Source organism: Mytilus californianus, unplaced genomic scaffold (assembly GCF_021869535.1).
Source record: "Mytilus californianus isolate M0D057914Y unplaced genomic scaffold, xbMytCali1.0.p SCAF_1, whole genome shotgun sequence".
Lineage (NCBI taxonomy): Eukaryota > Metazoa > Mollusca > Bivalvia > Mytilida > Mytilidae > Mytilus > Mytilus californianus.
Window position 1 is genome coordinate 139724865 of NW_026262581.1, and position 144179 is coordinate 139869043.

The 144179-nt window shown below is 33.2% G+C and overlaps 1 protein-coding gene across 1 annotated transcript; it reads left to right on the top strand.

The window, feature by feature from the left end:
* Positions 1 to 5128: 5128 nt before the first annotated feature.
* Positions 5129 to 103489, top strand: LOC127736973 (SCY1-like protein 2). Its single transcript, XM_052247535.1, has 20 exons — positions 5129 to 5794; positions 41706 to 41866; positions 48518 to 48617; positions 57119 to 57163; positions 70292 to 70432; positions 71777 to 71992; positions 73998 to 74114; positions 81320 to 81445; positions 88423 to 88599; positions 89168 to 89290; positions 90037 to 90150; positions 90558 to 90690; positions 94408 to 94526; positions 95912 to 96015; positions 96544 to 96659; positions 97077 to 97127; positions 100231 to 100265; positions 100690 to 101106; positions 102351 to 102452; positions 103198 to 103489. The coding sequence occupies exons 1-20, from the start codon at positions 5549 to 5551 to the stop codon at positions 103219 to 103221; spliced, it is 2667 nt and encodes an 888-aa protein (XP_052103495.1). The 5' UTR covers positions 5129 to 5548; the 3' UTR covers positions 103222 to 103489.
* The last annotated feature ends 40690 nt before the right edge of the window (positions 103490 to 144179 follow it).

The window sequence follows — 144179 nt, forward strand, 5'->3', positions numbered from 1 at the left end:
GTTCCAAGTATACTACTCTCATAAAACTTAATTGTGTAGCAGATGACCTTATTTTAAATGTCTCTAGTAAACATCACGTCTAATCTGAGTGTTCATTGATTTATGCCTATATTTGTCTTGGTTTGATCTGTAAACCTCTGGGAATAATTACTTAATTGAGTTGTGATAAGGTAATTAATTAGTTTTAGTGATTACATCAGAGTGTGGGGATGTAATGACGTGATGTGAGGGAGTGGGTAATTATTATTAATTGTTTAACGGTGTTTATACTTTCTTTCAGATCTTCCTTACTATAAAGTTGACCTGTAAATCCATTTCTGTCAGTTATCCTCATTTGAACCAATGACTTTCTGACGTCTAGAGATAATAAAACATTTTACAAAGGTAAAATCAGACAATTACGTTAACTATCCACAAAACAAGAAGCTGTTAAGATGACTGGGAATAAATAATTCCTCTGCTTTGTTTTATGAAATAGCTTCGGGATGTGTATTGATTTCCTAATTAGAAGTAAGGTTTGTCGCCGCAGTCTTGGTAAATGTTGTAATTATTTTTACACTGAACGGATGGTCACCATCGCCACAATAAAAAAGCCAAAAATAATGTTATTATCACGTATCTACTTGATTAAAAATTATGGTGTAGCATTCGGGAAAAGCTAGTCAATTATTTTTACGAGCCTCTTTAGTGGACATGAAATTTGTTTTACATGTTTGGTTTATTGAATTTTCATTAAATAGATATCGAAATTGCATAATAAAACCGCGTTTATCGATAATTGCGGTAAAGCAGCAAACCTATTTTCCATTTGGCCCCTAATTTACCAAAATTATAGTATTATTTTATGGGAACCGATACGTCTAATGTAGGCTGACAATTTCAACACGCACAGTTACGTCATAGAAATGTATTAACAAATATATTTAAACAGAATTGGTATTTTTGTGTTTCATTTCGAATCAAATGAACATTTATTTAAAGTTTTCTTGAAAGATACCAAAGGGACATTCAAACTCATGAGTCGAAAATGAACTGACCATGCCTTGGCTAAAAAGGAAAAAGACAAACAGACAAACAACAGTACACAAACACAACATAGAAAACTAATGACTGAGCAACACGAACTCCTCCAAAACTGGGGGTGATCTCAGGTGCTCCGGAAGGGTACGCAGATCCTGCTCTACATGTGGCACCCTTCGTGTTGCTCATGTTAGTACAAACCCGGTGATTAGTCTTATTCGGTAGGTCACATTCGGGAAAAGGGGACGGGATTGTAGTTACGACAATTAGAACATATCTGTTACTAGATATTCCATAACGGTCAACCAACTCGTGATGGCCTCCGTAAAATTTACGAAGGGATGATTTCAACTTCACCACTTGGAACTCTGGGTTTATTATATATATAACTTCCTTGTGATCAGCAACTCTCTATGAAGGAAATCTTGATAGGAAATAAAAACCCAGGAATATCGTATGAACTGGGAAAAAATATACTCCGTATGCAGGCGCTGCTGGAATGTTGCTATATATAAATTGAAAGTTCACAATTGGGAAGCTAGAATCATCTCTGTTGTCGTAAAATTTTGTTTTCAACCGACCCTCACTGTCAATTTCTAAATTTAAGTCAAGAAATAAGGCAGGCTTAACTGTATCTATTGTATCCTTTACCTCAAGTATGATGAGATAGATGCATTTAACATAGTCACCAAATTTTGAATTATCTAGTGAGATAACATTATCTATATAGCGGAAAGTAAAATTAAAGGACACTGCTAACTTCTTTGCTTTCTTCCGAAGAAGTTCCTGTATGAAGTCAGCCTCATATGAATAAAGGCAAAGTCGGTAAGAAAAGGGGCACAGTTGGTTCCAATGAGAATGCAGGTTGTTTGTTGAAAAACACGTCATCCAAACGTAACAAATATGTTATAATCAAGAAATCAAGCATTTTGATAATGTCAGTTTCAGAGAATTTTTTGTTTGAATCAGACTGATTTTTTTTACAAAGTTCGATTTATCCACCCCCCCACCCCCACCCCCACCCCGACCCCATAAGACCTAAGACAAGATACTTGTATCTACGTTGGCCATTCGTTTTTATGAAACAAAGTAGAAACAACTCTTTCAATTTGTCTTTTAGTTTGGAATGGGGAATACTTGTGTACAGTGTACAAAAGTCAAATGTTTTAATACTATTGCAAGATGAAAGAGTCTTATAAATTGTATGTACTCTAAAAGATCTTTAGAATTTTTTAGTATCCAGATCCGATTCACGCCACCTCTAGATTAGGTTGTTTCACAATAACTTTGAAGCCCAAATATAAGATTTTTTTCTCAACTTTATCTCTTGTTTTCTAAGCTCGTTTAGTATGAGGATTAGATAAAGCGAACGTTTTTTCTGTTTAGGGACATGCTACTCCTTCTTGTGTATTTTGTATTAAAGACTGATTTTCTGTGAATCTTCGATTCGCTTTTAATTGACCCTTTATCGTCTCGCACTTGTTTAAAATTGTAAACTTGAAATAAAACTGACAGCTTCTTCTTTACGCACATATTATTCAACAGGTATTCAACATTATAAAACGAGATAATGGTACCAATATCTTTTTTCAATCTGACCATTTACAACTCTGATCCATATTCCATTAAAGTTTTGATGTCTTTACTAAGTCCACTGTTCGTTATAACTTCACATTTACATATACTCGTTTGTCATTTCACTTTTATCGTAAATTATGTCCCTTTTTTATTATTCTTCTGTATTCTAAAATATTTTGCTTTATTTCACTGTATTTCATATTTGGATCCTCGGTGGCCAAATGGTTTAAGTAGTCGAGCTACCGAATCACTAGCCTATAAACACTATTTTGTGAGTTCGAATCCCGCACGTGGTGGTACACTCGACTCCAATCTTAATTGACCAGGATTGGTCGAGGTTCTATCCGGGCAATTCGGCTTCTTCCAATAATAAAAATTGACCACCGCGAAATTGCACAATAGTGATGAAAGTGGCATTAAAACACAAATTAATCAATCAATCAATTTTCTATCCTGTGTACGTAACTGCATTCGTTTCATATTTGTAACGCTCAAGAACATATAATTGGTAACGTCCAACGCACAACGCCCAAAAACCATAATGGTAACGCTCAAGAAACGTAATCATGAAGATGAAAATGAAACACAAGTGTGGGGACACGAAAGGTATCTGAAGATTTTATCTAACGTGACCCATATTAGTCTCATGTTACGGCAAAAGTTCATCTACAATTTCTTTGTAATATAAAATACGGAGCTGTGGTATGACTATCAGATACCAAATGACAGAAATGTTAGCAACTAATGAAGTTTATCATAATATTATAAACTGGTTTAATTAAAGTAGAACTCCGTTTTTTCCGGAATTAATCCCAAATGTTTCCGAATTAAGTCACCATACGTCATGCGTTTACCTCTCACCAGACCATGCCGTGCTAAGATCTGCAACAGAACCTCAACGAGTGACAACATATTAATTCCAGCGGTCAGTCAGGGAAGAATATAGCATTCCAGCAGAACAAACTGGAACTAATGACAGAACCAAAGACCTAGAAACAGTGTCATGCCAGCGGCAGCAGTTGCCAACGCCGACTCTTGGTGTTTCTTTGGACAGTGTCAGTGACCAACCTGAAATGGCTAGAATTGACCAAAGCTCTGTTCTACGACAAAGTACGGCCTCTACGGATATGTTTAACCACACAGCAGTTTTAAGTAATCAGGGCGTTTTAAACGGCCTATATTCACATATTGTAAGTGGAAGTGTAAGACCTGTCTACACACCAGGTGTTTTTGATCCTGTAAGTGCCCATATCCCGGTGAAAATTTGGGCCGGGAAATATCTTGATTTACAAGTTTTGCTTAAAGTCTGCAAAAGATTAGATAGAAACTCTCATTTAAATGGGGATCCTGCAGTCAAAAGGGGTCAATTAACCATTACTCAACAAAAACAGAGCTCAATTACAAGTTTACATGTGTGGACATCTGCTTTTATTTTCTTTAAGGATGTTATGCTGGGAAAATGGCCTTATAAAGGATAATAGTTCCTTAAGTACATGTTTAATGTTCCTTTGCTTCCACTAGAGGGTAGGGTATGGCTTAGGTTGGGTCACATATGATTAACAATACTATTTTTACATTAGTTCTTGTCGATTTATCTTCCTGTTGTAGAATATAAAGGTTGTTTGTTCGAGAGCTTATTCCAGTTTGAAGCCGTGACATCTGTTATTTTACTTTGATTTCAATCACTCTGATTTTTATTTTAGTCTTGCAATAAACCGATAAAACTGAACATTGATCAGGTTTTTTTTCAGTTTTTCATAGATAGTACTTACTCGATCTTTTTATATTCTTTATTAAGGTAAATTTATTAGCTTTTAATCTTAGTGTAATTAGATTTTTCTTGTGTATTTTATAATTTATAAAGCGTGTTCACCCGATAAAATGGTACTAAATACACTTATTTTACTGGAATTGGATAAACTGACAGACCGTACAGCGATAAATGATATTAACTATCTTTTTAATGAGTATGCATATGAACCCTGCTTTGTATTGTATCGGCACACATAAAATCGCCCAGCATTGTACTGTATTGCCACATACCTACTGGCCCTGATTTATACTATATCGTTGCCCAACGAGTCGTTCTGATTTTTATTATACCGCCACACATTGAGTCGCCTTATTTTGTACTATATCGACATACATAAAGTTGTTCTGTGTCGCCATACACCGAGTCGCCTTTGGTGTGTGTTAAATCGCTACATACCGAGTCGCCTTGCTCCGTACTCTATCACTTCACATCGAGTCACAGTTATTACATGAAAGAAGATAGTGTAAAAGGAAACATGTGTCTCCACTCAGACATATCAATTCAAGCCTAAGTCTTTGTTCTTCCTCTCAAATGTTGATTTTAAAGTCTTTCGTTTCCAGTATTGGAAAAATTGTTGATAGCAGCAAACGCGTATTCATCATTTAAGATATTTTGTAATGAGATATCTTCATTTAAAATCACAACACATAACATGAAAATATTGGGAAACATATTCTGTCATTTGAATACGATACATCAGACGAACTTCAACGTAAATGGATTTTATCCTTTCTATGGTTGCACATCTTCCATAATTACTACGAAAATCAAGTAGATACATATTAACAAAACATGATATCATCGCATAAATATATTGTTTTGAACGAATCCTAATAAAGCGGTGCCTTTCTAAGACACCTGAATCCAAATTAAGCAATTATTTGTAATTGTATGGTATGACAGATACCTTGATTGACGTGACTGTCATTACCGACGGGAACAAATCCGATATCTCATTCACTTCTCTGCTACGTAAATGTTAGCATTGTATTCAATGTTGAATTATAACTTCTAATTCTTCTTGTTTCATCTGAAATTTTATGTACAAAGGATTTCACGTGATTTTATTGGATTTTTAAACTTCTTAAACAGAGGTGTTCAATTGAGTTTCTATGTTTAAAACGGAAATAGCTTTATATGGTTGACTTGGAAAATAATTCTCAAGAAACAATCCGAGAAGATGAGAAAAGAAGTCTGTGTTGTAAAATAAAATGTGCCACACCCTTTTGCAGAATGGATATGTTTTCTATCATCAAACAGTCAATTTATGCTGAGGACAACAATCCTATAACACGATATTTCCAAATAGGACGACAGGTAGGAAGCTGTGGTCCTGAGATGATATGGAAGATATACGAAGCTATAAGAATCTCAGACCAAAGGGTAAGCTACTTATTTCTTTACAGCATATATGTTCACGATACAATTCAATGCTATCACAATATGTTTCTTATCACACCGAGTTAATTTTTAATGGGTTGCAATTGATACAAGTAGTAAGTAGTGCTATTGAATGTCTCATTCACTTTTCAAATACGAGATCTTGAATATCTTAGTGATGTAAATTTCATTTTATTAAAGATATAATATAAAAAATCACTTATACTATATATACGATGAGACATAACATTTTGAAAGGGTTACCTCAAAAACAGAATTTCGGAAAAAATAAAACAAATATCCACTTAGAACAAAAACACACAATCCATGTTACAATTCAGAGAAAACACCATAATTGTGTTCCATTGAAAATGGAATTTATTCTGTCAAATTCATTTTTATTTAGCAATGAACTACGTACTAAACAGTGTTATTGTTTTTCAACTTTCAAATTGTTTATTTTCTCAAATTTAAAACGATTTTGAAAGTGTTAAAAATAAATACTTTAGCGTTATTGGTGATTTGTGAAATCTATTACTTTATTGCATGTTATAGGCACATTCAAACAGATATATAATAGGCAAAAACTTTTTATTAAGAATGTTTGATATATAAGTGATATTCAAGAAATGTTTAAATTTCGCTATTTAGGAAAACAATACTACACTTTAATGGAAATTCTATACAGAAATCAATCTGAAGGTTTCATTTCAAAGTAACAAATTATTACAGTAAAACGTTCAATACAAAGAAGCAAAATATTACAGTAAAACATGTCAAAAATTAAAAGGCAAATTTTTTATTACCCCTTCCTACCCTTTTGATGCTCTTGTCCTTCAAAAGACAAAAATATTTTAATGTATGATTTTTAATGGCTGAAAATATAACTTGCTAACGTAACGATGAACATTTCTTTTATTGTTGCTCGTACGAAAAATACAAACACAAAATAGAAAATAAACCGTTTGGACTTGTGTAATGGAAAATTAACTTGTTGTTAACTTGGATGACAGCTTCTATTATAATGTAATGTTTTACAAATTTTGATGTATCTTTACAATCAACCAGCAATAACTGATGAAAAGCAGAACAACAACATATCTAATACTAATGGAACAAATTCAGCAGAAACATTTTTAAGATTTATAATAAAATTATTATCTAGTAAGTTGCATTACCATAAAAACGATATCTAACAAATTACACACAATATCATATTTCTAAATTGTATTTTCATTCATATTGCGAAAACAAACAAAGTGAACAGATTGAAATTTGAAATCACGTTGGATCATACTTAATGGGAAACAAAACTCGCATGTATATGTAGGACTCTAAAGTGCGATGGTACTCTAAAGTGCGATGGTACTCTAAAGTGCGATGGTCACGCTAAAGTGCGATGGTCTACGCTAAAGTACGATGGTGTCTCGCGCTAAAGTGCGATGGTTGTTTGTTTTCTAAAGTACGATGGTATATCACGATAAAGTGCAATAGACCAATAGGGTAAGGTTCGAGGGATTAAAACGTTAAAATCCATGGATTTAAAAACAAAAAAAATATTATTTTTGCAAAAGCTAGTATGCTAAGGTATAACATATGTGTTAGGCTTTATAATTTACTATTCGAGTCTTGTGTAGACAAAACACTTGATTGACGTTCACTGTTACAATCCTGGTATTTTTTATTATTCGAGTCTTGTGTAGACAAAACGCTTGATTGGCTGTTACTGTTACAATCCTGGTAATTTTCTGATTCGAGTCTTGTGTACACAAAACGCTTGATTGACGTTCACTGTTACAATCCTGGTATTTTTATTATTCGAGTCTTGTGTAGACAAAACGCTTGATTGACGTTCACTGTTACAATCCTGGTATTTGTTTTTATTCGAATCTTGTGTAGACAAAACGCTTGTTTGACGTTCACTGTTACAATCCTGGTATTTGTTTTTATTCGAATCTTGTGTAGACAAAACGCTTGTTTGACGTTCACTGTTACAATCCTGGTATTTTTTATTATTCGAGTCTTGTGTAGACAAAACGCTTGATTGACGTTCACTGTTACAATCCTGGTATTTTTTTATTATTCGAGTCTTGTGTAGACAAAACGCTTGTTTGACGTTCACTGTTACAATCCTGGTATTTTTTATTATTCGAGTCTTGTGTAGACAAAACGCTTGATTGACGTTCACTGTTACAATCCTGGTATTTTTTATTATTCGAGTCTTGTGTAGACAAAACGCTTGTTTGACGTTCACTGTTACAATCCTGGTATTTTTTATCATTCGAGTCTTGTGTAGACAAAACGCTTGTTTGTCGTTCACTGTAACAATCCTGGTATTTTTTATTATTCGAGTCTTGTGTAGACAAAACGCTTGATTGACGTTCACTGTTACAATCCTGGTATTTTTTATTATTCGAGTCTTGTGTAGACAAAACGCTTGATTGGCTGTTACTGTTACAATCCTGGTATTTTTCTGATTCGAGTCTTGTGTACACAAATCGCTTGATTGACGTTCACTGTTACAATCCTAGTATTTTTTATTATTCGAGTCTTGTGTAGACAAAACGCTTGTTTGACGTTCACTGTTACAATCCTGGTATTTTTTTTTATTCGAATCTTGTGTAGACAAAACGCTTGTTTGACGTTCACTGTTACAATCCTGGTATTTTTTATTATTCGAGTCTTGTGTAGACAAAACGCTTGATTGACGTTCACTGTTACAATCCTGGTATTTTTTATTATTCGAGTCTTGTGTAGACAAAACACATGTTTGACGTTCACTGTTACAATCCTGGTATTTGTTTTTATTCGAATCTTGTGTAGACAAAACGCTTGATTGTCGTTCACTGTTACAATCCTGGTATTTTTTATTATCGAGTCTTGTGTAGACAAAAAGCTTGATTGACGTTCACTGTTACAATCCTGGTATTTTTTATTATTCGAGTCTTGTGTAGACAAAACGCTTGTTTGACGTTCACTGTTACAATCCTGGTATTTTTTATTATTCGAGTCTTGTGTAGACAAAACGCTTGTTTGTCGTTCACTGTAACAATCCTGGTATTTTTTATTATTCGAGTCTTGTGTAGACAAAACGCTTGATTGACGTTCACTGTTACAATCCTGGTATTTTTTATTATCGAGTCTTGTGTAGACAAAAAGCTTGATTGACGTTCACTGTTACAATCCTGGTATTTTTTATTATTCGAGTCTTGTGTAGACAAAACGCTTGATTGGCTGTTACTGTTACAATCCTGGTATTTTTCTGATTCGAGTCTTGTGTAGACAAAACGCTTCTTTGACGTTCACTGTTACAATCCTGGTATTTTTTATCATTCGAGTCTTGTGTAGACAAAACGCTTGTTTGACGTTCACTGTTACAATCCTGGTATTTTTTATTATTCGAGTCTTGTGTAGACAAAACGCTTGTTTGTCGTTCACTGTAACAATCCTGGTATTTTTTATTATTCGAGTCTTGTGTAGACAAAACGCTTGATTGACGTTCACTGTTACAATCCTGGTATTTTTTATTATTCGAGTCTTGTGTAGACAAAACGCTTGATTGGCTGTTACTGTTACAATCCTGGTATTTTTCTGATTCGAGTCTTGTGTACACAAATCGCTTGATTGACGTTCACTGTTACAATCCTGGTATTTTTTATTATTCGAGTCTTGTGTAGACAAAACGCTTGTTTGACGTTCACTGTTACAATCCTGGTATTTTTTTTTATTCGAATCTTGTGTAGACAAAACGCTTGTTTGACGTTCACTGTTACAATCCTGGTATTTTTTATTATTCCAGTCTTGTGTAGACAAAACGCTTGATTGACGTTCACTGTTACAATCCTGGTATTTTTTATTATTCGAGTCTTGTGTAGACAAAACACATGTTTGACGTTCACTGTTACAATCCTGGTATTTGTTTTTATTCGAATCTTGTGTAGACAAAACGCTTGATTGTCGTTCACTGTTACAATCCTGGTATTTTTTATTATCGAGTCTTGTGTAGACAAAAAGCTTGATTGACGTTCACTGTTACAATCCTGGTATTTTTTATTATTCGAGTCTTGTGTAGACAAAACGCTTGTTTGACGTTCACTGTTACAATCCTGGTATTTTTTATTATTCGAGTCTTGTGTAGACAAAACGCTTGTTTGTCGTTCACTGTAACAATCCTGGTATTTTTTATTATTCGAGTCTTGTGTAGACAAAACGCTTGATTGACGTTCACTGTTACAATCCTGGTATTTTTTATTATCGAGTCTTGTGTAGACAAAAAGCTTGATTGACGTTCACTGTTACAATCCTGGTATTTTTTATTATTCGAGTCTTGTGTAGACAAAACGCTTGATTGGCTGTTACTGTTACAATCCTGGTATTTTTCTGATTCGAGTCTTGTGTAGACAAAACGCTTGATTGACGTTCACTGTTACAATCCTGGTATTTTTTATTATTCGAGTCTTGTGTAGACAAAACGCTTGTTTGACGTTCACTGTTACAATCCTGGTATTTTTTATTATTCGAGTCTTGTGTAGACAACACGCTTGATTGACGTTCACTGTTACGATCCTGGTATTTTTTATTATTCGAGTCTTGTGTAGACAAAACGCTTGGTTGGCCGTTACTGTTACAATCCTGGTATTTTTCTGATTTGAGTCTTGTGTACACAAAACGCTTGATTGACGTTCACTGTTACAATCCTGGTATTCTTTTTTTATTCGAGTCTTGTGTAAACAAAACGCTTGTTTGACGTTCACTGTTACAATCCTGGTATTTTTTATTATTCGAGTCTTGTGTAGACAAAACGCTTGATTGACGTTCACTGTTACAAACCTGGTAATTTTTCTTATTCGAGTCTTGTGTAGACAAAAAGCTTGATTGACGTTCACTGTTACAATCCTGGTATTTTTTATTATTCGAGTCTTGTGTAGACAAAACGCTTGTTTGACGTTCACTGTTACAATCCTGGTATTTTTTATTATTCGAGTCTTGTGTAGACAAAACGCTTGTTTGTCGTTCACTGTAACAATCCTGGTATTTTTTATTATTCGAGCCTTGTGTAGACAAAACGCTTGATTGACGTTCACTGTTACAATCCTGGTATTTTTTATTATTCGAGTCTTGTGTAGACAAAACGCTTGTTTGACGTTCACTGTTACAATCCTGGTATTTTTTATTATTCGAGTCTTGTGTAGACAAAACGCTTGTTTGACGTTCACTGTTACAATCCTGGTATTTTTTATTATTCGAGTCTTGTGTAGACAACACGCTTGATTGACGTTCACTGTTACGATCCTGGTATTTTTTATTATTCGAGTCTTGTGTAGACAAAACGCTTGGTTGGCCGTTACTGTTAGAATCCTGGTATTTTTCTGATTTGAGTCTTGTGTACACAAAACGCTTGATTGACGTTCACTGTTACAATCCTGGTATTCTTTTTTTATTCGAGTCTTGTGTTAACAAAACGCTTGTTTGACGTTCACTGTTACAATCCTGGTATTTTTTATTATTCGAGTCTTGTGTAGACAAAACGCTTGATTGACGTTCACTCTTACAATCCTGGTAATTTTTCTTATTCGAGTCTTGTGTAGACAAAACGCTTGATTGACGTTCACTGTTACAATCCTGGTATTTTTCTTATTCGAGTCTTGTGTAGACAAAACGTTTGATTGACGTTCACTGTTACAATCCTGGTATTTTTTTATTATTCGAGTCTTGTGTAGACAAAACGCTTGATTGACGTTCACTGTTACAATCCTGGTATTTTTTTTATTCGAGTCTTGTGTAGACAAAACGCTTGTTTGACGTTCACTGTTACAATCCTGGTATTTTTTATTATACGAGTCTTATGTAGACAAAACGCTTGATTGACGTTCACTGTTACAATCCTGGTATTTTTTATTATTCGAGTCTTGTGTAGACAAAACGCTTGATTGACGTTCACTGTTACAATCCTGGTAATTTTTCTTATTCGAGTCTTGTGTAGACAAAACGCTTGATTGACGTTCACTGTTACAATCCTGGTATTTTTTATTATTCGAGTCTTGTGTAGACAAAACGTTTGATTGACGTTAACTGTTACAATCCTGGTATTTTTTGTTATTCGAGTCTTGTGTAGACAAAACGCTTGATTGACGTTCACTGTTACAATCCTGGTATTTTTTTTTATTCGAGTCTTGTGTAGACAAAACGCTTGTTTGACGTTCACTGTTACAATCCTGGTATCTATTGTGATTTTATTTGGGCTATTGAGCCCTGAAAAAGATTTGAAACTTATGGCTTTACTTACAATATTATCTTGCAAGCAGAATTAATAGTAATATTGTTAAATTAAGGCACAATTATTTACCGATTTTCAGTCCATTAAGAAGGCAAATCAACTTAACAAACAAATAATGATGGAATGACATAAACTACAAAAGGAGCAAAACGGAATGCGCCGATAGCGTAAACGAATCCTGCTATGTATGTATTACCCACTAAAACTATATTTGTTTTTTTTCAGCGGTTTTTTATTCTGTTTAGATTCTTTGTATATTTATTTTGTTGTCAATATAATGGAATGCTATATGACTGTCATACAAGTGAGAAATTTGGCTAGCTATAAAACCAGGTTTAATCCGCCATTTTCTACATAAGGAAATGTCTGTTCTAAGTCAGGAATATGACAGTTGTTTTCAATTCGTTACATGTGTTTGAGCTTTTGATTTTGCCATTTGATAAGGGACTTTCCGTTTGAATTTTCCTTAAAGTTCGGTATTTTTAATTTATTTACTTTTTGCTATTGCATATTTGCTTGTTTTACATATTCATTACGCCTTGTTTGTATGTGTGTTTCTTCTCTTTTTTGCTTGTTAATTTTTTTCTTTTTTAAATGATGCTGGTAAAAAAGAAGAATTTTTTGTTAAATTTATTCACAAAATGTCTAGACTGAGGGATTTGTTCAGTAATGTTATATATACAGTCCAAAGATTGTAACTTTCGTAAACAACAACATTAATTTTCCCTAAAGTGACATTTTAATTGGAATGGTATTATGTCTTGATTTGATTGACATCTTCCTCTGTTACTATGCACATGCCTTCTAGACCAGCTGATATCACTATTAGTTTAGTTGGAGTGAGTTTAGTTTCCGGCACTGTTTGTTGTTTTTGTTGCGCCATTATTTTTATTCATTTTACGTTCTGGTATTGTGTTATTTATTTTGCACATTGCGATTTACCTTATCGTATATAGGGGCTCTGTTACTATTCAAGAAATGATATTTGGAATACATTTTGATATTAAAGAGCTTTGATCATTTGTAATTCCTTCAAACTGACTATGACTATAATAATCAGTTCAAGTCGAACACTTTTTAGTGATATACATCCTAAAGTCTAACGACAAAAGAATGGTTTTTAATATTGCACAGATTTATCATTTGTTTTAGTCATGTTATATGGTTGTCAACCCTTTTTCAATCGTACACTTTTAAGTAATAAAATCAAAGAAAGATTTATAAAACAAGAACAGTATTGCAAAGATTTCTTTTAATGATTAATATTCGGTGGAATCAAGTGAACAAAAGAGAAAATAAATATTTTATTACACAGAACTAATCAATTGACAGAAATCATAGGAAACATTAGATTCAGTGATGTATAATAAACGTACTTAAAATACCAATGCTTTCTCCTTGGGAACGGTAATCATCACTCCAGTATCTTAGGTTTCATGAGAAATATTCTGGACGGAATATAAGAATAGTTCATTCTATGGGTAATAAAATTTCCATACAATGCTTTAGAAGAAGGTGAATTTCTACACGTTTTTATGATTATTTAGGTAGTAGAGGAACGTTGTCAGTTTATATGATTATTTAGGTACTAGTAAACCATTTTCAGTTTATGAATCACAGGTCAATTTCTACACGTTTATATGACTATTGAGGTAATAGAGGACCGTTGTCAGTTTATATGATTATTAAGGTAGTAGCCCGTTGTCAGTTTAAATGATTTTTACGTAGTAGAGGACCTATGTCAGTTTATATGATTATTTAGGTATAGTAGAGGACCGTTGTCAGTTTATATGTTTATTTAGGTAGTAGAGGACCGATGTCAGTTTATATGATTATTTAGGTATAGTAGAGGACCGTTGTCAGTTTATATGATTAATTAGGTAGGAGGACCGTTGTCATTTTATATGATTTTTCAGGTAGTAGAGGACCGTTGTCAATTTATATGATCAATTAGGTAGGAGAACCGTTGTCAGTTTATATGATTATTTAGGTAGTAGTAGACAATTGTCAGTGATGTGTGCTCCATTGGTATCTGATTAAAACTTTTTCTAGAACTAGAAATTAATTTGAAATTTTTTTAAACGACCAGTTTCAACAGTAAATGAGAAGACTTTTCTGCAATATCAAGATGTTCCTTTGAAAAATAGAAATAGATATACGATTGAAAGAACTGAAAACAAACATTAAGTAAATAAACTCATCATAGATACCAGGCTTATAATTTTGTACGCCAGACACACGTTTCGACTACAGAAAACTCATCAGTGATGCTAGATTTTAATAAGTTAAAAGGCAAAATAAAGTACGAAACTGAAGAGCATTGTGGACTTGATTAAAGTCAAAGTAGGCAGAAACTACACGATTAAAAATTAAAACGAAAAGACAACTGCACAAAATGCAAGGCAGGACACTGATCGAAACTGAGTAAAAACTCTGGTGCATTGGTAGAGTACTTAGTTTCTGTTTTACTTTTGAAACCCTCGTTGTTTCACTTTACAAACAAAAATCAGGTTGTGAATCGCCTTTCGAAATAATCAAAATTGGTGAATGAAAAACAGGATTTTGACTACTACGAATTGAGCATATCCATAATCTTATCTGTCACACTTTTGCGTAACGGTCAACCAAATTTGGGCGGGTCCATAAAACTTTCGACAATAAAGGATTTCAAATTTACATAAAAAAAGCATGTTCATCAGCTTTCTTTTAGGCAGCAACCATCTATCAACTAAATCCTCATGGGAAACCCAAGTTCTTGATATCGTATCAATAAGAAGATATTATACTATGCTGAATAAGTTTACAGCTTTAAATCAAGGGTGTTTGGAACATTTTGGAGTTTTTCTGAATTACCATTCACATTTCTTATCTAAATATGAATAACAGAGTGTCTTTTTTTACGCCTCGCAGAAAGAATAGGTAAAGACTTCTATTTTTCCGACCATTCGTTGCGCATCAGCAGCAGCGTCATGTGGCGCGGAAAGTGTCCCGAATGAGATGACGGATTGCAAACGAGCATATACAATGGATGTTTTTAGAATTGAAGATCGTGTTTGATATTTAAAGATGTCCTATAAAACAGTCTTCAGAACAAAAAGTAAAATAACAAAAATACCGAACTCCAAGGAAAATTCAAAACGTGTGTAAACTGAGAGGAATAAAGCGTGAAATCAAACTGAAATTGCAGGTTTACCCCATTACTTTTACCTGCATCAATGGTAAGAGGCAATTTGCATATAAACAATTCACAAAGAGATGACTAAATCAAATATACTTGGATGCATGATTTGTAAGTTCTTCTACAACTGAGATCTATGAACATGCACTGATATGCCTAGGCTGTGATTAGTATACCAGGCTTGGGTTATAAACCCCCTTTTTATTTTATTCAGTTTAATATTTTTTCAATAAAAAATATCATGTTTTTGCTATTATAAACACCATCTTATTAGGGGTCGGTTTTCATGTGCCTACCCTTTTCTTTTATATTCTATGTGTTTAAAAAAAATGTGCAAAATCATTTGACGACTTTATTGGAACCAAACTTTAAGGAAATATTAAATTCATGATCTTCTTTAGGAATCATAGATGTCCATTGAAACCATTATTCACAGGCCCGACTCCTAACTTTGCATGAAATTCATAGGTAGAACATAAAAAGAAAAGAGACATTTTTGGCCCCAATTCCCTTAGAAGCAAGAAAAAAAGTCTATATAATATGAGGTAAATTCATGTGCATTTTGATTTATTTTAGTGAATGGAAACTCTTTTTGCACAATTTTTTTGCCAAGTGATTTTAATTCAAAAGTGTCTTTGCTGCATATCCATCGATAGTGTCGATAATCTTGATGGTCGGAAGAATAGACATGTTCTCCCATTTTCCCGGCTAGCAGGAAGAATAGTTACTGCCAATAAATTAATCACTTCCCAGAAAACGACAAAATGATCGAATCACTTTGATATTTTATAAAGAATATATTTACATTGCTTGAAAGCATATCATTTATAAATATTTAGAAAACTAACATTTGACAATATTCCATCAACATATTGTGCTTTTGGTCTTCATGTGATGATGAATTTTGATATCTTTTCACTTAATGTGTATTGTTCATGCTCTATCAAAGTGTTATTCAAATGCAATAATGACAAAATATTTCCAGTTAGATCTTAAATCGGCGCGGAGATATAAATAAGCTCACTTTTTGGTAAAATCGTACAATAATTAATTTGTTATTGCCTGGTCTTTAATGTGGACATTTACCTCACGTTGTTTGAACCCAGATTGTCTTATTGTTTGAACCTGAACCCAAATTGTCTTGTTTAAACCTGAACCCAAATTGTCTTATTGTTTGAACTGATTGGATTAATGTTCAACGAACTGTTAAGTATCATTGATGCTTGTATCATTTCTACTATACGTATTTTTAACATATTTAATTTTTACTGTAAAAATATAACCTAATACAAGAAACTACAATTTGGGGAAAATATTACGAAATAAGTTTGGAATACAATAATACAAATTATTGATAGAATAACTTTCAACAGACGATCACGACGTGATACATAATCTATTATTGTCTAACGTGTACAATCTGTAGAATTATATAAACCTCACGAGAGTTCAGGAGAAACGTCACCAACTTGAAATGCAGTTGTTGGAATTGTAGATCGAATGATGTTCATAAGCAGCAAATACAACCACAGCAAAACAGAATCAAATTGCTGTGTATCTGTTGATCCCAAGAGCATCCAGAAATACCAAATATTACTAGAAAAAAATCGAGTTGTTCGATTTATATAGATAACGTGAGACTTCCGAAACAAGACATAAATTGCTAACGACAAATGCACCAACTACCACCCAGAAAGGATGTTAACAAACATAAGGAGCATAAATATAACAAAAAAGCAATGATTTCTATCCGCACACTAACGGCGACTGCATTCTTAGTTAGTCAAAGAAAAACACTGATGTCCTATGATTTAAATGGGAGTTGCAAAATTTCAGAGAATGTTTCAAAAGGCATCATTATACTTATGAAGCACTCCTTTTTACGAGTTTTGTGAATACAACAAATGAAATTTATGTAATGAATACTGAGAGTTGCTAAAAATACCGATAGACGAAACAAACGAGGAAACTAAGGAAACTAACGATAGACGAAACGAGCGAGGAAACTAACGATTGACGAAACGAGCGAGGAAATTATCATAGATAAATGATAATTTATATTCGATGAAAGAATTTCACTGAATAATAAGAGTTTCCTGTAGAATGAATGTGGAGAAGAATTGTTATAACGACAAAAAGGAGAACAGTACAGGCCAAAGCTTTTATGTTCAAAATTCACCAGCATTGTTTATTCGTCTTGAACGAAAGTAACACCAACGTTAGTCGTAAAAGCAATCGAAATAAATAATGGAAATAATTATAATAATGATAAAAATAATCAAAATGAAATAATCAGATTAATTATATGAATAAGAAAAATAATAACAATAACAATACAAAATGAATAAGAATAAAAATAAGAATAAGAATAAAAATAAGAATAAGAATAAGAACAGAGAAAGTATAAAGAATGCTGTTATAAAGAAAAGCAACATGTCAGATATCATACCTCATTCCGAAGGAAGGAGGAAAATTATACCGTACGAATCCTTTCATGGTGAGGGCCCACTGAACTCATGTTGTTTTTCTAAATCATAAACCATGCTGTGTTAGTGGAAGCAAACTATAAGTGTTATCGAATATTTTGTCCTTTGTTGTTCTAACACTTTTTAAATATGAGTCATGAAAACTGCCAATACTTTAATAAGCATGAAACTGGCTTTTGAAGAATTTTCACCAGTGACACTTTGTGCTGAAGTTATTTAATTCTGCAAAGTTGAATACATGTAACACATATAAAATATATATAGAAGTATGACTTATGAGAACTGATTCTCTTTTTTGTATCTTACGACTTTTTTCTTGATCACTCAAATCATAAGACATAAATGATGTAATTATATACAATTAATAATATGCGTATCGATAAATATTTGACAAGAACAGAAGAATTTTTCTGTTTGCTGTCAATGTCACGAGGATTTGTCAGAGCTCACCTATCTCGTTCGGTCTATCACGTGTGCTTTCGGTGCCATACAAAGGACAAATGCTATGTTAAGCTAATTAGACATGTCCTTTTTGAAACATACATTTGTAACGTCTTATATTAATAATAAACTAGATTAAACTATATTGCAATCGACAAAAATGTAAATACAAGGAAAAAAGGATGTTTTTTGTTTAGCTGTAATTTTTTTTATTCGGTTATTTTTTTTCGAATTATTGTTTTTCTGTGTTGCCTCTAGATATCCTCTTACGTTTTCATTAAAAAGATACTTGATACCAATATTCGGTACAATACATTAACATTAAGTATGTCACCATCCAGGGATTGAGAATTGTTTTTGAAGTATCAGGTTGCTTTTTTCCAAATAAGTTTTTAAAGATTGTAATCAAAGATATAAAGTCTGATATCTGATAATAGCCAAAAAGGAGGAAAGTTCAGCAGGTAAGATGCAAAACGTTCATTAAATCTAAACACCAATTTATATTCACGAGGCCCTCAGTACCCATGCCTTTTTATTTATTGTTATTTATTACAACTAGTAGAAACACACCAGATTGACATACAAACTTCATAACAACAATGAGGAAAATTTCAGAAATAATGGTACATTCACAATTAACATTATTAACATTATTAAGTTTCAGAAATTGTGTGAAATAAGAATATAAATCTGTATAATTTTATTGATTTTAAGTTTCATTACGTGTCACACATGTCACATTTAGTGTCATACAGTAGGAGAGTAATTATGAAAAAATGATGGAATTACGAAATTGCAATAATTATGAAATGATTCCTGACGAAATCCTATTCTATAACATGTCAATCTCTCATCCCTTCCTTTGGTAAATAAAGATTTTTTTTCTATAGTTGATATTTGCTCACTGGTTGTTTGTTTATTACAAAAACATGAAGATAAGGAAAACGAAATAGATCATGTAAGTGAAGCATAATCTTAAACCATAGGAAACATAGTTACAAAGGATAATCTTTAATGATAAAGTTAAAACCTCCTGGAATGTAGAATAATGTAAAATAAATTCAAAAGAAACTACAAAAAACACATGTCAATATTAGATTGTTTAAAATAACAACATTTAGATACAACTACTAGAAAGTGATCGCTAACAACAAATTTATCAATTAAAAAAAAGAAATAGTTATGGTATAATCATACATGATACATAATCCGGATGAACAAGAATTGACTTTAGAATGCTGCAAACCAATAATTTTTGACGATATATTGATAACATAATTTGGGAATTCAATGCACTTTGCATTGTTGCAAATTATCAGATGAACCATAGGCAATATATCTGCAACTATGACAAGACCATTTTTTGTCTCCTCGAGTTCTAAAACCAAAAGTCTTACACATCTACAAAATAGTTCATTAGTCATAAGTCTGTCGGACATTCTGGTATTTAAAGATCTAACATCGCGAAAGGATGTCGCTAGTGAGTTGTCATGCAATAGAAGTTTCTTCTTAATATATATTCCAAATAGAAGAAATATGATACAATTGCTGACTTTTGAATAGGTTGATACAATGCTTTATCAATCCAAGAGATATGATATTTACCGCGGCCAACGTCCGAGGTTGAATGTCTTATCAATGGGGTTGATAAATCATTGTAGCAAAAGTCATCAATTGTTTTATTATATTACTTTTTTATCTCCAATTTCTAGTATTTGCTGAAGATGCTTAACAGCTACTTTTATACTTACTTTAATATCTGCTTTTGCAGTTGTTAAACTTTGAATTGAAATATTCAATCAAAATTATTAAAATAAAATGACATCGAAAAAAGGAGAAGAACAATGAAAATGCGCATGAGGCCTACGTTATTGACGTTAAAAAACTATTTATAGGTACACGTTATATAGCTGTTCTAAATCTTATATCAACCTCTCGTGTGATTTTTCCCGCGGTGAATATAACGTTTGATCAAAGAAGATTTCCTACATTTTTAGCCAATGAGAGAAGAGAATTTTTACAGTCATATGATATTATTATACAATTATTGACTTTTGATGAAGTTGATACAATGATTTATCAACCCAAGAGATATGATATTCACCGAGGTCAACGTTCAAGGGTGAATGTCAAATCTCTGAGGTTGATAAATCATTGTATCATCTGAAATCAAAAGTCAACATTGTTTTAATTTATGACTATTTATTCCTCTCCAATTTTCTAGTATTTGCTCGAGATACTTTTAAAACTGCTCCCTGTTTTTATACTAAATATATCATCTGCTTTTGCAGTTGCTAATTTGAACGTTCGTGTTGCTCAGTCTTTGGTTTTCTATGTAGTTTGTGTACTGTTGTTTGTCTGTTTGTCTTTTTTCTTTTTTAGCCATGACGTTGTCAGTCTATTTTCGACTTATGAGTTTGAATGTCCGTTTGGTATTCTTCGCCTCGTTTTTTCAATAAAACTTACTATATAAATACACCGAAAACAAGAAAAAGAGAAAAAATAAACCGAAACAAGAAGAAAAAGAAAAAAAAACGGAATTTGCATGACGTCATAAACCTACGACATTGACGTTGCCTTGGAATATCTATATTTATGGACACAGACACTGTTCCAAATCTTAAATTAACCTCTCGTGATTTTTGCCGCGGTGAATATAATGTTTTATCAAAGAGGATTTCCTATGCTTTTAGCCAATGAGAAAACAGAAAATTTATAGTCATATGATAAGTACTATTATATCCACTGGAACAAATATTACGAGATTTGTTTTCTACGGAATAAAGGGTATAGAATATTTCTTCCAACAGGAACAGATATTATGGTATTGTTTATAACAAAGTCTGCAGTGGAATTTCTGTTAGGCGGAACAACTATATGTTGACAGAGAGATGACACGAAATAGAAGTCCTTCATGAAAGAAAGACACCACGTTAACCAATACATGATGGTTATCGTAAAACTTGTACAGTGTCGAAGTCGTTCTCCCTCACAATTTGGTGGAGCAGTGTTTGTGTTTAGACCATATAATCCCTCGACACTTTGAAAAGAAGACATCCTAATGAATAAAAGGTGGGGTCTATTTTTCATTGGGAATTTCAACCCAAGTTGAAAAGCTTGATCTTTCTCATTGGAATATTTGTACTTGCCACGAGCAACACAATGAAAGCTACATATGGATCAGAATCTGCTTTCACTTCCGATTGACAATTAAGATAATCCCCGGGTTCTGGTTGGGTTGTTTTTGCTCAGTCTTTATTTTTCTATGTTGTGTTTTCTGGATAGTTTTCTTTTTGTCGTGTTTTATTTATTTAGTCATGTGATTAGTCTTTCTTCGACTTATGACTTTGGTGTCTTCTCTCTCTTTTTCTTACCAATTGGCAATCATTCCTCATCTGCTATATCTGTGGGCGATTCATGCAAAGCAAGAGACGCTTATCCTGTCGACTCATGCGGTCACGCTCCTTTTAGAGCTGATACAATTGGATTTTTTAAAACTTTATATGTATCTTCTAAATCGATTTAAGATATTTGAACATCGGTAAACTACTTATACCTCTAATGTATATTGGTGTGTCTGTCGACTCATCCCGATTGATAATCAAGAGAAAAAATTAAAAAATTCGATCGTACATAATAACATAAAAGAATCTTTATATAGTTATTTCTAATTCCTAAGCCAAGTTTAGTATTGATTAGGAAACAAGCAATATGGAGAAATTGCAGTACAGCTCCGTTTTGGTTTATGAACTTAATTTGTATAATTGGATATATTCTAAACAAAATTATGCATTATTTTAATTGTCTGAATAAATCAAAGGAGGTTACATAAAGTTTACTGATTGTTGATTATTGGTCTGGATACATAATGTTCATTGATGTTTGGAATGACAGTTTTTAGACAAAGATAACATTATCCAGTTGTTAGGCGTTATGGGTAATAGTTGCATGCCAATGTGGAAACTAGCTGTATAGAATCTTAAATCAAGTAAAACTGATTTCACTTCAATTCAATCCAATAGTGATGGAAAGATAATTCCTAATGCTTTAATGACAAATAGAAGAATAGTGAAGATGAAATCGTGTGTAAAGGTTAACAAAGTTTGTAGTCGATTTTAGCGGCATGGAATAGATGGAGTCAAACAGCGTAATATAGCGTAATGAACCAAATTTTTCAAACGAGAACCATTTAAATGTTTCATTATCATCTGGCATGTGCAACCAGTGGAAATAGTCCGATAAAAGGTTCCTTACAATTTGCTATTTTAGGTTAAAATGTGAAATTAAACGCTATAAAATTGGTGCACTTCAACACACTTCTTACGTAATTATTCTGAAAGAAAACTGCATTATACTGGGTTAATTACAATATTCAATGTTTGGTTTTATTATTTCTAAATAAAACTACAGCCTAACAGTTAAATTCATGAACAGTTTTATCCCATTACATATTCTTTTGAAGATAAAAGCTAATTACGTTGGAGACTAGAGTTACGGGAATCAAACTGAATTTTCATCATATAACCGAGAATAGCTCGAATACAGACACATTTCATAAGCCTCTCACTTTGTATTTTTATCAATTTGAATTTATCGGCCTTGGTCATATATATGTAAGTTTTAACTGAAGCCTTAAATATTTTATATCCACAGTTCTTCCCTAAGACTAGACGAGTATCGAACTACTGTCATATAAGTTACTATTAAACCAGGTTTAGCCCACCATTTTCTTCGGAAAATGCCAGTACCAAGTCAGGAATATATTCCTTTGATAGATAACGTTTGATTTTGTGGACTTCCCCTTTTTGACCTTGTAGTTCGGTATTTTTGTTATACTTTTCTACTGAGTCATATGGCAAATAAAAATGAAGTTATACTGACCAACATAAATCGAGGTATTGCCACCTAAAAAGTACGAGATAAACCAACAAAAACGAAATTCCATCATAACAGATGTAATCGCAACAACTTGCGCATATGTCGACAGCAAAAGACTTTGAAAAATAAAATTTGGAGTATGCAAAAACATATAAAAAGGGAGTGATAAAGCGGGCAGTTGAATATAATCAAGAAGAGCTAGCATACAATTCTAATGGGTATTTTTTCTTTTTCTCTGCTAACCCACTATACACCAGAAAATGAATACTGTTAAACATATACTCTTTTTATGTCTCTTTTGGTCACATATATTCTGACGTCTTTAAGTTTTTAACATCCCTGGTTTCGACCTTTTTGGTTTGCAAGTTCCTGATGAAGTTAAATCAGACAGGCGTTTCGAACGCAAAAAAATTTATTAAGGTTTTTTTTTAATTGCAAACATTTAGTTTATCGATATTTTTATTCAATATTTAAAATATGTACCAGATGGGAAGGACCAGAAGAGTTACAAATAAAGAGACACATCCAAATTAAGGCCCCATTTATTGTTGGTGATTTAACTTTACAAAGGTCGTGTTGACTGATACACCTGTATGTGTAACGGAAAATGGCCGATAAAATAATTAATAGATTAAATGAACTGACATAAGTTAACAGTAGAATTAACGCATTATATCAGTGACATTTATTTTTTTATTGGTACACTACGTTTTACTTTTGGTTATCAATTACAAACTTCCTTTTGATTACAATACAATACAGGATCAATGTTATTCCAAGCGTGCTAAATGGACCATTACAAATTGGTATTCCTCTGATAAATTGTCATTAACAGCAAAACATTCGATATCAAGGAGCATGCTTTAAAAACAGCGTGACAGCAATTCTCTGAAGAGGAAACACCAGGATGATATACAAGTAATCCGTTACATTCTAAGAGAACTAATGGTATAATGTCGTCATTGTCAGTGGTAAATTTACAATTCTTCTCGGTAGAATGATATTAATTTGATTACCTTTGTGGGACCAGCATCGATTTGAAGAGTAATAACAGTTGTAGAACAATAACGACTTATCACTGACAGTGCATGAAGCAGTCCTTCCAGGAAATATCAAACTTTCACATGCTTCATTAAATAAATAATAAAAACTAATCAACAGACAAAGACTGCAACGTTTTGAAAGCTTTGCTGTTTTATAGCAAATGCTATTGATACTTATTTTGTTTCTATCTTCCGTGATGCTCTGTTGATTTGACTACTAGTATGTCTCCTTTTAGTTTTGATTATTGCTGTTTTAATATTTGAATTTCCTTCTTTTTGAGGAGGAGGGGGACGGCTGTTTCTGTGTATGTGTGTGTTTTATTTCGTTTATTATTTTCATATCTTATTCTTGTTACCTATTTTTCTTGTCAGTTCATTCCTATCATTAAAAAAAGCTATAAAAATACCAAACTCCAAGGTAATTCATAGGTCTGGTTTTTGTTTTCCTTCTAATTTTTATAGCTATGCACGTCATACTATCAGTGTTGTTTTGTCAATAAAATATTCTAAGAATAAAAAATTACGTTTGATTTATTTCCTTCTTAAGGCAAAAATAACATAAACGAATTATAACTATCGATTGAAACACACTGGCTTGTAAAGGTTAATCATCAAAAAGTTCATTTATCAATTATACCAAATGTTCATTTATCATGCATCAAAGCAAATATAATTACAACAGATTCAGGCTGTCGGGAGCCTCATAATTCCAAGAATTGCATGTTAGATTGACAATGTTTATTATTCACGCCGTCGGGAGCCTCCTAGTTCCTAGAATGTTTTAAACGCACCTATTTATATTGCAGTACGGAAGCAGAAAACAATTTAGTATGTCCTATTAACTGTTTCAAGCACAAACTAGCTTTCATTTTTCATAGCAACATTTATTTACAATCAAATATGAAAAATCTTATGTTTTAACTTTAACATGCAATGAATGCATTGTCTAAGAAGTAAATAATCAGATGAACGCTTACTATGATTACAAAATAATCAAAACATGTAACTGTGAAAACAATTGTACATAACCCAAACATGAATGGATTGGATTTAAAAAGGGAAACTATTGCTTTTTTATGTCTCCTGTATATAGACTCATAATAAAATTATACCTGTGAAAAAACTGCAGCTTGAACTTCTCTCCTTGTTGACGGAATAAGCACAATAGACTGGTAATGTTGGTTCTAATGGATGTCTTACCTCTTCTACGTACTTTAGTAACTCACAAATATTTTAGTGTGCAAACTGTTTGAAGTGTGGTGGTTAATATAGTTGACTTTGATTTGTGAACTACTCATAAAGCTTACTAAACATCGTGTTATCATGCAATCAGCCAACCATTGTGAACTACTAATAAAGCTTACTCTGCATAATGTTATCCCTGCAATCAGCCAACCATTGTGAACTACTAATAAAGCTTAGTCTACATCGTGTTATCCAGCAATCAGCCAACCATTGTGAACTACTAATATGTTATCCTGCAATCAGCTAACCATTGTGAACTACTAATAAAGCTTACTCTACATCGTGTTATCTTGAAATCAGCCAACCATTGTGAACTACTAATAAAGCTTACTCTACATCGTGTTATCTTGCAATCAGCCAACCATTGTGAACTACTAATAAAGCTTACTCTACATCGTGTTATCCTGCAATCAGCCAACCAGGTACACAAATAAATGTTTGCTTTATTTCACTTGTACAAATAAAGTCTCCTGATACTCCGCTTCTATATTGAGCAAACGGTAATGTGAATATTTATATTGGTGTAATACTAAAGTAGTTCATTTAAGTGTCTTCTTCGTGGTCCGCGATTAAACTCTGAAAAATCAGAGACACCTAAACCTTAAAGTGCCGGGTTTAGATTGCAGGATAAAAACAATATATGTGCATTGTCGGAAATATGAAATTCATCTGTACTCGCTACTAAACTCGGCGAGTCGCGCTTTTCATCCTGTTTCTAAAGTTCGTACAAATATAATGATATTTTCCGAGAATGTACATATGTATATTGTATATATACTCTGATATGCGCATGTAATAATGCATCATTAGTACTTAAACATCCTTGGCTTCAAAATATTTGCTTTGAGCGTTCCAGATATGGTAAATCTAGAAAGCGCTTTGGACGCATACAATTTGGAATGTATTATTGTGATTTTTATAGCACTGTGTCGATAACGTTGCTGAGGGTATAATCAATTCAGTTGTCAGTGCTATGCTACGTATGTTCAGACATGATTTATAACATATCTTTCTAAAATTGTCCGTTTATAAATGTTTAGATTATTATGAAACTAAGGTTACAACTTCCTCACGCAAGGTTTACCTTCAATGAATTTAGCTATTATTTTCGGTCCCTTTTGGTCATATAGCTCTTTACATATTTCTGTGCTTAAGCAGTCTTGGCGTTTATATATTTAAGAGCGTCCTGGGGAAGGTTAATCCAGAAAAGCGTGCCGGCAATTCATATCTTTTCCCAAAAATCCATGGATTCATATTTAGAAAATACATTTTGACAATTTCTTTGCTATCTATTATGAAATGACATTCATATTTTTTTCTCGTCGAGGGGACTATTAAAAACAATAGTTCAAAGTAAGAAACAATGACCAAAAGAAAATGAAAAGTAAGACAAATAATTAAAGATCACTTTACGAAAACCATTAAAAGCGAGGCGAAAGAAACCAAAGGGGCATTCAAACGCATAGGTCGAAAGCACACTGACAACGTCATGACCAAAAATGAAAAAGACCAACAGCTAAACAACAGTACATAAAACACACCATAGACAACTAAATGCATAGCAACACGAACCCAAAAAAAACTTGGGGTGATCCTAGGTGCTCCGAAAAGGTAAGCAGATCGTGCTCCACGTGTGGCACCCGTCGTGTTGCTGATGTAAGTACAAACCGATGATAAGTCTTAATTCTGAAGTTAGGGGACGGGATTGTAGTCACGACAATTGGAACATATCCGTCGTTTAAATAAGATTTAAAGATTGAACAATACGAAACCAATCAAACTGGTGGTGAACTCAGGTATTTAAGATGAGTAAACATTTCTAGCTCCATTAGTAATCTACACATGTCGATTTGAATATGGAAATATTACTGTATAGATTTGATGCGTCCAAAGCACTTGTCTGGATTAATCTGCTTTAAGAAAGCTAAAAAAAATGAAGGCCAGGATAAAACAACTCGAAGAGCTATATATAAAAAGTACTACAAAAGTGTGAGTAAAACTCATCAAATATATCAGGCTTAAAATCGTATACGCCAGACGGGCGTTTCGTCCACAAAAGACTCGGATTAAAAAGATATAAAGATCAACTACAAATAACATCCTCAATAAAAGACAAAATCGTTTAAGGTCAACTTTGCTTGAGGGAATTGGATTCTTTATTTTCTAAGTCAGCTCTTGATTTATCAACAGATATTTTAGAAATGAATGTTAAAAATTATGTCAATTTCGAAGCACTGACTTCTGGGTTAATGGTGCCATAGCGGTCAACCAGCAGCGATATCCACCTAGGATTATACGATAAGAATACATTTTTTTATTAAAACTTTTTTGAATAAAAAAGATCCTTATTCCAACTTTTGGTAATTAATACTTCATTCATCTTAGCGCATTATGACCTAATGTATTTAAGTTGGTTTATTCTTTCTCGAGAATGCATTTGTTTAAGATATTTTTAAGTGAAATCAAAAGATTTATTCTGCATTCTCATTCTCCAAAAATGTGTAATGAGCTTTGTTTGGTTTCAATGCAAAATATGCACATTTTTTGTTTATTTTAACAGACGACGAGGGTTTTTTGTAACAACCTTGACTACCCATGAGAGTCTTGCACGATCTGTATATCTAAACCGCACTTATTAAGGCAGGAATTTGTACCAATAGTTATATGCAACAGCATGCTTTTAAAATTGTGAAGTATATATGTTAGTTTTAAAAAAAATTGATATAAATAATACAAAATGTTAATGTATCTTTTCATTAAACAGACCTTTTTAAATATCTAATTGGAATCGTAGATACATGTTTCTTCTTTAAGGCAACGAAAATCTTCGTTTTATTATCAAAATGCTGGAATTTGTTTTGATTTACAACATTTTTGTCACTTTTGTGGATTGTGATTTTTCAACAAACAGTCGATTTTCTAATGGATACTAACTGTGTACCTTTTATAGGCAACTTGTTGTAAAAATAGAATTCAGATAAAACCTTCTATGAGATAAAAGAGAAAGCATTGTTCCAAGTTCCGTAATTTCACTTTCATATATATTGATGATATTCTGCAACTCTCTAACCCACATTTTATATATCCAAGTGAATTTGATATTTAGTATATTAACTAAACTATAAGGTCTATCTGGATCTATTTCTTGATATTGACATAGATGGTCAACTCTAAAAAAAAAGATCTATGAAAGACGTGACGATTTCAGCTTTCCAATTCTCAGCAGTCGCACACTCTCTGTCCCTGTTAATGGCGTCTACATATCTCCAACAATACGTTATACTCGAGCACAGTATAAAGGGGTGTGCTCCTGATATATGAACTTCTTCAACAGGGTTATGGTTAGTAACGACTGAAATCGACACCACATAAGTTTTACAGTTACCATCATGAATAAGTTGACCGATACGATGTGAATTTAAACTCATCATACTTACCAGGATTAACATTTTGTACGTTAGACGCGTGTTTCGTCTACACGATTGAATCAAAACAGTAATAAAGGCCAAATGAAGTACGAAGTTGAAGAGCATTTAGGAACCATAATTCCGAATGATTAAGCCAAATACAGCCAAGGTAGCATAAGGTATATGTGCCAACTCACCAGAGATCTTTAGATACCATAAAATTTACTGATCTGTAAACTTCTGATAATGTCTGATTTCCCTATTGTGACATTTTGACTGCGTGTGGATCCGCATGGTGGGTGATGTATCTAAAGCAGACGACACTTAACTCGTTGACACATCTGGTCTTTCAACGTTTGAAGTTAATGCTATTCACTCCCGATTTTTTGTTCATATCCAACTAAGTTAGACGTCAAATAACTTCAATGACGTGACAATCCGCCATCTTAAGTAAATTTGTCTCATTGAAATTGGCCCTTATCTTAACTTTTCCGTTAATCGGACCCGTTTTCTAACTTTTGCTGCTCTTTCCTTTGTCTTCGATCATAATCTTTCTACAAATGTTTAGACAGACAGATTTTGATACAATTACGTCCCTGATCAATTGTAAATATCGCTTTTTTTTCTCGTCTTCGGCCCGTTGATTATATTTTAAAAAAAAAAGCTACGTCTTCTTGTACATGAATTTCTCATATTCCTTTAGCAAAAGTAATACTTTGCTGCTACATTGTAATAAATGAAACATTTGTTTAGCGGTGCATGCTATTTTTAAAAGTTTTTATGCGAATACAAATTACGTCCCTAGTCGATTCAAAACTATGAATTTTTGACGATGTCGGGATTTTCAAAATGGCGGCATTGTCATTTATCGTGTTTAAACTTTAGATAAAATTTCTGTTTTCATTATTTGAATGGCGAATTCTGAAGATAGCATGTTTTGATCATGTTTATTCGTATAATTGCTTTTTTCGATGCCAATAAATAATATTAATATATATTAATAATAATTATCTACCTGTCCGCAACTTGTCAGGTTTACCTGGTGTCATTACATCTGTTCATACATATTATAGTATCTGTATTAAAATACACAAAGGAATAGATGTAATGACACCAGGTAAGCCTGACAAGTTGCGGACAGGTAGATATAGTCTACATTACACAATTATTCAGGTATTACACAGGAAACGTATGCCAAACCAAATTACCAATACTTGTATCACGTGTACAAAGTTATCTTCAGAGTTTTAAAGTAATATACCACATATTTTGCCCCCAGGAAACTCTTTGAAATATCAAATTCTATCAGCACACTGAATAGATATCATAACAATGATAATGAAGAAAAACATTTTTATATTAATATCTTCAGCTTCTTAATGTTTTGACATAATTATTTTTATGAATATATCTAAAGTAAATTGGATTTTATTTTGTTTTCTGTTTGTAAAATTTGTCTATTGATTAAGAAACTCAAGTTGAATATAAAGTCAATGCAAATGATTTTGGACAATTTGATTTTTTTTAACAACTTTAGTTGACAAAATTGTTAACGATGATTGACCTAGTTTAGAGACAAAGTGCACATAATCAAATGTAAGAACTTATAGACCCTTTACCAGCCAATATGTAGCGACAGAGTTATCGGCCCTTATTGTGACTTGTATAATGAACTCCCTAATTGAAACAGATAGGCTTGCGCAACCTGTATGAACAAATGTATACAGCATGATATATTCAAAACAAGGAAATTTTAAATCAAAACAACAATAAAATATATCATTTATAACATTAGGTAAAACCAAATCAATTTTTATTCTCTATTTTGATTTGTTTAAGATGAAATGATTTATGAGATCATAAATTAGAAATTAACTGTTATGTGTTTTTCTATCATTTGTCATTGTGTAGTTTTTGGTTTTGTTTTTATCGTTTTGTTATATATGATTTTACTATCCCTTGGTATCTGCTTACATGACAGTAAATCTTTTTATTGCCAGTGTGGTTCCAATTTTTATCATTATTTCTCTCAAACGATAACAAAAGATATTGATATGATATAACAGATATCTTTTTCACCAAGTTTTAGCCATGCCTTAGGTTTAATGAGCAATATATTTAAGTTTTTACTTATATTCAGGATACTTATGAATACTTCATCATTATTGACGAGGCTTTATAACGTTATTTCATTTGCAAATTCAATTAAGATTGATTTCAATTTAATACAAATTTAAAATTATATACTGTTTTCTGCCACCAGGTATAGACTGCCCTTTGTTTTTCGGCACAACGTCTCGGAATGTTTGGTATTTAAAGCTATCAACTTCGTATTTGATTTGGCCTACAATTTGTTTTAATTCGAGCTCCACTGAGGAGTCTTATGTAGACGTAACGTGCGTCTGGTGAACACAACTAAAAGCCTGGTAACTTTATTGAGTTTTTATAACCACAGGGTTAATGCTACTGCTGGTGGACGTTTTGTTCCCGAGGGTATCACCTGCCCAGAAGTCAGTATTTTTGTGTTGACATGAAATGAAAAAGTATTACAAAAATACCGAACTTCAAGGCAAATTAAAAAAAAAAGGGAAGTCCATACAAACTGACAAAATCAAACGCTACAAATCAACGGAACAACTGAAAAACAACTGCCATATTCCTGACTTGGTACTGGCCTAGACAATGGTTGGTTAAATATTGACATGTTCTTTTGATGTAAATGTACTGTATATAAAATGTTGAATTATTCTAAACAGTAAGGTTGTCTACCCACAGGCATAAAATGTGCCTTCGCCTTTTTAGTCACAGTTTTGGGAATTTTCGTTATTTGAAGCTCCCCAACTTCATATTTGATTAGGTCTCCCAAATGTTTTCACTCGAGCGCCGCTGATGAATCTGATGTAGACGAAACGCGTGTCTGGTGAACAAAATTATAAGTCTGGTATCCTTGATGAGTGTTTACTACAGAAATCAGCTTTGTAATTTGAGTACCAGTGATAGTTTTTGACAGTTGTGTCACATGTGGAATAGGATCTGTTTACTCTTCCAGAGCATATGAAAACATCCCCAGTTTTAGTGAAGTTCGTGTTGCTCAGTATTGAGTGTATTATGTAGTGGTTTTTTTGGTTGTTAGTTATTTTTTCGTGGATTTTCGTTACAAGTACTTGCCATGAATTTGTTGTCGACTAATTCTCTCTTTGGTATGTTCTGCCTCTTTTTCATATCACATCTTTAAAAATGAAAACGAGGCGAAAGGTACTAAGGAGGAAGTAAAACGCTAATAGTCGTCGAAAAACAAAAGACAATACCATGGTCAGAAGAAAGAAGACAAACAGACATCGGACGGTCCACAAAACACTTCACTGAATACTGAAAAGTGGGCAAAAAGGACCTGCGAAACTTTCATAAGGCGAATATAAGTACTCTAAAAGTGTCAGCAATTCCTGTTTCACTAGTGAACCTGTTGTCTTATTACTGTTACAAAACGCTGATGAGCTATAATCCAATATAAGCATTACACGATAACAGATTCTTTGAAGACTTACGTATGTTATGGCACTTAATGTGCACTCTAATGTTTCTTTGAAGACTTACGTATGTTATGGCACTTAATGTGCACTCTAATGTTTCTATGAAGACTTACGTATGTTATGGCACTTAATGTTTACTCTAATGTTTCTTTGAAGACTGACGTATGTTATGGCACTTAATGTGCACTCTAATGTTTCTATGAAGACTTACGTATGTTATGGCACTTAATGTGCACTCTAATGTTTCTTTGAAGACTTACGTATGTTATGGCACTTAATGTGCACTCTAATGTTTCTTTGTAGACTTACGTATGTTATGGCACTTAATGTGCACTCTAATGTTTCTTTGAAGACTTACGTATGTCATGGCACTTAATGTGCACTCTAATGTTTCCACTGTTACTCTATTCAATGCTGTATTTATAATTCAAGATTTTTATTTTTTTGAATAAAAGCAAGTATTGAGAAACCTCACTGAGACATTACGGTCATCAAATACAGAATACGAATTCGTTAAGAAAATCAACTAGCACCTAATATGTCTTTATAATCCCTACAGTCTTAACTGTAAGCATTCATAAGCTAATAAAAATGCAATAAACGGAAGAAATTAACCACTGATCCCTACAATCCTTACTTTGGCGTTTAATAAACTTTTAATTAAAGCTCAGATTTCCTGTATTTTTTGTTCTAAATCCTACATATTCTTGTCTTTAACTCTCACGTCAAACCGGAAGTCAAGGTAAAGATAATTGTCACTCCCATTGTTACATTATAGTTAAATGACATTTGCTAGATTGTGTTATAAAAAGTTCTTAAAAGAAATCGCTATTTTAGATTGACCTAAGACTTTGTGTTGTGTTGAGATTGTAAATTGATTATCTACATGCTATGCTGGTTCGATCTATCATCGGCTCACGTGATTCAATTGATTTTAGACACATTTTCCTCAGATTTAACATTCATCCGTCATTAGTGATAACTTGGTATGTCTTAATTCACTGACTTGATTGGAATCAGTTTGGTTTGTTTCAATTGGAAGCAGACATTTTCTGTCTTTCCGGGTGGATCAAAATTCAAAGAATGTTTAGATGGTGAATAGCTACACTTGTGTTGAGGTGCTTTTCTTCCTGTTAATTGGAAGAAGTTAAAAGCTAAATTGCACTATTCCAGACTTTCGTGGTATTAAATTTGAAAGATATAATAAGATTACATTTGATACTATTTACTTCGTCGTTTGTAAATTTAACATAGATTTACGAGTTTTCAACATGAGTCAGACAAAGAAACTAACTCACAGTCGTTCTAAACATATTTTTTCACCCAGCTAACAAGAGCTGGTGTGCACAATCACGACCCAACTCTTAAAAGATGAAATTTTATTCGGAAAAGGGATAATCCTGTTTTGAAATTATATATATAACCAATAACTAATAACAAGTCTACATATACATTATAGGAGTTTTCTGACCAAGTGTCTTCATGTCTACAATACGAATTAACAGACCGTATGGAACTTCGTCAGTAGTTGTTTCATGTCATTTCTTAATGTTTTTCTCATTTAAAGAATTTGATATGGATACCAGATCTTTAATTGTTTGTTCTCTTTGTTTTCGCTAAAAAGATATCAAAAGAGAGACAAAATAGTTTGAACAGTTAAGCATGATTTGATTCCATTAAATCACAGACGAAACGCTCGACCAAAAATCAATTAATAACATTATGTTTACCTCTGTACTGTATATTATCATCTTAATTCGAAAGAAAAAATATCGTAATATCCGACTCGAATGATTAGAAATATATTTCTTCTCTAATTATTATTGTCGAACAATTGACTAATCGTTAAATTATGCAATATGTATTATCCACTTATTGTTACATTTCTCACAAGTCATCAATAGATAATGGATTAAACCTGATCAAATCTTTCCCAATGGAATATCACACAATTCGGACTCTATTAAATATCATCGTATAGTAATCATATCTAATTCAGTTCATTCAGCTAATAAAACCAATAATTAGTTCTTATACTAAACGGGAAATCAGTATTATCGTTTGAATTGTTTTACATTTTGTTATCACAGTGCATTTTTTAGCTGTCTATACGGTATGGATTTGCTCATTGTTGAAGGACGAAAGGTGAGCTGCATATGGTGAACTCTGGGGCGTACATCCACTTTAGTTGGATTCTGGTGGATAGTTGTCTCATTGGCGATTATTATACTTCTAATTTTTATATAAAATATTCAAGAACCATGTTAACATAGGAACATAAGTATTAATTTTACCTGATTTTGAGGTTTACATTTCAAAAAGCCTTCTAACGTTTTTGAATAGAGCGCCACTGACGAGTCCTTTGTCGACAAAACGATCTTCTAACGTATCAAATTATATGGCTGGTATCTTTGATTAGTTTTTTTTATCCCGATGTCCCAAGCCATGAACATCGCCAGTAGTTTTTTTTTTTAATCCTGATGTCCCAAGCCATGAACATCGCCAGTAGTTTTTTTAATCCCAATGCCCCAAGCCATGAACATCGCCAGTAGTTTTTTAATTAATCCTGATGTCCCAAGCCATGAACATCGCCAGTAGTTTTTTTAATCCCAATGTCCCAAGCCATGAACATCGCCAGTAGATTTTTATTAATCCGGATGTCCCAAGCCATGAACATCGCCAGTATTTTTTTTTAATCCCAATGTCCCAAGCCATGAACATCGCCAGTAGATTTTTATTAATCCGGATGTCCCAAGCCATGAACATCGCCAGTAGTTTTTTGTTTCATATATTCAAGTTTATTTCTTATTTGAAGAATTGAGTAATGGTGGCAGATATTTTTTTTTTTCTGTTTAATCTATTCAAAACATTCATAGACACGGTGCTACCAATATAGTATAAACACCTATCACTGTGTCGTTAGGTTGCTGTCTCCTTGACGTACATCCTACACATAATTCTATTTATATGAAAAATAATAACCAATTTAACTTTTTCTGCTGTTTAAAATTATTTTCTCTGGGGTGCACAACTTATTTCTGCAGTGACCTGCATTATCATCCAGTTTTGGGCGAAGTTATTTTTCCAGTTATTACCAGGCAAAACTATTCATTTCTACATTCTACCCCTAGAATATCAAATGGTCATCCCCTTATTGTATTAATTCTCCACTTTAGTTTTATTCAAATGATGTTAAAGGAGAGTTAAGTATATCGTATCTGTATCACAAATTTATATCGATTGTATCTACAATTTCATTCCTTGTCTGCTATTTATGTTACTCACCATTTCGTCAATGCTTGGACATGAACATAAAAGGGAAAACAATAATTATCGCCGATAAAGACTCGGTCTAGACTAATGTCATTATCAACGTCTATAAACATTTCTTTAAACTATTTTAGTATAAACCAGTCACAACATAAGGTAACAGTCATGTTTAACTATATTGATAAATTATGAATGGAATCATGTTCAACGCTTTTCTGAAGATATGGATGCATTCATCCTCGACTGTCTCTGTTATTAAATCATTTAGACTCGAGTGTAGATATGTTCTATAGACACCTGTCAATCTTTTGAGACTTTATGTCTAGATGTCTTTTGATTAATTTGCGTTTGGTATCCGTTTCATTGTAAAAAATTCATACAAGAAAGCAAACAAACAGAAAATAAGAATGAAAATGAAAATAAATATAACTTGATATTTAGAATGTCCTGTCTCTCAATGATCAATAATTCCGTGAGTTCTTGTTAATCATACATCCCTGTGAACATGATTTAAGGACATTACCGAAAGTCGAATGTATGTTTGATATCTTTATTTTTTCCTTGATTTCGATAAAGATGTACGACCAGAATACATAACTAACGTGATGATTTCAACATTCCTATTGTAAGCTTTTCATTTTTATGTTTTTTTAATTTCATATGAAATGGTAAGACTGAAAGAGATATAGTACTCTTATTACAGATTTTTCACAGAGAGGATTTAATATGTTGCATTTGCTGTCTTTCTGTACATCTTGAATAATCTTGGGTAAAGAGATTTTTATCAAATTCAGATGGTACTCGGCAGAAATTATTACTTTAAGAGTCTTTACATTTAAACAGGATAAGATTAAAGAAAATTCTAATTGCTTTAAAAATCCATTTTGGAAAGACATATTTAGCAAAGACTTATACAAAGTTATGTGTTCCAGAGATTTTATCATTGTATATTTTAAGCTTAATACCAGTGTCTGAATATCCTGTTTATATTAAATGGGAATTACATGGTATACAGTTTATAAAGGACATTGTAGATAGTCAAAGCTAATCATTGTTAACATTTCAACAAGTAAGACGAAAACTTAATATTGAAAATGTTTTGAAATACTACAGTTTATTTCATTCTAAAAGATATCAAAAGATAAATCAAAGATTATTATAATTTGAACTTAGGAAATGTGTTCCTTTTGATGCATTTTCTAAAAAGATCATGGAAAATAAGAAGATAAAATTTGTGTACAGAGATCTTGTAGATAAAGTATGCACACTCCCAAATGAGAAATTTTTGAAATGAGAGGTAGTAATAACCACATCTTCTTATTTCTATAGTAATAAAATCTGAAACCTTAGAATGGTCTAAATATTTTTCTCTTCTGAAAAGATTTTTAAAGAATTTTAAGTATAAAGTATTACATAGAATTTAACCTACAAATACATATTTATATATAATTTAGAAAATATATATATATACCTTCTGTAATGAGGAAGAGGAAACAATAGAACATTTGTTTTATGATTGTAATGTTACCTGCAATTTTTTGTTGTTGCAGAAAATAAATTATTTGATAATCAATTCAGCATCAGTAAGAAAGAAATCTTGTTGGGATATGTGACTACGTGTTTGTTTATAAATTTGTTAAATACCATTACTAAAAACTGCTTCTTCATATGTAAGAAATATAGCTCCTAGTGTAATAGGACTAAAATCCAAATGAATATAGAACGCCACAGCTGTCTTATGTGGAACTCTGATATTACGTTATGTTGTTCTATTATTACTTGATGATAGTTTGTCTTTACATAATATGGTTTTGACATTACGTAATGATGTTTTGATATAACTCAATATGGAATAGTCATGTATAGGGGGAGGGTTGAGATCTCATAAACATGTTTAACCCCGCCGCATTTTTGCGCCTGTCCCAAGTCAGGAGCCTCTAGCCTTTGTTAGTCTTGTATTATTTTTAATTTTAGTTTCTTGTGTACAATTTGGAGTTTAGTATGGCGTTCATTATCACTGAACTAGTATATATATTTGTTTAGGGGCCAGCTGAAGGACGCCTCCGGGTGCGGGAATTTCTCGCTGCATTGAAGACCTGTTGGTGGCCTTCTGCTGTTGTCTGTTCTGTGGTCGGGTTGTTGTCTCTTTGACACATTCCCCATTTCCATTCTCAATTTTATTACATAATGATATTTCGATATTACATGATATGGTTTCGTATTGACTTGATATAGTTTTGTCATTACTTAATATGGTTCTGTCATTACTCGATGTGTTTTCACCATTATTTGATGTGGTTATGTCATTATATTAGGCAATGTGGTTTTAACATGCATACTAACGGTAAGATTACAGTGACTGCGCGTGTATGTGCAGATTAAAATGACCGTTTCTGATTGGATTTCTAGTGCGGTGCAAATAACGGTTTCTGAAATGTTAGATGTGAAAATAAAGAAAATTCTTTTTAAAACAATTAAATTACAACAAGAACAATGAGCGTTTTATGCTTTAAGCAATGGTCTAAGTGAGAAAACAACACTGTAAAAATTGAACAACTTGACGCTAAGCCTGGTACCGTGTATCTAATTTCATCAAAACAAATAATTAACTTTGACATAACTATTCAATCTACTACTAAATCGTCGCTATAGTCCTTTATTTACGGTATATATGTGTTACACGTATCTAATAAGAACTGTCCAGATCAGGAAGATGTTTTAATATGCCAAAGTTATTAAACAAACTTATAGAGCCTCGCTTTCATAATTTGAAAATCTGAGAATCAGTACATTGAAAAGCCAAATGTGTAGCTAACATTGGGCACAACTAAATTAACCCTCACAAATTTTAAGTGAGTTTTTCTTCGATTATAAAGATAAATTGATGGTGACTTTGTTTTGTCATTGTTTTGATCTCATAAATTATCTAATTTTCAATTTTATTCAAGCCTTTTTGAATTCATAACATTAAAAAGAAGAGACTATCTTTACTCTCTTTGTCATATTATTGACAAAGTCGTATGATTTGGACGCAATACATTGCTAAAATTGTTTGTTTTAACATTAACTGAAGTCTATGAGGAAGATGTCTAACCTTAAGAGTTTATAAGGAAGTTGTCTAGGCTAATCTATGACAATGTTGTCTAGATCTATAATGGTGATCATAAGGAAGTTGTACCAGCTTAAACTGTAATCTGTTAGGACGTTGTCTGGACTGCGTGAGAACCATAAAGTTTTTCCATAGTAGTTTACCTTAAACATTTTCTCATTGCATTAAGTATGAACATGCCCATGGTGTCTCCCGTGCTACATTGCGGCATACCAATTTCATGTTGTTGTGGATAATTTCTCCGAAAGGTTAATTTTCTTCGCTGATGTTTTTAAGTTTTAAATGGGCATTAGCTACGAATTAGACAAACATTAAAATATGATTTTTGTTTTGTTTCAAACATTCATAAAAGCGAAATATAGAAAAAATATTTCACTATTGGCAGACAATTTGGTTTGACTTTGTCAAAATAAGCTAAAACATCGCTGGCGTATTATTGCAATAATTCAACTCATTTAAATCCGTATCCGTGCAATCTTTTAATTTGGGGGCATGTGTTCATTATGTGGTTCATTTATTAGAATGAAAAGAGTGTCAACATTGAAAGGTGAAACCAGGGAGTCACCAGAAATAACCATTTCGTTGACTGATTTTGCTCTAAAAGAATCATTCTTGTACAGGTAATACGAATATTTACATGTATTTTTAACCTATAACATGGATCTACAATACGTACGCCTGGTACATTATAGAGAGCCCATGCATTGTTATTTGTTTCTTTTGGAATTTTTAGAATTTGGATATATGTTTTAGTATGTTATAAATAAAATATGAGAATTTTTGTCAATTCGGTGAACATGAATTTGACGGCTAATGCCCTTTTAATAGGCAAATGCCTTCCAAAATTTTGACGAGAATCATGATTGGTATATGTCGCTTTGTATCTAATAATATTTCAAGTATTCCATCATTTTCTTTTACTTTTAAATATCTTATTCTTTATCATTTGCGAAAACTGTTTGTTTTTGTTTATCTTCGCACTTGATAAAAACAATTTTTTCCTAGGGCCAAATAATAATTATAATTATGATAATGATAATAATAAAAGCAATGATTTAAAGACATGTTTTGGTGTGAAAAAGGCTGTAATTATTTCATTTATGTGTCCGCTTTCTGATACATAATTTAGAGAGTTCTTCTGTGTAATTGAGCAAGCTATTTAGCAATATGTTATCATCAGAATTTTAAATAAAGATATATCTCTGGCTATTAATCAGGGTCAGAACTTGCGTGACAAGATCAAATATACTACAATGTATTATCAGTCTAGAAGTCACAACAACACTATATATACTGTGACACTGCTGTTAAAGATCAATAGTCGTTTGTTAAGCTTATTTACTAAGATAGGAACTAATTTGAAAGTCTATAGAGTATATGATCTCGCTCAGTGGAAACACAGCTTGCTAATGGAAAAGAAATTAAACCTCAAAAATCACATCTCTAATCTAATATTTTGGGTCTATTACGGTTTCTCCTAACAGAATATTAAGCGCTCCAACAGATTAATTGGTTGTGTGTAAAATATTCAGTGGCTAAGTAATACAGACACACAACGCGACAGTCAGGCGGAATATTTTTTCTTTGGCCGGAAACAATTATCATATATGACTCTCTTTACTTGCTGAAAATAACATAATTGAATAAGAGGCGACAAGGCACTTAAAACAAAGTGTTTTTGCTTCTAAGCTTACCCGTATATTAAACATATACTTTTTTCAATATCAGGTGACTTACTCTTAACAATTCAAATTCTGTGTCATTGGTAAGAAAAATTAATTCTTTGAAATCGCTGGCATGAGTTGTAGGCAGTGGTTACATATCTGCAGAACTGATCTAAAAGGGTTTCTCGATGAAATATTGTTATAAATGTTCAAAAAATGAAATCTTAAACTAAAGAACGAAGGATAGCAAAATTAAAATTTTGAAAGAGAAAAAAACAATTATCCATCCACAAAGCGATATTTTTTAAGTATTTCCATAGTTCACGCTTTGGTTTATTTTTCTGTTTTGTTCCAGTGGTTTATGGTTTTATAACACTTTTTTGTTCCGCCGGTTTATGTTTTATAACACTTTTTGTTCCGGTGGTTTGTGTTTTTATAACACGTTTTTATTCCGGTTTATTATGTTTTATAACACTTTTTGTTCCGGTGGTTTGTGTTTTTATAACACGTTTTTGTTCCGGTTGATTATGTTTTATAACACTTTTTGTTCCGGTGGTTTGTGTTTTATAACACGTTTTTGTTCCGGTTGATTATGTTTTTATAATAATAGTTTTGTTCCGATGGTTTATGTGTTTATAATACTAATACTTTTTTGTTCCGGTGGTTTATGTTCCGGTGGTTTGTGTTTTTATAACACTTTTTGTTCCAGTGGATTATGTTTTTACAACACTTGTTTGGTTCCGGTGGTTTATGTGTTTAAAACATTTGTTTTGCTACGGTGGTTTATGTTTTTATAACACTTGTTTTGTTCCAGTGATTTATGTTTTTATAACACTTGTTTTGTTCCAGTGGTTTGTGTTTTTATAACACTTATTTTGTTCCGGTGGTTTATGTTTTATAACACTTGTTTTGTTCCGGTGGTTTATGTTTTTATAACACTTGTTTTGTTCCGGTGGTTGATCTGAGACCCAATGCGATTTAATTCTTGACATACATTTTCTTATCTTTATAAAACAAAACAATTTAGATCTTCTTTGATGTGTACCCAGTAATATGTGTTTGCCGTCTTCATTAATGTATCAGGTTAAAACTTATTATATGAAAAAATGAATTATATTGTAAGCGTCAAAGAAACATCACCAACAAAAGTTCACATGCAACTGGATATCGCAATACAGTCTTAAACGATAGACAAGCACCCTGTGAAGTATGGCAAGCTCTTAATTGCTCAGAGCTTACACAATATTCAAATTAGCTGCCTTTCCCTTTCTTATCTCGATTAATGGAAAAACAAACAACACAGATTAAAAACAAAATAAATACAAACAAGAAAAAAACACTGAATTCAAATATTTCGGTATCATCAAATACCACAATATTTTACAGGAGGCATCAGTGTTCCTGTTTGAAAAGAAGATCGCAGATAAACTTCACAAACCAAGAAGGAAAGAGACAGTATCAGAAATTCTTCGGAAGGAAGTACAGCATTTAGAAAGAATTAAACATCCACGAATATTAAACATAATTCACCCGTTAGAAGAGTGTGGGTAAGTGCTGTTTTATGCCACATTTTTCCAATCTTTAAAAATACATAATATGTGTATGCTGCTTTAGTTCTTTGGTAATATAACTAACCACATGGTATGGTAATCAACGAAAACCTTTATCTCTTACCAAAAATAATCAGCTGAATCTACCCACCTCCGCGAACTCACGAATTCTTTATGACACACCATGGGTTTTAGCAACGGTTCTGCTTCTATCATTAGAATATTTTTTTAAACAATATCGAATTGAGAATGTTCCCATTCTCGCATCTTTAACAAATGATTTCTATTTCACACTAAAACAGCAAAATTCTCCATTTTCCAGAACTAAAATATAGCTGTATGATAAGCAGTACTTTATTTGCAAAGTTAAATCAGACTATTCAAAAATCCATCTTCTTTGATCCGTTGAGGATAACAATTCTCAACGGAGTAATCAATGGACTTTCGTAATAAAATAAAATAGAGAAAAATCAAAAGTTATTTCTAATACTCCTATGTACAACTACTGGCTATCTGGAAATCTATTTATGCAACTAATTCTATGATTTAAAAAATTTCTTTTTGTAAACACCATTTGGCTAACTTTCTTTTGTTGACAGCTATTTCTTTTATTGTGATTCCATCTAAATTGTATATTTGTTAATTGTTCTTTTGATGTATTTATGGTTTATCTTGGTGTGATACAAAACAAATCATGCACTGTATTAGACAGTAAAAGATGATTAATAATAAAGGCCAAAGAGTGTGCTAGCTTACAGTTAGAACATAACGTTTTTCTTTGATGTGTAAAGTACAATACAAAGTTTAAAAAATGGAAGGAAATTATAAAAACACAGACAATCCTATAGTTAATGATAAACACGATACTTAAACAACATATAAACAACAGTTAGGTTTCTCACCGACAACTGTTTAGTTACCTAATGGAAATGATTTTCTGGCTGAACACACATTATTTCCGGATTTTTCTGCTCCTAAGAGATGTATCCGACATTCTTTATTACATTCATTTAAAGCGCTCTGCAATTAGATTCCAAGAAATAGAATCATGTTTCTTCCTTAAATAGTTATATCAAAAGTACTTTTGATAAAAGTGCAACATAATTAGCGTACAAATATAATTGTTCTATGATAATATAACTCAATGAAACCGATACCAGAACACACAACTTTCTGTGATATCTTTTCTCTAATTCTTACCCGATTTGTTCCATTCCTGACCTGCGACTCTTTTCACAAAAAATCTTACGATTAAAATTGATCGTAAGTTATACTGAAATGTGTATGACTTACGAGTATTTTTACTCTTAAGATTTTTTGTGAAAAGAGTCGCTGTTGATTATTTTCATTTAACTTACGTGTGGTTCGTTTGAACTCGATTATGACGTAAAATTTTCTTGATTTCCTCTGAATTTCCTATTGTGACGTCATGAAACAGGCGACCATGTCTGATGTCACATCATTTCGCTGATCATTCAAAAATATGGATTAAAAATTGTCTGCATATCGTCTAAAAATCATTAGAGAAACAAATTCCACCTTAAATTCTCGTGCAATACGACATTTCTCCACTCTCGACAGTTAAATTTAAATATTTTGAAGCCTCGCGTTTTATATTTGAAAATTTAAATGTCTCGAGTGAAAATAAATATCGTCTCACACTCGATGCAGTAAGAATCTATATGTATCAGGTATACTTGAGACCAAATGTACATAATAACATTGAAGACCCATTGGTGGCCTTCGGCTGTTGTCTGCTTTTTGGTCGGGTTGATGTCTCTTTGACATATTCCCCATTTCCATTCTCAATTTTATAATATATTAAATAGTTTGAAACCAAAGTAAACATAAACAGAGCAGTCAAAAACTGCCAAATAGTAGTCCTAACTAGGGAAGTTACAGCCTTAGAATACATACAATTACACATTTTATATCGTTTGAGTGTTTGAGTCTGACATTTTGAATTCTATATGACCATGGGTTATTTTGATGTTCAAACACCACAATGAAGATAATGGTAACGGTAGTGGATAACTTCCGTTGTCTTGGTCGTTGTTATAAAAATAAGAAGATATGGTATGATTGCCAATGAGACAACTCTCCACAAGAGATCAAAAGACACAGAAACTTACAACTATAGGTCACCTTCTATCACAACGTTTTGGTGGACGCTTTTGAAATCATTACATAGAATGCTTCAGATTTTAAAACGATGAATACTAATCCAGCAGTAGGCGCACTGAAATGCAGTTGAATTATTAAACTCTGATTAAGATATTTAGACAGTGAATAAATTTGTTTAAGTACGTTGCCTTCATCTTTCACAGCCACTACCCACAAAATGTTGCAAGATTTAATGACAATGTGCAATATCAAGAATATCTTACCAAGGGAAAGAATAATATGAATAAAACAAAATATCTTGTTGGTAATCATCTGCTTGATCTATTCAAGAGAAATGATAAATTTGCAATGATGGTAGGGCTAGAAAAAACTCAGACGAGAATCTCACATGCCAAAATACAAGTGTTAATGTAAAGAGTCTGTCTTTACTAATATTCATATTTTACGACACTTTGTTGATCCTAAAGTCATTAAATTTTCAAGCTTATTCTCCGATGTACACTTTCGTTTTAAATTAACTATTAGGGGTGAAATAGTGAAATCTCGACAAGATAAATACGTGACTTATACAAGCCAGAAAACGATAGTGATAAGAAAGAAAATATGGAAATAGGACAAGGAGAAATGTAATTTGTTCAAAAAACATATTGACATTGAACAAATTAATATCATAATAATACAGAGAAGAATACAATAGACACCACGGCAAAAGGTAACCAATGATTTCGGACTTCGCATACAAAACTGTTGGTACATGAATGATACCTTTGAATGATCCAAAGGGATCAAACATCCTATGATTATACACAAAACAAGCCAAAATATTTTTAGAAAAGGCGAGGCGTTTGAAACTGTAAAATGCTCTTAAGTAATATAAAATAATTTTCAACATTCATCAAAAAATCCTTGTCTTTCACATAAGATGATTTAACGGACAAAAGTCCGAGTTTTTCACAAATGCTTTTCACAAGCCTTTCTTAATAGATGTTTACAATTTGTTCTTATGTTTGGCTTTAACAACACTGTCCCAGGTAAGTGAAATGATTGATCATTCGCAAACAACTGTTAATTCCGCTACTAACTGTATGCGCCTGTCTGAAGTTGGGAGAATGTATTTCAGTGGTTGTCGTTGGTTGGTTACTGTCTATCATACTAGTTTTTCGTGTGTTGATTTGAATATAGACCAGAGCGTTGGATTTCTCTTTGAATTATTTACATCTTTTCATAAAGGAGCCTTTTATAGCTTACTTTTCAGGATAGGTTTTGCTCATCTTTAATGGCCGTACCTCTTAAATCTATATACGTCATCCCACAACTTTTGATATACTGTAGATGTTCGGTAAGGTGAAAATGTATCGCCATTTCTTTTTTTCCTAATTCCTAAATGATTTATTAGATTTTTTATAGCAGTAAAAATGCTATCAGTTCTGCAACTATTATGATTTATGGTGAGTAAGGACCGATAGAAACAAAATATATCGAGAAGAGATATAGAAGCAACTGTAATGCAATTACAGTAGACTTAGTAGACTTACTGAATATAAGAGAACAATCAAAACTCAATTAAAAAGTGCTAAGTCTAATAGAGCTATAAACGAAAAAAGTGGATTATCCCGTATAAGCCAACCTCAACTTATGTATTTAGTTAAAATTTGGAATAATTTCAATCAAATTTGTTGGGTATAATAATATTGTTGGAGGCTGAACCCAAACCGCATGAAAACAAGAGACATTTGGAGATCTGCATTACTAAACGCGTATATACTAGGTATTATGATGAATGCCATGTCCGTTTTCTTAAAGACATGACATCTTCGAAGTTTCTGCCGGACATGGCATTGCAGTTTTCATTCAGACATGGCTTCTTTGTAGTTTTCAATTACATCTTTGTATCTGAAAACTGTTCGTTAAATTCCAAAGGAATGTGACTATATAAGAACGCACGCATTAAAACAAATGAGCTTATTAGCGATATTAACATAAAGCTTACTCAGACACGTGATTAAGAATAAATACTTGACATAGGACTGAGCTGCTCATGATGAAGGTAGATGATTGCATATTGATCATTTAACTTAACCACCTGCTCATTCAAAGACTAAAAATATACAGATCATTAGATTAAAAATAAATTGTGCTGATTATCTTATAGAAATGGACACTTATATTCAGCTGATTACAGAAACGTTATGAAGTAATTCTACCTTAAGTACCATCACATTATCTATATCAATTTGAGGACAACATCCTGTCAACGTGAAATATCAGACTCTCATTACAACACTTTACTAAAAAATCAATCAGTTCATGTATCTCTTACAAGGCTATCAGCGCGAACAAAGGCCGATTATGAATAAGCAGAGGCGGATTCAAATGTATCACCTAGATGTCTTTACAAGATTGTTAAATTTAGCAGTTGTCGTGGAAAAAAATGGTCAATGAAAAATGGGCAAAAAACAAAAAGACATAACAGAACCAATTATTAGAATTTTTGAAATTCTCAATTTTTTCGAACTGGTCAGTTGACGACATTGAAAGTAAATTTGAATGATATTACACAAATTATTACATTCAAATTTATTTCCTTCATTTTTCTCGTAGTTTGCATTTGTGTCGGTATAGTACATAGGTAAAGAACGAACAAATTCTTTATACAAATTCAGCTGAATGTGGTTCTTATATATAAAAAAGTTATTACAGAATATTTAGTGGGGACAGAGATAAATTTGGAGTGGTAAAACATCTTCAATCCTCTTGTTTTGCTACTATAAACTCTAATACTGCGGAGTCTCTCTCCCATGATCGATAAAACCCGATCACTATGTCCTACTCATTTCTGATTGGTGGCTATGGTAACATTTTTAGATTTATCTTCTTGGAATGAAACCATCCCAATTTTCATAAAATGAGGGTTTTAACGTGAAGCTTACATTTAGTTTGATCTTTGCAAACAATAAATTACTCCGTGGTTTATACAGCATTATTCAATGGCCATCTGCACTTTATGAAAATGGATAAGATCAGACAATTTTTGTTTTAAATAGTAACCAAAAGAGATTTTTGTTTACAAATCCTAATGCTGTTCTGTATTGTGAAACCACTGTATTATAAATAATGCCTATTCTTTTATTATTATAGTTCTAAGTATGTATGTTTCTGATAGAACTTATCATAATGTCAACATTGGAGAGTAAAACATTTAATTCAAATCCGTTCAGTTTCTTGTAAACAAGTTAACAACGTTCGAAGTTATTGATGTATTTTAATAATGACCATTTTAGAATGAGAACATTTACATGGTCAATGAACAAGGATGTAACATGTTATTATATAATTATTTAGTATCTAGGGAGTGGCAGTAAATTATGCATCACATTAATTCACTGCGTCATGCAACTTTATTGTTAATGTTAGTTACTTTATATAGAAACATGACACGAAACACCACATGACACGAAGCATTATTATTTAGAACATTGGCGTAGGAGCAAACTGAAACGTCGGAGGGGGTCAAACTTCTGAAAGTGACAAAAAATACCATTCTTTAGTCTAATAGTCTAGCAATAAAAAATGAAAACAACACATTATAAATTTCATGCGTCCGAAGCGTTTTCTGGATTTACCTTCATCAGGAACGCTCAAAGACAAACATTTGAAAGCCAAGGACTTATAAGAACCGAAACAGTTGAAGAGCTATATGACCAAAAAGGACATAAAAAGTAAGTTAGTGTACTCTATCATCTTTTATTTTTATTTCCATACATTTTTGGGGCAAAAAAAGGGTTTAGGGCAAAACATAGTTTTGTCCCCCCGCACCCCCCCCCCCCCCCCCTTTTCCCCCCACCCCGCCCGGCTCCTACGCCAGTGCAAGCAAAATCATTAGAGCTACCTGAGTGATTAATATATAAAGAACACAAAGATTTTGGGATAATAAGAATAATTAATGATGATGAATGATGATGATGATGATGATGATGATGATGATGATGATGATGATGATGATGATGATGATGATGATGATGATGATGATGATGATGATGATGATGATGATGATGATGATGATGATGATGATGATGATGATGATGATGATGATGATGATGATGATGAGATGATTGATGATGATGATGATGATGATGATGATGATGATGATGATGATGATGACAGTCCGCCGGAAAACATGTCTCGATACTTAATCCGCCGGAAGACATGTCTCGATACTTAATCCGCCGGAAAACATGTCTCGATACTCAATGCCGCATATTTAGTGTAGATGTAGCAAACACATTTGTTTAAGTCATTGGTTGGACCCGGCATGGGTTCGAACCTACGACCTCCAGGAGTCGAGGCGAGGACGCCACCACGTATATAACTGTTTATCCTTCAATTCCTGTGGAACTTGTCCAATCAAAATAGGTTATCAAGGTTAAACAAAATATCAAAATTAACTGAATCAGTTTTTTTCTGTTGCTCATTATTTATAACAATGTACAATATAGTTTTTGTATTACTTGTTTCTAATTGCAGTAATAGCCTGGCATTTGCTTCAGAACCTATTTTTGCAAGTCTTGCAAATTGTTTAGGAACTCACGACAGACTCCCAGTGCCTGTGATACAAGAACTTAAGGTAGGATAGTTTATGTATTTATGCATTTCTTAGTCAAATCATATATTTAATATCATATATTAAGTCGACAGTAACAAACTTAAAAGACAAGACAGAGTACATGTTATTGGTGCATTGTCTTCGATAGTAGGGGGCATTATGCTTCCGGTCTTTGTATCTGTCCGCCCGTTTGTTCGTTCAATCGTTTGTTCGTCCCGCATCATGTTTATTTTTGGTGTTAGGTAGCTAACTATGAAGTCATAGTCACATTTACTTATACCTAAATATATAATTATGTTCAATTTGATTGAAAATCTTTTCTTTTTCTAAGCATAGTGATGTGCAAGCGTTAAATCAGTACATTTTCAGTTAAAATTTGGGTGTAAGGTAGTTAACCATAAAGCCATGGCTACTTCAACTTGAATTTTGGTACAAATATTTAGTAGAACATGATCTTCTTTAAAACTTTATTCCAAACCAGGGTTTTGAACAATGTTTCACTGCTCACCAAATGGAAATGTAGTAGCCAGACATAGTAGCCTTTAGACACATATCCATTTGTATGAATCATTTTTACAGGACATAGTAGCCTTTAGACACATATCCATTTGTATGAATCATTTTTACAGGACATAGTAGCCTTTAGACACATATCCATTTGTAGGAATCATTTTTTCAGGACATAGTAGCCTTTAGACACATATCCATTTGTATGAATCATTTTTACAGGACATAGTATCCTTTAGACACATATCCATTTGTATGAATCATTTTTACAGGACATAGTAGCCTTTAGACACATATCCATTTGTATGAATCATTTTTACAGGACATAGTAGCCTTTATACACATATCCATTTGTATGTATCATTTTTTCAGGACATAGTAGCCTTTAGACACATATCCATTTGTATGAATCATTTTAACAGGACATAGCATCCTTTAGACACATATCCATTTGTATGAATCATTTTTACAGGACATAGTAGCCTTTAGACACATATCCATTTGTATGAATCATTTGTACAGGACATAGTAGCCTTTAGACACATATCCATTTGTATGAATCATTTGTACAGGACATAGTAGCCTTTAGACACATATCCATTTGTATGAATCATTTTTACAGGACATAGTAGCCTTTAGACACATATCCATTTGTGTGAATCATTTTTACAGGACATAGTAGCCTTTAGACACATATCCATTTGTATGAATCATTTTTACAATTTGGAATATTAATGAAATACGTTTTATCTAAAAGAATTGGCCACACATTGTTTCGAATATTGGTCTCATTTTTGCCAGGCGCGAAATTGAATAGTAAAAGTCCGCGAACCACTCATTGCTACCCGTTTTAAAACTTTTAAAATTTCATTACAATGCAGTCATACTTCACATTCATCTAAAAAAGTATATCTGATATGGATTTGTCCTTTACTTTTAAATTCCTTTTGGTCCTATAGCTATCCACGTGTTCCAGTACTTATACATTCCGGGCTTTCAAATTTTTTGCTTTGTGCGTTCGAATTCCTAATCAAGGTTAATCTAGAATAGCGCTTTGGACATATCAAATTCATAAAGTGTTTTTCTTCTTCAATAATGAACAAACTCGTATCGTTTAGTTATAAAAAGCTATAAAAAGCACCAGACAACAAAATGTGGAACAATTCAAGAGACATCAAACGGTCTGATTTAAAACAATATCATTAAAAAACCATTACAGGCAACAACCAACAACAACCTCTGCATTAGAGGCACCTTGTTTGCAATTGGGACAGGCACACAAAGGGGTCAAATATATTTGTTTAAATCAAATACTAAGTACATCTAATACGTATTACAACCCAAGCAACTACAACAATTTGCATATCCCATTAACGTCACAAACAATTTCCGAAGAATTATGGATGCTTATTTTGTCCATTTGATTTTGATATAAGACTTCGACATGTTAGTATACCTATACTGTAGGAACGTTACATGTCGTAGTAGAGACTCCCTTGACAGATTTGATAATAACGTTCCATGTCGTAGTAAAGACTCCCTTGACAGAATTGGTAGTATAATTTCCTTGAGTTTCAGACCTATAGAGACAGTTACATTACTTGCATCCTTGGAGGAATGTTATGTTTATAGATATCCTATTATACATCTATACATTTGATAAAATAAGATTTACTTCTTAGAAAATGCAATGTATTCCCATGAGAAATGAATGAAATTATAGTGCAACAAAAACTTGTAAAATTGTGTCTTAAATGAGAAGCAGTAGACTTTTTGTTGCGTATAAATATATAATTTTGTTATAAGAATCAAAGAAACAGTTAAATACGAATTCCCTTAGGATAAAAGCAGAAGAATACAGTTTTATACTAACACAAATAAAATTTCAGAATACTTCTAATCTAAGACTTGGGAATAAAAAAATATTTGTTTACACTGAATTGGTAATAATATGAGTTATTTCCGTGTAGAGCATTAAACGTCTTGTTAATGTATTGAGTGTTTTATTTCTACAGTTCCCATCCAAACTTTATCATTTCTGTTAAAACAAAATAATGAGGATTTGTACGTTACTGTAAAGTTAATAAAAAATATAAGAGCTCCGACTTCATTTCGTAATCCAATTTTGAATTGATTGTAAATCTTCCACATTTGGATCCCTCCGCGTGATGGCAGGCAATTGAAAAGAAAAAATTTAAGAGTACAGCCCAACAATACATGTGTATTGACTAACGACTAACGATGCAGGTCTATTGACAAACGACAGGTGTATTGACCAACGATATAGTAGAATAGACCAATGATACAGCTGGCCAGACCAACGATACATGTGAATTTACCATCGAGCCAGGTGTACTGACCAACGATACAGATGTATTGACCAACGATACAGGTGTATTGACCAACGATACATATGTATTAACCAACGACACAGATGTATTTACAAACGATACAGGTGTATTCACCAACGATATAGATAAACTGACCAATGATACAGGTGGACAGACCAACGATATAAATGAACGCAGCAATGATACAGGTATATTGACCAACGACAAAGATGAATTGACCAATGATATAGGCGTGCTGACCATCGATACATATCGTGTGACCAACGATACATGTGTATAGACCAAAGATACAAGTTTATCGACCAACGCTACAGGTGTCATAATCAACGATACAGTTGTATTGACCAACGATATAGAAGAACTCACCAGCGATACATGTAAAGATAACACTGATACAGGTGTACATACTAACGATACAGGTGTATTGACCAACGATATAGAAGAAGAACTCACCAGCGATACATGTAAAGATAACACTGATACAGGTGTACATACTAACGATACAGGTGTATTGACCAACGATATAGAAGAACTCACCAGAGATACATGTAAAGATAACAATGATACAGGTGTACATACTAACGATACAGGTGTATTGACCAACGATATAGAAGAACTCACCAGCGATACATGTAAAGATAACACTGATACAGGTGTACATACTAACGATACAGGTGTATTGACCAACGATATAGAAGAACTCACCAGCGATAATGTAAAGATAACAATGATACAGGTGTACATACTAACGATACAGGTGTATTGACCAACGATATAGAAGAACTCACCAGCGATACATGTAAAGATAACACTGATACAGGTGTACATACTAACGATACAGGTGTATTGACCAACGATATAGAAGAACTCACCAGCGATACGTGTAAAGATAACACTGATACAGGTGTACATACTAACGATACAGGTGTATTGACCAACGATATAGAAGAACTCACCAGCGATACATGTAAAGATAACAATGATACAGGTGTACATACTAACGATACAGATGCAAAGACAAATAAAAAAGCAGCCATACAGGTGTACAGACAAACGATACAGTTGTATTGACCAACGATATAGAAGAACTCACCAGCGATACATGTAAAGATAACAATGATACAGGTGTACATACTAACGATACAGGTGTATTGACCAACGATATAGAAGAACTCACCAGCGATACATGTAAAGATAACAATGATACAGGCGTACATACTAACGATACAGGTGTATTGACCAACGATATAGAAGAACTCACCAGCGATACATGTAAAGATAACACTGATACAGGTCTACATACTAACGATACAGGTGTATTGACCAACGATATAGAAGAACTCACCAGCGATACATGTAAAGATAACACTGATACAGGTGTACATACTAACGATACAGGTGTATTGACCAACGATATAGAAGAACTCACCAGCGATACATGTAAAGACAACACTGATACAGGTCTACATACTAACGATACAGGTGTATTGACCAACGATATAGAAGAACTCACCAGCGATACATGTAAAGATAACAATGATACAGGTGTACATACTAACGATACAGATGCAAAGACAAATAAAAAAGCAGCCATAAAGGTGTACAGACAAACGATACAGGTGCACTGACAAATCATACAGGTGTACATACTAACGACGCATGTGTACAGAGCAATAATACATGCAAACATACCAACTGCACAACGACATATGTGTAAAGACCAACGTAACAGGTAAACATACCAACTGCACATGTGTACAGACAACGATAAAGGTTTACGAGTGTACATAGACCCATTCAATTTTTCATTCTATTTTGTATTATATACAGCAATAAACCATTCGAAAAAGATTATCCAAGTCTTCTTTTTCGCGTTAAGTATAATGCCTGGAATAAAAGTCGAATGACTCCATCAGTAATTTAAAGTTGTGTTTCTCATTGGTGGATTTAAGCTCACGACATTTTGGCCTTTACATAACTCATTTCGAGAAGACATGTTGTTGATAATGTTAAGGTCACTAGAAATAACGTGGCAAGCTGAATCATATTTTTATGAATGAGGAACTAGCACTAGACTTAAAGTCGTCAATATGCTACAGGTGTTTATCATTGAAACATTTAGGTGTGGTATAGGTTTAAGATGACTCATCAGAAATAAACGGCTTATAATTTTGTACGCCAGTCGCGCGTTTCGTCTACAAAAGACTCAGTGACACTCGAATCAAAAAAAGTTTAAAGTCCAAGTCAAGAACAAGTGGAAGATCATTGAGGACCGAAATTCTGAAAGGTTTTGTTTAAGATATGATAGATATGATATATATTAGACCTGTGAATATGTCTGAGAGAAATATTCGATAATGTGGATGAATTGTGAGGAAGAAACTGAATTCTGGGTTTTTGATTTTTTCATTCTATTTAACCATATATAAATGTCACGTGAATTCATCAAAATGTCACATGAAAACATCAATTTCTCTTTCGGTTTTTGGTTATTAACGTTTGAAAGAAGGATGGGATAGGATGGGATAGTTTTTGAAACTTTACATTTATGGAGTGAATGAGTGATGGTACTGATAATGTATCAGTTATAGTTGCATTTTACAATATCATCAGTAAAAAAAATCATATGCAATTTTTAATTGTATGATAGAAACTAAAGTTAAAAAAGTTTGGTTTTTTTTTGTAATGGCACCCAAACACAATATTCATAATTTGCCAAATCCCTATTATATATAAAATAGAAGATTTTTGAATGGCGTTTTTTATTCATTTTTACGAGATCTCACATAATATGATATCCCAATATGCAGCTTGGTAGGTTTGTAATTTTGCCTCAAACCATGGTTACCATTGCACAATTAAATATATTGATCCTTTATGTCGGCACGACAACATAATATTTGAGACTAAATGTTTTTGATTTTAATGTCAATTCTTGATTAAGAGGCTGATGAGATGACTATGGGTCGATAATTTAATTATAAGGTTTCATTCATTTGTGTATGCACTGTTATAGCAGAAAATGTGCAAATATACATCAGATAATTCAGTTATTTCGTTAGAACGCATGGCATGCAATTCAATCTTTGGTAAACATAAAAATATATTGACATTTTACGCTTTTTGTAGCCACAATACATGTTCACTTTATACAAGGTTTATCTACAGTTAGGGGTGTTATTTATGAATGCAGTATTATTTTAGATAAATTGTCTTTGAAAAGCAACAATGGCTTATCGAGGCTTGACATTAACATTTGAGATAAATATAAAATATGTGGCTTTAAAGGAAAAAAAAGCAAATAACAAAAGCAGATGAACCATATCTATAGTATATCTTCTTTAAAAGCTATGGTCAACTTAATGGTATCCCTTTGATATCTTTATCAAGTTGCCAATGGGACAACTATCCACCATAGTCCAAATGAAGTTGATTTAAGCAGCTATCGTTCCGCGCACAACCTTCAACAATGAGAAACAGCCCCACCGTGTATAGTCACCTTTAAGAGTCCCCGACATGACAAAATGTGATACAGTATTGAAATGAAAAAAAAAAACCAATGGCCTGATTTTTGACAAAACAAATACAACAAACGACAAACAAATAAAAACAAACAACTACAACCGCAAACTGAGTTACAGGTACCTTTGATCATTTCATTGCATGTTTAGAAATTTACAAAACAGATCGCCAGCAAAATGGTTCCATTTTATAATCGATTTTTTTTATTATACAATTGAGAACAGTACCAGTATGCGCAAATCATGTCCAATTACATTTTTCTTGCGAAACAACTACAAAATTTTTAAAGAAAAACAATCAAATTTCGAGGAATTCCAAGAACGAGGGCAAATAATACTTACACAAGTGACAAAATGAGGTTGAAGGACAATTTTCTAGGGGAAAAAATACTTTAAGAGTGTAATATAGTAGTTTTTGGTAAATTATTATAGCTATTTGCAGTATATTACTTGACTAGCAACAACAATGGCATCGTAATAGATAGCACAATCGTCCCTTGAGCAAGCATAAAATTTTCACTAGTATTTTCGTACAGTCTAAGTATATAAAAGATGTTTTTGGTTAAAAAACACCTGTGTTATATAATAAAATTAAAACAAATAATTGCCTTATATTTGTGGATACAAAGTACTTTTATCTAATCATAAAAAGAGTACTCGTGTACTCGAGTATCACTCGGTAGTACCGACTATCGAATAGACTAGTTGGTTTCCTGTTACCATGGTGTTGCCTTCTTTAAATAGAATTTATTTTCTGTTAAGAGCGCATCTAAAAATTAGATACTTATCTTTGATCAATTGAAATTAAAATTTGCACATAATTGTCATAAAATTTACAATGCCTCCGAAAAGATGTGGGCTATGCATGTGAGCAACTTTCTAGGATCACACTTTTGGCTAAGCGTGTCTTAGCCATTCCATTTCATATGTACCATCAGGGCACATATTTTCGTTTGCAGGACAATAAGTTACGTAACAAAGTTGAGAAACCGACTCTGATCAGAAAAAGTATAACATTTCTAAATACAAAAAAAATCGTTGCACCCTATGTTAACCCTCAGAGTGTTTTTTCTTTACGATTACCCCTTACTGTTGTTTGATCTGGTTTGACTTTGTAATCATTTTTCAATTAGTGCTTATTGAATTATAATTAGATTATTTTTTACATATAGTAAAAAATGAAAACAACACGTTATAAATGTCATGCGTCCGAAGCTCTTTTCTGGATTTACCTTCATCCGGAACGCTCAAAGAACCGAAACAGTAAATGAGCTACTAATAAGTTATAATATTCCTGGGACTATTATCTAAGTCATAGATAATAATACTGACGGTTTTACGTCCATTAAACAACGACCCACAATACAAATGTATGTATTTGGGTATAATTGTCTGCTTCCATTTTATAAATATTTTTCCGAGAGAGTACTCGAGTATCGCTTGGTAAAAGCCAACGAGTACTCGATTAGTAATTTTTTACCGAGTTGACATCCTTAATAAAAACAAATCCTTGGCCTTTTGATACAAAGTCGTTTGTATATTATGTCTGTTATTATAAGTTGAAAGGGGAAAGACGGGAGCATGAGAAAATTCAAAAATCACATGTTGTAGAAAACCAGACAACATCATTACAAGAAAAAACAACGAGCAGACAATCAGTCTACGAAAGGCTACACATAAAACTAAAGAGTGCGCAAAAACGAACCCGAAAAAAAGCGTGTGTGATGGAAAGAACTTCTTGCTCCACAAGTGACACCCGATGTGTTACTTCCATTAAAATGCGCTTCGGAGCCATGTCCTGTGATTACGCATAAGATAATATCATATTGGTGAATGTCTCTTGTCTAACGCTAAGCCATCACCAATTCATAAAACCATCGGCACAAGAAAATTCTCTTACACTACATTTGACGAAAAATGAAATATTTTACTTTTACCGGTAGAGACAACATTGTGAATTGATAGGACAGAATATAACACTGTGGTAGAGCAAGAGCAATAGGAACCCCTTTAAAACATAATAAAATTCCATATGCTCCTGAATGGTAAGCAAGCTCCACCACATACACATAGTGTACAAAAATACAACAAGGACTATGCCGTTTTTCACAGAATCATCAAATTTTATTGTTCTTTTTTTCAGGATTACAAGTTTATATTCTACGAAATTCAATGTGGTATTCTTCAGGTAAGTGTAGATATACAAATAAACAGACAGTTGGCTTGAGTATTTAGATTTGTTAATATACTGTGGTACGTTTGCAAATGTGTTTCCATGGTAATTGTGATACTTGTACAGATGTGTTTCCATGGTAACAAGATGTGGTACTTTTACATAATTAATATGATACAGTTGCACGTACAGAAATGTTTCAATTGATGTAGGTGATTGTTGACATGTTTTCCCATGGTAACATGATATATGTGTTTATGCAGATTTGTTGCTATGGTGATATGTTGTAATATTGTTACAGACGTGTTTCCTTTGTATTATGGTGTATGTAGCTGTACAGATATGTTTCTATAGTAATATGATGTAGGTAGTTGTACAGATGTGTTTCCATGTGAATATGATGTAGGTGCTTGTACAGATGTGTTTCGATGGTAATATGATGTAGGTGCTTGTACAGATGTGTTTCGATGGTAAGAAGTTCTTCTTTGGTGCTGTGACATCTCTGTTTATAGCTATTTCCAACAAGTAGCGAAAAAGGAATTGATCATTTGTTTAAAGATTGTATTAGAACGTGATCTTTATATGTCTCAGTAGGCCGTGAGTACTACACATTCCCATTTATATATCTGAGCTTTCAGATATAAGCCTATAAAGAATATTATATCTCCATATTAATTGGAAATGTCTTGTGGGATATTAAAAAGATGACAGAAGCGTATATGCATGTCCAGTATGTACGGAGAAATATGTATATTTTAATCACTAAACGGGAAGTCAAATCATGAACAATCTACCGAAACCAATCTATAGAGGCTCATTTATTCTGAACATCATTTACGTTGATTTATTTGACTTTGGTCGTATTATACGCCAATAAATCAGGTCAACACTAAACACACATGTTTACTTTTTCTTTGTATTATAAGTACTATTTAATGGAGTTCAGAAAGCATATAATATATGTCATTTAAAAAGTAGAACGTTATTCTGAATTTAAATGTCAAAATCTTTAAAGATGTAACTCGAATCGATGTCTTAAGCGGGCACAGAACACCAACACCAAAGGGAGCTAGCTGAACGTTTTAGTCACATTCTATAAGTAAGATAACATCCAGCTTCTCAATAATCAAAAATAGTGTTTCTCAAACTGCTATATATCAAATGAAATCACCACTGTAAATTGTGTGGTTCAAATGTCTTTAAATTTTTATTTTTTTTGTCAACAGGTCAAAGTAAATATTTTGTCAAAATTTTATGACAATTAAACGTGCCAAATTTGTTTCAGTCTACGTGTTGGATACCCCCTTAATCTTATAACTTTTAGAACATAGTACTACAAGAATAAGGTGAGAAACATGGGAATGTCCCAAGTCCCATTAAAGATACATTATATAATTTTACCAACGTGACCTTACTTAAATATTTTATAATAACGCAATAACTGTAAACCTTAAGTGCAAATGTTTTGAAGTAAGAATAAATGTATGTATATTTTTGTTTTATACATTCAGTGTACGTGTTACATATGACAAAAGAAGTCATTGGTACATTGTACGTCACCCTATTTCTAATATTAAAAAATAGTAAAGTACACTTTATAGGTTTAAACAAGAATTAAATTGATTTTGAATTGTGACATAAATTGTATATAACTTCCTTATTGTATTCCGTATTTATCTAAAAGTGCATTTTATTTGTTAGATAGGAGGTAACAGCAGGTCACGTGTATTAAAAAGTCGTAAATTCGTGAGAAACGCGTTAAACAATATAAACATATGGAAATGTGGTATAATTGTCTATCAGACAACTATGCACTAGAGACCAAATAACGTAGATGTTAGCAGCTCTAGGTCGCCGTACGACCTTCAACAATGAACGAAAACTATACCGTATAGTCAACTATAACTTAAAGCCCAGATGTGGCGTGTTAAACAATAGACTATTTTCATATTACCGACTTTTGACTCCGGATTATATAATTTGTCGACTGGTTACCTTGGACTTCATGGTACCAAGTCAGGTAAGAACAAGCTAAAGAAGTGAAACCAAGCTTTCAATCGGTACAATTTTTGTGGAAAATTACCTGGTTAATATTTTTTTTTCACTACAAAATCATCGGAAAACAGTAAACTTTCCCCTCAAATTACACCGATTATATGTTTGATTTTACATATTTTGGCTGCTCTTACTTGACCGAGTACCATGATGTCCAAGGTAACCAGTCAACAAATTATATAATCCGGAGTCAAAAGTCGGTAATATGAAAATAGTCTATTTAAACGAGAAAAACAACGGTCTGATTTATGTACAAAACAATGAACGAAAAACAAATATGATATACAGCAACAAAAGACAACAACTAAATTACAGGCTCCTGACTTGGACAGACACATACAGAATGCGGCGAGATTAAACATTTTAGCGGGCGCCAAACACTCCCCCTAAACCTGGGCCAGTGGTGAACACAACAAAACAAGAACAAACTGTACAAAATAATAAACGAAAAACAAATATGGTAAACAGCAACAAACGACAATTTTCACATGCCCCTTCCCCCTAACCTGGGACATTTGTGTAACAGCACAACATAGGAACATTCTATAAAACTCAGTTGGAAATGGCTTAACTCATCAGATCGATACAAAGCATAAAAGCAACTAAGAAAAACACCGTGGGCAAAAGACACATCTGACAGTACTCGCAGTTACTGAAAGCTAGTGCAAAAACTATTAGCAAATGATAAAAAAATCATGTATCTAAGACTAAAGTATTAATCAGTACACATCCAACATGCAATGGATTTAGTGTAATTACGCCATTCAGTCAGAGAAAAACATGACCTTGTGCAATGTCAACAGATTTTAGGACTGTGAATGTACATATGTGTATAATAGAAATATCTAGTTGGGTTTTAATTTATTGATAACGAAATCAATATGTGTACCAATAAAAACATGACGTTATATGTACATGTGTTTGCCACTCATTTAGGTTTATTTGTTTTAGTTTTATCGTCGCTTAGAATCTAAATACATATGTGTATACATTTGTATTCCTGTTAATGTTTTATTGTAGTTATTCTGAATATTGAAATTGAATTTTCGTATCTTATATTGTAATTATTTTTGATCAACACTAAAACTTGAGTTTTATGAATAATATATTAGTAAATTCCGCAAATAAAACAAATAATAGTAATTGAATTGTACGAAATGTCTTGATTATAGCTTTAATTGCCAATTTAAATCAGAGTTGATTCAAAGATCTTATAACGTTTTAGTTCAAATTTCTATACGTGAAATAAGCAGCTTTGAATATAGAATTTCACGTTTAAGCCTCTGGTCATATTACTTGTAAATTAGAAAGTTTTAAATCAAGATGAATTATGTACAGTAAAATTAACGATGATGTTATCTCTGCAATTTGTGATCTCAGTAGAAATTTCATAAGATTTTACTATAAAAATCAATGCGACAAATACTGCTTTTCTGAATAAAAATTTATCAGAAATTGTCAATGCTATAAACATAAAGCAAAATATTTAAATGAAGTACAAGTTGAATTTACTAACAAAACTTAACCTAAAGTAGTATTTGACCAAACTTGCAAAATTGAGGAACAGACGAAACCGTATTTGGCAAGTTATACTTGCTTAGCTTTTGTAACAACGTACTAATATCAGCGTACTAATATATCACAACCTGTAAAGAATATAGCATACGATTACTTAGTTATAATCACAGCAAATCGTATCGATTCAATGGTTTCAAATCAAAGCAATAGGTATCGATCTAATGGTTGTAAATCATATCAATAGGTATCGATGCAATGGTTGTTAATCATAGCAATAGGTATCGATACAATGGTTGTTAATCATAGCAATAGGTATCGATGTAATGGTTGTAAATCAGAGCAACAGGTAAAGATCTAATGGTCGATCCAATGGTTGCAACTCGAAGCAATAGGTATTGATCTAATGGTTGTAAATCAGAGCAATATGTATCAATCTAATGGTCGATTCAATGGTTGTAAATCGAAGCAATAGGTATTGATATTATGGTCGATCGAATGGTTGCAAATCGGAGCAATAGGTATCGATGTAATAGTTGTAAATCAAAGCAGTAGGTGTCGATCGAATGGTCTATTCAACAGTTGTAAATCGAAGCAATATGTATCGATTTAATGGTCGATCGAATAGTTGCAAATCGAAGCAATAGTTATCGATGTAATGGTTGTAAATCGAAACAATAGGTATCGATCTAATGGTCAATCCAAAGATTGCAAATCGAAGCAATAAGTATCGATCTAATGGTAGTGTTTCATAGAATTTAAATCGATCCAATGACTGTGTTTAAAAGCAGTGAAATCGATCCAGGCGTAGGAAATCAAAGAAGCAGTGGTATCAATCTAGTGGTATCGATACAATGCTATAAAATAAAAGTAGTTTTGCAGTGGTGACGGATCATGGAAAGTAAATTTAAGTAATGGTATCAAAACATTGGTAGTAAACCAAAGCAGTGATATTGATCTAGTTGTAGTAAACCAAAGCAGTGGTATTGATCTAGTTGTAGTAAACCAAAGCAGTGGTATTGATCTAGTTGTAGTAAACCAAAGCAGTGGTATTGATCTAATTGTAGTAAACCAAAGCAGTGGTATTGATCTAGTTGTAGTAAACCAAAGCAGTGGTATTGATCTAATTGTAGTAAACCAAAGCAGTGGTATTGATCTAATTGTAGTAAATAAATGCAGTGGCCACGATCCAGTGGCAGTAAATTAAGGTAGTGACATCTAGCTTTGAGAGTAAATCAAGGTTGTTGTTGTTATTGATTTTGGTAGGCGGCGTACTGATATAGTAATTAGCGTTAAATTCATATAACAAAATTTTTATGAATATACACTCATTCCTTAATATATTTTTAGTATTACATTTTGACGAGTAATCATATGAAACTGTGACGAACAGGATTGACTGTGTTTCCATAAAGTATACATAAGTATATAAATAAAAAATAATACTAAAAAAGACACAAAAAAAACACAACAAACATATCAACAAAAAAACAAATTGAAAGGAAAAATAAAACAAAGCACAAAACAAATGATTGTTCCTAATGAAATGTAAATTTATCATAATATTGTTTAGAAATTTAATCAAATTGTTCACCTTTGTGTTGTCTGTGATATACTTATAAAAATAAAGTATATCTTGATACAAAAAATTAAAATAAAGGTCCCCTTTTTTGAATGATCTCTCGCTAAAATCCTTCTTTTAATTTTGAATTTCTATACTGTATCCTCGTAAATATTTTGCAGTTTCGAAGTAGTTAAGCCGAAAGGAACAATAAAAATTCCCATTGTTTCTCCCGACTGCACTCATGGACTTTGGAAAAATCATGGGCGTAAGGATACAGTATTTGAAATTATAGGCTATTTTAAAGAATAAGGCATGGGCTAGTTAAATGCTACCAAAGAGAGGACGTCTCCCACGATTGATGTAGCAGATAAAGAATCCTATAATAAGGATTGAGATTGTGTAGTCGTTCCTTTCCCATAACGGTCGTGTATATTATTCCGAACAACATTCCAAAGACACACTGGTATTTAGTGATTCCTCCGTCCCTGACTAGAAAAAAAACACTTCTGTCATAAAAAATAGAAAAATATGAAAAAATATTAAAACCCAGTATATTATTAAAACAATGCAATTGTTTGATTTTGTTTTAAGTACAGAGATTGTCAGCGAAACAATAATGCAGGGTTGTGCATATATTTACAATATACTGGGTGTGTTTTTCTAACTGACAATATCCTCTAGAACAAATTTTAGTGACACCATCATATAAAAGGATTTAGCCCATGCTTCTTTTCTGAAATATATGAGCTTATTGTGTGTTTTGTTTGTTTTTATTATTTTCTTATAATATGACTGTAATTGTCAGTTTGTGAAAATCTGAAAGTGATATTGTATTTTTTTTTGTTCTTACTTTTCTTTTGTTTTTAACATGTGCTGTTAAATCATTAAGGCAAATTTTAGAGACACCGTCATAGAAAAGGCTGTATCAAACGCTTCTATTCTTAAATATACGATCTTAGTGTGTTGTTTTTCTAAATTTCTAATAATATGACCGTAATTGTCGGTTTGTGAGACTCTTAAAATGATATTTTATTTTTTCCCCTTCTTTTTCATTTTATTTTTTCTAACATATACTGTTAAATTATTTAGTGTCGGAGTTAACTACTAGTCTTCAATAGACCATAGTGTTTATCTTGAATTTTTTAGACTTTTTAAAATTACTTGCGTGCATTGCGTGGTCAGTTATGTACAGGTGTTTAAAAGATGATTGATTCACTGATGTATAATACAGTGAGAAAAAAGGCTATTTGATAAAGCTCAATAGACCGACAAATCAATGTTGTGGCATCCATCTAGTGATAGTGAATAAAAGCAGGGGTACCGGTTCAGTGGAAGTAAAGCAACGCTTGTATACACTAAATTTTGCTGTAATTCAGTGATACAAAACCACAATCTAAGGAATACTCAGGGTCAAAGTTTTGGGAGTTGAAAGATTCACAGTAGTATGTGGAGCTCAGAATAGAGCTACAAATTGTACAATTATATTACCATGATATATCACTTTTTAAAAACTTTAATGAATTTTTCACTTCTTATGTTACTATAATACATATAGTAATACACACAAAGGATAACAGAAATCACTAAATATGTTGGACAGCACAGCCACCAACAAACCACTTCTTTACAGCTGATCATAACCAGCCACCAACAAACCACTCCTTTACAGCTGATCACACCAGCCACCAACAAACCAGTCCTTTACAGCTGATCACACCAGCCACCAACAAACCACTCCTTTACAGCTGATCACACCAGCCACCAACAAACCACTCCTTTACAGCTGATCACACCAGCCACCAACAAACCACTCCTTTACAGCTGATCACCCAGCCACCAACAAACTTCTCCTTTATAGCTGATCACACCAGCCACCAACAAACTACTTCTTTATAGCTGATCATAACCAGCCATCAACAAACCACTCCTTTACAGCTGATCACACCAGCCACCAACAAACTACTCCTTTACAGCTGATCACACCAGCCACCAACAAACCACTCCTTTACAGCTGATCACACCAGCCACCAACAAACTACTCCTTTACAGCTGATCACACCAGCCACCAACAAACTACTCCTTTACAGCTGATCACACCAGCCATCAACAAACTACTCCTTTACAGCTGATCACACCAGCCACCAACAAACTACTCCTTTACAGCTAATCATAACCAGCCACCAACAAACCACTCCTTTACAGCTGATCACACCAGCCACCAACAGACCACTCCTTTACAGCTGATCACACCAGCCACCAACAAACCACTCCTTTACAGCTGATCACACCAGCCACCAACAAACCACTCCTTTACAGCTGATCACCCAGCCACCAACAAACTTCTCCTTTATAGCTGATCACACCAGCCACCAACAAACTACTTCTTTATAGCTGATCATAACCAGCCATCAACAAACCACTCCTTTACAGCTGATCACACCAGCCACCAACAAACTACTCCTTTACAGCTGATCACACCAGCCACCAACAAACCACTCCTTTACAGCTGATCACACCAGCCACCAACAAACTACTCCTTTACAGCTGATCACACCAGCCACCAACAAACTACTCCTTTACAGCTGATCACACCAGCCATCAACAAACTACTCCTTTACAGCTGATCACACCAGCCACCAACAAACTACTCCTTTACAGCTAATCATAACCAGCCACCAACAAACCACTCCTTTACAGCTGATCACCCAGCCAACAACAAACTACTCCTTTACAGCTGATCACACCAGCCACCAACAAACTAATTCTTTACATCTGATCATAACCAGCCACCAACAAACCACTCCTTTACAGCTGATCACCCAGCCAACAACAAACCACTCCTTTATAGCTGATCACACCAGCCACCAACAAACTACTCCTTTACAGCTGATCACACCAGCCACCAACAAACTACTCCTTTACAGCTGATCACACCAGCCACCAACAAACTACTCCTTTACAGCTAATCATAACCAGCCACCAACAAACCACTCCTTTACAGCTGATCACACCAGCCACCAACAAACTACTCCTTTACAGCTGATCATAACCAGCCACCAACAAACCACTCCTTTACAGCTGATCATAACCAGCCACCAACAAACCACTCCTTTACAGCTAATCACACCAGCCACCAACAAACTACTCTTTTACGGCTGATCACAACCAGCCACCAACAAACCACTCCTTTACAGCTGATCACACCAGCCACCAACAAACTACTCCTTTACAGCTAATCATAACCAGCCACCAACAAACCTCTCCTTTACAGCTGATCACCCAGCCACCAACAAACGACTCCTTTACAGCTGATCACACCAGCCACCAACAAACTACTCCTTAACAGCTGATCACACCAGCCACCAACAAACCACTCCTTTATAGCTGATCACACAAGCCACCAACAAACTACTCCTTTATAGCTGATCACACCAGCCACCAACAAACCACTCCTTTACAGCTGATCACACCAGCCACCAACAAACTACTCCTTTACAGCTGATCACACCAGCCACCAACAAACTACTCCTTTATAGCTGATCACACCAGTCACCAACAAACCACTCCTTTACAGCTGATCACACCAGCCACCAACAAACCACTCCTTTACAGCTGATATAACCAGCCACCAACAAACTAATCCTTTACAGCTGATCACACCAGCCAACAAACTATTCCTTTACAGCTGATCACACCAGCCACCAACAAACTACTCTTTTACAGCTGATCACACCAGCCACCAACAAACTACTCCTTTACAGCTAATCACACCAGCCACCAACAAACCACTCCTTTACAGCTAATCACACCAGCCACCAACAAACCACTCCTTTACAGCTGATCACACCAGCCACCAACAAACTAATCCTTTACAGCTGATCACACCAGCCACAAACAAACCACTCCTTTAAAGCTGATCACACCAGCCACCAACAAACCACTCCTTTACAGCTAATCATAACCAGTCACCAACAAACCACTCCTTTACAGCTGATCACCCAGCCATCAACAAACTACTCCTTTACAGCTGATCACACCAGCCACCAACAAACCACTCCTTTACAGCTGATCACACCAGCCACCAACAAACCACTCCTTTACAGCTGATCGCACCAGCCACCAACAAACTACTCCTTTACAGCTGATCACACCAGCCACCAACAATCCACTCATTTACAGCTGATCACACCAGCCACCAACAAACCACTCCTTTACAGCTAATCATAATCAGCCACCAACAAACCACTCCTTTACAGCTGATCACACCAGCCACCAACAAACTACTCCTTTACAGCTAAACCTAACCAGCCTCCAACAAACCACTCCTTTACAGCTAATATTAACCAGCCACCAACAAATCACTCCTTTACAGCTGATCACACCAGCCACCAACAAACCACTCCTTCACAGCTGATCACACCAGCAACCAACGAAACCACTCCTTTACAGCTGATCACACCAGCCACCAACAAACCACTTCTTTACAGCTGATCACACCAGCCACCAACAAACCACTCCTTTACAGCTGATCACACCAGCCACCAACAAACCACTCCTTTACAGCTGATCACACCAGCCACCAACAAACCACTCCTTTACAGCTGATCACACCAGCCACCAACAAACCACTCCTTTACAGCTGATCACACCAGCCACCAACAAACCACTCCTTTACAGCTAATCATACCAGCCACCAACAAACCACTCCTTTACAGCTGATCACACCAGCCACCAACAAACCACTTCTTTACAGCTGATCACACCAGCCACCAACAAACTACTCCTTTACAGCTGATCACACCAGCCACCAACAAACTACTCCTTTACAGCTGATCACACCAGCCACCAACAAACCACTCCTTTACAGCTGATCACACCAGTCACCAACAAACCACTCCTTTATAGATGATCACACCAGCCACCAACAAACCACTCCTTTATAGATGATCACACCAGCCACCAAGAAACTACTCCTTTACAGCTGATCACACCAGCCACCAACAAACCACTCCTTTATAGCTGATCGCACCAGCCACCAACAAACCACTCCTTTACAGCTGATCGCACCAGCCACCAACAAACTACTCCTTTACAGCTGATCACACCAGCCACCAACAATCCACTCATTTACAGCTGATCACACCAGCCACCAACAAACCACTCCTTTACAGCTGATCACACCAGCCACCAACAAACCACTCCTTTACAGCTGATCACACCAGCCACCAACAAACCACTCCTTTACAGCTGATCACACCAGCCACCAACAAACTACTCCTTTACAGCTGATCATAACCAGCCACCAACAAACCACTCCTTTACAGCTGATCACACCAGCCACCAACAAACCACTCCTTTACAGCTGATCACGCCAGCCACCAACAAACTACTCCTTTACAGCTGATCACACCAGCCACCAACAAACCACTCCTTTACAGCTGATCGCACCAGCCACCAACAAACTACTCCTTTACAGCTGATCACACCAGCCACCAACAATCCACTCATTTACAGCTGATCACACCAGCCACCAACAAACTACTCCTTTACAGCTGATCACACCAGCCACCAACAAACCACTCCTTTACAGCTAATCATAATCAGCCACCAACAAACCACTCCTTTACAGCTGATCACACCAGCCACCAACAAACTACTCCTTTACAGCTAAACCTAACCAGCCTCCAACAAACCACTCCTTTACAGCTAATATTAACCAGCCACCAACAAATCACTCCTTTACAGCTGATCACACCAGCCACCAACAAACCACTCCTTCACAGCTGATCACACCAGCCACCAACAAACCACTCCTTTACAGCTGATCACACCAGCCACCAACAAACCACTTCTTTACAGCTGATCACACCAGCCACCAACAAACCACTCCTTTACAGCTGATCACACCAGCCACCAACAAACCACTCCTTTACAGCTGATCACACCAGCCACCAACAAACTACTCCTTTACAGCTAATTATAACCAGCCACCAACAAACCACTCCTTTACAGCTGATCACAACAGCCACCAACAAACCACTCCTTTACAGCTGATCACACCAGCCACCAACAAACTACTCCTTTACAGCTAATCATAACCAGCCACCAACAAACCACTCCTTTACAGCTGATCACCCAGCCACCAACAAACCACTCCTTTACAGCTAATCACACCAGTCACCAACAAACTACTCCTTTACAGCTGATCACACCAGCCACCAACAAACCACTCCTTTACAGCTGATCACACCAGCCACCAACAAACCACTCCTTTACAGCTGATCATACCAGCCACCAACAAACCACTCCTTTACAGCTGATCACACCAGCCACCAACAAACCACTCCTTTACAGCTGATCACACCAGCCACCAACAAACCACTCCTTTACAGCTAATCATACCAGCCACCAACAAACCACTCCTTTACAGCTGATCACACCAGCCACCAACAAACCACTTCTTTACAGCTGATCACACCAGCCACCAACAAACTACTCCTTTACAGCTGATCACACCAGCCACCAACAAACTACTCCTTTACAGCTGATCACACCAGCCACCAACAAACCACTCCTTTACAGCTGATCACACCAGTCACCAACAAACCACTCCTTTATAGATGATCACACCAGCCACCAACAAACCACTCCTTTATAGATGATCACACCAGCCACCAACAAACTACTCCTTTACAGCTGATCACACCAGCCACCAACAAACCACTCCTTTATAGCTGATCACACCAGCCACCAACAAACCACTCCTTTACAGCTGATCACACCAGCCACCAACAAACCACTCCTTTACAGCTGATCACACCAGCCACCAACAAACCACTCCTTTACAGCTGATCACACCAGCCACCAACAAACTACTCCTTTACAGCTGATCATAACCAGCCATCAACAAACCACTCCTTTACAGCTGATCACACCAGCCACCAACAAACCACTCCTTTACAGCTGATCAGGCCAGCCACCAACAAACTACTCCTTTACAGCTGATCACACCAGCCAACAACAAACCACTCTTTCGAATAAATAGCATAAAAACAAAAAAAACAAACAAACAACAACGAATAACACATGGTCTGAAATGCTTGGTATCATATACAAAAACCTGGTTGATATCCAAATGAGTAAGAAAGTAGATATTTGTTCTCTTGTGTATCTCCTACGACATCTACAGGTTACACTGTCTGACATGTTTATATATTTCTTGTTAATTGTTTCGCTACAATTTGAAGTTTCTAAAAATAATGTCAGTAAAACTACTTTCAGTAATTGAAATTTGTAGTATAAGATATGAACAATGTCTAAAATCGATCTATATTCCTGCTGTTTCTTCCTTCTAGTCTTCTCATTACAATTTTTAACAAAACATAATAGGTTTATTTTTCACATAAAACACTAAGTCTGACAAATTGGAAAAAAAACTGAAATGTCAACATCTTCATTTAACAATATTTTTTTCATAAAGAATCATAACGGAAACTGGTGTCTAAAAGTTCATCAATTATTATACTTGGCTCAAACTGGAAAGGACGAAAAACATTAAATATCACATATAACTGCTCAGTCAAGTTATATTCAGCAAAAACGGAAGTCTGAACTACAGAGGTTTTACATTCGCCATAACGTACACTTTCTGATACCTGTGTGTACCCATTTTTTAACACGTGACAGTAAGACAGATGTCACAATAAAACTTATTCTACCGGTCTGTAGTTTCGGAGCACCTCATACACCACTCTGGTTGTGATGGGGTCGGCATTGTAAAAGACTTACAAGCTTACCGAACTTTTTATTTCTTTTTATGTTGTTGGTTTTGTTTTGGTGTTTAAATAATACGCAATTCTCGTTGACTCATTGTTTCGTGAAGTGTCATCTGGAATTCGATTGTCAATCCTTTAGAACATAGTAATTTCGGTTTCTGCTACTTCACAAATATACAGATGTAACATTCATTAAATAGTTTAATTTGAATGTTTCTATTTGTTTTTTCCTAGATCACAGAAGCCTTATCTTATTTACATAGTACAGAGCAGTTAGTCCACAGAAATGTATGTCCTCAAAGCATAGTGATCACAACAAGAGGGACATGGAAATTAACGGGACTTGGATTCAGTGAGAAAATACGAGAAGGCAAGGTGAGGGCTATTTAGATAGAAATTATGAGACGACTAAAAATAAGGATTTATCCAATAGAGGCTAGAATTTATTCATCGTCACAATTATATGTGATAATTTCAACACAGAAATGAAAGAGGAATTTGTCAAGATTTACAACAATACGTATATTTCAAATAATAATTTGAACAAATATGTACGAAGTTACCTTTAAAAAGAGACCCAGAAAGAATAATTTTACAAATATTCAATATTTTAGATTTATTTTTAGACATTGCATGTCCATGTATGGTAAACGTCAATCAGACAGCAACTCAACGACACAAATTCATACTTTGAACATTGAAACATTCTGTTGAGATTGTTAATAGAAGACAATATCCATTTTAGACCAAATGTAGAGATAAATGTCGATCATTTACGAATGTGAAAAAGGCAAATTATAATAATTACAATATTGGAATACCTTGACATTTCTTTGTAGGATAAGTGGTCTAGAAAAGTGCTGAAAAAAAGAAATCATTTATTATAACAATGCGACCTATTTGTTTGCCCAAAGAAATGTAACAGTTAATGATCGAATTTCTCTTTTCTTCTTTGTGCTTTTCTTTGTTAATTTCAAAGAAAACAGAGACTTTTCCTCATCAAGAAGAAAGTTTACAGCATGTTTTGAATACTTTTAATTATTGTACTTTTTCACACTCAGATAGCTGTACTGCGAAAACATCTTATCGAATTATGTTTAAATAGGTTGGCATATAAAATTGAATTTGAGGGAAACTAGAATAAAACACATTAAAATTTGAGTGTTTAACTATAGTATTGTTATTTATCAATGTTTTAGTTGACAAATTGTACGTTTAATGGTACTGTGGTGATTGATCGAATCTGTAATTATTTCTTGCTCTGTGGCCGCTAGCAAATGACGCAGGTTTGAAGTACTAAAAACACATCGATTTTGGCAATTTTCATGTCATGTTAAAACATGATAATAAGTGTTTTTCAGGACATTTGCCGAGGCTGTAATCATTGAATTCCATGTTTCTTTATATAAGCATGAATTAATCTCTGTAGAAACGCCCACTTTCTTACGTTATTGCTTGATCTCGTGTGATGTGTGTCGAATCATTATGGAAATCTGTGCAGTCAAAATGTTTTTTATGTTCTCTTTAGTACTTAGAATAAATAACTCAAACTATGTATGTGCCCACCAAAACAGTCAGACATCTTAAGATATTAATTGATTTATTGCTATTATACCGACGAAGTTGTTACTTTATATTCATGGCATATTCTATTTTATAATACTTTTATTTATGAAACAATAATAAAAACGATATATCATACATTGATTTTTGTTTCAGGAATCGACGGCTTGTCATCCGTGGAGTACTAAATTTCCCAAAATGGCACAACCAGACTTAAATTACATTGCACCAGAAATACAAACTTGTAAAACGTGTAGTTATTTTAGTGATATGTTTTCTCTCGGAATTCTGATATGTACAATATATACTGATGGTAACGCCGTGATAGATGCCGGGTACAACGGTCAACAGTATCTCAAACAACTAGATCAAGTAATTTCTCTTACCTTTAAGTTGTGTCTTATTAATCAGAATTTACTTTTCATTATGAAAGCAGCTCCCCATTTCTTTCATTCCTAAGCTTCTAGCTAACCGTCAAAAGGTGTGGTCTCTTCACCTGTTTTCTTATTCCATTTATATTGCAGTTTATACCCATCTTTAAACATTAATTAATTGAAAAACAGTTGTCAAACAGTTGAAAAATGATTACCAGGAAAATTGTCTTCGCACTTTTTGGTCCTGGTTGTAACTAATTGAGTTTAAAAGGTTGGTGGTTGGGGAAGAGGTCGAAATTAAAAAATCAAAATTAATTGAATAATTCTTTGAGCAAAATTATCAAGTGCTTCAGGATCAACAAGAAATGCGTGTGCATCAAACTTATCAATATTCATGATCAATTACCTAAGAAAATAGCCCAAACCACATCGAATGGACATTACACAAATTACACAAATGCTCTGTTCTTCTCATAAATGTGTTATTTATTTCATTCATAACCCTATTTAACGGTATCAATTTTGCTGCACCAGACGCGCATTTCGACAATAAATGTCTCTTCAGTGATGCTCGAGGCCAAAATATTAGAAAATCCAAAAATTATTTAAGAAAGGAAGAGCTTATAAACCAAAGGAATCAGAGCTTTACATGAGGGAGATATATTCCTTAATTTTGAATAATTACCAAGTTAATGCTTTATGCCATCCATCTGTATCGTACGATTTTTTCCTTTACTCCTTCATATGAAAGCAAACATATATTGAAGTTCCTTAAGAGTCTTCTGTATGAAATAACTTCTAGTATTTTTATAAGTTATTTCAAAAAGATGAAAAGGTAAATATTTAAGAATTGAATGCTTCTTTTTGTTGGGGTGTAAAAAGCGTTGACCGAAGTACATTTTGTATCAAGCGCGGAAGTTCTAAAAATGTGTGCACGGTCAACGCTTTTACAACCCTATAAATTTACTAAAAGAAGCATTCAATACTTATAATTAACTTTTTTTGCTAGAATCATGAAAACACGATTTTTATCAAGTTTTTCTTTTATTTACCTGTGCACTTTTATTGTGTCATGAATGTTACATTTCATTTTGAAATGAAGGTTAATTTCAGAATGACGCGAGATTTCTGTTAGCCAATCAAAATAACGTATTATAATGAAACATACATGTAATGTAATTATGTAAAGATAATATAAAAATAAGGAGATTTTGTATGATTGCCAATGAGACAACTATCCACCAAAGTTCAAATGAAGTGGATGTAAGCAATTATAGGCAACCGTAAGGCCGCCAACAATGAGAAAAAAACTCATACCGTATGGTCGGCTATAAAAGGCTCCGACATGAAAAAATATGAAACAATTCAATTGAGAAAACTAACGGCCTAATTTATAACAAATCAATTTACGAAAAACAAAGACATGAACCATGACAACCACTGAACTACAGGCTCCTGACTTGGGACAGGCACATAAAGAATGTGGCGGGGTTAAACATGTTTTATCAACGTTAAACCCTCCCCTAACCTGGGACAGTGGTGTAACAATACAATACAAATCAGTTGAAAAAGGCTTAACTCATCAGATGGATACAAATAGAAATACATCTAACAAAAACACAGAGTGGACGAGGACGGGTGCTTGTACATCCCGACAAAAAAAAAAGTACAGATCTGAGAGTACTCGCAGTTACTGACAGCTACACTTTTGAAACCTACGACATTGCATTTTCCGTCATTTTCCTTTAATTATAAAATAAGAAGATGTGGTATGATTGTCAATGAGACAACTTTCCACAAGAGACCAAGTGACACAAAAATTAACAACTATAGGTCACCGTACGGCCTTCAACAATGAGTAAAACCCATACCGCATAGTCAGCTATAAAAGGCCCCGAAATGACAAATGTAAAACAATTCAAACGAGAAAACTAACGGGCTGATTTATGTACAAAATAATGCATACCGGTATATGATCATTTGAATAATTTTATTTTATATAGTTAACACAACGTTTTGGTGATATAGCTCATCAAATGCCTCTGCTGTTAGTTGAACCAGTGGAGAAAATGATCAATAAAGACATCAGATATCGGCCAACTGCTCAACTCTTCTCTTTGGTAAGTAAGTTATAAGGCAACTCGAGAATACTTCACATATTTCGCTTAACTGCTCAACTGTTTTGATTGGTTAGTAAGTCATAAGGCAACTCAGGATCATTTTATATATCGCCTAACAGCTCTCAACTCTTGATTGGTAATTAAGTCATAAGGCAACTCAGGAATACTTCACAATTATCGCCTAACTGTTCAACTCTTTTGATTGGTAATTAAGTCATAAGGCAACTTAGGAATACTTCACAATTGTCGCCTAACTGTTCAACTCTTTTGATTGGTAATTAAGTCATATGGCAACTCAGGATCATTTTATATATCGCCTAACTGCTCTCAACTCTTGATTGGTAAATAAGTCATAAGGTAACTCAAGATCATTTTATATATCGCCTAACAGCTCTCAACTCTTGATTGGTAATTAAGTCATAAGGCAACTCAGGAATACATCACAATTAACAAGGCATTATTTTCATAGTTCTCACCCGAAACGATGAGTAAATTATTTTCCTCGGGTACAAAAGTCGTTATTGAGGGAATCTTTTCTTGTGAGAAAGATCTGTATTTTCTTTATTCACTTGATTAGGGTAGTGTCAACAGTTTTAACCCTCTGTCGTGATCTGTAAAAGGTCCATTAGTGAAAAACTCACCCGTCTCGTATGTATATTCACGTTAAATATTTATCATTTACATGAACTTGTTTTGTACTGTTTACCAATTACCGGAGTGTTTTAAAGTTATTCTGAGATTTCTACCTTTATAGATTGTCTAAACAAACTTCATTGGCGATATGTTTGAACGGTTAGATCGATTTTCTAAATAAAGTTAGAAATGTGCTTGTTAAAGTTGATTACGAGTGATGAATAGTGTTATCACAACTAGGGAATTAAGACAAATTACTCCTTCTATGTCTTGTTCATATTAACTAAATTAAAGACTTTGTACGGTTAATTTAAGTTTTAAATTTAATTCAGCGATGGTGCTTCATAGTACCAATGATAAACGAGGTAATACGTAACATGCACAAGTGCAAATGTGTTTAGAATTAAGATCTTTATTGAATAAAACATCATACAGATAAGACATCTGTTTTTATGTGAATTGAGGACAATTTATCCAAAACCCATAATTTAAACAAAAGCACGGTGGTTATAGATGATATCTAGCCAGGTTTTATGATGTGCAAGTAATAATGCTATGATGTTTCTTGAGGTGGGGGAGAGTGACGGGATTGCTTCCCTTCCATAGTAGAAACGTAGGTAGTCGTGAGCGGTTGAGATAGGGAAAACTTCTTAGCTCATTTGGTTAGAGTGCTGACTTCGAACACAGAGGTTCAGGATTCGAACCATGCTCTCCGGTTACACACATAATGAAAAGGTAATATAATGGTTTTTAATTCAAGACAAAAATCCTATGTAAGGAAGCAAAGGAACTATCGGCTTTTATTGCTGTACTTCATCTGTAAGTCACAGTGAACACTTCTTGACGATTCCTGGTTTTAACAATAATAGTAAACGAATAGATAAAAGGCGAAAGATTCATAAGGAATATTTAAACTCATAAGTCGACATCGAACTGCAAAAAATGAAAAAGAACCAAAAGACAAACAGCAGTATACAAAACACAACATAGAAAATAAAATACAGAGCAATACGAGCACATTTAAAAACCGAGGGTGACTTCAGGTGCTCCGGAAGGGTAAGCAGATCCTGCTCCATGATAACATGATAGTTTTTCCCCACGTAGTGAATTCCCTTTTCTGAGTAGAAAATGCCTACTTCTCCGTATTGTGTTGCAATTCAAACGAACAGTGGCTTGCTAGGGAAGTTACTTAGTCGGATATGTTTATATTGGTTAGTAAACCCTTTGATAAAAATTAAATGACTGTGAGTATCTCCCAGATGACTGAAGGATTGTCTCTAATAGGAATTTGGGACGTGATATAGATCTAATAATCATCCGTATATGCCTACAATCTTTACCAACAAGACAATTTTAGTAACAAATCGTAAATCAGTCATTCGTTTTTGTATATAGATATAAGAGCAGCAGATCTCCCTCTATACTATAAAAAACTTAATAAAAACAGGCATCCATATAAAATGTTTCGCTGGATTTGCTATATTTTCCAATAAAACCTTGTCCAACTTGTTATTATTATTTATGTATAGATAAAAATTGAAATAACAAAAATATCGAACTCCAAGGAAAATTCTAAACGGAAAGTTCTATTTCAAATGGCAAAATCAAAAGCTAAAACACATCAAACGAATGGAAAACAACTGTCATATTCCTGACTTGGTACAGGCATTTTTCTTATGTAGAAAATGGTGGATTAAACCAGGTTTTGTAGCTAGCTAAACCTCTAACTAGTAAACAATGCATCAATAAAAGTACTGTAAAAAAGAGTAATCAAATGTAAATCTTTTAAAGTTCAAAACACAGTTAATCGCAGTCATTTTTTTGGTAGACGTTCATAACTTCCTACACAATAACTCTTCATTCAAAACAAAAGATCGTTAAGATCGCCTTACAAAACAAAAGATCGTTAAGATCGCCCTACAAAACAAAAGATCGTTAAGATCGCCCTACAAAACAAAAGATCGTTAAGATCGCTATACAAAACAAAAGATCGTTAAGATCGCCCTACAAAACAAAAGATCGTTAAGATCTCTCTACAAAACAAAAGATCGTTAAGATCTCCCTACAAAACAAAAGATCGTTAAGATCGCCCTACAAAACAAAAGATCGTTAAGATCGCCCTACAAAACAAAAGATCGTTAACATCGCCCTACAAAACAAAAGATCGTTAAGATCTCTCTACAAAACAAAAGATCGTTAAGATCGCCCTACAAAACAAAAGATCGTTAAGATCGCCCTACAAAAAAAAAGATCTTCTATGACGACATACTAGTTTGAATTCTAGGTAAAATCTATCAAAAAGTCCCGGAACAGAGCGTTATCGAATATTGTTATCAGAATGTCAAACTGAAATGGTCACCTTTGTCTGATGGAGTATCAACATTAAGTGCTATTAGAATTACACAATTAAAGCATAACAATAATTGTCTATACTCATATTGTCATTTGTATTCCTTTTTATCGTTATAGCATGCATTTTATTACAATATGCTATTAATATACTGTTTAAACTAATTCCATGAAATTATTGCCCATTTTTAGGATCTTTTTCCAAAAATCTGTCGCCGGGGCAGAGATGCAAATGAATGCTTTAAAAAATCAATCTTTTATCTTTCTGCGGAATTTTTATTGGCGGAATTTTTGCTTATGCACAAAGAGGATCCACGTGGATTTACACATACCACAATCGACTGTTATGTTACCATTTGTCTTTAATTTGAAAGTTTAGAAATATCTCAAAGCTCCATGCTATAATATTAGTAAAAACGCGTATGTAAGATGCATAGAATCTTAAATTATGCAACCACATTAAACTTTTAAAGCCCATAGAAACAGATGTAAACAATTCAAATATACGAACTTTGGCCTTTTTTACCTCCTCTAATAAAGAGTTCCAGTCTTTTGTTTAATTTCAACTGGATATCAGCCTGTGTCGTTCCCTTTATGGTTTGAAATCAAATGTTTATATTCTATAAAAGGAAAGTAATATCAAATTTAAGAATGACATTCAAACCAAATTTGTATAGCTATTTATAAAAATCATTAATATGACGAAAATGATCATGAAACAATATAACTTTGACATTAATTGGTATTGTCTGGTATTTCAAGCATAAAACAATGCATTTGTCCAATATATGCATCGAGACTGTTTTAGCCACTATTGTGTTTATCATTTTATTTTTTTGCTACAAAGAATTAAAATTGTTTTCACTGCAATAAATTTTTGAAAGAAGAAAAGCTTTTAATTTAAATGACCTATCAGTGATGTATACTATGATAGATGTAGAATAGCATCGGAGTAGCTGTGACATGTACAGATTTGGATTGAATCATATTGCCTCCCCCTTTAGTGCAGTTTATTTGACATCCTTAACCTGCTATTTTAAGTCCTTGCATCTTTCAAGCACATCATGTCTTATGTTCAGAAATTTTCGTACTTGACATAATTGCTGAAATTGTCATATATCGGATTGATAAAACAAATAAAAGTAACGAATCCAAGCTATCACAAAGCTATTGATTTACTTAAGAACGCTATGGCTATGCACGAATCATCAAATATGCGTCTATGAAAGTGTTGCTTAATGTACCCGACTCCATCGATAATTAAGCGAGTTTTATGCGAACATTTATCAACTAATTGGAAACGTATCGCGTTTTAGACAATATGGGGCCATTTCAGGTAATTTGTATTGACTCGGGAGAAGTTTGCATCTTAATGAAGGAAGTATATTACATGTCAAAACGACAGCGTTACACGACGAAAATTGATAATTGTTATATGCCGGTTGAATCATAACGCACCTGTTACGGGTGACGATTCTGGTGCCCTTGCGATAACACTTGGTTGCTACCCAGAACGATAATAAGTAGAACAACAACCCATGTTTTTAATTGATGATGATAATACCAACATAATTATATATGACTCTGGAAAGGAGATTTATTCCTGATAGTAAGACCTTTCTAAAAGAATTAAAATGAGTATAGACGGATCTTTATGGTAGTGTTTTAATTAACTCTTAATATCAATGAAGTCACATAACAGAAAAATAAATCCTATATGAGATCAAAGATCGGATTCTTTTAGTTTCATTGTAATACGATGAAAAACTGCCAATCTAAAAAATAATCTTTGATTTTCTAAAGGTTTATCACTTGGAGTGTAGAAAATAATATAAAATAAAGAGATGTGGTATGATTGCCAATGAGACAACTATCAATCAGACCACCAATTGAGGCATATTCGGGATACAAACAAGATCAGCAATACATAAAATGTGCACGCAAAATGAGGATTATTGAGACACAAATGACTTTTGATTTTGATTGAATTAATAGGGCGAAAAGTGTAAGGTCGTTTAATATTGGATTTGGAGCCACTTCTATATAGTTTTTAATTTTGCCAGCTACAAAAAGAGGCGGAATAATGAATGAGCCTGTATCAAGTCAGGATCCTCGTCAGAGGTTGAATTTTGTCAAGTGTCTGTATCAAGTCAGGATCCTTGTCATTAGTTGTCTTGTGTCACGTGCCTATATCAAGTCAGGATCCTTATCAGTGGTTGTCTTATGTCACGTGCTGTATCCTGTCAGGATCCTTGTCATTGGTTGTCTTGTGTCACGTGCCTTTATCAAGTCAGGATCCTTGTCATTGGTTGTCTTGTGTCACGTGCCTATATCAAGTCAGGATCCTTATCAGTGGTTGTCTTGTGTCACGTGCCTGTATCAAGTCAGGATCCTTGTCATTGGTTGTCTTGTGTCACGTGCTTGTATCAAGTCAGAATCCTTGTCAGTAGTTGTCTTTTGTCGTATCCTAATTGTTATGCCCCGCCTAGGAACATTATGTTTTTCGGTCTGTGCGTCCGTTTGTCCGTCCGTTTGTCCGTCCGTTCGTCCGTCCGTCCGTCTGTTCCGCTTCAGGTTAAAGTTTTTGGTCAAGATAGTTTTTGTTGAAGTTGAAGTCCAATCAACTTGAAACTTAGTACACATGTTTCCTATGATATGATCTTTCCAATTTTAATGCCAAATTAGAGTTTTGACCCCAATTTCACGGTCCACTGAACATAGAAAATGATAGTGTGAGTAGGGCATCCGTGTACTATGGACACATTCTTGTATTGGAATAATTTGGTGTTGATTACAGATCCCTCATTGTTCCTGTTTAATTATTCAAAAATTTAAGAAAGTCTGGGTGATTTAAGGCATGATGTATAAAGACTATCTTTTGGTTTTTATTAAAACTTTAATAATAACTATTCATCCTATTCTATCAAATTGCTTTCATTTTACTATGTGAAATTGGACCCTATTGCGGGTGGAGTGGTTTGGAAAGTAAATGTTTCAAAAAGATATTTTGCCAAGCAGATAATGGAAAAAAAAGAACAAATAGAAAAATCAGTTATTGCAGAAGTACAAATATAGGCATACGGATTTCTGAATTTGAAATTTCTCTACTTTACTTTAGTTTTTTATTCTTCTCCTTAAAAAAAATACAGAAAAGTGTGTGTAGGGAGAGGGCTAGTAGTGGACCAATTTCTATATAAAGTTACTGTACTTTAGTTGATAATTCTCCTCCTTTAAAAATAAAGGACAGAAAAGTGTGTGGGGGATAGGTGTGGAAGTGGGGCAATGGCCTTAGCGTATCCAGTACAGCTGCATTTGATGAACCTTAATGAAGCTTTCATGAAAAATACCACTGTTCATTTCATGTATTAACCCAAAGTCAACCCATGTAGCTGTGTTTTATTACATTATCCCTACAAAAATGTGTCAACAGACTATTAGTTATTTCACAAACAAATTTGAAACATTTTATGCGTGTTATCTAATTTGTTGCTAACCAGATATTTTATGCAATATCATTTTGTCTTTTGTTAACACTGTCAGTTTTGTAAAAGGACAATTTGTTTGATATCTTTATGAGGATTAAGTTACTAACTTTATAGGATACGTTGTTTTTTAAATTACTCAAACAGCATTAGAATGAAATAGCTCTCTCATTCCATTACACTAGAAAGACAATAAACACCAAATGGAATGTGCAGCTTCCGAATTATAATTAAATTGTTTAATAACAAAGAGGCATTCGGCGTAATTAAATGTCAACAACGGTTTTTATCCCTAACTTCGTTTTAAAGACAGTTTCATGTACAACCGCGGTTAATAAAAAGAAATTAGATGATTTATTACTGTAACAGATCATTGCTCCTCACCAACATTTTTTTCCCGCAAGGTTACGAGGACGAATGATCGAAATAATAACTTCTTATTTAGATGAATACACATTTTGTTTATTTATAAATTTATCAAATCTACACATGGCTAGAAAAACAAACGGTCGCCGCTTACGGACCTAAAACTTTATAATATTAATACTTGTGATGCAGCTCATGGCTAAATCTCACTCTGACTTCTTAACATCCAAATATGTCATTAGAAGCAGGAACTATGTCATAAAATATTGAAGATATGCAGATGTCAATAATGTAAAAGGATACAAAACTGAATACCATCTCGAGAGGTCCATAAAAATTGGCATTGCCAAGTAAAAATTCCATTTTGATTTTCAGATAAAATTCTTCAATGAACCTGTTGTTAGTACTCTACAACTGTTAGATACATTAGAACAGAAGGACCCTTTTCTCAGAGCGGAAGTCCATTGTCAACTTGCACAGGTGCTTCCAGATATCCCGAAGGTGTGTATATATGTATTTTGTGGATTTATATCGTAAACTATGAGCTACTCAAACAGTTATGTTTTTTGAAAAATGTGCATTTCGAAACTGTTAAACAGAATTTACGCAAATTTCAAAGCGGGAAATATTTCATATTCAAGACGACAAGGAGACTAAATTATTTGAGCCAGAGTTATCGACATCAAATCTAACACGAATAATTCAGTCCCTCTTCGTAATCGATCTCTCCTTCTTGCGAGGTTAATGGAGTAATCGTAGATCAGCGGAATATAAAGACTAAATTATTCGGGTTACATCAAATTAGGTAATCATTATTTCCCTAAAACAGTCACAATAACTTCCTAATGTGATGATAACAAATACTTTTGCCCTCGGACATACTATTACATTACTCTTTCGTAACGTTGAAAGTTCTGAATTTCAATTAAATACCTTCAGCATTTAGTCAAGAACCAGACATGCACAAATCATGTCTTCTTTGACTGTCCATGACGTTAAAACACTAAATCCCTGGGATGTGTTTTAGTTGATTTTAGCCTCTGATGCATGATTTTTTATTATTAATTGTTTTTGGCTTTTAACTAGCTTTCAGTAACTGCGAGTACTCTCAAATCGTACTTTCGAGTTAATTTGACGTGTTGATAGAATTTGTAATGTATTTTTGTTATTTAATGTTTACTTATTCATTGTTTTATCTAGTCTCACTATTTTTAATATATACCAACTTTGATAGGTGTTTAGTATGACGTTAAATTTTCACTTTTGTTCTCGTAATAGAAACACCAAAATTATTTATTTTGTAAAAAATATTTCCGTACTCCATGTATACCTTACAACAAAATTATTTATATTTACCTGTGTACATTATTTTATTTGGCGGCATTTTGTCCAAGGTTATGGTTGTCTTTCTGATATTGTTTTACATCTAACCCCCTTGTTTTATTAATTTTGTATTTACATTGTGTCATAGATCAAATTTATTCGTTCAGTGTTTTTGATAATATGTCCTTTGATTGAGTTAAGCCATTTCAATTGATATTTTATAGTGTGTCTTTCTATGTTGTGCTGTTACACTATTGTTTCAGGTAGGGTGAAGAATGGCGCCTATTTAAACGTTTAAACCTGCTGCATTTGTTTGCACCTGTCCTAAGTCAGGAACCTGATGTTCAGTGGTTGTCGTTTGTTGATGTGGTTCATAAGTGTTTCTGGTTTCTGATATTTATATAGATTAGACCGTTGGTTTTCATGTTTGAATGGTTTTACACTAGTAATTTGTGGGGCCCTTTATAGCTTGCTGTTCGGTGTGAGCCAAGGCTCCGTGTTGAAGGCCGTACTTTGACCTATAATGGTTTACTTTTACAAAATGTGACTTCTATCAAAATGATCAAGTCTTCGATATAAAGAACCTACTTCCATTAGCATATACAAAAACAAATGTCAACAATAATAACTTGTTAGTTTTTAATGTGTTTTCTGCATTTATTTCAATCGTTCATCATAAATTTCTTCATCTTTTTTCCGGGCGAAACCTTTCAGCTTTTTGTTCAACGCCGAGTTGTTTTAATAAAGGGACGCAACACCACTACTAATCGTGTATTAAAATAAACCACACCTACTAACCCCATATTAAATATACACGGTCTCGGAGCGGGCGCTTTTAACTAATGATATTCCTAGAAATATATAGGAGGTAAGATAAAGATTTATATCATGCTTGTGTCTAGTACAGTTTTTAATGTTTTCGTAACTTTTGGGGTGTTTCTTGTTGAGTTTTTCGAAAAGATGAATGTTATACCACATTGGTACACAACCGAATTAACCCAGAATATAATGGGCAGTCCAAATTAAATCACTCAGTGCCTAAAAAGAGAAGACTAAAGAGTAATTGGGAATTATGCGCTATTTTCCAAATTTCTGCCTACGAAAATTTGTCAAATGCAACAGAAAAAAGGAAAACTACTCTTTTAAACACAATAAATGTGAGACTGGATAATAGTTATCGACGTCTTTATGATGAATTTGATTCAGCCAAAATGATTTCATTAGAATAAATAAAGTATCATAGGTTCTGTTATAAAGCTTTTACAAGTAGAATTAAATATTTGGAAACATTTCAGTTACGAAATACCAAATAAATGCTCAACAGCGAGTGCAAAAACGTGCCGTTGATGAATCAAATTGCGTTAAAACACGCTCATGGCATTACCATTAGACTGGTCCATATCTATTTTTCTGCAGACAAAGTTCATACAAACGAGATAAGCAATTAAGACATATCGAGTCTATTGATTGTGCTGATAACATAGTACATGCCGCAAAGCACAAGTTTGACTATCCGATGGTAAGCTTATTCTCTATAAATTACTTCAAGGACAAGGCGCTGTATCATTTATCATGCATTGATGACTACTCGCTGAACCTGGAAAAAAGTATAACAACAAAAATACCGAACTCCAAGGAAAGTCCCTTAACAATTGGCAAAATCAAAAGCTCAAACACAGCAAACGAATGGAAAACAACTGTCATATGGAAAAGGAACTTGTTTCTGATGCTTTAAATGAATATAACTCATCTCCATCAGAAGTTTCTATCCCTACATCTTTACAATTCATACCTACCTCTTTGATAATTGTTTCGCCTGGTTAATAGATGACAATTGTTTTCATATGGAAAATATGATTACAAAGCACTTTCGTGTGATACTGTACGGAAAGGTATTGCTTTAGCTGGGTGTGTGATATCCCTGCATAAAACCAGTACACCTTTTTAGTTTAGCATTGGCTCTTCATCTGCATCATGAATATGGTTCGAAAAATCTTATTGAAACTTTACATTTCCATGTCTTTTTCGCTTCGTACACTGAGCTTAGAACATTTCTGACAAGTTCAACAAATCTTGAAATCATAAGATCATAGAATGGGTCATACATCCCTTATAGCATATGTCCTCAAACGTCAAATGGGGACTTCAATCAAGAAGGGTCGGACAATGTTGATATTAATGCAGAAACTATTGACCGCAAAAACTCACATTCCGAACAATCCGACTTATCAGACAGCCTTAGTAAAGTCAAAATGAAACGTGGTCAAGAAAGATCCTTGCTCTGGATGTGAAAAATACTGAGCCCATGTTATTTTTACCTTTCTGTAAGCATAGGAAAGATTTGACCCGCCTTGATGCACAGAGCCATACAGTCAAATAGAATTATCTTCACCCAACAGAAATGACGTGTGTGAAATGTCTCACACTCTTACAGGATGCGACATGACGTCGTCTTTCTTCGGAAATCACAAAAAGACAGTATAATAGGCACTGAAACAAAACCCATACAAGTATCAAAGTGTGCCCAATCAAGCTGGTTATGATATTGAAACATCTGTTGTAGTGGGAAGACAATTTATCTCTGGTCAATATGACCCAAAAGGCAAGACTCAATCAGTACATGATGATCTCAATAAACTCAAAAGTCAGCGCTATCTAAAGATGCTTCCTTGGTGAGACTATCTCCTTCAGAGGCATCATTCCGACAACATATTCTTCGAGTGTTACGTCTAGTGTTCGTCTGGATTAATGCTCATATCGCCAAACCACCTACCAGATCACCTCTGGAATATTGATGGACAATGGGAAATAGCTCCATACTTCCAGTACAGTTTGAAGGTCGATTGTCTTTCGACTTTTAACAGGACCTGGTTTGCACATACAAAGGCAAACTATTTGTAGCAAATCCTGCTAATGCTACGAACAGAATGTGTCGTGCACAAGCATTTGTTGTTGACAGGGCAGTGATGATTGTAGAAACCAGCATAGTCATCAGACTGTTTTATAAGATTTCTACGATGAAGATGATTGCAGTATTAATCTCAATGTCCTATATTTCATGTATTTGCTGCTAGTGGCTTCTGACTTGACGTAGTTAGGGATGATGAAGGATCACAAAATGTCAACAAATTGTGTTTTTTTTAAACCCTCCGTTCTGACCTGCGACCAGAATTTTCAAAAATCTGCACCACTTTGACAAAGGTGATATCTCATGGTCCTAAGTTCAGGGAATCTCAAAATATCAAATAAACCCATAACTTTAAAATAACTATGGATTCTATTGATGACTATGCCAGAATGGGTTGAAGCAATCAGGTCTCTGATAAATCCAAAAGTTGAAAAACTGCGTGAATGATCGACCAAAGTCCGTATTCAGAGACAAAAAAACTGTGAAATGTCTACCATCTCTTCACGATAAATGTGTTGTTGTTCCCGTTTTTTTTATGTTAATCGTGCTACTACGAGTTTCTGTTAAAAGAAATAGGAATAAATGAGCACTCAGGTAATCCCACATACAAAAACATTTCACAAGGATGAGGTTATGGCGAATCATAAGTCCTTCATTGCTTCAATGAACATTACATTGAACAGCACATCTGAGGACATACCTTGTTTGTATTGGATACATACGCTTCACACAATTCCGTACACAAAATGGTACATCATCTGCATGTTCGACAAAGGAATTATCCATCATATTGACAAAAATTCTGTACGCAGTGAAAAAAAAATCATCAGAAATACTGTGAAACTGTTTACTCGCGTAGTGGTATTAACCATATGTGGATTCTTAAAAACCCTCAAGAACTTCTGGATGATTTTAAATCTCAATCTTTCTCTGAAATAAATTCTATTAAAACCTTTGATTTTTCAACCCTTATGCCACCATTCCCCATGAGAAATTGAAAAATCGTCTAAAAGAAATAATCCACAATGTTTTTCAATATTAGCCTTAACAGCAATATACCAACTTCACCTGCATATGGGATCTCCATTTCCCAACTAATTCGGTTTTCAAGAGCTTGCAGCTGCTACTAGGACTTTATAAAACGTCATCAGTGTCTGAGCAGAAAGTTGATGAATAAAGGCAACAGTAGTATGCCGGTGTTCAAAAGTCATAAATCGATTGAGAGAAAACAAATCCGGGTAACATACTATAAGAGGAAAACAAAGGAACAACAGGAACACTGAAGTGCAACAAAAACAAACGCCAACATACATAGAAACGAACTATTTGATAACAACTGCCATATTCCTGACTTGGTACAGGACATCTTAAGAAAAAATGGTGGGTTGAACCTGGTTGTATGGCTAGCCAAACCTCCAGCTTATATGACAATGTTAAAAAATATCGCTAAAATGACAACACTACATGACAGAAATACAGCACAAACAAACGTAAGAACACTCATAACAGAGAAACGCACAAACAAATAATATATTAGTCGACACAATATGCAAACCACAGAACAACAACGAACATCTTCCATCAACGACAGACATCACAAGATATCACAAACAGTGACGCACTTTCGCAACGAACATGCAATCTCGAATTTTATACAATTATTTTTGACAATACCAGTCCAAACAATTTTCATGACAATGATGGTATTGAAAGGAATTTTTACAATTGTTAACAGAAACATCAAAAATAAATATATGAATGTTGGATGTACAAAATACCGAGACACGTCGTATAGCAATGCAAATTCACACTCGGTTTAACAGTCATATTTAGGAATAGGTCACGTTCGCTACTTGGCAGACAGACGACATAGATGTTAAACCACAATCTAAGACGTAGTAAACATATCTTTAGTTAGTTTAGACACAGACGCATCGTATAGATCAACCAATTCGTGATGGTGTCTATAAAATTTACGGAGTGTCATTTTTAATCTTTCGTCCTCATAACTCTGTTGGAGCAGTTTCTGCGTAAGGAGCACACTCCTGTATATGAAGTCGGTATAGTGTGAACATGCAAGAGCATAATATATCAATTGAGATATGTAAACACCATACGACGGAGCAGCAGGGTTTCTAAAAAAGTTCATCGGAAGATACCAAGACCTTGTTGATAAATATTTCGTATCAACTTCACAAATAATACATGTATAGATTCTAGGTACTGACGTTGTTTATCATCTTAATTACGTGTTATAGTGTTCGTTTTACTTGTCTTTGTATATTTTAAACCTTTACTGTTAAGTAATTTGGTGATATTCTTTTCGTGTGGCTCGGTATTTATACATCCCGCCATTCTGTTATTGTACTATTGTCATCTTTTGCATTCTTGTCTTTCATTTTTGTTTTGTTTATATAGTGTCTATATGCCGCTTTGTTTTTCGTTGTTGGCATAGTTGTTTGTTTTTATACTGATTAAGATTATAAAACAATTTTGACTGCTGTACCCCAATTTTTGACATTTTTACCTATTATGTATGTTTGTTTTGCTCACACGTTTTTGTCAATATAATGGAATTCTATGCGACTGTCATACAAGTGAGAGGTTTAGCTAGCTATAAATAAAGGCAACAGTAGTATACCGCTGTAAAAAAACAGGTTAAATCCACCATTTTCTACATAAAGAAATGCCTGTACCAAATCAAGAATATGACAGTTGTTTTCCATTCGTTTGACAAATGTTTGATGTGTTTGGGCTTTTATGTTTGCAATTTGATGTAGGACTTTCCGTTTTTGAATTTTCCTTCGAGCTCTGTATTTACATAATTTTACTTTTGTAGCACTCTACGACAGGCCTTAATCAAAGGGCATTGTACTTATTTTCAAAATAAGACCAAATCGGTCTACTAAATATTTTGATTTACCCTGTTTTATTACTGAACTATCATGTCACATTCCTTTCATCAAAAGTGTAACACAAGTAAAACATATTTAACAAAGGCGAATTCGAAATCTTAAATTTTAAAATATTTATCAAACATAAATTTTCATTGCTTCCGTTTTACTTTATGCCGGCCAATTCTTAAATTGAACTTTTACTAACAGATTTGTTATAATACATGTATATGCGAATTCTCACTTTAAAGGCCTTTAAATAACCATAATCTTATTGTTAATGATTTTATTTTCAACACTTGGAATAAAAAGAAAAAATTAGGAAATACTTTTTCATGCGGTTTTTTTTCCAGAAAATTTTATACCGAAATGTCTTTCCTATATTATGCCTTGAGTGTTCTATGGCAGACTCTGTTACCAGTGCTTTAATACCTTTCATCGCCATGATTGATCATGCTTCCAAAGAAGAGTATTGTGGTCACATTTTAACTGTGTTCCGAGATGTTATCAATATGCCAAAACCTGTACAGGTAACTTTTTATAATTAATCATATCAAAGGAACCAAAACTCATTAGTAAAAAAATGACAAACAAAACTACGACAAAAAGAAAAAAAGACGAGTAAACGGACTTCCAACAAATACTACTACGTGATGATTGACTCAGACTCTCCGCTTGTTAAATGCATTTTGTTATAATACCATGTATGTACTATCTATTTTACCTGTCCATGAAGAGTAATTCAGAAATGAAATTTCAGTATCCTTGATTTTATATAGTCTTAGTTAACTTAGGATTGATTGAATCAATATTTTTCTTTATAGAAATCATTCTTAAACATAAAGCTATTAAATATTTCATCAGCTATTTTCATTTTGTGATAAAATATCAAATGTCTGGCCTAGACTAATATCAGTTTTGCCTTTTTTTTTTAAAAGATAATTGACTGTTTGGGGTTTCCATATATAACAGTGAGGTAAACACTAAATAAAAATTTTTCAATGGTATATGCTGTAAATACATTTCTGGGATCGTATATTGATATATAGGTTATGTATCAGAAGTAGTGTATGATTTCTGATATTTTCTGTTTTCTAGGCTACTGTTAATATTTTAAATCGATTAGATATAATCTTAAATAAAAGTCCTATTGAGGAAGTTCGATCAGAAATTATTCCATTGGTGTTCAACTGTCTGGAATCAACGTCTATACAAGCACAGGTGAGTTATCGAACTTGTTATGTTGTTTGGTGTCAACGTCATTATATCCACAGTAAAGTATGTTTATCGACCATTTGATAATCTAAACAATGCTAAAATCAGTTGACTTATATTTTATTGTCGTGTACTTTAACCAATATACTAATAATATTATGTATTTTATGAGTGAAGTAGATATATAGTTTTTTAAAGATTATCACAGCACAAAAATGTGAAGAAAAAAGAAACCTTTCCTTTATTTTTAATAACTTATATAAAAACGTATCATGAAACACCGGAATTTATTGTGGAATGATAAAGAACGTGTACAAGTGTTCAATGTTGAACCAAATGTTGCGTAAAGCAAACGTAAAAGTGTAGGAGACATGCTTTCTAGATCGAAGTTAAAAACTACAACATAAAATTGACGGTTGGACCCCTGATGATGGGAGATCTGTCATATATATCTATTGATGAAGGCTTTGAATTTAAATACATCAATATATACATGAATAATTTTTGTATTTGATCATATTAAAGTAATGCATCTTAAGATGATGATCTCAAGCTTTAACTGCCGAAACACTGAAATAGTGTCGGGGCCTATCATGCATTATGTTATGCGTGGTTGCATGGTTGTTTTATAATAACAAACAAAAACCTTTACAGAAACAGCAATTGAGTACCTTAGATAAGGCCAATCTTTTCTGGGAAGGAGCGAAACATATACTGTTTCAGTTTATACCATCAATATTTATTTGTTGTAGGAAGCAGCATTAAACGCTATAGGAATGGTCAAAGAATATCTAGATGACAGCTTTATGAAGATGTTGGTATTACCAAGAGCTAAAGCACTTTTTCACAAAGCCACTAATGTTAGGGTAAGCATATTATAATTAATTTACTTGTAAACAAACGTTTATTCATATATACTTGCAAGGTTGTTTCTATTATTTTTGATTTTTTTATTTTCATTTACATATAGATTCCCATGTAAACTGGGGATGCATTATAATTCGCGCGATACTGATTTATGATTATTGCGGTTTTTTAGGGTAAAGATGAATTACAAATTTATATTTTCAACAAATACAAATAAGGTGTAAGGAGAAATTGATACAAAATAACTTTTTTTATTTTGAACAATATTTATTTTTATCAACTTATAGGAATTGTGATCATTAATTCTCTGACGATCTATAAAGTGGTATATGTCAAGTGTATAAGCGGAGGACTTATTTATACGAAGTTGATGCAGATTGTTTCGACAATTATTGTTACATTTCAGGTGAAGATAAATGCTTTGTCTTGTATAGATCATGTTTTAGACAGCTTAGACAAGATGACTATTTTAGATGAAGTTTTACCTTTATTGACAGAGAGTCAGTGCCAGGATGCTAGTATTGTCATCACAATTGTCGGTAAATACTTTGTTTAATCAGACGTACTTGATATGCGTCTAATAACTGTGTGTATGTTATCGGCTAATATAGTATGATCAATTTAAATGTATGTGGACAGACATCACAATGTCGTCATCGCTGACTATCAATGAAACATGAAATGAAATTTTATCGTATCAGATATATACTTCATGTATAGAACAATTCTTTGAAAATGGGCACATTAGTTTACCGGTGTTTAAATCTAATGAATCAGAATTAGTGAATTCATAAGAAGAAGTGGGTTCGTAAACGATAATCACCAGCGACTAACTCGCAAGTTGATTGTCGTTTCCGAATCCACTACTTCTTATAAATTCTCTAGTTTAACCCGTTTCTAGAAAAACGACTGTCTGTTTTAACAATCAATCAATGGAATTTCATAAAGATAATTTCATATTTTGTCTTTTTTATACCATAATAGTTGGAAATGTTCATGTCCACACGGTTCACATCTATATTTAGGCATTCAACAAGTTAACATAAGTTAGATATAACTTAAAATTTCAAACATCTGTTGTAGGTTGATTCTGCAATTGTTCAGAGAGTAAATTCAATCATAGCTATAAAACATTTCGTATAACCAAGATTAAGGCAATTATTAGCTATTATACAACCAAAATTAATTATTTGAACGTGAAGGATCAATACTGCTTTGGTTTTTGATGTGTAGCAGAATGGGATGTTAGCTCCCCTTTTTAACTCCAAATGTCATATTTTTAATAAATATTTCATTTAATGTTTAAACATTACAAATAATTTGAATTGAATAGATTTTGGTATTTATAAAAATATTTATAAAGACATTTATCATTATACAGAATTTATTTATCTTGTTTTAAAATTTTTTTAAATATTAAAGACCACAATTAAGAACCTTCTAAATTTGTATATATAGTTTTTAGCAACTCCATCAAATTATCTGAGGGCTGGCTACCTGTTTACCAGAAGGATAGCCGTGCTAATCCAATTCTATAAGGTTAACTCAACTGCGCTCTATTTCGACAAAAATGCAAATTATGTCCCGAAGTGTTTATATGGAAATTAAGATACATTTGTTTAAACTGTTTCCGTTTCACTAACTTCAGATTATTTTAGCGTTATTACATTTGGCATCCAACGTCAATAAGTCAATAAGCTAGTATCAGCTGGGGTTTGCATCCCCTAATCCCCAGCAGAATTGCTCCGGTTACAGATGTATAACTATGTTGATTGTATATATTTCTAATCAAACTGTGCATAGCCGTAATCGTTTAGTCGTTGGTAACGAAAGTCATTACGGTGATTGTAACATTTCGAAGTTCGAACCTTGTAACCTTGGAATAATTTTTTTTTGTCGTAATATGTTTCTCGAGCAAATAGATATAAGAAGATGTGGTATGAGTGCCAATGAGACAACTCTCCATCCAAGTCAAAATTTATAAAAGTAAACCATTATAAGTCAAAGTACAGTCTTCAACACGGAGCCTTGGCTCACACCGAACAGCAAGCTATAAAGGGCCCCAAAAATTACTAGTGTAAAACCATTCAAACGGGAAAACCAACGGTCTACTCTATATAAAAAACGAGAAGCGAGAAACACTTATGAACCACATCAACAAACATTGTTTTAATCTAAGAGGTGTCATATATTTCATTTTCATATAATGGCGATAACTTTGTTTGTATTTTTTTTTACTGTCAAAGAAGTAGTTTTACTAACGTGGCTATTATATCACACTGTATTCAAATAAGAGTCCGTTCAATGATGTTTATTTGGACCGTTTATAATCAAACAAAGAAAAATCGATTGATAGCATGATACCATTATCAAACTAGAACCATAAGTAACCATTTGCTATGTTGAAACAGAAAATTGAAAGTCCTTGTACGTTAAAAGTTATAAGTGTAATAGGCATATGAATGTTTTTTTTTTTTAACAATTCCTTGATTTTATAGTGGCTATTGTGTGTACTATTGTGGTATAGCTACAATCGTATAAAGGTTCAGTTCATTATACCGATGTTTAAAATCAGCCAATGTTCAAACCTGACATGCGGAAAACACTCTTTTTATGATTTTAAAGAAAATGTTGTATTCATGTTTTCTCTTGTATCGTTGTCATTCTGTATTTTAATGTTGCTGTATGAATAACTCAAGAACTTTCAAATGTCAAACATAATCTTATTTCAAAAAAATTAACACCTTAAATAAAATAATTAAAAAAATTTGAAAAGAACATGAACAAACCAAGATATAATATATATTTCATAGATTACAGAATCTAATTATCAATGAGACAGAAATCCAGTTTACTGATATGCATTGACAAGCGCTTTAAGAGTATAATTTAAATATTGATTTATGTCAGCATTTGTGGTCTAGTAGTATCATGCAAGACTAATTATTTGCGAAGAAAATACTAGCAAGTTCGAATCTTTTCTGGGTGGTACAGATGTGAAAATACGGACTGTCAAACAGAAAATGGCCTGTAAAACATGCTCAAAAAAAAAACAATCTTGGTGTTCATATTAACCCACTTTGAAGGCTATATTAAAAATCAATTTTAATGCACAATAACTCTCATATTTGAAAAATTCACCGGGTCCAAAATGCGAAACTAAACTCCTAATTTTGTATTGCTACCTCAAGGGGAAACTTTTTTTTCAATTTCAAATTTTAATGATTTTATGTGTTCTTTTAGCTAAAACGAGTAAATTGGTCTACTAGTTTTGAAAATTGGTTCAGTAATAAATATCTTATGAAGGTTAGCAGTTATCACTGAAATGCTACAAAAATGATTTGCAGAAACATGCCATGTCAAAGTGTAAAATCTCATTTGTTGGTTAAATTTCTAAAACTGTTATTCTTGCTTCTGTTTCGTGTTTAAAAACTTCAAATAACCTTCACAGTAAACAAACTGTACAAACTAAAGCTATTTTCAAGTCACGAATGTGATAGTTTTTTTCCATTCGTTTGATGTGTTTGAACTTTTGATTTTGCCGTTTGATAAGAGACTTTTCGTTTTGAATTTTCCTTGGAGTTAGGTATTTTTGTTATTTTACTTTTTGAAGCTCTAGAATATCAATTTTGTTGTGTATAGCATACAAAAACCTTGGTAAAATTTGGCAAATACTGAATCAATTTCTAACAGAGGGGACAATTTTAGACTTAATTCATGACAAAATGTAACATTATACCTTTCTAAAAAAATAAATTTGATTTATTCGCATGAAAAGAAATATAAAGCGCTATCTTTCTGTTACAAGGGGTAGCCACTAGAGTATAGAATTTTTGAAATAATTCTAGAAGAAATGTATTTTCCTCGTGCATAGCTCCGATTCCTAGCTGGCATTTGGTTTACTGTTGGTCCTTTTTGGTTTTATCAATGTTTGTAATTTATTTTGGATATTCAAACCTTTTGACCTCGGGTATCATTGAATAGACATGTGTTGTCTAAGTGCACATGTGGTGCAATGCAATTCATACCGTTAAATAAGTATACATTAATACATCTGTTCAATAAATAATTACAAGAAAACACATGCACTAAATCAAATGCACAGTTTGTTGTCGTTAGTTTACATACCAGCAATTGACTTGTCATTGCTGGTCTTATCATATTTAGTTCAGAAGAGCCATAACTTAAAACAATGTTTGTATCAAATATTGTCTCTCAAAGATACATATCATAACTGTAAATGTTGTCTATTCCAGGTATTTATAAGCACCTGCTGAGTGACAGAAAGTTTGGATTGACACATAACTTGATAGCAACTAAAGTGATGCCACCATTGATTCCACAAACTGTCAATCCAGGTCTTACTATGGAACAGGTACGATACACTAACTGTCAATCCAGGTCTTACTATGGAAAAGGTACGTTACACTCTGAAATAATATCCCAAACAAACTATCAAGTCAGGTCTTAGTATGGAATATGTAAGTTACACTAATCCAGGGCCGTTACACTCATCATAAAAATAAAATCCCACAAACTGTCAAAGAAGGGCGAAAGATACCAGAGGGACATTCAAACTCATAAATCGAAAACAAACTGACAACGCCAAGGCTAAAAAAGAAAAAGACAAACAGACAAACAATAGTACACGAAACACAACATAGAAAACTAAAGACTAAGCAACACGAACCCCACCAAAACATGGGGTGATCTCAGGTGCTCCGGAGGGTTAAGCAGATCCTGTCAATCCAGGCATTACTATTGAACAGAATGTGTTATCTATCCATTAGTAGTAAATCAAAGTACTGGTGTATATGATGTCGTGCAAAGTATACCCCCGCTCATCATTAGGCTTAGGAGGTATACACCATCATAGTAACATCAACATCAAACAGGAACTGCCAACAGCTCTAAACATCGATCACACGGTATGATTCGTCAAAAAAACATTCAACCCAAATATAAAATCACTGATTCAACCAGAAGCTTAGAAGTATGTGTTCTAGATAATTAAAGAAAGACCATTTAATCGACACCACCAACAAGAGAAGAAATATTGACACCACGGATACAGACATTGATGATGTTTTAAACGGATTGCCGTCACTCTATGCTTTTTGACGGTTTATCTGCCTGCATAAATTCTCAATAAAAGAGTCCTTCTAGTTCCTTGATTTCATAGGCCCGAGCCCGTTACCGTTTTAGGGTCGCATGAAGAATATTATGATGGTCAATGAATTCAAATATGTCTACGTATCGGCTCGACTTAAGGCAGCGACAAGTGTGGACGATACTCTGTTCACTACCCCTAACTGATGTGCAGATGTTTCGCAATGGTGAAGATTATCTTTTCTGTGCAGAACTTGTACTCAATAGACGGCACATTTGACGTTTGAACTGATTGTTGTAGACACTGTTTTGTGTATTTTGGTTTTGTATTTTGTTCTTAATTTTTGGGGGTGTCCGTTTTGTATTTTGTTCTTTATTTTTTGGGGGTGTCCGTTTTGTATTTTGTTCTCTATTTTTTGTGGGTGTCCGTTTTGTATTTTGTTCTTTATTTTTTGGGGGTGTCCGTTTTGTATTTTGTTCTTTATTTTTTGGGGGTGTCAGTTTTGTATTTTGTTCTTTATTTTTTTATGGGTGTCCGTTTTGTATTTTGTTCTTTATTTTTTTGGGGTGTCTGTTTTGTGTTTTTTCTGCATCAAACAAATGTTTCTGTCAATTTTGGAAAAACAATGACTTTCCTCTTGAATATTTCAGTTTGGTGCTTTGATGGAGGTATTACGAGAAATGCTAGAACAAATAGACCGTGAAAGAAGAAATAAAATGAAACAAGAATCAGCGTCACCCCCATTAACACAAAGGTAAACAAAATTTAGGAAGATACCAGGATTGAAATTTAGTACGCTAGACGCGCGTTTTGTCTACAAAAGATTAATCAGTGATGCTCGAATCAAAACATTAAAAAAAAGGCCAAATAAAGTACAAAGTTGAAATGATTTTAAAATATAGATTAACGCATGATTTTGATTTGAAGGAGATTGTATCTTTCTTTTCCGTGAGAAAAATAATTATAATGTACAGCCAATACATCAGTAATATACTTATTGTAACCTAATGGAATGACAGCACACCAGCGATGAACCGAGTTTGTGATAGTGAATAATACAAATGTCAGGACGCAAGTCACGTTTGTCTTAAATAACCTCGTTAAGGATGAGACAATAAAACAAACTATTCTGCGCTTAATACAGGTACATGAACAAAAGCAAACAATTATATACCCAAAATATCAAAATATCAACTGAGGACAAGAACAAGAGGAAATAATTTCAGGTAAAGCTACATTTACAGTTAGATCAGTTGTTGAATGAATTATTCTTTACTTTAAGGGGATCTTTGAATATGCAAAATGGCAAATCAAAGGACGATAAATCAGCGTCACTGGGTAAAAGTTTTTTGTCTGTGGATGGAGCAATACCGAGTGGCATACAGAAAAGTAGAACAGGTATTCTTCAGATTACATTCTACCTCATCATTTGAAGATAATTGATGAGTGCGCGCTAATGTGGCGTTAATATATCAGAAGTCAATCAGTTAAAAGTGTTCACATTTATTATATTATTATTTTTATAGTTGTATGATGGCACGTTTGAAAATGCATGGACTTTTTTACTGGTACTATCAATTCAAATAGTCAACTAATTATTTAACATTTTTTAGTTTCTTGTTGTTTGAATGGATATTGCATGATACATTATATTTATGAAACAATTTTTTAAAGTTACGTTTTATTCTAGAATCTAAGTACTGTTCAAAATAAACTTTGGTAATGTTCCATGAAGAAAACAGGTATCTTGTTTTAATCATTACCCATGATTTCCACCAAAACAGTGGCTCAGTGATTCCTAAAATATTTTAACAGGATCTTCACAACTACCCCTCCCGCCAACAATCAACATTCAAGTGCCATCAGGTAAACCGTGTGTAGAGAATTGTTGTCTATGACTTCGTTGTTAGACTAGGAAAAAAGCATGATAAAGGAATATGTATTCAGTAAGAATTCTTCATAACGGGCGAAAATTATATACCAAAACAGTTATTAAACATGGGCAAAATAGAAAAGCATTATTATACTACTAAAATGTTTTGGTAAAAAAGTTATGTTATTTCATATTATTAATAAAATTAATCCTCGTTGCTTTTTTTCAAACTGAAGAAAACGATTCCAGTAGGTGTTGTTACAGTATTGTGTAATCTAAATCAATGGACATCAGTTTTGTAATATAGATACAAGTGTTTATAATATAATATATAAATCAAATCTGATCTTTTACTTCATGTTAGTCGAAACACTGGCAAATGATGGTATGTCTTTAGATTTGAATTTATTTTGAGATCTAATTTTAAATGCTGCTATTTGAAATTCATACTACATATTTTTATCTGTTGCAAAATATCTGGTAAGTGAAAAAATAAATCCATAACTGGTTATAATAGGACTAGGACCTAATTTAAAAACCAATTTACTAGCAATAGAAAAACGTGTTGGAGATCTTACAATATTTTGCTTAGAAGTGGCTTTGAAGTAAAGTGAATGTCGTCGACAACTACATCCTGCAACAGGCTTAAATGCAGGTCAACATTTACTGATTGGAATACTTTACTGATTAGAATACTACTTTTTGTCTGCTTTACGTTGTTTTGTTTTGTTTTTACTTGTCTAACTTTTTTTATTCTCTTAAAAAATATTTACATAAAATAGGTTTTTTTTCATGAACGATTTGTCTTCTGTTGGGCAGTTTATTCTATTGACTATACCATCGCAATAATATTTGGTCAATTTACTTCACTGATTATACGATTATACTTAATTACATTTTATTATGTGATACCTCTCCAGTGGAAGTAATTTCAATGTATACCTGTATACAGATAAACGTTCATACAAGTGCAAAGATGTAGATTTCTGAATACCATGAGAGTTTTCGATTTGAATTTTAAAACTATTTTACTTGACCAATTGAGTATTTTCATGGTATACTGAAAATTACATATTCCAACACAGCTAGAAAGTACGTTTATCGACATAAAAGCCAAACAGTAGACTATCGTCAACTACAGGATGAATTTGTAAAAAATGCTTTTGCTAACATATTCAGTTAGATCAAAGGAAGAATAATACTGGCTTCCATGGTTAGATTAATGATTGTTATCGGTCGGAGACATACTACCAAATAAAATGTTTTTAAGATAGGAATATCAGGATAACTCTTTAAGATGATGTTGAAAAATTCCCAAAAGGAATTGCAATCAATAAAATATATATTAAATTTTGAATAAAATAACATTTCTCAAAAAGAAATATTCAAATTTTCACGACTGATGAGTAAAATTGTCAATAAGGCAATATGCAAAGATTATTTCTACTAGAACAAAGTAATATTGCATCTGGTTTTTTTTATCGTTTGAGTTATTCCTCTTCGCATTAATACTCGACATTTACATGATATACGAAACTATATATATCGGATGAGTGTTAGATATTTTTAGGCCTATAGATATTTGCTGTTTTTATGGGAGGTCATTATTTCAAAAGATTAAGTTTTAATGTTTCGTTGTTCGTATACATCTGGTTCGCAGCAACTGTTTCCACGACAAATCTTACTAGAACAATTATTAAAGTCATGAACATATCAATAGATAAACAGAAACTTTAAGCAACTAAAATGATCAGCAATATAAGATCTACTAAAAATAAAAATAAAACTTTACAATACAAATGGTATGCGTCCGAAGCGCTTTTCTGGATTTACCAAGCCGAATATTTGAAAGCCAAGGATGTTTACGTACCAAAAAAGATGAAGAGCTTTTTGACGAAAAAGGACCTAAAATAGATCAACTTGCCTGAAGCATTTGTAACTTGCTACTTTGACTGAATATAAGGAGTTTAGATTCATCAAAGGAAGGCGTATGACCAATTTTGGCATATTAATCAACATTATAATTTCTACAAATAAGTAAAAGAGGGACGAAAGATACCAGAGGGACAGTCAAAATCATAGATCGAAAACAAACTGACAACGCCATGGCCAAAAATAAAAGGAAAAACAGACAAATAATAGTACAGACGACACAACATAGAAAACTAAAGACTATAAGCAACACGAACCCCACCAAAAACTGGGGGTGATCTCAGGTGCTCCGGAAGGGTAAGCAGATCCTGCTCCACATATTGAATTCGTTGCCCCTGAATGACATTTTTACTTATTTTTTGCATTTTTTGTTTCATATGTGTTTGAATCAACTAAACTAAATTTCAGATGAATGATCCTTGCTGTGTTTAATTTAGAGCTTTTAACTATATTACGATTTATCATTTGAAGTGAGTGCTTGCATCATATATGTCCGTGAACTTGAGATTAAGGATACTACCGAAACTAGAAGGTATTCTTCATATCTTGATCTTTATCTCGATATTAACACAGATTGACGACTTCAAACTAAAATCGATGACAAACGTGATGATTTCAACTTAACTATTGGCAACTTCTCTGCAATGACATACATGTACCCTCTTCTCAATTTACGACGGTAAGATATCTCCTACTATACGTACTTCATTGGCAAGGGTGTGATCCTAGCAAAATAACTGGTTCCATAAAGTTATGAGGACGACACAACATAAGTTTTACGGTCATAATTACGTATTGATTGGCCAATACGCTATGTCTGTGTCTCAATTCACTAGCAATATGTTTTAGCAGTCTTCGATCTTTAGATAACAGGGGCTCTTTTCACAATAAATCTTACGACTAAACTGAAATGTTCATGACTTACGAGTGTTTTTATTGGTAAGATTTTTTGTTGATGTCTGTACACTTGTCTCGTTTTGGCACATTTTGTCCTTGTTTTATTAAACTACCGTAACACGTGAAGAGCTTTATAACTCAAAAATATATAGTAAAATCCGAATAAGATCAACTTTGCCTGAGGGAGTTGGAACCTTATTTTCTTTATAGTTTATAACAGTCTACTATAATATATAGAAGGTAATTATATCGTTAATTTTTTTTCAGTACCCAGTAGTCCAAATCTAAGTGGAAAATTATTGGTAAGTGTGAAAAGATTTTTTAATTATCATAGGCTTTGATTTTGAACTGAAAATAAAATGTCTGATTATTAATAGAAAATGATGATATTACTTTCAATTGATCTGAATGAGGAGTGCAAAATCAATGTGTTAAAAGTTGAATTGCAAATTAAACAAAACATGATTTATTTGTAATGACTAACTTTTCAAATGATGTTTAGAAGATGAAAATTGCTATGGCTGTGATTTAAGAAATTCTATAAAATAAATGATGCCATATTTGACATCTGTGAAGTACAGAGAATATTGAAATTACAAAGTAAAAGATGATTATATGCATGTACTTTCAGCTGCAGTTTTTTGACAACATTGCATTTTTAAAAGCAAAATAAATTATTGAACAGTTTGTGATTATTATCTCTTCTTTTTTATTTGCTAATTCCAGGATGAAAAACAGATGTCGGTTAGTGATACATCAGATCAGCAGCGGAAGTTTAGTCTGATTCCTCCAGTTGGAGCTACTCCTGGTATCAGTCTAATTGCCGATGAAAGTCCCTGTTCTGACCGCCCTCGCCGTCCAAGTACACAAAGTTTGGGACAGTATTCATTTCCAGTAAGTTGGTTCTATGATGCCCGACGAGGATCTTATGAATCATCACGGCACTCGTCTGATAAATCCCGACGCCCTAGTACGCACAGCGTGGGTATATTACCCATATCCATGTTCGGGGAAGGTGGACAAAAAGAGAGAAAACCTAGCACTCATAGTCTTGGAATAATGCCAATAGGCGGTATTGATGACGATCAGTTTTTCATCGATTGCAGACATCGACGCCCAAGCGCAGGGCCATTCATCACGCCCGTAAGTCCGCCGATCTGCAGTGTATGTGTGGAACGCATTTTCTTCGTAGATGACTGGCTATATGCAGATGTAGTATTGCGCATGACTATGTTTTGACATTGGAGTCTGAAGTTCCCATATTTAATCACCTCTGTTTCCCCTTCCATTCTTATGTCGTTTACCCTTGTCGTGGGTTCCATAGACCTTATCGCTATTTGGATGTCTGCGACACTTGACTTGAGAATCTACGACACTTGAACTATTGACGTCATACAACAAGCATTTTTCCTCTGTGGCGTCAGACATTTTTTATTGTGACGTCAAAATTTTACGGGAAACATTTTGATGTCCAGTAATGGCGGACAAATAGCGATAAGGTGTATTACTTTAGCAAAAGAATTACAATCGCATCATCATCACTATCATTATTCACCTTCAATGTATGCAATTGTGTTTTACTCCTCTCAGCATGATAAAACTAGTGTATTGCAGGTATAAGCAAAGGTTATATGTGAGATTTCATTCCTGTTATTGTGTACAATCAGCAATTTGTGTATATCTAGCAATATTTATTGATTTATAATCTGTACAAAACTCTTTTTATAAATACTTTTATAATTCTACTAGATAAATTTCACCTGGTCGGTCGATGTTTGTCATGGGAAACAAACGGAATTAGAAACGACCTTGTCATTTCATCGGATTCATTTTCAATTTGTTTTATTCATTACTTAAATCTCAAGGAACTATTTTGTCTTCATAGAGATAATAGTCACCGTGTATGTTATACTCACCTTGATCTTTTAATTAAACTCGATCAGGTGAAATGTATAGTCTTCCGCAAATATTGATTACCAATAAGATTTTTTTGTTCCCTAATGATTCACATGAGCGGAAATAGAACTGTAAGTATTGCATAACACCGCATCATTAACAGAGTAACATGCCTTACACTGCAACAGCCATTCCTTAACTGGAAGCAACAAACAACGGAAAACAACCAACTCTAAATGTTAAGTTTAACATGGCAAATTAAGCGATATGCTTTGAATGTCTTTGTGCTGTGCTTTTGTATATAAATCTTGTTTATTAGAACATGTTTCAGGTAAACCTCATATAATATTATATATACTACTAGATACTTATTTCATAGCAACTGAAAATAAGTACTAGTACACTGTAAATATTTCAACAAAGATTTTTAGTCGAAACATTTTAACATTTTGCTGATAAATACTGATCATTTCCCGTTATACAATTTGTAGGAATTTGATAGAAGAGGTAGCAAAAATAGTTTGTTTGGAATGGGTGATGCGATGAAGGGCGGTCAGCGTCGAGCAAGCTTTCAAGCATTGGGTGAAAGCGTTGTAAGTCATTTATCCAGTTCTTAATAATTTAGATCGAGTTATACCATAGTATATAAGTGTAAGAGAGAATTGAAAAGTTGTTTTTTTTTAATCCAAAAAGGATGAATAAAGTTTTGTATTGTTTATTTACTTTTTGAAATGTATTGAAGAAACAATTTTTGTTGAAACTTTTTGTATTTACAAAGACATAGGAGCAGGAATGCTAAACAAATTAATCAATATTAGAACGTCTTCCAATTATAGACAATATATTTTACAGCATGCAAATATTTTCCTAAAATCTTTAACATTATCAAAGCATATAAATTTGAGATAAATCAAAAAGAGAATGTAAGAAGTGTTGCATGTGTGTGTGTATGTGTGCGCGTTTAAAACAAAGGGTATTTTTCGTATGCAGCAGATACGTCGCACTATGAAAAATACAATTTAAATTATCAGTAGCAGAATTAACGACAGTTGCTTTTATTGTTATAATAATTAAATGTACTTTTTTTAAAGCCTGTTATCTTTGATGAGTTTTTTTTTTTTTTTGTTAAAAATAAAAACTAAACAATAAAGGTTAAAGGGTGAGAACGGAAGTAATGAAATCATGGAGGGTGTATTGATAAAATTCCGTGGGTGTAAATTATTTTATCCCCATTATCATTTATTTTTCATTCGTAAGTACCCTGAAAAGTCAATAATGATCAATTTAATTGTTTTTAATAAAAAAGAAATTATCTGCTATACAAAATTTCTATTTCAGATGCAGTTTTTCTCCAGTAAATAGACTATTTTAACTTTGATGAAAGATGAAATGTGATGGTGCTATTATAATGCCTTTACTATTGTTTACCCTTTTATGATACAAAGCACTATCAGATTCTGTTTGATGAACTTAATGAATGTTGATTGGAAGTGATATGTTTTATACTAATGTGGCTTGTAAGTGTTGTTGTTTTCTCATGTACACAAACTACTATCTATATATATTTAAAACATACGAGATTCATTTTACTTTTATGAAATATTAAATAATAAAAAATACTATATTGTGAGATTTGTATGACAAAGTATCTAAATCTGAAGAAAAACGTCTTAATGCACGGCTGTACATTTATAAATGATATGAGTATCGACTATAACATTCGTAAAACTTTGAATAAATTTGCCCTTGAACTGTTAATAAAGCTTGATCTCAGACTGTGTAGTCAATTGATGTATTGTCTTCCCTTGGCGTTTAGTCATGGTGGTGTATTATCTTCTCGTGATGTGTAGTCATGGTGATGTATAGTTGTAAAACATGGCACCATATCGTTCCTGCTCATAACAGTCGTCATCGTCTGCAAGTGGCACTGCACTCATTATATTGTTTAAATTAATAAACTTTTTCGGTTGGTTTAGGTTACATCAGCATGGAAGCTTACTTTTCTGTGTGTCTTGGCTTTCTTTTTCTGTTTGTTCTTCTTTGTTTTAACCTTATTAAAAACCGCCCGGTACGAATCAATATGTGACGACGATTTATGATAAATTGATGGTAGCCGGGCTCTACTATCCTTGCCCGTGTGATTATCTTTCTCTTTCGTAATGTTATACTGACTCAAGGTGCGGCGGTCGCTTTTTTCTAGGTCTCTTATTCTACATTGTTGCTGAAACCAGACATCGTTCAGTATACTGTCACACTTATCACGTGTTGTATTGTAGGCGTAAGACTCGGAATCCAACTTCTCTTCTATACTTTTTTTATATCCTAAAATTAAATATATTCTCCAGGTGTTAAAAGTAAAGAGTGTTAGATACTATGGAAATAAGTTGGTTAAGTTCATTTACAAGAACTACACTCATAAAATGGACAAGAAATAATACAAAATGCACACTGTATTTTGTCAAAGATTGTATGTTGCCCTCCGGAGGTATTTAGTATTTTTTTATTACTGGCTTGCTGTCTCATTGACGTTTTCCAGCCCATCTCATTTTAGTCATTTAGAACAGTTCTGTTCCTTGCACTTTTGTGCATACACTTTCAATTGCAATAACTTTTATGCTTTTGATTTTAAAAGATCTTTGTCTAATTCTAGTAAGATTGTTAGATGTTGATATTATTCTGGCTGCTTCCTTGCGTTTTCCGCAGTAGCATCGGTCTTTGTATTCATTAAATATGCATACCCATTATGAAACCGGATGTATTGAGAAACATCAACTAGTTAAACGGAAGTAGTCCCAGATTAATCCAAATTATATATTAGATTAGATTCTATGTGTATTATATCTTTAAGGTAATTACATGTACAATAAACATGCTGGCTACGGATTTCTCTATCCAGTTATAATAAATGTCTACTTGAAATTCATCAACGTCTTTCGCAAGAATATCTGATGGGTGTTAAATATTATCAATAAGTCCCCAATGATTTGTATCTGCCTTCCTCCATTCCTAGTAGTTGTCCCCCTTTGTTACTTTAATACTAGAAGGAACATGAATTTTAGATAATTTGCTGATATCTAATGATTGATTGATGAGTATGAATGCAAGGATGTATGGTATACGGTATACATCTAGAGGATAATAACCAAGCAACACAATAAAACAATCAAAGACATATAGAGGTCTTCGACAATAAACACGATCTATACCATATGTTTTAAATCGTTCGCAGGCAACGTAAAACAGAAATAGCCAAAGATCTGTCACCAACGTAAATTCCCTTAGTTAAACTGTGTCGAACATATATAGGGGTCTTCGACAATAAACACGATCTATACCATATGTTTTAAATCGTTCCCAGGCAATGCAAAACAGAAATAGCCAAAGATCTATCACCAACGTCAATTCCCTTAGTTAAAAATATAAAACATCTCAACAATTGGCAGGTTCCAGACTTGGCACTGTGACGAACATGTTGATGATCAGAGGATTTAAAGTATCGTCAAACAGGAAGTAACTGTCCGGCAAATTTGAACATCATTCACACGGTACAACTCGTCTTTATAAAGTTTCATACCGAATGTCAAATTATTCCTTGAAACAAAAGCTTAAAAATATGTGTGACGACAAATTTATGGTCAGTAGATATGATAAAAGTTCAAAGTATCACGAAGTCATAACTGCTCGTCATAATGAAATTCCAGACTGAATATCAAACAATTCTTTGATACAGAAGCTGAAAAATGTATGATGAAAAAAATCTCTTTTCAGTAGGAATTATAAAAATTCCAAATATCGTTATACAGGAAGTGACTACCCGACATATTTGATAATCGTCTGTTCACGACAAAATATATCATACAATCTTGATCCAATATCACATCAATACTTAATACGGAAGCTAAGTAATATGATGTAACGAAAGTTATAGACAAATAAACGGACGTACGGACGTACGGAAAAAGTGATTGCAATATGAAATCCATCCATAGAGTACGGCTATTAAATACCGTAAATAAGAATTTTTACAAATACGATCAGACACTGAATAGAAAACAAAGACAAAGGATATGGGTATCCATCCATGACACAAAATCAGTAGAGTCAGAGCAAAAACACACAAAAATCAAAGAAACAGCGCTTTAATTGCTGTTCTTCATTTCAAAGTCACTGCAAGTTTAAGACGGAACCTAGCGCCGGTATTTGCAAAATGATTCGGATAGACATTCAGATCAAAGTGATACAGAAATCATGCCTTAATGGCCTTCGCTGTACTTCCACTTTACGAAGAAAATAATTTGCACGAATCATTTTCACGAAGATAGAGTAGGAGCATGCATCTTTCAACTGTTATTTATGCATAACAATAATGATCATGAGGGCCATTGCAAATGTATAGTTATTACTTGTTAAAGTCATATGAAACGAGTTTCTTGGAATAATAATGTTCAGGAAATTATTGAACCAACGCATGTATATATATATTCTTAACTAAGTCCTCTATGCACGATTTTTGACATTCATTACAAATCCATAACGCATAATCGACAAAAAATATTACATTCAGTGAAATTTTTCCCTGCTAGTTAACTTTCGAGTTTACATTATAAAACTATGTGTAATGCTATTTATTTAGCTATGATAAGATTTTTATTTGTACCAGGTTTAGAAACATATAGAAATGAGAGTGTTGCCGAGACAAATGTGCAATTGTTTTCTATTGTTTTATTCTAGAACAATGTATTCCGTACACAGAAACTTTTGCATTTATATTTTATTTTAAATGTACTTAAATGATGTATTACTTTTTCACTACTTCGATGTTATGGTACATTCTGTTTATGAGATGAAAATGTACACACTTCACTAGTGATAGATATTATTCAACCTTGCCCTTGCTTGAAGTGCATGTTTATAAAAGAATGATCGTTAATTGAACACTTCCACTGATCACTGGTTATGGTGCATTATTTTGATGGATTTTTAAAGTAGTCAAAATGTGTGAACTGCTCAGCTCTGAGAAATATCATCAGTAACTGCAACAGATAAGGTTTCTATGGCTATATGATGTGAGCAATAATTCTAGAGTAAAAGGGAGGCGAAAGATACTAAGGTCGAAAACCGACCAAAATACAAACAACAGTACACAAAACACAACATAAAAAACATTAAGACAGAAAAAGAAAGATGCAGGTAACATCTGATGGTTATTTTCTGTTTATGTGATCATAAGGTTTCTATTGTAACAGGTAACATCTGCGAGTTCTTTTTGTTTATGTGATCATAAGGTTTCTATTGTTACAGTTAATCTCAAAGAGTGTTGATTATCAACTGCATGTGATAACGTTTCTATGGTTATAATTCACCTCTAAGAGAAGTTATTCATAAACTACAATGTAATAAGTTGTATATGGTCAAAGCTTACGTCAAAGAAAGTTAACTGTAGTGTGATAAGTTGTATAAGGTCACTGCTTACCTGTAAAGAGGTAATCTGCAGTGTCATAAGGCGTAAAAGTTCACAGCTCATCTCAAAGGAATTAAATTGCAGTGTGATAAGGTGTATAGGTTCACAGCTTACCTCAAAGAAAGTAAACTGTATTTTGATAATCTGTATAGGGTCACAGCTTATCTCTAAGGAAGAAAACTGTAGTGTGATAAGGTGTATAGGGTCACAGCGTACCTCAAAGGAAGAATACTTTAGTGTGATAAGGTGTATAGGGTCACAGCTTACATCAAAGGAAATAAACTGCAATGTGATAAGGTGTATAGGGTCACAGCTTTACTCAAAAGAAATAAACTGTAGTGTAATAGGTGTATATGGTCACAGCTTACCTCAAAGGGAGTAAACTGTAATGTGCTTAGGTGTATTAGTTTACAGCTTACCTCAAAGGAAGTAAACTGTAGTATAATAAGGTTTATAGGTCACAGCTTACCTCAAAGGAAGTAAACTGTAGTTTTATAAGGTGTTTATTGTCACAGCGTACCTCAAAGGAAGTAAACTGTAGTTTGATAAAGTGTATAAGGTCACAGCGTACCTCAAAGGAAGTAAACTGTAGTGTGATAAGGTGTATAGGGTCACAGCTTACCTCAAAGGAAGTATACTGTAGTTTTATAAGGTGTTTATTGTCACAGCTTACCTCAAAGGAAGTAAACTGCAATGTCCTTAGGTGTATAAGGTCACAGCTAACCTCAAAGGAAGTAAACTGTAGTATGATAAGGTGTATAGGCTCACAGCTAACATCAAAGGAAGTAAACTGTAGTATGATAAGGTGTATAGGGTCACAGCTTACATCAAAGGAAGTAAACTTTAGTTTTATAAGGTGTTTATTGTCACAGCGTACCTCTAAGGAAGTAAACTGCAATGTCCTTAGGTGTATAAGGTCACAGCTTACCTCAAAGGAAGTAAACTGCAATGTCCTTAGGTGTATAAGGTCACAGCTTACCTCAAAGGAAGTAAACTGTAGTATGATAAGGTGTATAGGGTCATAGCTTACATCAAAGGAAGTAAACTGTAGTATGATAAGGTGTATAGGGTCACAGCTTACATCAAACGAAATATACTGTAGTATGATAAAGTGTATAGGGTCACAGCTTACCTCAAAGGAAGTAAACTGTAGTATGATAAAGTGTATAGGGTCACAGCTTACCTCAAAGGAAGTATACTGTAGTATGATAAGGTGTATAGGGTCACAGCTTACATCAAAGGAAGTAAACTGTAGTTTTATAAGGTGTTTATTGTCACAGCGTACCTCAAAGGAAGTAAACTGTAGTATGATAAAGTGTATAGGGTCACAGCATACATCAAAGGAAGTAAACTGTAGTTTTATAAGGTGTTTATTGTCACAGCGTACCTCAAAGGAAGTAAACTGTAGTGTAATAGGTGTATATGATCACATTTTACCTCGAAGGAAGTAAACTGTAGTTTTATAAGGTGTTTATTGTCACAGCGTACCTCAAAGGAAGTAAACTGCAATGTCCTTAGATGTATAAGGTCACAGCTTACCTCAAAGGAAGTATACTGTAGTATGATAAGGTGTATAAGGTCACAGCTTACCTCAAAGGAAGTAAACTGTAGTTTTATAAGGTGTTTATTGTCACAGCGTACCTCAAAGGAAGTAAACTGTAGTATGATAAGGTTTATAGGGTCACAGCTTACATCAAAGGAAGTAAACTGTAGTTTTATAAGGTGTTTATTGTCACAGCGTACCTCAAAGGAAGTAAACTGTAGTGTAATAGGTGTATATGATCACATTTTACCTCGAAGGAAGTAAACTGTAGTTTTATAAGGTGTTTATTGTCACAGCTTACATCAAAGGAAGTAAACTGTAATGTCCTTAGGTGTATAGGGTCACAGCTTACCTCAAAGGAAGTAAACTGTAGTGTGATGAAGTGTATAAAGTCACAGCTTACATCAAAGGAAGTAAACTGTAGTATGATAAAGTGTATAGGGTCACAGCTTACCTCAAAGGAAGTAAGCTGTAGTATGATAAAGTGTAAAGGGTCACAGGTTACCTCAAAGGAAGTAAACTGTAGTATGACAAGGTGTATAGGGTCACAGCTTACATCAAAGGAAGTAAACTGTAGTGTGATAAAGTGTATAGAGTCACAGCTTACATCAAAGGAAGTAAACTGTAGTATGACAAAGTGTATAGGGTCACAGCTTACCTCAAAGGAAGTAAACTGTAGTATGAATAAGTGTATAGGGTCAAAGCTTATCTCTAAGGAAGTAAACTGTAGTATGATAAGGTTTATATGGACACAGCTTATCTCAAAGGAAGTAAACTGCAGTGTGATACAGTTTCTATGGTCACAGCTTATCTCAAAGGGTGATACAGTTTAGATCATGTGCATAACAGTGTAGCCGAGACCATTGATTGGCGCGCAAAAATATCTCATTGACTGGGTCAGATTAGGTGAACGTTCGTCTGTAACGCCCAAAACTCACGACGTATTTATTATAGACATTTAAACTGTGAGGTCACCAAAGGGTCTCAACGCCTAAATAAAATAATTCGAAAAACTAATCAGGAATAACCTTTGTGTTTTGATTTATATTGAATACTTACACTGAACTGCGGTCAAGCTTAGCGAAAGGTCGTGCAACATAATCAGTCAAACAAACTTTATTAGATTAACTCGTTAAGGAACGATCGTTTTCATTGGTCAATTCAAACCTTCGACCTCACACCTGCAAAAATAGAACACGCGTACTATAAAGCTGAATGGACTGATCAGTATTCACGTAGCCGGTCAAGGTCGTTAAAAACTTCCATCGTCGTATTCCCGAACATGATTGTGTTCTTGATTATCGCATGGCAATTCTAGCTTTTATACATGTGCATGTAAAATTTTAAACTTTAATCTTAACAGTCACGTCGAAATATTTAATTCAACTGTCTCCTCTCAATTGGTCCTGGATTAAGGGAGCTACCATTTTATTTTGATTGGGGGTGAAGGACTTGGATGAAACATTTTGTCCTGCATTATTTTTAGTTGTTATCTCTGTCCTGTCTTTCTATTTTTCAGTCTGTTAGGTCCTGACTATATTTATTCGTTTATCCTGATTTTTTACATAAATCGTCATCCTGCCTTTTTTTTGTCAATTTGCTCACCCTGCCTTATCTTTTATTCAATGGACTTGATGAATTAACGTTGTACTTGAAATGAAACCGTACTTAACTACAAAAATAACCAAATTACATAATAACATACTAAAGATATTGCTCTATTTTTATAGTAAATGGGTTTGTGTTATAAACTGTCATGTTCATTATTCATATTCTTTCATAAGTTTTAGGATAGTGTGATTTTTTTTCTGATTTAGTTTACTTGATTTTGAAAAAAAAATCAAGAAATTCTAAGTAAATTCAGAACATGTAACCAGCCATGCTTTGTTTAGAGAAAAAATGGAGATGGCAAACCATGGCACAGTGGAAGGAAATGTACTTTATAAACTCCAGCGATATACTTTCTTAATTTATAATTAACTGTTTTGCTATCCTCGGTTGAAAATTATATATTGTAAATATTTAAAAAGTTGCATAGAAAACAATCAGTTTTAAACAGTGTGGTTATTCACTAAATGTATTGATAAAAGGTGACTCCATTTTTGTACATACTTTTACAGTAGTCATCCTTCATTTCTTAATATTTCGTTTATAAGTTTATCATACATGTATGATTTTGTATTTCATTTTAATACGCACGCATGCCACACGTTACTTTGGCGGATTGTTCAACAATGTTTTGCAAAGCTCTATTCTTACGGTATGAAATTAAAGGATAAATTTTCAACCAATCAAAATCGAAAACAGTACATTTATATAGTTCCTTATAAACTACGACATTTATTTTTTAGTTCCACACATGCAAAAATAAAATCTTCGCCGATGAAACATTTCAAACCTTTTTACACCAACATGCCTTCACTGAATTCATTTGAATTTCGTAATGACCATGATAGTACATTGCATAGTACATCTATATTCACGTGCACACATGGTACGATCTTTCGGGGACAATTTGCTCGTTTATGACACGTCATTTCTGAATGACCAAACGCTTAGCTTCTTTATTTTCGTTTTATAGCATGAAAACAATAAAAGAGGAATGTGCAACCCATCATAAATTTGAAATGGATCAGTATTACGAGATCCTTATTATAAGTAACTACGACATTGTCAGGATAATAACCTAGCGTCAATATGAAAGAAATTAAAGTGGTTCATACATTCATCCGTATAAAAGCGGCACATGTATTTTATTTTATCCTTATATTTTTCATAGTGCGGTACAAGTGCTGCATGCATAAAGAATATTACTTAACACAAATTATTAGTATAATATTTCGACCCCACTATTTGAAATTCACAAAATACTTATTTAATTATTTCGACCAAAAATCATTGTTTTTTACGTTCGTAGTAACGTAGTACATTCCATTGTCGGTCACCTGTGTCAATTCACGTGCACACAACAATTGTTGTTGTATTTAAATCTTTCGGCCAATGAAGTGAGACGTTACAAGTTGTTTGTTTGTGATACGCCAGAATGTTATCAATGAATTATCAATCGCTAAACTTGACTGCATTTCAGTGTAAATGTTCTTTACTTGTGTTTTCGTTATGTTTTGATAATCAATTTTTATGACATCGCACGTTCTTTCAACAAAAAAAAAGGATTTAACTGGCTTTAAAAGTTACAATGCATGTGTTGATTATTATCTTTTTTTTCGGACGTCAAACCGATTTAACAATTGCGGTTGCATGTCCAATTATGTCATCTTTTAACTTTTATCTGGTCAAAATTTTATTTTAGAACGAATGCATGATCAACTTTAAAAAGTGTGCGTACACAAAACATATAGACAAAATATACTTCTGTCCTGTCTTTTTCGTACTTGCAAGTTATTAGACAATAAAAAGGCTATTTGGATCAAGCCTTGTGGAATTTGCATTTACGTTTTTGAATAGGTAAAATGTATAGTTTGGTGAACTTTTCTGCTAACTACTATACTTGTGAAAAACCCTTGGCAACAGAAACATTTTCAGCTTTTTTTTTAATCGACCCAATTTACATAGTAATGGACGACTTCGTACATTTTATGATCGCAAATAAAATATGTATATAATATACTGTGCACTGTAGTTCGTATATATACTGAAACCCTTTGGCAACCCCACAGTTTAAATGTTTATAATAAATACGTCGTGAGTTGTGGGCGTTACAGACGAACGTTCACCTAATCTGACCCAGTCAATGGGATATTTTAGCGCGCCAATCAATGGTCTCGCCTACACTGTTTTGCACATGATTCTATATGGTTGTGATTCACCTCTAAGAGAAGATATTTATAAACTGTAGTGTGATAGATTCCTAAGGCTACTACTCATAGTTGGATAAAACTATTTCTAACTAAAATGTGATAAGGTTACTATGGTTACAGCTCACCTCTAAGCGATGTTATTTCAATATGCATAGTTTTCAGTTGTCTTCTGCATTCTGCAGGAGTCAGTGTATCCCAGTCAACGTCATCAGGCAATTTGAACTTGCCCTGTTTTAACATCCGTATTTCGGTTTTCATCTCTTTAATTTGTTCACGTAACATACGGTTATGTAAACACTGGTAAGCATACCTGAAATGTTATATAATATTACCTTCCCTTGTTTGGCCAAACAGTATTTACTATTTCAAAGAGTTATAATTAAATTTGTTTTGTTGGCTTAGTAATTTTCTTTTTTTGCACAAAGAATTTAAAAAAAAAAGGAAACAGTTCACCATTAGCAGATAATGAATAGGGTTGAGCGCTCGCAGACATGATTAACCATAGCCCTTTCTTTTTGTTCCAGTTACAATTTTTCAAGTATGTGGCCTGTCTATAGTGATAGTCTTAGTTGAAGTCTATCATATTTGTTTTTTGTTTTATTGTTTTTGCATAGAATAGGCCGTTGGTTTCCTCGTTTGAATTGTTACACATTTCATCATTCCGGGGTCTTTCATAGCTTATAATATTATACAATTATAGCCTTTGTATGAGGTCGATACGAGGTTATATCGACCTAAGAGAAGCATATGGACTGAGGACGAAGTCCGAGGTCGATATGCTTCTCTAGGTCGATATAACATCGTATTGACCTCAACCAAAGGCTATAATTGTTATATTATTAATCAACAACTATTGCGTGAAAAATGTAAAATTGTAAATTTCTAGAATGTATTTTTAGTAATATGCTGTATGCCCTGTGCAATATGCTGTTTTTGACCTACGAAAAGCTAAACGTGTGCAAACTGAGTAAAAACAAATGTACATGTGATCAAGTTTTAACGAATAACAAATCCTTAAAAATATTCGATTAATAATATACAATTATAGCCTTTGTATGAGGTCGATACAAGGATATATTGACCTGAAAGAAGTATATTGACTGAGGACGAAGTCCGAGGTCGATATACTTCTTTGGATCGATATATCCTGTATTGACCTCATACAAAGGCTATAATTGTTATATTATTAATTTTAGACCATAATTGTATCAAAATAGTCAGTGTAATATATTCGATCAGTTGATTTTGTTTGAATTTTATATATATCATATTGTCTCCTAGACAATAACAACAAATTAGTTGTTATTTCATTTATTTTTTATGGGTTTTTTTTTTTACATCTTATGAATTTGAAGATTTTTTTCTTCAAATAATCGATTATAAATATAATTTTTTTTAGAACTTTTAACAATATCATGAAATTTACATGACGTCACAAAGTATATCGGTTTATGGATATTCTAAAAATAACCGAGCAATATGCTTTTTGCTATCCGCCGTTTTCTATCTACCTTCGAAAATATAGTTTAACATGTGACTATCCCTGAACGAATCAAATTAGTTAAAATATACAAATTAATAATATTACTATATATATAAGTCTACGCTCATTGTTAAAAGCCTCCAAGTCGTACGGTTTGTACGTGGTAAAATGTTTTTCAATAATTTTAAGAAAAACTGTGTAAAAGGTCTATAATTATAGGGAAAGCACGAATATCTACCTATAAAAACTGGTCAAAATTCGGAAAAAGTTTCAGTCCCAACTTATAAGCACAATATTTTTTTAAAACAAATAATAATTAGCTGTTTATTCAAAATTTGGCGCCTTTTAGGTAAAACCTTTTCCAATACCAATGGTGATTTCTTACCCAACTATGACGAATTATACTACTTGTGATGCATGAAAACAGTTTATGCTTTACAGTTTCAGAACACCTGATACATGTATTAAGTATGGAACGCCACAGCTGTCTTATGTGGAACTCTGATATTACTTTATGTTGTTTTATTATTACTTGATGATATTTAGTCTTTACTTAATATGGTTTTGACATTACGTAATGATGTTTTGATATAACTCAATATGGAATAGTCATTATACTTAATGATATTTCGATATTACACGATATGGTTTCGTATTGATTTGATATAGTTTTGTCATTACTTAATATGGTTTTGTCATTACTCGATGTGGTTTCACCATTATTTAATGTGGTTGTGTCATTAGTCAATGTGGTTTTAACATTACTTGATGTGAATGTGACTTAACGTTATGTAGTTGTTTCATTACATGATGTGGTTTTGTTATTTTGTAATGATGATTTGCCTATTCTTTATATGGTTTTAACATTACGTAATGATGTTTCAAAATTTGACGATTTTACACTACATGATGTGTTTGTTTCATTATTTGATGTGGTTATCCCATTACTTGATGAGGTAAAATCACGTGACCAATTCGGAAAAACCTGTTCTATTTTTAGAAAGATTTCCATGGATTAGTGTGGCCATCTATCGAATTTGAGTTCAAATTAAAGTTCGGGTTACTGTTTGAGTTATACTTTAAGTTAGTTTTCGATTTCGAATTCAAATCATTATTAGAATTAAAGTTTTAGTTAGCATTGAGTTTCGAGTTGGACTTCGAGTTTGAGTCACATTTAAAGGTAGAGTTCTATAGTTACAACATTAAATTTCAGTCAGTTTTTGAGTTTGAGTAAGATTCGAATTTAAGTCTCATTCAGATTGATTAAGATTTTGAGTTGAAATTCGAGCTATCTTATATGAGTTCGTAATTAAATTTTCTATCGCGGAACAAGGACTTTTGCTCGGGCTTCCGAAAAGAGGGCTGGCTCCTGAGTATGCGTACAAAAGATAAACAATGCTACAGTATATAAAACGCAACATAGAAGTTGAAATAAAGTTAGATGTAGTGTGATTGACAATGAGACAACTATCCATCAGAGTTTAAATGCAGTGGGTGTAAGAAATCATATATAGGCAACCGTACAGCCTTCAACACATCGTATAGTCAGCTACAAAAGGCCACCTTGAACCATGTGAAAAAATTCAAACGACAAAACAAACGGTCTTATTTATATTTAAACAATCTACAAAAAAAAAAATGACACAGATTTATACAACGACAACAATTGAACTTCATGCTCCTGACTTGGGGCAGGTACATAAAGAAAGTGCACGTGGCGGAGTTTAACATGTATGTGAGCGCTAAATCATAACCTTACATCGGACTGTTACAGTTGTGTAACAGCACAAAACGAGAAAAAAATGTAAACTAGACAAAGTGATGCCCCCGCACTCAACTCATTTAAATTAACCGCTTATACCCCAAAAATGACAAAAAAAGTTCAATTATCTCCCAAAAGAGCAAAAGATAATAAAAATAAAAACCCTGACCACATGCACACCTTCAATAATTGTACAAACAGCCAGCAGAGTGAAAACTTCCTAGCATTCAAACTGTAGGAGGAGTTATCTGGAAACGCTCTTCTTCCCAAAAAATTACAAAAAAAGTTCAACTATCTCCCAAAAGAGCAAATATTTATAAACATTAAACCCTGACCACATACACACCTTCAATATATGTACAAACAAACAGTAAAGAGAAAACTTCCTAGGATTCAAACTGTAGGAGGAGTTATGCGGAATAACTATATGTCCATAATGGGACGGTCAGACGGACGGACGGACGGACGGAAGGGATAAAACAATATGCCCCCCAACTTTCAGTTGTGGTGGCATACAAAACAGTTTCATTTGGCGGACTCAATAGATCGGTATGACTGGGTGATATAAATCCATCGGGGTGATCTCGGATGCTCCAGAAAGGCACCCGTCGTGTTATTCGAGAAAGTACAAACCCAGTGATTTGGTTTTATTTGGTAGTTCACATTCAAGGAAAAGATGACGGTATTATGGTTACGACCACTGCAACATGTCCAACGTCACATGTGAAACAGATATTCCAAAAAGTTTATTTTTCAATTAGTGCGAGGTAGATCAGGGAATTCAATTGATTACAAATAAAAGATTGATACTCATATAAGTTCGCTAAAAAAAATTCGGAGGATTCTTATTTTATAGTATTTATCAGGGCCGTAACTAGCCCCTTTTTAAAATGAGGCAAAATATATTTGCGGAGCGAGGCGAAAAAAATTTCGGCGAGGGGTCTGGGAGCCGCTCATGGCTCTGGAAAAAAATGACGCAAAATCGTGTATTCTGAGCGTTTCCCGGACCCTTCCTTAATCTGAAACGCAAGTTTTGTTTTAATCATTTTTTCGACAATATTCTGGTCTCAAAGTAAAGTATATAGATTCATTGTAAGACTTAGTTTTTAGGGACAACATCAAAAGACCGATATGTAGGATAAAATCGTAATGCACATATATCTGTCCATTATGGTTTTTTTTTAATCAAGTTAAGAGGGGGCTGATTATCATTGATTTAACTATGTGAATTCATTTCAATTACAACTTGATGTAGTTCCTAACTCGGATAAAAGGGTTCACTCAGGAAAACTGTATTTAGATCCCATTGCTACATTTTATACCGGCTGATTAATGTCGGATCTATGTTCTGGTCTTGTATTGTGTTTAGACTTTGGTGTAATGTTTTTGTGACTTTGACATTTATTCACAGTATAATACTTTAATTACCGCTTTAAAAGAAGACGCTAGGGGCCGTTTTGACCTTGTTGTAGGTTATGAATGATTCGTTCATTGTTGAAGACCCTCCTGCGATTGTCAAGATGAAGAACAGGAATACAAACCCTGTTCATTGATAATTTGTATTTTTTCTATGTATTGTGTGCGATTTTGTCCCATGCACATTTACTCTATATCCCTTTATTTTCTATTTCGGGGCCTGAACACGGCTTAATGCAAGTTTAGCCCTTCAATGTAAAAGGTCATTTGGCAATACATTATTTTTCTTTTTAAATGATTTGATTCCGGGAGATTCATGTCTCACTTAATTTAACCCATTTCAGCTTTTTTGTTTTATTTACAGAAAAAGAGTTAGTTTTGTATTCTTTGATATAAAGTTTAATCATCATAGATCTTTCCCTAGTCTTAAATCTACGCATAGCAGAGAATGAACGTCCACAACATACAAATGTTACGGGAATAAACAGCTTAAATAAATGAAAAACATCATGTGACATGGATCCCGAAAAAATAGGGAGCGACTTCAGAGGGTGAACAGAACTTGCTTCTTGCAAGACACTCGCCGTTAAAACAATTTGATATGAAAACAAGCTTTTGTTTCAACTTATTTTTTTTAAAGTTCCAACATGAGGCATTTGCCTCATTTGCCTCAATGTAGTTACGGCCCTAATTTATGCTTTGTCGCTAAGTCCGAGATCGTTAGATTTCTAGTTTTTTACATTTTTCATTTCGGGACCTTTTATAGCTTACTATAGGGTATATGTTTTGCTTATTGTTGAAAACCATACAGTTTTGTTTTAGTTAAATAAAACCGAATTAAACTGTTTTGACATGATAAATTTGTAAACCTCCATGAAGTGTTTTAAAACTTGTATAGGAGTTATTCCTCAATTTCAAGAAAAAAAGCATCTACAGAAAAACATTTTTTTTTAATTTTGTTTTTACCGATAAATGTATAGATAAATGTACAGCCGATCGACATGACGCTTTTACACTTACAGCAGCAATATAAGGCAAGACACAGGGTTCCGTGGAATGTTTTACAAATTTATTACAAAAATACTGCTTCCGTTTGAGAACTTAGGATAAAAACAACAAGACCAAGTGGTTTGGGGATATCCCAATTATGTCCGAAATACTGTAAACTTTTTAATACTTTTTTTCTTATTATTGTCTGCCATTCCCCTTTTTCATACCAAATAACTCTGAACAACCACTCGAACTTTAATTTGAACTTAAACTCAATGGATAGCGATACCCATCCAAAGCACATTAAACAAATGATATATTGAAATCTGTTTAAAAATAGAACATATTTTTTTCCGAATTGGTCACGTGATTTTACCTCATTAAGTAATGGGATAACCACATCAAAGAATGACATGGCCACATCAAATAATGAAACAAACACATCATGTAGTGTAAAATCGTCAAATTTTGAAACATCATTACGTAAAGAATAGGCAAATCATCATTACAAAATAACAAAACCACATCATGTAATGAAACAACTACATAACGTTAAGTCACATTCACATCAAGTAATGTTAAAACCACATTGACTAATGACACAACCACATTAAATAATGGTGAAACCACATCGAGTAATGACAAAACCATATTAAGTAATGACAAAACTATATCAAATCAATACGAAACCATGTCGTGTAATATCGAAATATCATTAAGTAATGACTATTCCATATTGAGTTATATCAAAACATCATTACGTAATGTCAAAACCATATTAAGTAAAGACTAGATATCATCAAGTAATAATAAAACAACATAAAGTAATATCAGAGTTCCACATAAGACAGCTGTGGCGTTCCATAATTAAGTACCCGTGTTTCTAATAGTCATTGGTATTACTTATTAATTCAGAAAGCTGATGTCTTATTTATAAAAAAATCTGCATTTTGTTTCATTGTTAAGTAGAAAAAGGTGAAACATACAATAACCAAAAAGGTCACAAGTATTTCAACGCTACAAAAGAAATTATTTTTGAGATAAAATTTCACAGATAAAACAAACTATTGGCCGGTACAACAGACAACACTAATCAGCGAAACTCGACTCCTTCGAAAATATTGGCCAGTTCAACTGACAACACTAATCAGCGAAACTCTATTCCTTCGAAAATATTGGCCAGTTCAACTGACAACACTAATCAGCGAAACTCTACTCCTTCGAAAATATTGGCCAGTTCAACTGACAATACTAATCAGTGAAACTCTACTCCTTCGAAAATATTGGGCAGTACAACAGACACTACTAAACAGCCAAACTCGACTCCTTCGAAAATATTGGCCAGTTCAACTGACAACACTAATCAGCGAAACTCTACTCCTGTGAAAATATTGGCCAGTTCAACTGACAACACTAATCAGCGAAACTCTATTCCTTCGAAAATATTGGCCAGTTCAACTGACAACACTAATCAGCGAAACTCTACTCCTTCGAAAATATTGGCCAGTTCAACTGACAATACTAATCAGTGAAACTCTACTCCTTCGAAAATATTGGGCAGTACAACAGACACTACTAAACAGCCAAACTCGACTCCTTCGAAAATATTGGCCAGTACAACAGACAACACTAAACAGCCAAACTCTATTCCTTCGAAAATATTGGCCAGTTCAACTGACAACACTAATCAGCGAAACTCGACTCCTTCGAAAATATTGACATTATATAAAAAAAAACAACGAGCTCATTTCAAATAGCCTGACTACAAACATTCATTTTTTATTATTTTTTTTTGTAATTTGCAAACAAATGAACAAATTGATCTGTAATACATGATCTACAAACGCTTGGTAAAAAAAAAAACAAACGACAAGAAAAAATACTACATAAATTTCGTTTCGTTTGATCAATACAAATTTTTTAAAAGTTTCTTATACATTGCAGTGTATGACAGTATGGTTTCATGTCAGCAGGTTATATATGTTTAGAGTGCTCTGGGTAACTGCAAGCATATTTTAGTACATTGTTACATTATCTCTTATACCATTCATAAAGTAAGTCTCTTTCGTGGACTGATTTATATTTTATGTTCTTTTGTATCATTTTCATTCTACTGCGAGAGATTATAGGGGTTGAAATTTAAAAAAAGGCATATTAGTTTAACCTTGCCACATTTTCATGTGTTTGTCAAGCATCCGTGTCAATAGTTGACGATCTAAATGTTTATGGATTTTTTTATTGACGGCAGATTGATTCTTAGGCATAATTGAATTTAGTTTTCTCCCTTTTACAAGCTCAAAATTTCAATTCTAATAGGGTTTTAATAATTGTTTGGTATCATTTAAAATTTTTACAAAAAGATTTAATTCGATGGATTTTATTGTCGATACTTTGTTTATAAAAGGCATTTATTTATACTAGGAAGTTTGTATGTTTATGTTGAAATGTTTTTAAAAACTTTTGATGTTTCTTCATAGTAATTAAGTGGCGCATGTTTGTCGATTAGAATGACTTTGTGTGGCAGTAATAAAGTATTTAAAAATTTACTTTGATTTTGAATATAAATCTGTCAGTCTGTCTGCTCGTCAATAAACGAGAAGTCTGTTGTTCACATCCCATAATCGCAAGAAGAGCAGCTACTGCAACAACAGTCTCTTGTCAAATTAATCAAAACTTTCCTCAACTTGAAGTGATTTGGAAATGTGCATTTGTATATGCGCCTGTGTGTTGTCCTCTAGATGTTTTTTTTTTATTTTCCTAATTTGATCTTTAGAATAGCAATCCTTAATCAACAATATTGAAGTAAGACATATCAAATTTTGTAAGAAAAATGTACCCTCTTTCATGTTTCAAATTGTGTGGTTATATGGTTACCATTTGTAAACAGATACTACCTTGTTTTCCAAGTTCCTCCTGGTTCAACGTCGGATTCTATTTTGATACTGTTCTCAAATTCTTCAATCATATCATTCCATTCTCTGGTAGATTGTAGCAGATCAACAGTCAAGGCTTTCTCCTTCTCTATCTCATTATGTAGATCGGATACAGACCGATTACCTAAGCTTTGAATTCGCTTGTCCATAGTCGACGGTAAACGGTAAACACACTGCTACGATGTCGGCGTTACTATGGAATGACTGTCACGTCACCCAAACATTGTCCAAAATATGTATGAAATCCATACCGGTAAACAGTTTGGATTTGCATACAAGATTTTTTTTTCGCCTAGTTAATTCAAATATGTAATAGAAATATATATATACCTTCATTTCCTACTATTAGAGATAATGGGGTCGGAATTTTAATCATTTACTCCAAATTTCTGTTTATTGGACATTTCTAGCTTTGGACAGACATACCTAACTTTTCTGTTTCAAAAGATTAACACCAGCTTATTTTTATATAAACAGCTAGAAAATCTTCTCTACATAGGGATGCACTAAATTTGTGTAACAAATCTTTGGAAATTATTTTTTTTATCAAAGTTTCATGATTGACTCATGATTTTAGAAAAACAACGGCATTTTTGCTGAATATTTAATTAACTTAAATATAAAATTGGTACAAACAATCTTCATACATAATCAAACCAAAAGTCATTTTGAAAAATAGGGGTCAATGTACTCGTTTTTCCAGCTAATGAATTCAATCAGTCGGAAAATACATCTTTTCCCGATATGTCACAGTTTGACGTCGGGAAAAATAACATTTTACGTTAGCAAAGTCATTACCTCCCTTGTAACTGTATCGTATGCCATTAAAAAAAAGCCGCGTCTGTCAGGTTTTTGTCATCTTTTTTTTATTATTATAAGAGAGAGAGAGAATTAGCAAGATTATCCACATATAACAGAGAAGAGAGAAAAACTATCGTTCTACAAAAAGGAAAATAAACATAAAACGTTGAATAATGAATCATTATCTTTAACAGTGACAGGATATAATACAGAATGCATGCTGTCTTTTGTCGAAGATTTATTGCTGGGTTGCTGATTTATTGACGTTTACCAACCCATCTCATTTTATTCATATTCCAGATTTCTGTTCCTAACACTTTTATACATTGTAAACCTTTGATTTTAAAAGACGCTGTAAGATTGTTAGATGTTTATATGATTCTAGCTGTTTCCTGGTGTTTTTGCCGTTGCATCGGTCTTTTCGTTGATCAAATTTACATTTCTGTTATGAAATCGCATGTATTAAGAAACATCGACTGTTTCAACGGAAGTAAAGTCCAAGATTAATCCAAATTACAAAGAGTTAAAGTAATTCAAAAAAAAAAAAGCCATTTCATATACAATCGTCATTATTTGGTTTATGCAAAATAAGACGTTTCAACATAATGTGTGGATTTAAATGAAGATACGTGACATCAAGGATTCAAACACCAAAGCAATTACTTTTTAATGTTATCTAGTGTAATTTTTTTTACCTTTAAAAATAAAGTTATTGTGCACATTTTCGGCACATTGTATAATAAGAAACGTAGTGATCTGGATCTTCAGTTTTAAAGTAAAATGAGTCAGTTTAAGTCACGTTAGTCCGATATTATAATAGGTATTGTAAAGACGTTGCACAATTGTCATCTCATACAGCAAAAGCAGAGTCGAAAAAAAGATACAGTTCCTCGCATTTATTACTTAATTGTATATTTAAGAAAAAGAATAACTTACCAAAGAATTCAAATAAGTAGTGACCGAACAACACTGGATATTCACTTATACACATCTAAATAATCTGAAATTCTCGTGACGTTTGTCAACGTGACTGTGATTAAATTCAGAGGAAATTGACTATCTTTTTATGAATTTAACTTTTTATTTTGATTTTAATTGTTTCGTACTTACTTCATGTTCATTGCAAATAATCCCTACTCTATGTTGTTGAATGAACTATGATAAACAGCTATGTTGATTTTACGTAATTTCGATATATAGTAAAGGGGAGTAAACTTTTTCACTCAAGTACTGGTATACTCCCCGTCCCTCTATCCAGTATTCGTTTAATGTACTTGTAAATAAATCTTACATATACGCATAAAAAGGGAATGGTACAGTATATTGCGACACATACTTTTTTTTTGTCTATGATGCGAAATCAGTTATATGGGAGATATATAATAAGTGCAGTCCGAAGAACATAGACACGCAATGAACACTTCCTTAAACCAGTTAGATAGGGTTCGTTACTTCTCTAAGTCGTTCGTAGTTTTTTTACAGGACTTCTCCGATATCGTGTCTTATATTTTTCAAATGATAAACAAAACAAGATAATATAAGAAAAACATATAATACAGAGGCGGATCCAGAGGGGGGCGTAGAGGGCGTACGCCCCCCCTTTGCTTGCACTTTTTTTTTTTTTTTTGTAAAATGATTAATCAGACTAGACTTCGTGAACTTTGCCATTTCCCGCGTATTTAATTTTTATGCGACAATTCTTTACTTATAAAGATATGTTTCGCTCGTATTTACTGTAATATATTATTGATTATGTCAAAATCATGTGATTCGATACGGTGGAGTTGACCAGTGCGTCGAAAAAACGTCACTCAGTCATTTTGAAATTCAAATTACAGTAACACATTGCTTAGGCTGAGGATGACAAGCATGACATCTTCAAAGCGACAAAGGATTGAGCAAGAACGTATTTATTGACTTCTATTTCACAACTCCACCAAACAGAAAGTAATACTCTATTACACTCTCATGAAAAAAAAGTTCCACAGCGATATTATTTACCTACGAAAACATGTTTAACCCCACACGCCCCAGCCTATTAATAACATAGCTGAATAATGATCCCCAGTCAATAAGCTCCAGATAGATCTAAAGTCTAAGGTACGGACCATTTGATTTGAGGGGGCAGTCTGAGATATTTGAGAGAAAAAATTCTGACCCTGATTTTTGCCTTAAACAAAAATTCTGGCCGTATCTGGATTGAAAACAATGATCTTGTCCACTATTTTGCTATTAGAAACAAAAATTTCCAACAGAATTATTTAGCATTAAATGAACATGATGAATAAAAAAACGGGCGTAATTTATTTGGGGCCGGGGGTTTGCATGTAAATCCAATATCTGACCGGAATGTACCTGTTTCGTCGAACTGATAAAATGAATACTTTTTTCAAGGCCCGACTGCAACCTGACTGCGGGGTGTGGCCTTTATGTCTCCATTTGTCGACCGTAATTCATAAATTCGTTGTCATTTCAGACTCATTCGTAGCCTTTGGTTGATTTGGAACCCCTCACTTCCCTTGTTGGGTGAAACATTTCAACCAAATATTTGGATAAAAATTGCTTGTTTGTCTTTCTTAACTCGTGTCGGTCGAATTGTAAATTTCATTGAATAGCCCGGTGTATATCTTGTTTACAACAAGAAATCCGTGAGGTTATGCTAACTAAACATACAACAAACGAGAATTTTCCATGTCATTTTTTTACTGACAAGTCCCACATCAAATATATTAGTACATAGCTTTGGATCCATCCAATCATTTTATAATAGACAATTAATGGGGAGAATACGGCATCAAAAATGTCCAACCCTTACACTTTTACTATAAAATATACATGCCCCACGTCAGGAACCGTTAAAAAAGTGCATTTTACACTTATTTTATGTTTTTTAGCCAAAGAAAGGTCCAAAAAATTTCTCGCCTCGCTCCGCTCGGCGATCTTTACATACTTCGCCCCCCTTTTCCAAAATCCTGGATCCGCCCCTGTAATATATGGTTGCTAATGCGACAACTATCAACCGGAGATCAACGATGGGTGTCAGCAACTACATGTAACCGTATGGCCTTCAACAATGAGCAAAAATCCTACCATTTATTAAGAACATGATAAAATGCGACAAAATCAAGACAAGAACTTTACAAAATTATAAGAAAGTCCTCACATCACTAAAACGAATCCATAAATGAAATAAAATACCTAAAAGGAAGTCATGCATTAATTATAACCTTGCACCAACAATGAATATCTATACTTCCAGTTTTATCAAAGATTTTTTAAAAGATTATTCCCAAATTTACAAATATTTGAAAGAATTTGATTTTATTTATAAGTACCAGTCTGGGTTTAGACACGGCCATTCCTGTCACTCAGCTCTAACAAAAATTGTTGGAGAACTGTTAATTAAAATGGATCAAGGAAATTACACGGGATTTGTATTCTTAGATTTTAAAAAAGCTTTTGATATCTATAGATTATCGTTGATCATCTCAACGAGATTGATTTTCTCGCTTGAGCCGGTACGGCGAATGACCAATGATAATCTGTTTATCGCTATTTTACCTATGACGACGTTGTCAATTTCATTTAACGCCACGTGCCCCTTAGTTTCTAGCGATAAGTACCGATTATCAGGTTGTCTGCATATTGATATCGTAAAATATCACCTGCGAGTCACAATATGAAGCTTTTTGTCGAGTGAGCGCAGCGAACGAGATCAAAAAGGCTTCATATTGTGTCGAGCAGCTGATATTTTACAATATGAATATGCAGACAACCTGATGTTAAGGCCGGGTCAACGTATTTGACGTCACAAAGCCGTGATATGCAATATTATTAAGAGCTGAGCAGAGTGATACAGACAGAGGGACGACCGATAATTTTTCATATCACTCGACTCCGCTGAGAAGGGAAATTATCAGTCAGCAAGATCAAAGGAAAATTTCGTAAAATAGCGATAATGTATTTTCATTCAATTTTATTCTCAAAATTAGAAATGTATAAATTTTATACTCTTTCTTTTAGATGGTTCAAATCATATTTATCAAACAGGTCTCAAAAAGAAAAAAAGAAACATTAATTACTTGTTTCTGTCCAAACGTAACACTAAGTCTTATAACCTGTATGTTTGTCACCATTTGTTTTGCATAGTAAGTTGTATTTATGTATAATTTATGTATATATTATATTATTATATTTTGATTGATTGATTGGTTGGTGTTTAACGCCACTTTCAACACTGTTGTGCTATTTCGTGGCGGTCAGTTTTTATTGGTGGAGGAAGCCGGAGTGCCCGGAGAGAACCACCGACCTTCGGTAGGAAAACTGACTATCCTAGCCAATTAAGCTTGGAGTCGAGTGCACCTGCCCCGTTCGGGATTCGAACTCACAACCTCAGTGTTGACTGGCTAGTGATACAGTAGTTTGACTACTTAGACCACTCGGCCACCGATGCCCCCTATTTTATTTTGAGTTATTCAGAGGGCATCATGGGAGATTAGTATTGTACTAATTGATTTTACCCTCTTTTAATAAAGTATTCATTATTATTATTAAGATTATTATTATTAAACGAATTTTTGAATACAACCAATCAAGAGATCATTTGAGCCTTGAGCCTTGAGCACTTTACAATATTCTAAGTTTTTTATGGGGGATTATCATTCTATTACATATAAGTGTTACACGGACACTTTTTATGAATAGAGTAACTCGTGCATTCAGTAAGTTCATAGGCACTTTATCGTACACCTTTTGACCCAATTACCTGTTTTTACAAATATATTTTTTTCTTTATGTTTTGTTTGCTTGTACGTATGTGTGTTTAGGTTTTTGTGGGAGTTGAGGGGTATATGTAGAGGCATAGGAGCCGGGAAATTAAGGCAATCCCCAAACTTTCAAAAGTTAAGGCGAAGCTATGTTTTGACCCCACTCCCCACCTTCATGCTTTATTGCCATTTTTTTTAGATAAGAAAGTGGTTATAAAAGAGGACATTGACTAATTTCTAGACTTTTAAACTATCATTGAGTAAAATAGAAAAGGTTTTATATTTGCTTATCACTTTTAGAAGTTTGCATCCCCCTTTTTCAGCCTACCCCTACGTCATTGATATGTAACAAAGTAATCAGCAATTATTTTACTCTGACACAAGAATTGAGAAGCGCTGATGTTAACGCAAAATCCTAGAGCTCTGGCAAAATCCCTAATTTATTAAAAACTAAATATCTCCAAACATCGTAGTACATAAACCAGTATGGACTTTTTTTGTGTTTAATCTTTTTAATTATTAAATCGTCTTTACAATAAAACATGTATTACTTTCTAATTAGAAACGTCGTACAAAGTCTGATTCAGAACAAAAGTAACAAAGAAACAGGCTGATTACAACCAGCCGTAATAGGTAAAACAGGCTGATAACACAGCCGTAATAGGTAAAACAGGCTGATAACAGCCAGCCGTAATAGGTTAAACAGGCTGATAACAACCAGCCGTAAGAGGTTAAACAGGCTGATAACAACCAGCCGTAATAGGTTAAACAGGCTGATAACAACCAGCCGTAATAGGTTAAACAGGCTGATAACAACCAGCCGTAATAGGTGAAACAGGCTGATAACAACCAGCCGTAATAGGTTAAACAGGCTGATAACAACCAGCCGTAATAGGTTAAACAGGCTGATAACAACCAGCCGTAATAGGTTAAACAGGCTGATAACAACCAGCCGTAATAGGTTAAACAGGCTGATAACAACCAGCCGTAATAGGTAAAACACACATCATCATCATTGTCATTATCATCATAATCTCTGTCGTTCCTTCTTCGTCCCCTTTCCTTTCTTCAGTATAGTTTAGTAATATTTATGTTGTTTATATTATATAATGCATGCTTATATTCAATTTGTAAGTATATATATTGTACTGCGAAGAAGTGTCTGATCCTTTTTGCTTTGAGCAAATAAAATATGTTTAAACTATGTCATCAACTTCGTGTTTGTTTTATTCGGAAAGATGTGAGTTAAAATATCCTGCAAAATAACCATTTAAGTGTATCATCATTATGCTGTAAAGCCGTAAATCTCAATATTGACAAAGAAATGAAGTTGCTTGGGTACATGTATAAATGTTTATGAATCGTCGGTGAGTCTATTTGTCAGTTGGTTCATTCGTCTGTCCGCCACTACTTATATTACTACCATTTTTTAATGATCCACTTCAAATTTGAATACAGGCTTCCACTTATAAAAACCTCTGCAATCGGATGCCGTTTGTTTTTTAGGGACTTTCATATAAATTTTTGCCGCCATGATAGTGTCTTCAGTTGTTCATCAGAGTCCCTTCAAATTTTCAACTCATCAAAACTTTGGATGAATTAATAACCAGAAATGTACTGAAACGAGGGGGTGTCTTTTTTCGGGAGGTGATTTGTAAAGTATATCATATTAATTATTGTTGTCTTGATAACACTTTTATGCCTAACGGTTAAAATACCCTGTTCTATGTGCAGTTACTGCCAGAACATTGTTTATTACAAGCTTTATGTCACAAGTTTTTATGTCATCATTTAACATAACATATGTTAATAGATATAAACAATTCACCAAAGTTTCTTGCAAATTGGTGAAAGAGTTTTTGAGTTATTGTCCAAAAACTGGAAAATCCCCCTTTTTTAATGAATAAAACCCCATAACTTGGAAACGTAAAATCTAAAGTTCATTAAAATCGAGACGGAGCTCACGTCAATAGATATAAACAATTCACCAAAGTTTCATGACAATTGGTTAAAGCGTTTTTGAGTTATTGTCCGACATGTTGACGACGGACGGACGGACGGACGGACAGACGGACTGACAACGGTATACCATAATACGTCCAGTAAACGGGCGTATAAAAATGAGACATCTGTTGTGCATATACCGGGTGGTATTGAAATAATGAATGTTAGCATCGTCGAAAAATTTGCATAACAACTTATATTTTTGTTGACGTGAATAATCTTTAGATGATATATGATCAAATTCCATGAGCTAAATGTAAATTTATGGACCTTCTATTACAAGCTGTACAAAAAAGTTTCAATAGTGTAAACAGTTTTGATTTGAATCCTATTAAGATAATAAATCGGTTTTGATGAAGCGTTATGCATACAGTGTTTTAGTTGTTTAATTCAAACAGTATGTATACAGGTACGAAAGATATGACGCAAAAAAGTGCACAGTGTATTTAGCACCATAAGGAAATGTATCGTTCTAAAATGTTAATTTCAAGGAAGTGCAAGAAAACGGATTAAAACTAAAAAAAGAAAGTGAATAGTCTATGAAATGTTATCGTCTACTTTCGTCTTTGCACAAAGAGAATAAAGGTTGCCAGTATTTTCTGATATCTTTCTCATTAAATGTAAACGAGTTGAAAATAAAATTGAAATTGATAACTGAACTTCCTTGTTCGTTGTTCTTTGGTAAATAGCTTTCTCATTGTCAATGATACCAAATGTTTTTATTTTAGTGTAACATGTGCCACTGTAGCTGATAAATGACAAAACAAGTTGCTTTCTTTAAAAAAAAAAGCAACACGTGAACCCGAGACAGCTGACTGTTCACCTAAAAAATGTAGCTGATTTTCTTTTTTTGGCTTTAGTTTTGAAATAATTGACTGAGCAGAATAAGGTACTGATGATGTTAAAACACCTTTGTTGAAAATATGTAATTGTGTGTAGACTCTTACAAAAGTCAATTAAAAGCACTGTTGGATTTTAGTTGTAAACAGAAAAGTGTATACAGCTACTATATGAATTTACCTTTTAAGGCTTGACTATTTATTTTATTTATTACTTGGGAGTGTACATCAGTTTTTCTTCGTGGTTAATATACATACAAAGTCCTAATCCTATTCAATTATTAGTTTCTGCAAACCGAATGTCTAAAAGCAAATTGCACAGACCAATCGCAGTATAAATTTAAGCACCCAGTTTGCTAAAATAATCTGGATGTATTTATTTCATCTGTCATATCTTCATATTTATTTCCTTGATGGCTTCAATTATTCTTATAATCATTATTGAAGCTGTCGTCTGTACTCATGGTAGATTGTGTATAGAGAAATTGAAAGTCTAATGTCCATGTGAAGTGTTACTCAATTATTCTTATAATCATTACTGAAGCTGTCGTCTGTACTCATGGTAGATTGTGTATACAGAGAAATTGAAAGTCCAATTTCCATGTAAAGTGTTACTCCGTGTCATGCAACTTATATCATGGTTTCGTATTTTATTTTTGAGAGTAACACGCAGCTCCATTGGGACCTCTTATATACTGACAATTATTTTGGTCTTTTAAAACATCTCAAATTTTAAAGATTTCCTAAAGTAGTTACTTTAATCAATCCAAATATTCTATAGGAAAAACTTAGTTCTGAAGAAGTTTTATGAATACCTGAATATGCTCTCAAAAAAACCAATTGGTATAAAAATAGATATGTACCCTATAAAGATATATAAAATTGTATAGATATCAGGATTAAAATGTTGTGCGCCAGACGGGCATTTCGTCTACAAAAGACTCACTCGAATAAAAAAATGTTAAAAAAGCCAAATAAAGTACGAAGTTGAAGAACATTGAAGACCCAAAATTTCAAAACAAAACAGCTAGAAGTCAGAATACCTTAACTTATGATAACCATGATTCAACGTCACATGTCCAGCTCTTACTGCCGTGTCCTGAATTTTAAGAACGGCCTTGAATTTAGATAAGAAAGGCAAACATTTACAGCCCACGAGTGAAATTAATGTTTATGCATGCACGTGGTTTTCTGGCGCAGCCCAAGAAATAGTAAATGGAAAGCATACGCACTGATACTCTGGATTATAATACGCCTTTGCGTCATCACGTATATTTATTCTAGGCTCAAATCTAATGCTAGTTGAATTCGGATATCAAACTACCTACCTCAAGTGTTTTGACTCCGGATTCACGGGCATTTCATCCGAAATTTGTGTAAACGCAAAAGGGTGTAATATAATGTAAATAAACCAAGACGGGTGTATGATAGCTGGTCAACACAATGAATGCACAATTTTCAAAATCGCACCATATTGAAAAGATTAAGATGCTATAAGATCAAACTATTAAAAACAAAACAAAAAGAATTGAAATTTAATCAACATACATTCCTGTAAATGAATCATTTCCGAAATTTTGAAAATATAATATCAATAAAAATAAACATCAAGTATTTATTGATGGACATTTTATTTCTTAAATCAATCTCTTCTTCAAGTCTATATTTCCATTATAGAATATATTGCTATGCAAAATATAAGCAGATACTTATAAAACCATACTAAAACGAAAATAAATAATTAACGTAGTAATTAAATGATCATTGTAGAATATAAAAAAACTTTTTTTTTGGTGAAATGTAAGGATTTAAAATCGTTGTGAAGTATTTTTTTCATTTACTACAGTTTAAACTTAACTAACTTATGTGTACGCATCCCTGATCATTGGTGCTCATATGTTGCATAAAATTTTCATAAATGTTTTCACTGTTCAGACATGTTGGACATAATATAACATTATATACATTATATTCTATTAATGACAAGTTAATTAAGTCTCAGTTTAAACTTAATAATGTTAATGAATATTTTCTTGGTCTGTTAGTGTATTTTAATGAAATTAAATATTTTGACAGAAATACCGTTTTGTTTAATTATAATTATGATTTCTGACCTAAGATTATTCATAACAGAAATATCGTTTTGTTAATTTTCTTCGAGCTTGCTTTTACATAATGTCACGTGGTAAACGTTTAGAAATAATCAGTTTATTCTGAGACATAATGTATTATTATACTATTCCCTAGGTTTATTGTCGCAATGCTCAATACACAATAGCACGTTGTATTAAATACTACACACACAACGCGCACAGGGGCCGTCTCAAAGCATGAATTATGTAATTGCGTTATCATTATACTTGATATTTAATAAACATTCTGATTATTTCGCATTATTAAAAACGCATATGTTCTGGCAAAAGGCAAATAGGTGTCAATAACTAAATGATTTTTTACTGCAATTTAGTCTTTATTATTTTTTTAATATTCCGATCTAAAAATGAACTTCGATTGTTGAACTATACAATGTCACGCGGTAGCCTATCAATAGAGATACCGTATCAAACAACTACCTGTATAAATGATCGAACCTTTCGAGACGTTCCGTGAATCTTGTTTCCGAGGATATCGAACGGCCCATAGAAGCTTCCAAAACTCACCAATAGGTGGTTTACGCAAAAACACCAACCAAGGATAAAAACCAGGTTATAGGCCTGGTCTGGTATTAAAGCTGTGTTAATACATCTGTGACTGTAGAGAGGACAGCAGTTTCCAAGCGTTTTATTTTGATTGAAAATCGTTTGGTCGATACAATTGTTGGTGTAACTTTTGGACGGTCTCCTGGGATCTCATGCGCTCAGCAGTAAAAATTCGACATTGGCTACTATTTATTATGTACATAACTATGATAAATTTTCAGCTTATTTTTTTTTAAATTCATAAATCTCATGGTTAAAGAACCAGCTGTTCTTTAGGAGTAATTTTTGGCATGTTGTTCGGCTCTTATAATATAAATTTCAACATGAAACTTGAAACGTTGTTCAAAAGACATTTTCATTTAACTGTGTATCAGTACGTTTTGGATAAAAGGATCAGTATTATATACGTCAATGAGACCAAACTATACAAACATCCAAAAGACATCTATGTATGGTCTTCAACAGCAACATAATTATCAGTCACGTATCAGTCATAATGCTTGTGCTAGTGCAACTTCCTTTATCATCAGTCACGTATCAGTCATAAGGCTAGTGCTAGTGCAGCTCCCTTAATCATCAGTCACGTATCAGTCATAAGGCTAGTGCTAGTGCAGCTCCCTTATCCTCCTTCCATAATGTTTATACTGGTTAATTATGGATGTGACCACGTACTTGTTCGATGATTACAGACATTTTCAACGCCATGCAATGCGTCTACATACACTGTATGTCTAGGTGTACGTTCAAGTGCCGGCATGTATCTAAGGTGTCATATAATGGACGTCCATTTCAAATCGATCGACTTTGGTAATGTCCAAGCTTACGATAAATATCAACGATTGTGTTATAGCCTCCATTTAATCTTTATTTATCGACATGGCGAGTTGTCTCATTGGCACTCATACCACATCTTCTCATATCTATATATGGCGTACGGAGCTGTACAGCTTGTCGACTAGGACCTGCAAAATAGCCATGTTTAAACATCATCGCATCAAACCTAAGCCAAAAATAACAAAAACCAATTCAAACAAGCCGTGTTTAGCACACAAAGCATAAAATCACCTGTTACAAGAATTGGAAAATACACAAGAAACCTCATAAAAATCCCTTTAGGTATTAAATATCCCCGTGGTAGTTGTAATATTAATCTTCAACAATACAAATATATATCAAAAGTCAATAAAACCACATATTTACCTAATCAAAAGACAGTAATTGTATCAATAAGTAAAGTTGGAACATTGATTAATTTGGCTCGAATTCACAATTATGTCTTCTGGTAGACATAACCTATTGCCGACATACTCACCGTTTCGTTTTAGAACAAAGCAATGCCTATTCATGTCACTTTTATATTTTCCTCGACACGTATGTTAAAATATTTGAATTTAAGGTTACAATTGTAGCATAATGAACTGCAGTCTCAATGACTCAATTATTTTTATTTTCTGTTGAATCAGTTGAACATCTAAGTGGTCATCGATGTGTAATACTTGCTGCTGGACGTTGTCCCACACAGTGTTCACATTTACACATGCCTGGTAAAATTGATATATTCCGATTGGATACAGAAAATTAACGAGGGAAACCAACCTTAAATCCAACAGAATTACGTCATAAATCAAGCAGTCTGAGAAAAGCACCACTTTATGCAATGTCGAAATATAAGTATTGATTTGGGACCATACGTATTCATAACTGTATAGCAGCAGTACACGAGTAGTTTAGTTTCAATTTATTAAAAACAAAATTATTATTAGTCTCGACATTGATCTTACTACAGTGTTAAATTGATTACCTTTGAAAATAATTTTATTCAAAGGATCAAAGCGTTTATATGGATCGTATCTAAGTTTTTGCGCTTTATAAACAACATCTCAATGAAAATTAGGATGTGATATCCCGTTCGTAATACGATATTTATAGGTACAGCCAAAGTTTTAAACCAAATCTTTGTATCTATCAAAGAATTTAGTAAAAGTTTTTTCTTAAGATTTAGAATTCCGTGGTAACGAAAACGCCACCACTGAATTAAAGGCTCCTGATTTGGGACATGCACGTTCAGAATGCAGCTGGGTTAAACATGTTTGTGAGCGCTCAACCCTTACTTAACCTGTGATAGTGGTGTAACAGCACAACATAACAACTGTTAAAATCTATAAAAAAATTTGATGACGCTATCACAGCGATTCTTAGACCTTTGTTTTTTAACAGGTGAATTTTCAAAATATGTTAAACCTGGGATTATTACATGAAATTTATATATTTGTCCTAGGTTTAACAATATGCACTTTTTAAGTGATAGTCCTTATCTGCATCTTGTCAATTTACTCGATATGCTGATTAAGCTTTCATCATTATTTTTTTCTAATTTTTGTCATCCTATTTATGCATGATATATTTGCTACTGGACATACAAGTAACAGTTGGTGCATTTGTATTTTGATTGTGAAGTCAGTAAAAATCTTTGATATTGCATGATAAATCGAACAACTTGAACGACTTACTCGCTAGTGTAGCATATTATTATAGTACTATAAAACATGCAATATACTAGTAGTTAATATTAAATCATTTGTTTCTTCTATCTGCTCTTTCAATGTGTTTTCTGTTTGTTGAAGAAAAACAATTACATAATAGATCGATTTCATGTTAAGTAGTAGGTTACGATTAGGTTAGACTGTTCCTCTCCCTCGCAACATACGGGTATCTCAGATCAGAGCCAAACAGATAAAGGACAGGGAACCAGTCTACGATTAGGTTATGACAATTCGTCATTGTAATTTACCTTGCGATGTCACAAATTGTATTTCAGTATACAGTAGATGCTCGGTGTGATGTGGATGCCTGACAAATTACCCCTTTTAAAAGTAAATTTTTGATGACATGTTAAAACAAGGCGTCGGTTTAACATGGAATTTTATACGGTTTTCATAGTCATATTGTGTTTTTCATGGTGCTCTTCAATTGAAAAACTTTTTGCACAAAATGACAGCAAATTTGATGGTCTCTATGGATTGACTGATTCGCTTGAGAAAACAAAGACTAGGTCTGCAATAGAATGTCATGCTAAGTGTGTGTTTAATAAGGATTGTTTATCAATCTTTTATAATTCTAAAATGAAAGCATGTGTTTTACATCGTGACTCGTACACATACATAGCACCCCCAGAGAAGGGAGACGGGTGGAAATTTTACCTCACAAAAGATGGTAAGTTAAATATAAAAATAATAAGATGTTGTATGATTTCCAATGAGACAACTCTTCACAAGAGACCAAATGACACAGAAGTTAACAACTGTATGTCACCGTACGGCTTTCAACAATTAGCAAAACCCATACCGTATAGTCAATTATATAATGATAATAATGATGTTTTGATAAGAAGATTTTAGTCTAAATAATAAAAGGATTAACTAGTATTATTACAACAATAAGATGATTAAAAAAAAAAAAAAAGTACATGTAATGAGATAAAATTGCTTATTTTTCAATATACATTGTACATGTTCGTGATGGGTGTTTAGAAAAATATATTAGTTTCATGAAGAAATGTAAAAATATCTGTATATATATTTTTTTGGGTGATTTATTATGTTAAAGTTAGTTCTACAGAACACTTGTAGTATTCAGTTAGTTCTACAGAACACTTGTAATATTCATTTTAACAAATGAAAAGAGTTATTTCCCTTAGACTGCTGTATTGTTAGCAGTCATGAATTAAAAAAAAAAAAAATATTTGGAACTATTATTGCAGTTTAAATCTATCATGTTTATAGAAACATTAACCAAACTGTCTCAATATAATTGAAGGTTTTCAGGCTAACAAGAATGTTTAATATATATCTGGCACTAGTCAAAATTAAAAATGAACAGAGTTCATAAAAAATTGTCAATTTCCTCATGGAATGTACATGGCCTTGGGGATAAGATGAAAGACCCAATGTTTCTGGATTTTTTAAATAAAGATATAAATATACTATTAGAAACCTGGAAGGGGGGATCAGAAGATTTTAAAATTGAAGGTTATAACATTATCTCTAAAATACGAAAGAAAACAAAAAAAGCCAAAAGACATAGTGGAGGCATTATAGTCACAATTAAAAAACAATTTTACAAGGGGATTTCTTATCTTAAAGATGCTACGTCATCCCAGAATAGATTATGGTTAAAGCTTGATAAGTATTTCTTTGGACTTAATCAAGATATATATCTTTGTGCTGTTTATATTCCCCCTTTTTCATCAGCACATTATGATAGTGACTTAGAAAATCTTGAAAATGAAATTAGTTCATTTTCTATTGAAGGACAAATTATTTTAATTGGGGATTTTAATTCTAGAACTGCAATGAAAGCAGATTACATAGAAAATGACTCAGATGAAATAAATAATTTTGATGGTATTGACCTTCTTCCAGAGAGCTATATAACTGATATTGAAATCAGAAGAGTAAACCAAGATAACACTTTGAATACATTGGGGAATAAATTACTTGAATTATGTTCATCCTCAAGGCTACGTATACTCAATGGCCGTTTTTTGGGAGATTCCCTAGGATATTTTACTTATATGTGTAATACTGGGTTCAGTACAGTTGATTATGCCATTGCAAGTGAGAGTCTCCTGCCTGAGGTAAAATACTTTAAAACAAATGACTTTACATATTTATCAGATCATGTTCAAATAAACTTATATATGAATTGTTCTATTATATCAGATACATGTATGAAGAAATGTCTAGATGAAAAGAGATGGCATTTGATTAAATCATTCAAATGGACAGAATTGTCATTTTCAAAATTAATTGATGTTCTATCAACAGAAAATGTTAGAAAGGAAATTTTAGATTTAGAGATGCAACATTTTGATAGCAATAAACTAGGCGTTGATGGTGCAACTGAAAAACTTACAAAAATTTTACAAAATATTGCAGAAAATACATGTAAAGGCATATCTAAACCAACTAAAAAGAAAAAGAAAAAAATTAAACAAGTATGGTCAGATAATACAGTATATGAAACAAAAAGACAAATAAACTATATAGGAAATAAAATCAAGAATAACTTAAATGACAAAAGTTTAAAACCTAAATATTTTGAATTATGTAAAAAACTAAAAAAAATGATTAAACAGAAAAAATTTGAATATCACCAAAAACTTTATAAATCACTTTCAGATAACTTTAAAAATAATCCAAAAGAATATTGGAATGTTCTAAAGGCAATAAAAAAGAAACCAAATATTGAAAAAGATATTCCTGAAATTTTAATGAATGAAAATAAAATCATAAAACATTTTCAGGATCAGGGTACACCAACATCATATGATAAACCCTTTGTAAATAAACTGGAACGTGAATTAAACATTCTAGAGGATAATATTGAATTGAATATGGAAACTGATGCACCAATTACATTTGCTGAGGTAAAACTGGTCATTTCAAATCTTAAAGTAAACAAATCAGCCGGTCCAGATAGAATTGTGAATGAAATACTCAAACATTCACAACCTGTGATAATTAATTCTATTGTAAAAGTTTTTAATTTGATTTTAAAGACAGGTAATTATCCAGATTCATGGAAATTATCTTTCATGATCCCTTTACATAAAAAAGGTGACAAGTTAGACCCTAATAATTATAGAGGAATTTCTCTTATAAGTAATCTACAAAAACTTTTTAATGCCATATTGAATAATAGGCTAATCAAGATTGTTGACAAACAATTAAGTGATTGTCAGTTTGGTTTCAGAGAAAATCACAGAACAGCTGATAGCATCTTTTTATTGAAGTCCTTGATTAATAAATATCTACATAAAGAGAAAAAAAAGATTTATGCCTGCTTTATAGATCTGAAAAAGGCTTTTGATTCAGTATGGAGAACTGCTTTACTTTATAAATTATGCAAAATGGGAGTTGGCAGGTCTTTTTACAGAGTTATAAAACAACAATACTTAAATACTAAATCATCTTTGAAATACAAAGATTATGTATCAGAATTTTTTAATATTGCTAGAGGGGTTAAACAAGGAGACACCCTCAGCCCCACTTTATTTAATGTCTTCATAAATGATATTGTAAAAATTTTTGAGGGAAATGATTCAAGTCCCCTTAAGCTTATAAATAGTAAGGTGGGATGCCTCCTTTTTGCAGATGATCTTTTGATCCTGTCAGAATCGAAAGAGGGTCTTCAAAACAGTTTAAATAATGTTAAATTATATTGCAACAAATGGCAACTCTCTTTAAATACAAACAAAACAAAATCCATGATTTTCAGTCAGTCCAAACAAAATGGTGAAACATCACATATTTACTATGAAAATGAAGCCATAGAGAGCGTATCAGAATATTCATTTTTGGGAATGTTGATAAAATGTAATGGAAATTTATCACAAAGTACCTTAGAGCTGACAAAAAAGGCAAAAAAAGTATTTTTTGCAATAAAATCCTATACTAAATCATTGAATAATCTACCTATAAAAGTAGCAAATAACCTTTTTGATTCTTTAGTAAAACCAATTATGACCTATAATTCAGAAGTAACATATTTGGATACATATATTTCTTTTCATAGAGCCAAAAACAGAGCCTTATCTTCAGGAAAACAAATTAATCAACTTGATTTTACAGACAAAACCCCTATTGAAAATATGCATCTTAAATTTTGTAAATCTACTCTAGGAATAAGAAAAAATGCATCCAATTTAGGGGCAAGAGTTGAATTAGGAAGATTGCCTATAGAATGTTTTATTAAAACACAAACCCTTTTATATTTAGCTAGACTATATAATAATAATATTAATCCATTGATAAAGGAAGCTTTTTCTCTAGCACAGTCTCTTGATTTGTCTGGAACTTATTCATGGTATACATATGCAAAGAATATTGTTGAAGAGACTAATATTGACCTTAATATTTTTTCTAATTGTAAGGACATAAAAGATGTAAATAAAATAAAAAACGATATAAAGTTAAAAATGAAAAATAGATATGAAGATTTAATTGAAACTAAATTTGAAAACATTGATGATAAAAGTAAATTTTATCTATATAAAAAACTTAAAAAGGATTGCAAACTAGAATCTTATCTAAATATATCTAATTTTCAGATAAGGAGATTGATCACTAAATTTAGACTAAGTGATCACGCCCTCTTAATTGAAAAGGGGAGATATTTTAAAATCCCAAGAGAGGAACGACTTTGTCATAAATGTAAAATACTAGAGGATGAGAAACATTTTTTACTCTATTGTGATTATAATAAAACACTAAGAAATGCCTTTTTTGAACACATATGTACTGAAAATAATAACTTTAATAATTTAAATGAAGAAGAAAAAATTCATTATTTACTAAATCCATCAACGCCTTTACAAACAAATAAGTTAGGATCCTTCTTGAAAAAGTCATTAGAACTGAGGGCAGGGGACTCTTAACAACTTGTTTGTTTTTATAAATTTTGATGCTGTTTTTATTGTGTTTTTTTTTTTTTTTTATATGTATGTATATATGTTTATTGTGTTAATACATGTTGGTCACAAACTGTAAAGTTTATAAGACAATAAAATATTTGATTTGATTTGATTTGATAATAATTTTTTTCCAAAAGCAATACAGATTATAGGCATATCACAAAAAAATACATCAAATTTCAATACACACATACATATATAAATAGTAATGTATAGCGAATAATATCGATATATAATTTTCTAATAATATAACGAGAAAACTAACGGCTTGGTTTGTCTTCAAAACAATGAACGAAAACAATTATTATATACCGGAACAAACGACGACCCCTGTATTACAGGCTCCTGGCTATGGACATGTACATACAGAATGTATCGGGGTTTGCTGGCGCTATATCCCTCCTCTAACCTTGGACAGTGGTGTTACAGCACAATATAAATAACAAACAAGGAAAATCAGTTGAAAAGGGTTTAACTTATCAGTTCGATACAAAGCAGAAAAAACATCTAACAAAAAACATACCGGACGTCACAGTGTATTTATACATCCCCATAACAAAAAAGACACTAAGTACAGATCTGAGAGTACTTGCAGTTACTAACAGCTAATTCAAATCTAATAACACCTAATAAAAAATCATGCATCTAAGACTAAAATATCAATCAGTACACATCAAACATTCAAGTGATTTAGGGTAAAGAAGTCGTTAACAGTCAGAGAAAAACATGACCGTGTGCAATGCCAAGATACAGATATCGACTGATTGTAGAGTCAACAATACCATTTAGTTTGATTTTAATTTACGTATAACAAAGTCAATATTTATAACAATAAAATTAGTATTCAAAGATTCAATTACAGTGTTGCATTGGTAACTTTTAGAATACGCTTATTTAAGGATCGATAAGTTTACCCGGATCGTATCTAAATTTCTGGGCTCGGTAAATAACATCTCCGTAAAAATTAGGATGTGCTAACCCGTTTAAAACATGTTTTCTACAGGTACAGCCAAACTTCCGAACAAATCTTTGTATCTATGGAAGAATCTAGTAAGGGTTATAAGTAATTTGTGGTAACGAAATCCCTGACTTAATAATTTACCAGTAATATATGGATTACGTTCATTGAAATCCGAAACGTCACTTCAAACACGGACATAGCGAACGAGTTGTGATATATATATACCGTTAGATTGAGCCAAAGGAACATCTCACCGTTCAAAAAAAGAAAACTAACAATATGAACCAAAAATTCATCCGTTTTGTCGTAAATTTTCATTCATGTCCAGTGTACAAAGTAGTACCGATATTGTCGACATCGCAAAGTAGACAATGTCGACACAATATTGTACAACGTTGTCGATATCGTTTCATACTCTTGTCTACATCGTTGACATTGACGATATCGCAAAGCAGACAATGTCGACACGATATTGTACAACGTTGTCGATATCGTTTCATACTTTTGTCTACATCGTTGACATTGACGAAATCGCAAAGTAGACAATGTCGACACGATGTTGTACAACGTTGTCGATATCGTTTCATACTCCTGTCTACATCGTTGACATTGACGATATCGCGAGGAAGACAATGTTGACACGATATTGAACAACGTTGTCGATATCGTTTCATACTCTTGTCTACATCGTTGACATTGACGATATCGCGAAGTAGACAATGTCAACACGATAGCGTACAACGTTGTCGATATTGTTTCATACTCTTGTCTACATCGTTGACATTGCCGATATCGCTAAAACATTATTCGTGTTTACATTGTTAATTTTGAATACAACGATGTCAACATGGTGTTGTACTACTTTGTCGATATCCTCTCATCATCTTGTCTCTGCATGGTTGGCATTGCCGACATTGCGAAAAAGATGGGTCTAGAGTTATAGTTTCATAAACTAAATAGACAAAATACGAAGTCGTACAATGCCAATTATGAAACATATACTGAGTGTATCGTATAACTAACACAGTAATATCGGCCTTGTCAAAAATGTAGACAGCAAGTAGGACGATGAAGACGATGTTGTAACAATGTTGTCAACTTCGCGATGTCGGCAATGTCAAATATTGACAGAGAAGGGGGCGATGTAGACGATGTCGTCACGATGTTGTCAACCTCGCGATGACGGCGATTTCAACGATGTAGACAGCACGAAAAACGATGTAAACGATGTCGTCACGATATTGTCAACATCACGATGTCGGCGATGTCAACGATGAAGACAGGAAAGGGGGACGATGTAGACGATGTCGTCACGATGTTGTCAACATCACGATGTCGGCGATGTCAACGATGTAGACAGGAAAGGGGGACGATGTAGACGACGTCGTCATGATGTCGGCGATGTCAACGATGTAGACAGGAAAGGGAGACGATGTAGACGATGTCGTCACGATGTTGTCAACATCACGATGTCGGCGATGTCAACGATGTAGACAGGAAAGGGAGACGATGTAGACGATGTCGTCACGATGCTGTCAACATCACGATGTCGGCGATGTTAACGATGTAGACAGGAAAGGGGGACGATGTAGACGATGTCGTCACGATGTTGTCAACATCACGATGTCGGCGATGTCAACGATGTAGACAGGAAAGGGGGACGATGTAGACGATGTCGTCACGATGTTGGCGATGACAACGATGTAGACAATGATGCGAACAGGTATAAAATCATGAACGGTGATGACAATATCGGCGATATCGTCACTACATCGTGCACTGGACTTACCTCTTATTTTTTGGGTAGAGTTTCCCGTGTAAAACTTAAATTTCTAAATACAGGAAAGTACAGTAACTACCGTTTATATTTCATTTATTTAAAGTAAGTTCCTTTGGCTAAATTTTGGATGTATATTTAGAAAATTCTTGATTATTTAACAAAACAAATATCATCAAGATAGCGGTAAGTGTTGTTGAATTTATCGGGCAATTTAGACGGGTCTTTACTGATTTTGGCCATAAACTGTGATTCATAACAGTAAAAGAACAAGTCTTCTATTAAAAGGGCGCAATAAGTGCCCTTATGAATACCTACATCCTGTAGATAAAATTGATTGCCAAAAATATAGCATATTTACCTTTCTCGTTAGAGAAAAAGGCGCTAAATGAGCTGCAGCAAATTTATTTTCAATCAAATTTATCAAACGATCATTTATTTAATTAGGAAACCTTTTGTTTGATAAGATTGTGTGGAAGTGTAGTGTAAAGAGTTGAAAAGTAATAACTGTCAACAGAATCAAAAGGACCACCAAAATCATGTAATTTATTTAAACATCCACAAATTTTTTTTACACTCCAAAAGAAATTAATTTCATTATTTTCATATGTTTTATTACAAAAGTTAACAATTACCCCGGTAGTTCTTTGATAGTAGTTAAGGAACTAGTTAAAAGCACTGAACGATTTGTTGTAGAACTCTTACTAGAGGCCGACATGAAAAGATATTTAACAGGTCCTTATGTAGTTTAGGTAACCAATACAAAGTGGGGACCATCAAATGTTCAGAATGATAATGATATGATTGTTTACTATATGACTATCTGTGGAGCGCACAGACCTGAATGTAGAAGAATTTATAATTTTATTCTTAATAACTGTTTTGGCAAGTTGTTTTTTAGTTTTCAATTTCAAGATATCTTAAAAGATTTATAAGTTATCTTATAGAGTATATTAGCTATATTGTATTCTCTATGAGATATCTTATTTAATTTGAAGTTATAATAAGTGATCTGATATCTTTTTAAGATATCTGATTTACTAACTTAATAAGATATCTTTCAAACTAAATTAGATATCTTATATAGTTTATAAGATATCATAATTTTATAAAGATATCTTTTTAACAAATACCTAATGAGAGATCTTTGTATAGTTTATAAGATATCTTTGAAAGTATATAAGATATTTTACTTACTATATTAGATATCATATATGATTGATTAATAAGCTACAGTGTATCTTATTTTATTTATCAGATATCTTATTTGCTATATAACATATTTTATTTCATTTCATAAGATATCTGATGTAATATTTAATTTGCCTTATTTAGTTTATGAGATATCTCTATTAGTTGATAATATTTTACGATTTCTTAATTTTTCAACGATATCTTATGTAATGGATAAATTATCATATTTAATTTATATGATTTCTCCTTTAGTTTATACGATATCTTATTTGGTCTATAAGATATCATATATAGTTTATAAAATATCTGATTAAGTTTTTAAGAATTCTTATATAGTTTATAAGATATCGTTCTAAATAAACAAGATATATTTTTAATTAAATAAGATATGTAATTAAC

Excerpts from the sequence above, each read along its gene's own strand:
- LOC127736973 (XM_052247535.1), top strand. The coding sequence starts at position 5,549 with ATGGTTGACTTGGAAAATAATTCTCAAGAAACAATCCGAGAAGATGAG. Across the intron at positions 41,867-48,517 it reads CACCCGTTAGAAGAGTGTGG|TAATAGCCTGGCATTTGCTT; the intron begins GTAAGTGCTGTT and ends TTCTAATTGCAG. Across the intron at positions 48,618-57,118 it reads CTGTGATACAAGAACTTAAG|GATTACAAGTTTATATTCTA; the intron begins GTAGGATAGTTT and ends TCTTTTTTTCAG.